The sequence below is a fragment of the Salvia hispanica genome, chromosome 3, assembly GCF_029641045.1.
Source record: "Salvia hispanica isolate PSC_SH4W2 chromosome 3, Shi_PSC_v1, whole genome shotgun sequence".
Taxonomy (NCBI): domain Eukaryota; kingdom Viridiplantae; phylum Streptophyta; class Magnoliopsida; order Lamiales; family Lamiaceae; genus Salvia; species Salvia hispanica.
In genome coordinates this window covers 5773085-5890695 of record NC_142694.1, presented here as the reverse complement: position 1 = coordinate 5890695, position 117611 = coordinate 5773085, and the positions used below count along the sequence as shown (strand labels likewise).

The 117611-nt window shown below is 37.4% G+C and overlaps 18 protein-coding genes across 32 annotated transcripts; 12 read left to right on the top strand and 6 right to left on the bottom strand.

Annotated features, from left to right (window-relative positions):
• The first annotated feature begins 10764 nt into the window (after positions 1–10764).
• Positions 10765–15682, top strand: LOC125213549 (protein SMAX1-LIKE 6-like). The gene is made up of 3 exons (XM_048114152.2): positions 10765–12317; positions 13193–13439; positions 13566–15682. The coding sequence occupies exons 1-3, from the start codon at positions 11125–11127 to the stop codon at positions 15384–15386; spliced, it is 3261 nt and encodes a 1086-aa protein (XP_047970109.2). The 5' UTR covers positions 10765–11124; the 3' UTR covers positions 15387–15682.
• A 776-nt stretch (positions 15683–16458) lies between these two features.
• On the bottom strand, positions 16459–19558 carry LOC125214410 (uncharacterized). Its single transcript, XM_048115427.2, has 3 exons — positions 19326–19558; positions 18445–18735; positions 16459–17878 (listed from the first exon to the last, which is right to left on the bottom strand). Exons 1-3 carry the CDS (start codon positions 19470–19472, stop codon positions 16730–16732), a joined length of 1587 nt encoding a protein of 528 aa, XP_047971384.1. The 5' UTR covers positions 19473–19558; the 3' UTR covers positions 16459–16729.
• A 741-nt stretch (positions 19559–20299) lies between these two features.
• LOC125215041 (Low temperature viability protein) lies at positions 20300–23662 on the bottom strand. 2 transcript variants are annotated; one of them, XM_048116333.2, is made up of 6 exons: positions 23425–23661; positions 22628–23082; positions 21928–22341; positions 21261–21839; positions 20922–21049; positions 20300–20554 (listed from the first exon to the last, which is right to left on the bottom strand). In XM_048116333.2, exons 2-6 carry the CDS (start codon positions 23051–23053, stop codon positions 20551–20553), a joined length of 1551 nt encoding a protein of 516 aa, XP_047972290.1. In that variant the 5' UTR covers positions 23054–23082; positions 23425–23661; the 3' UTR covers positions 20300–20550. The 2 variants fall into 2 exon arrangements, with proteins under 2 accessions (XP_047972290.1, XP_088922747.1); XM_089066621.1 differs by lacking the exon at positions 20300–20554 and having other exon boundaries at positions 20918–21049; positions 23425–23662.
• A 5448-nt stretch (positions 23663–29110) lies between these two features.
• On the top strand, positions 29111–33346 carry LOC125215102 (sodium-dependent phosphate transport protein 1, chloroplastic-like). The gene is made up of 10 exons (XM_089068807.1): positions 29111–29565; positions 29785–29892; positions 30112–30267; positions 30379–30594; positions 30697–30906; positions 31127–31264; positions 32149–32250; positions 32367–32432; positions 32712–32796; positions 32962–33346. Exons 1-10 carry the CDS (start codon positions 29209–29211, stop codon positions 33057–33059), a joined length of 1536 nt encoding a protein of 511 aa, XP_088924933.1. The 5' UTR covers positions 29111–29208; the 3' UTR covers positions 33060–33346.
• A 2728-nt stretch (positions 33347–36074) lies between these two features.
• Positions 36075–52603, top strand: LOC125214076 (RNA helicase, ATP-dependent, SK12/DOB1 protein). Its single transcript, XM_048114950.2, has 23 exons — positions 36075–36259; positions 36474–36731; positions 38278–38538; positions 38654–38722; positions 38867–38942; positions 39348–39544; positions 39634–39741; positions 40717–40818; positions 41064–41264; positions 41424–41534; positions 42310–42377; positions 43149–43524; positions 43942–44097; positions 44168–44278; positions 45347–45400; positions 46559–46816; positions 47561–47670; positions 48278–48431; positions 48680–49127; positions 49730–49944; positions 50033–50271; positions 51694–51820; positions 52179–52603. The coding sequence occupies exons 1-23, from the start codon at positions 36125–36127 to the stop codon at positions 52389–52391; spliced, it is 4047 nt and encodes a 1348-aa protein (XP_047970907.2). The 5' UTR covers positions 36075–36124; the 3' UTR covers positions 52392–52603.
• Positions 52604–53048: 445 nt separating this feature from the next.
• LOC125211272 (uncharacterized) lies at positions 53049–55586 on the top strand. The gene is made up of 3 exons (XM_048110999.2): positions 53049–53407; positions 53496–53538; positions 55155–55586. Exons 1-3 carry the CDS (start codon positions 53144–53146, stop codon positions 55295–55297), a joined length of 450 nt encoding a protein of 149 aa, XP_047966956.2. The 5' UTR covers positions 53049–53143; the 3' UTR covers positions 55298–55586.
• Positions 55587–56081: 495 nt separating this feature from the next.
• Positions 56082–57450, top strand: LOC125211267 (ATP synthase). Its single transcript, XM_089068868.1, is given in 3 exon segments — positions 56082–56257; positions 56348–56401; positions 56404–57450. Coding segments are annotated over 3 exon segments (204 nt in total). The 5' UTR covers positions 56082–56136; the 3' UTR covers positions 56433–57450.
• Positions 57451–62298: 4848 nt separating this feature from the next.
• Positions 62299–66977, top strand: LOC125214257 (uncharacterized). Of its 4 annotated transcripts, none has more exons than XM_048115192.2 (4): positions 62299–62446; positions 63192–63383; positions 64011–66462; positions 66544–66977. In XM_048115192.2, the coding sequence occupies exons 3-4, from the start codon at positions 64072–64074 to the stop codon at positions 66787–66789; spliced, it is 2637 nt and encodes an 878-aa protein (XP_047971149.2). In that variant the 5' UTR covers positions 62299–62446; positions 63192–63383; positions 64011–64071; the 3' UTR covers positions 66790–66977. The 4 variants fall into 4 exon arrangements, with proteins under 4 accessions (XP_047971149.2, XP_047971150.2, XP_088924959.1 ...); XM_048115193.2 differs by lacking the exon at positions 62299–62446 and adding an exon at positions 62474–62959; XM_089068833.1 differs by lacking the exon at positions 62299–62446 and adding an exon at positions 62951–63075.
• Positions 66978–67547: 570 nt separating this feature from the next.
• Positions 67548–71052, top strand: LOC125214312 (transcription factor PCL1-like). Of its 2 annotated transcripts, none has more exons than XM_048115271.2 (2): positions 67548–68908; positions 70765–71052. In XM_048115271.2, the coding sequence occupies exon 1, from the start codon at positions 67914–67916 to the stop codon at positions 68877–68879; it is 966 nt and encodes a 321-aa protein (XP_047971228.2). In that variant the 5' UTR covers positions 67548–67913; the 3' UTR covers positions 68880–68908; positions 70765–71052. The 2 variants fall into 2 exon arrangements, with proteins under 2 accessions (XP_047971228.2, XP_047971227.2); XM_048115270.2 differs by lacking the exon at positions 70765–71052 and adding an exon at positions 68974–69237 and having other exon boundaries at positions 67550–68908.
• A 612-nt stretch (positions 71053–71664) lies between these two features.
• Positions 71665–75486, top strand: LOC125212035 (protein TOC75-3, chloroplastic-like). Its single transcript, XM_048112047.2, has 7 exons — positions 71665–72924; positions 73247–73468; positions 73542–73649; positions 73738–73929; positions 74060–74308; positions 74558–74812; positions 74953–75486. Exons 1-7 carry the CDS (start codon positions 71740–71742, stop codon positions 75190–75192), a joined length of 2451 nt encoding a protein of 816 aa, XP_047968004.2. The 5' UTR covers positions 71665–71739; the 3' UTR covers positions 75193–75486.
• A 183-nt stretch (positions 75487–75669) lies between these two features.
• On the bottom strand, positions 75670–78112 carry LOC125212036 (Chaperone DnaJ-domain superfamily protein). 2 transcript variants are annotated; one of them, XM_048112048.2, is made up of 5 exons: positions 77670–78112; positions 77230–77398; positions 76522–76554; positions 76279–76373; positions 75670–76188 (listed from the first exon to the last, which is right to left on the bottom strand). In XM_048112048.2, the coding sequence occupies exons 1-5, from the start codon at positions 77994–77996 to the stop codon at positions 75958–75960; spliced, it is 855 nt and encodes a 284-aa protein (XP_047968005.2). In that variant the 5' UTR covers positions 77997–78112; the 3' UTR covers positions 75670–75957. The 2 variants fall into 2 exon arrangements, with proteins under 2 accessions (XP_047968005.2, XP_047968006.2); XM_048112049.2 differs by lacking the exon at positions 76522–76554 and having other exon boundaries at positions 77670–78110.
• A 312-nt stretch (positions 78113–78424) lies between these two features.
• On the bottom strand, positions 78425–82837 carry LOC125213651 (protein TOC75-3, chloroplastic-like). Its single transcript, XM_048114305.2, has 7 exons — positions 81604–82837; positions 80850–81071; positions 80668–80775; positions 80386–80577; positions 80007–80255; positions 79119–79373; positions 78425–78978 (listed from the first exon to the last, which is right to left on the bottom strand). Exons 1-7 carry the CDS (start codon positions 82768–82770, stop codon positions 78739–78741), a joined length of 2433 nt encoding a protein of 810 aa, XP_047970262.2. The 5' UTR covers positions 82771–82837; the 3' UTR covers positions 78425–78738.
• A 1478-nt stretch (positions 82838–84315) lies between these two features.
• Positions 84316–86768, top strand: LOC125214043 (low-temperature-induced protein). The gene is made up of 4 exons (XM_048114900.2): positions 84316–84502; positions 84609–85202; positions 85283–86476; positions 86577–86768. Exons 1-4 carry the CDS (start codon positions 84394–84396, stop codon positions 86618–86620), a joined length of 1941 nt encoding a protein of 646 aa, XP_047970857.2. The 5' UTR covers positions 84316–84393; the 3' UTR covers positions 86621–86768.
• Positions 86769–86864: 96 nt separating this feature from the next.
• Positions 86865–92234, bottom strand: LOC125214044 (transcription initiation factor IIA large subunit-like). Of its 2 annotated transcripts, XM_048114901.2 has the most exons (11): positions 91930–92231; positions 91551–91727; positions 91231–91449; positions 90947–90998; positions 90728–90786; positions 89180–89284; positions 88643–88759; positions 87705–87768; positions 87431–87591; positions 87232–87315; positions 86865–87113 (listed from the first exon to the last, which is right to left on the bottom strand). In XM_048114901.2, the coding sequence occupies exons 1-11, from the start codon at positions 92050–92052 to the stop codon at positions 87090–87092; spliced, it is 1185 nt and encodes a 394-aa protein (XP_047970858.1). In that variant the 5' UTR covers positions 92053–92231; the 3' UTR covers positions 86865–87089. The 2 variants fall into 2 exon arrangements, 1 of the variants encoding a protein (XP_047970858.1); XR_007175051.2 differs by lacking the exon at positions 86865–87113 and having other exon boundaries at positions 87431–87607; positions 91930–92234.
• A 398-nt stretch (positions 92235–92632) lies between these two features.
• On the top strand, positions 92633–95847 carry LOC125215304 (Thioredoxin superfamily protein). Of its 4 annotated transcripts, none has more exons than XM_048116683.2 (4): positions 92633–92807; positions 93187–93230; positions 94359–94913; positions 95463–95847. In XM_048116683.2, the coding sequence occupies exons 3-4, from the start codon at positions 94503–94505 to the stop codon at positions 95613–95615; spliced, it is 564 nt and encodes a 187-aa protein (XP_047972640.1). In that variant the 5' UTR covers positions 92633–92807; positions 93187–93230; positions 94359–94502; the 3' UTR covers positions 95616–95847. The 4 variants fall into 4 exon arrangements, with proteins under 4 accessions (XP_047972640.1, XP_088923036.1, XP_047972638.1 ...); XM_089066910.1 differs by having other exon boundaries at positions 94340–94913; XM_048116681.2 differs by lacking the exon at positions 93187–93230.
• Positions 95848–97499: 1652 nt separating this feature from the next.
• On the top strand, positions 97500–105094 carry LOC125215302 (splicing factor PWI domain-containing protein). 5 transcript variants are annotated; one of them, XM_048116680.2, is made up of 15 exons: positions 97500–97645; positions 97800–97889; positions 98147–98269; positions 98528–98695; positions 98787–98870; positions 99017–99153; positions 99918–99962; positions 100231–101061; positions 102724–102969; positions 103053–103202; positions 103291–103410; positions 103506–104394; positions 104678–104728; positions 104840–104894; positions 105012–105094. In XM_048116680.2, the coding sequence occupies exons 1-12, from the start codon at positions 97625–97627 to the stop codon at positions 104179–104181; spliced, it is 2691 nt and encodes an 896-aa protein (XP_047972637.2). In that variant the 5' UTR covers positions 97500–97624; the 3' UTR covers positions 104182–104394; positions 104678–104728; positions 104840–104894; positions 105012–105094. The 5 variants fall into 5 exon arrangements, with proteins under 5 accessions (XP_047972637.2, XP_047972635.2, XP_047972636.2 ...); XM_048116678.2 differs by having other exon boundaries at positions 104657–104728; XM_048116679.2 differs by having other exon boundaries at positions 104840–105094.
• A 1795-nt stretch (positions 105095–106889) lies between these two features.
• On the top strand, positions 106890–109271 carry PTAC16 (plastid transcriptionally active 16). The gene is made up of 4 exons (XM_048115936.2): positions 106890–107342; positions 107813–108274; positions 108375–108502; positions 108566–109271. The coding sequence occupies exons 1-4, from the start codon at positions 106968–106970 to the stop codon at positions 109074–109076; spliced, it is 1476 nt and encodes a 491-aa protein (XP_047971893.1). The 5' UTR covers positions 106890–106967; the 3' UTR covers positions 109077–109271.
• A 3906-nt stretch (positions 109272–113177) lies between these two features.
• On the bottom strand, positions 113178–114835 carry LOC125210733 (uncharacterized). Its single transcript, XM_048110316.2, has 2 exons — positions 113444–114835; positions 113178–113372 (listed from the first exon to the last, which is right to left on the bottom strand). Exons 1-2 carry the CDS (start codon positions 114815–114817, stop codon positions 113271–113273), a joined length of 1476 nt encoding a protein of 491 aa, XP_047966273.1. The 5' UTR covers positions 114818–114835; the 3' UTR covers positions 113178–113270.
• Between the last annotated feature and the right edge of the window lie 2776 nt (positions 114836–117611).

Here is a 117611-nt window from a genome sequence, read left to right as displayed (position 1 = left end):
AGCGACGACCACAACAACAACAACGATGAATACTCAAATTCATAGATTAGCTAGATGGAGGTCGAGCTCCTCCTCATCCGCGAGGTTGAGATACTTATCGACTTCTTCTTCTCCTTCTTCTTCTTCATCGCCATCACAAGTGGACTCCATCACTGAATCATGGCGGGGCTCTGCTCCGCTAGTATTCAGTTCTTGGGAGATGAATTGGTTCATCTCCAGTTGCATCAGGCGCTCCTGATAAAACTGGATGCTGTAGGGCTTCGGCTTCGGTTCAATTGAGCCCAAATCATGTTGCGAACTAGATGGTTGTTGATCACCATTGGCTCTAGCTAGGGCTTCTTTCATCTCTCTTATCTCCCTCCGTTTCTCCTCCAGCCTCTCTGCACATACAAATTTTTGGATTTTCTTAATTTCTACGTAATCAATATTTCGATAAATTATTCGATTGTGTTGTGCAACAAATTTACTTAAAATCGAATGCGACCATCATCCATGTACAGATCAAAACGGAAAAATGTGTCGTTACTTCGCGGACAAAAGGAATACTAATTAAATATTCACCTTCGGCGATCTTTGATTCCGCAGCACGAATTTCGAGGATTGTCCTTAGCGAATCATTTTCGAGCCGCAGGCTTCTCTTCCTCTCGTGGTAGCCTTGGATTCGTGGACTTAGAGTCGCAACCACCTCCTGGAAAAAAAAAATTCTTAATTCATACATTATTCATACATTTTTATTGATGGATTGTAAAATTGATTTTCTATGAATAAATAACAACACATGCAAATTAAATTAACCTCCAATTCTTTAACTCTCCTTTCCAAATCAGTTATGAACTGAAATCTCTTCAATCTCGATCTCTGCGCAGATAGCCTGTTTGATATGGTCCTATATATATTTACATTCACAGAAATAAATTAATATGCATGATCTATATATATAAATATACACATTTCCAAGAAATTAATTTGTGTTTTGTTTAATTAATTACTCCTCCTACCTTCTAAGCAGTTTGACGTCCATATTCACGTCTATTTTCCGGCCATGGACGAGCTCGAACGCGATTGCCATATCGAGATCCATACTCCCTTTGGATTTCTCCGCTGTAGACGACAGCCTTGGCTGACGTGGAGGCAAAGGCAAAGGGCTATTCATCTTCCTCATCATCTCCTTCTTCCAATATTCCCTCATTTTTCCCACATCACCGGCGTCGCCTCTCAATCCTCCAACGTTGCTAGGCTGGATCCTCGAGCTGCCGGAATTCGGATCAAATGAGGCTGCCATTTCCTGATGCTTGATTGCTTTGTTTGCCTAAAAAAACAGAAAATTAATTTCAGAAAAAGTAGAATTTTGGAATTAAACCCTAAAAATAAGGAAGAAGAAGAGGGTTTGAAGTGGGGGAGAGATTAGAGAAACCTTGAGTTTGATTTAAGGAGTGTGTGTGCAAATGGGGAGCGGTGCATATATATATACACACAATCGCCATAACTCAACACTGGTGGCGGCTGAGTGGAGTTTGTCGTGACGCAAATGATTCGACCCTCCAAAAATTTCAAAGTTTTTTTCTATGCAGGGGATAAATTAGGTGGAATTTTGGAGTGTATTACCTATATTTTGGTTTAATGTGATCCAGGCCTAATCAAAATTTGATTACTGATTATAGTCGTTTCAAGAAAATAAAATTGAAATGCTTGTTTAATTTAGTGTCCATCATCATCATAATTGGTTATTTTTGTCATTTTTAATCAGGTGTTTTGTTTATATGTATCCAACATGTATCAGTAATTAATTAGTGTACTAAGTAGTAACTGATAATTAAGTGGTTCTTAATAGAAGACCCCATTGAAAATTACTCCCTAATTTCAAAGAATGAGATTTCCGGTGCACATAAACACTAGCTAAAAGATCATGAGACATTTCGCATTGAGATTTAAGTTCATATTTGTTTTTGAAATCTAATTATAAACACAAGTCAACTTACACAAATTTCCAAAAATCGTGTGTTTAATATACTCCTTCATAACATTAATCTCAAGTTAAATAGGAATAAAGAGAAAGAGGCATGAATTAGTCATCTCTAGCTAGACAAATTCCAAAACTCCAAATTTATGCTAATTAAATAATAGTCTCTCCATTCGTTTATAGAAGTCTTATTTTACTTTTAATACTATAAGAAGTTGTTTGGTCACATGATTAGTCTCTATTTATATAGTAAGTTTATCTCTATAATGATTGTTAGTCACATTTTTCACTATTAATACTTGAACTATTATTTTTGTTATTTTCTCTTACTTGTCAATTTTGCATAATACTTGTATCATCCACTCTCAAGATTATTTTTCATAGACAGAAATAGTATATAAAAACTCCTATTCATAAATGGAGGAAATAATATAGTACGTAGTACTTAAAAATTATAATCATCACTCAAAATTATTACTACTAGAATACAAATTTCAAAATTGTTCCACATCTATGAAGCACATACTGAGAAAACCCCCAAAAAATGAAAGGACAACATAGCTAAAATTCCAAATCCAGAATCGAAAACATAACTGCATAACTTAATTCAACAATAACGAAAAAAGGACAAAAAAAATGCAAAGATTGAGTTTTGGAAAAATAAAATAGGTAGAAAGAAGTGAATGAATTAGGGTTGAAAGTTGAGAAATGAAAGTTGAGGTTGAGGTTGAGGTTGTCGGTAGAATTGCCAAGTCTGAAGATCCTTCAGCTGACCTTTAAGCCTCCCCAGTTCAGCCTTGTTCTTCTCCGCCACCACTGCAGTTTAATTAATTGTATTAATTCAAAACTAATTAATTTAATCCAAATTCAGACAAAAATAAACAAATGTATGTTAATTACTTTGAGAAACGTTTGCTTCTTGGAGACGAATCTGCACAAGTCGCTCAAGTGCTTCATTTTGCTGCTGCAGCAGTCTCCGATTCTCTTTCACACTCTCCACTCTTAGCCTCACCATCGTTATTGTATTCTGCAACAAAAAATAATTAGTACTTCTACTAGTAATTTTTTTCACATTGCACACCATGATTTCTTTTGAAAATCAACCAGAATATGGAATGAATTAATCATAGGATTAATGACAATTTATAGATTCTCAAATTTAGCTAATTAAGTAATATACTTACAAAAAAATTTATAATTACTACTCAACTTTCTCGCCATTATTATGTAAATCTAACAAATCACCAAAACTCTTATTTTTATTAAATCTTCTTTATATAAGCAAACTGATATGAATTAGCTATAGGATTCAAACTATAATGGAAGACAATTTAAATATAGATTCTCAATTTTAATTAATTAAAATTTTTTCAAAAAGATTATAATTACAGCATGATATTACTAAATACTACTACTCAACTTCTACGGCATGGTTCTTTTTTAAATTAAAACACATTTAAACTAATTATAAAACAAAGAGTAATAGAAAAGAAGATAAATGAATTAACTATAGAATTAATTAAAACTTCATGAGACAGGTTCCAAATACTCAAATTTAATTAAATAAATAAAATATTTTAAAAAAACATAATTATAACATAAAATTCCTAGTCCTAGAAAATATTAAAATTGATAGGAGCCCATGACCTCGTAACCTCGATGTGGCTTTGTCCCAGCATTATTCACGTTTTAATCAATTATTGAAAAATTAATTAAATTAATTAAAAATTATTAATTACCTCAAGTTCTGTGACCTTGCTTTCCATGTCATGAATGTGCTGAGCTTTCCTCACTCTGGACCTCTGCGCAGATAGCCTGTTCGATACGGTCCTAAAATATATGCAAAATAAGTATTGAAGTTAATATGCAAACTAATTAATCACAACTTCATGCCACAAATTAAACAAATTTTGATTTTTTAAATATGTTACAAAACGCTCTAGCCAAAAATATGGTGACCAACTATAATAAAAAAGTAAATACGAATATAAACAATAACAAAAGACAACGTCAAAGATATTGTATGTACAAAGATGCAGTAGTAATAGTATACCTTCGGAGCTTCTTGGTATCCATTTTGGGGTCGAGTTTGCGGCCGTGTTTGAGCTCGTACGCGATGGCCTTGTCAAGGTTGATAGTCGCCTTTCGGGTTTGAGTTTCTGCTGATGGAGCCATGAAAAACGGCATCGGCAATACCACCTTCATCTTCAGATTAAACAATAAATCAATATTGTATTTTTTTAAAAATTGAAAGAAACAAAAATATGTTACCTTCATCTTCATATCTTGCTCCTCATTTTGTACAAACATGTTGCTTGATTGCGGCTGCATTTGCATATGTTGTGCTGCATGCAACAAATCTATTTAGTTGATGAAAAAACAAGCAATCAAACCCTAATTAAATAACAAAAACTAATGTGTATATATACATACAAGTGAGGGGAAGTGAACAAACCTTTAGAAGCTAATGGTGTGAGTGGACTATACCAAGATATAGTATCTGTTTATACACACACAAATATCATTGTGTTGTGAGAGGGGTCAAGATTCAAATATAAAGACATATTCTAATGGCATATTTGTAATTTTGTATAACTAAATATGCATATGATGCATGAAAACAAAGAAATTGATTCAAATCCATACTTTAATGGCATGTATATTTGTATAGAATAACAAACATACCTCGGCCTTTGAAAAAATAGATTATTGTCATAATATATGCCAGCGAATATTGATAATTGAAATATGGTTACTAGTCTTGCCCGAATTAGAAAAAGAATTATTCAAATTAATATCTTTAATCGCCAGCTTGCTAATTGTTAATATAAAATGGCATTAAATGACTAAAGTCACATTTGTTATATGAGTCGGATCCTATAAAAATAATAATCTATAATTATAATCATAATTGAAAATGAAATTATAGTACAATCAAAATTGAAAATAAGAAGAAGAAAAGGAGAAAAAGATCATTCAAAAGCAACCGGAAAAGGAAACCAAAATGTAAAATAAATAATTATAACATACAATTGAATATAACATTACCAATATACTAATGATTAAGAATCTATTTCAAGACCAACATCAAAGTTGAAATGATAGTCTTGATAACGAGATAAGAACAGAAAACGGAACATTAATTTTCTTCAAACAAAATGATCGATCTCATCCAAACCTTCCTACAAAATAAAATATTATTAGTGCTAACTATACATATAATTTGACAAATTTCATTAAGTTTCTAATATCCGTTAAATTAATAAGGAAAATAAGGCTTAACTAAATACAGGTACGTACTATCATGATTTATGAGTACAACAAGGTTTTATTTTTATAAAAAAGTAACGACTTTTAGTAATTAATCGAATAGCCACTTTTAATTTTTATGGGTTTTTTTATTCAAGTTTATAGTCAAAGTTAACTTTCGTACATAAAAAAACTGTGCCGATCAATATACAAATAATAAGTTAATAAATTCATCTTCATCCAATTAAATGCGTGTTTGATTATATCAAGCTGTAGAGAGATAATATAATTTGGTATATAGTTTATTACTAGTTGAAATAATTGGGATCACATTTATCTTGTTTGTTTTATAAAAGGTGGTAAAATATAAAATTATAACATACCTACATATAAATCAACTATGATGAAGACTCCTGTAAAACCTAATAGAGAGAATTATGTTTAATTATAATAAATAAATGTTAATTAAAATGATTATTTACCAGTAATTTGTTGCTCTTCAGTGCATATGTGAGGGTAGCTCATTAATTATACGTACTTTGCCTAAGAATAAATTTTGTGGCTTGAATTTTATACAGTATGCTAATAAATATACGTCAAAACAAAGTAGGTATAAAGTTGGAAATGGAGCTTATTATTTTTTTACATAAGTATATCTAATTTTGAAAATTCATTTCAAAGACAAAGTAAATTAATTAGTTGCGGAATATACAATTTGAATTTCATTTCCTCCATAAAAGAGGCAACTTGAATTCATTATAATTGGAGAAATCCTCATTTCTTATTAAATAAGATTCTTAAAAACAATAGCTGATCGTATAAATGATGATTTTATTAATAACAATTGAGTATGTTGTTAGCACAAAAATGTCTTTATAATTTTAAGTGTAGATGGATGTTACAAAATGTGAGAAAATAAAATAATACTACTACCTATGATCGCTGGTTCATTCATTAGTTACCTTCTGCAACTCATAGATTGAGGCCCAATTGATGATTAATTATTGTAGGATAATATTTGGTTTAATTACTATTGCTGAAGTCAAATGTTATAAATAGAAACTATGAGTGAGAGATATGTCTAATGAGTGCGAAATAATTAGACAATTAGGGATTGAAACTACCAGATATATATACGGTAATTGTCATTAAAAGCAACGTCAATGTCGAAAGAGCCAGCACTATGGAGAAAATGACACTAGTGGGAAGGAATATATAATAATCTTTTTTTCTCACATATTCAAAGCTGTTATTAATCATTTAAGTAAATTACATAATTAAAATATAGTCCGTTTCATAAAATAGTTTTTCTTTCATTTTAATCTACCCTAAAAAATAGTTTAATTCTATTTTGATTTTTCTAAATAAACCATTCGCTACTAATTTCAGTTATGTATTTGTTCTTTCTCTCATACATTAGTAATTTCATCTTAAAATTCATATCAGTTTATTTTTATCAGACAAACTGAATATATCTTTCCAAAATAGTTTTAGCATTTTTGTTAAACATCCACTATTTTGGGTAATGCTGAGAAGGCCTATAGAAAAGGCCCAGTTGGCATATTAATATTTTTCTCGTTTTATTATGGTCAAAGTCACCATATAAAGCCGAACAACTAATTTCCATTTAATAACAATATAAATATAGTATATAAGTTATAGTGTCAATGATTACTACTCCTAAAACCACAAGAGTTCGGAATTCTTTTATATTTCATGCTTTTATAATTTGGATTGTACCGGAGACTATTTTTTTAATTAATGTAGTCCATTTTCCTATAAAAAACAGTACAATACAAATGTTTAGGATTTTTTGTTAAACAAAAATTGTTCAAATCCAGAAGACTGAGTGAGTCATTAGTTCAACAAAGCAACAAAGAATGCAGGGGAAAAAAACCTCTCAAACTCAGCAATAATATAAGTTTTTATATATACAAAATGAAACAAATTTTCTAATAGGCATCCAAATATCAAAACATGGAGTGTAATCGTTTAAATAATATAGATACCGGTGAGACTTGAACCAATAATTTATTCGAGGAAAGAAGCTAGATTTTTTGTGACTCAATTTTTATACCTATAAGTTTGTTTTAATTCATAGAAGAGACTAAATTAAGTTGTATCATTATCATAATAATTAATTCTACGTCGTTTTCTCTTTTCAATTGTATCCTTTCGTTAATACACATCATAGTCCTATAAATAAGTTTTGTAATATATATTTATGATGACATGAATTATGAAATTGTGGTTATAAAATTCTGAAAATTTAGGGATTAAAATTATTCCAAGAAAAAGAAGGAAAAAAACGTATGCACTGGAATAATAGTATATTGTTATTTTCTGTTTGTAACAAATATCAATTGAGAATAAAATTTTCACTTGGTATTGAGCAAAGAGAATATTTGGAAATCAAATAATTTCAATAATTTGGGTGGATTGGTTGGCGGTCGCATCATCCGACAACCAAAACTTTAATTTCTAATGGAAATGACCATTCACTCAAAGTGCAAATTCGACGTGACTCAAAATTGGTTGTTTCTTATTCCAATGCAAATGTAACTTCTTATTTAAACGGTGAAAAAAATGTATGGTAAAAGATTCCAACTTTATAAGATGAAGGTAAAAAAAATCATGTTTTGATTGAAAAATCAAAACTAGCATAAATAAAACCCTCATTTCTATTACCATGTTAGTTACACTTCCTCTCTCTATAAAGGTTGCTCATTCAATTTTTCTGTTTGTCACAAAATCGTAGCATAATAAGATAGTGTTGTGTCCACCACATCTTTTGAAAAGTATATTTCATGCATTAACGTAAAAAATAAATAATAATCTTAATATATAGTACAAGCATGACTTAATTTATATCTAAACATTAAATAATACTAGTAGCATGTTATTTTGGTAAACAAATAAAAATTAATTTAATCTATTTTTATTTGTAGACATCACTCTCCATTATTGTAGTACTTCCCTGTCCCTGAAAATTTGTCACTTATTTTTTTTTTGTCCGTTCCTAAAAATTTGTCACCTTCCACTGTGGGACGACACAGGATTTTAGGAGGTTTAGTTTTGTGTGTTGAATGGAGAGAGAATATATAATTTTTATATTCACGTGAGAGAGAACTTTTTCCAAAAAGGGAAATATGACATCTTTTGTAGGACAAACTAAAAAGGAAAGTGTGACATCTTTTGTGGACGGAGGAAATACCATTTTTGGTAGTGAATCCTATATTCCACTAACTCACTCTCACTCACATTTTGTTTTAAAATTAATATATAGAAATAGGATCCACATGCCGCTAACTTTTTCAACCTACTTTCTATTATATTTCTTAAAACTCGTACCGGATCAAATGGTGCCAAATTTTAAGAGACGGGGAGAGTACCTATGTTTATTGTACGAAGTAGGAGTATCATTTTTCGCTTTCTCTATTTATGACATAAAATCTTTGTTGACTCAATAATTCACAATACACATCCACTTACCAATTTTTACTAACTTATTCATATCCATGAAGCTTATTGTTTGGTGAAGACTGGAATATTATAATTATATATACTGTATGTATACTACTATAAGTCAAGAAATTCTTTCCTTAAAAAAGATATATTTTGGGGGTAAGAGTCTACTTAAGAAATTTAATTCAGATGGGCCCTATAATCATCGAAAGGATTTTATTTCGGAAAAAGGCTGATCTTTTCCAGCTCTGGCCCACATTGTGGATGCATCACATCATAATTTTTACTCAATCCAATCCACAACCACTGGCTTTTCTATTTGAATTTAATTTGCTAGGAATATAAGTCCGCATTAGTAGTTGTGAACTCTAGTATTTTTTTATAAAAAATAATCTTATTTTTATATTTTTGAATTAGTTACATTTTTGTTTAATTTTTTTCAACATTTTTTCTTTCTTCCTCCTGTTTATTTATAATTTCTATTTTTCTTTTTTACGTTACCAATTACGTACTATTAAAAATAAATATCATTCACATAAATACGATTATTTTTTATAAATAAAATATATTTACTCAGAAAATAATTTTAGATTAGTTAATCGTGTACATTTTTCCCCATATTTACTTTTCTTGTGTTGTATGGAGTATATGTTAAGGTGAAACCAATTAAATAATGAAACCATAATCTAACTTGAATATTTGTACGACAATAATATTATTATCGATTTATAAAACTAAAGTTTTTGAAGTGTTTTGTTAAAAAAGTCAAAATTTCAAAATATGCAAAAGAGTCTGATATTTGAACAATTATAATATCTATATATTCCGCGAGAACATTACCCCTTTTAAGAAATACTAGAAGTGGATTCACTCATAAAGTAGTTGAATAAAATATTAGTATTTCCTAACATGGAAAAGTTAAAAGAAAATAAAAAGATCGAGCTTTTTATTTTTTTCTCTTTTGTCTTTTAGTGAAATCAAAGGGAATATAAAATTAGCAATGTGCCCAGCCACTTGAATTGTATTCCTTCTAATCTTAATATATCTACTGAATTTGATGTCACGGGGACATCAAGCCCAAAGTGTTTGACCCTGTTTCTAAAATTTGGTTGAAATGTCAAAATTACTCATTATAGAATATAATCCTATCATTTGCCGGCTTCATAGGTCACTTTGTTGCAAATATTGGTTTAAATGTGAAAATAAATAAATACTTTAATAATATAAACCAATCACTTGCCGGCTTCGGGATCGGGTGTCTGATAATGAGATGATTTATTCGGTAATCAGTAAAAAATTAATAACCAAAGTTATTAAAATATATAGGGCAAACTACACGTGTACGTGCCACTATGGTGAAGTCGAAGACAATGAAAATGTGAATAAATGGATACAAAACATTACCTCATTCATATTTTATCAGTATAAAAGTAGGATTCATGCATTATTATTCTTTTCCCCACGCTTGCTTTATGTTACCATTACTACATTTTTAAAACTAGAGCCAAGTTAAACAAGTTGACTAAAGGATTTCTTCTGTTTGATAGTAGATATCATATTTTATTTTTTAATTTATTCCATAAATAATATTACATTTTAATTTTTGCAAAAAACTTTCTTTCGCATTAATATAAATATATTATTTTCTCTCTTCACCTAATACATAAAATAACATCTTCTAAAATCTTGTGTCAGTTTCCAAGTGTGTCATCTACTATGAGACAAAGGAGTAGTAAACAAAAAGAGTGTTATTTAGTATTTACCATTTCACGCCTCAATAATGGAGGAAAGGAACATATCACGTCAATGTGTATGTATATAGCATGTGCTTATTTCTCTACGTAGTAATAATCCCGTCTACACTAACTAGCCCCTCATCTTCTTTACCACATGAATTTGTGATTTAAATTGAATGCCATTTACTCTCACCAAAGGTAAACATAAATACCCCATAGTGTTCCAAATTCCATATGTCACTCGATATAATTAAATATTGTTTTCTCCGTCAGTCATGAGGAGTCTCGTGTTGTCATTTTAGTCCGGCTGGCTTCCATGATCACACTCATGAACTATTTAACTGGCAAATGAATTTTTGGTTTAGAGGAATGAATAAACAAATCTGTCTTCCTGCAATTCTGAAACAGAATCTATGCCTCAGGATTTTGTTGTGATGACTGTGTGATATGCTCTATTCAGCCCCACTTTCTCTCTCTTCAATTCTCGCACCAGCAAAAATTCTTTTACCACTGCTTCTGCAACTTCAATAATATATACTGCAAACCTCATTCTTCAAATTATTTTACACAAGTGAAATCCCTTTCACACAAAAGGCCTAAAAAAATATTGAAAAAGGCGAAGCAAAATCCCTTTCTTATAGTTTCCGAATTATTTTAATTTATTGGAATTTGTGTATTATTTTATATTACTATTACGGATAAGCTCGGTGGCCGATGCCGACGCCGCTGGGCACAGCCCGCCAATGCTTGTCAGACTCGGCGGCGGCGGTGCTGGACGACGCCGTCGCTGCGGCCAGGCGCCGCAGCCACGCGCAGACGACCACGCTGCACGTGGTGTCCGCTCTACTGGCTGTGCCTGCTTCTCCTCTCCGCGATGCCTGCACACGCGCCTGGAGCAGCGCGTTCTCCCCACGCCGCCAGTTCCGCGCCCTGGAGCTCTGCGTCGGCGTCGCGCTCGATAGGGTTTCGGCGTCAAAATCCGCCGCCGCGGAGGAGCCGCCGGTTTCGAACTCTCTCATGGCGGCGATCAAGAGATCGCAGGCGAGCCAGAGGCGCCATCCGGATACGTTCCATCTGTATCAGCAGCAGCTGAATTCGAGCTCGCCGCAGGGTACGCCGTCGATTTCCGCGGTGAAAGTTGAGCTGAAGCATTTCTTAACTTCGATTTTAGATGATCCGATCGTGAGCCGCGTCTTCGGCGATGCGGGCTTCCGGACTCAGGAGATCAAGCTGGCGGTTCTGAATCCTCTCTCTGTGTCCAGATTCGCCTTCACGGCGTCACGGCCGCCGCCTCTGTATGCGTCTGGTCTGGACAATTTCGAGCTGGACAAACGCGCTCGCAGTTTCCCCTTCATCGACGCTTCTGCGGTGGAGAAACTCGATGAGAATCCGAGAAAAATTGGGGAAATTCTGTTGAAGAAAACTAGGAGAAATCCGTTGCTCATTGGCGCGGCTGGAAATGATGCTTGTAGGAGCTTTTTAGATTGTTTGAAGAAGGGCGAATCCAGAGTTTTGCCTAAAGAACTTGATGGATTGAGTGTGTTTTCGATCGAACGTGAGATTTCCGAGTGCATCGGTGAGCGTTTCAGCGAAGAGATGGTAGGGTTGGAGTTCAAAAAAGTCGATGAATTAGTCGAAAATTGCCAGGGCGCCGGGATTATCGCCAACTGTGGGGATTTGAAGGCATTTTTGGATGCTGAATTGGTGGAATTTGCTAGTAATGTGGTTTTGAAGCTGAAGAGGTTGTTGATCAACCATGGTGGAAAGCTGTGGTTGATCGGCTTCTTGGCTGATGATGATGGCTACAAGAAGCTGGTAGATCTGTTTCCTTGTATTGAGATGGATCTGGATTTGCATCTGCTGCCTATCACTGCTTCATCCATGGGAGTAAAGCCTTTCAAGTCCAGGTCATTGCTGCACTTTTTTATCTTGGTTTGTCTCTTCTTGTTGGTGTAATTATTTTAATGTTTTAGTGATGCATGCTTCGTTTTGTTTTATTGCGTTGGACAAGTTGCTCAGTACTTTTACCAATAATTTAATTGAAAGATGGATTGGTGAGGTATGGAACAAAGTTGCTGGTTTAAACTTGGATATTGGTTTTCTTTTCTTCTGTATTCATCTTTCAGATTGTGCACTTGTTAGATAGTTTTGATTTCTGTTCCTCACTTGCAAATCAGTGCAAGACGGAACCCTTTTTAGTTGAGCATTCTGTAGGCTGAGTGCATAGAACTCAGTTGAAGTCTCGAAAATGATACTACTACAATTTTAGATCGGTGGGAAAAAATTGTTTATGATGCTTGTAGTTTGTTGCAATCGCATACTTGTTGGATCTGGACAGCTGCCCTAGTTATTTTGACATTGATATTTGGATTGAGGGATTTGATCTGAAATCAATTTATTTCAATCGTTAATTAATTCAAGTGGAATTTAGATCATCTGAACACAGTCATGTAATGAGAGTGATGGATTTTGAATCTATCCAAACAACCAAAGTGGATTAACTACCATGGTTCTCAAGTACATCACTGGGAATAATCGATCTAATAATCTCACCACTCCTTAAAATGTTTAAACTTTCTGTCTCAATTCTTCTCAATCTTGGAGAAATTTGAAAATTCTATACTGTTCCATCAGCTCCAATAATCTATGAAATACTTGTATAAATGGCTTTGCTTGTTGTTTATATCTAGCATGTACGTTCAAGGTCAAGCACCTAAAGTACTTTCTGGCTTATGAACATGTTCTAAATATGTTTGACAGTTGTAACCTCATATGCCTGCAGCTTGATGAGGTCTTTTGTTCCATTTGGTGGATTCTTCTCTATGTCATCTGAGCTTAAAAGTCCATGCACAAATGTTACGAAACCCATGAAACTATGCAGCTCGTGCAATGAAAAGTATGAGAAAGAAGTTTCTGATGTCCCGAAGGGAGTTTCAACCAGTTCAGTTGCTGATAAGCAATCAGTGAATCTATCTCCGTGGCTGCATATTGCTGAATGTGAAACAAGCAAGAAATCCTGCGCGGAAGAGGTTCGTTACTCCTTCAAATTCAAACTTGTGTTTAGGCTTAGATTGGTAACATGTACATTTCTGAATTATATTGTTTGAGTTGGTAGGAGATGGTTGGTAAACAGGTGGTCTGTCATTTCAGTGCAGGCTAATAAAGACAAAACTATACTGGATGCAAAAATATTGGCCTTGCAGAGAAAATGGAGTGGCATCTGCCAGAGGCTTCATCACTCTCAGACATCTCAAGTGGATACAACTGTACCAAAGCCACATACTTCTATTGCAACAACGCTGCAGCATGTACCCATACGAAAAGACGCAGTTGGTGCGGGTTCATTATCCGATGGAAGCAATGTGACTAATATGAGTACTTGCATGCTCTCAGACTGGCAAAAGAACTCTCTTCTAAAGCAAAATTTAAGTGCCAGAGTAATTGTGCAGGCTGAAGTACCAACACAAGGTTTGGGGCTGAATGATTTTCAGAATTCATATAGCTCTCAGCAAAGGACGAGCCTGCCCGTTGTTTGCACATCTTCAACCTCTGTTGTCTCTGTGGCCACAGATTTGACGCTCGGAACATTTTGTGATTCTTCTGGGGAATTCAGAAAAAATCCCAGCTTGCGAGATGGTTGCAATGGTCTTCAGAATTCTGAATCATCTAGAAGCCTTGAGAAATCTCTGAGCCAACTTTCTCAATCTTCATCTTATTCTCAACATCATGGAAAGCAGATGAATGCAAAGGACCTCGAACAGCAATGGCGTGTTCTGGCTGAAAAGGTTTATTGGCAGTCGGAAGCCATTCAAACTATTGGTCGAACTGTGTCACGTTGCAGAAATGAAAATGCAAGATATCATTGCTCAAAGAAGAGTAATCTTTGGCTGAGCTTTTTGGGGCCTGATAAAGTGGGGAAGAGAAAAATAGCTGCATCTGTTGCCGAGATGGCATTTGGGAGAGAGAACCACTTGCTATATTTGGATCTTTGTGCTCAGGATACGAACCCATTCAACTACATTGTTGATTGTTATGATTCAAAATACATCAAAATGCAGCCTGGGAGGGAACTGATAGTTGATTACCTTGCTGGAATGTTGAGCAAGCATCCCGACTCTGTTGTGCTCCTTGAAAATGTTGAAAAGGCTGATTTCTTGGTTCGCTCTAGTTTATCTCAAGCCATCAAAACAGGTAGATTTCCAGATTCACGTGGCAGGACCATCTTCCTCAATAACAATATATTTATCCTCGCCTCAACTGTCGTAAAGGGCAGTCAAGATCTGCTTTTTGGTAAAGAAGCCTCTGAGTTTCCAGAAGAAACAATTTTGGAGGCCAAAAATATGCAGATGCAAATTTTAGTAGAACCTGTTGGTGATATCTACAGAAGGAATAGCACTACACTCGTTTCACTTTTCTCAAGTGAAATGACCCCTAACCAATTCTGTTCGAGTAAAAGAAAATTGATGAATGTTGGCTCAACCAAAGCTGAGGTATCGAAACGTGCTTGTCAACTGTCCAGATCCTTTGACTTAAACTTGCCTGATGATGGCGGGGAAGAGGATAGTGATATTGACAAAAGTGATGATGATTACTCGGATGATTCAGAGGCATGGCTGGGAGAGTTGCTCGAGCTTGTTGATGAAAAGGTGGTGTCTAAACCATTTGACTTCGATTCTCTCTCTCAGAAGATACTAAGGGAGATAGATGCACAGTTGAGAAAGATAGTTGGAGCCACTGTTCTTCTAGAAATTGATAGACAAGTAATGGTCCAAATGCTTGCAGCTTCTTGGTTAACAGAAAGAGAGGACGCGTTGAGGGATTGGATCGAGCAGGTGCTCTGTTCGGGCATAGATGAAGCTCGTAAAAGGTGCAATGTTGCTTCTGATTTTGTATTGAAATTAGTTCCCTGTGACTACGGGCTTGTTGCGAAAGCACAAGCCTCTAGCGTGTGTCTTCCAGCAAAAATAAACGTTTAACCGATCTTTTTTCAGGTATGCATCTTATTAATTGTTATAAGATGTTGTCTATATCTGTCTATGTTTAGGTCATGTAACGCTATGCATTAGCTTATGTTTTGCATATAGTAGAAGGAATAAATAGGTTTATTGCAACTTGTCAATGACTTCTTCCTGTATGAGGTATAGCCAGAGAACTACTATATTTTTGTATCTTATTTTTCTCATGATGCTGAATGTAATGATATGAAAGTTGAAGGATTAGGCACCTCTTGCATGTGTATTTTCGGAATAAAACATTTTCGTCCATGTTTCCATTGCTTTTTTCTCCTTGAATTTTGTTTATATTCCTAGGTTGCATGGAAAGAATGTTAGGGTATATGCTTAGTCGAAGCAGCAGTTGCAGGTTTTCATAAACACAAAAAGGCAAAGGAAAAAGAAAAATGAGAGATTGCTTTTTATCATAAATTGTCAAAAAAATCACAAAGTTTAGTCAAATTCAAATAAATCCCACAACTTTCATAAATAGCTAGTTATATCATCATTTTGATATTTTTCTTTTAACTGTCCTATTTATTTGTTTTTAAAGGAAATTATTGTGTATGCTCGAAAGATGAAATCTATTGTTTTTTGCAAATTTGTAGTATTTCATTCACTAAAGTCATTTGATTTAGTAGGGAAAATATGTAGTGGAGTATAAGATTAGGCTAAAGTATTTTCGCTTCAATTTATATATAATTTCCTTCAAATATATCGCAATGAGATAATTTAAAAAATATTTAAACTATTTTTCAAAGTTGCAAAATAGACCAAAATTAGATCAAAATTCATGATTTTTGTGATAATTGGCTAACTTTTATTAGATATTTATTGAAGACTAGTAAAAAAAAGTTTAATTCGCCATTTTAATAAGTGAAATATTAAACGTATTGAAGTCGCAACATTCATCTGAAGAAGAGTAGTGATGAAGACTGATTATTTTATACCGCTGCTTCAACTTTCACTTTTTTTAGGCTTTTTATAATTATTTCGTTTCGTCCAATACATAAAAAAAGGAAACAGCGTGGGAATACTAGAAAAATGCCATTCCAGATTCCTCAAAAGATCGATATATAAATAAAAGGAGCGCAAGCAGTTTAACCTACGTAGAGAAACAAACCATAGTCTAGCGAGGGCTACCATGTCACAAAAGCTGAGTAGCAGCACCCTTCCAAATTAGCACACAAACGCTTGAGAAAGAGATTACTGATAAAAGTGCATCTCTTTATCCCAATATATACGAAATTATGCGAGCGACATCTCACAATCCTTTATTAATTCAATACATGAAAGTCACACAGAGCACGCAAGTTGGTTGAGTGCGCTTACCATCCTCTCTGAGTACCAGCAGGGTGTCCGTTTAACCTGTCAAGCACAGCATTAAAGTCGATCGCCTGGCCACTCTCTTCCAGCCTCTGAATGACACCAAGAACGTGGTCGCTTCTGTATCCCATGCTGCTCAGCTTCTCTATCAGCTCACTGTAAGGATGGCCGCGCATGGCCTGAGGTGGGCCTAACATGTTACTGCTAGGAACACGAGGTGGATTTTGCGGAGGGACGCTATTCTGAGGATAAACATTTTGTTGGAACTGAGGCTGTGGAGGCAGATGATGCGCCCTTCCTGATTCACCATCAAAAACCATGTATGTATTTCCAGGGGGAAGTTGGGGACGAGGCCCGCCAGGCATGTAACCATCTCCTGATTGAGCTGTGTATCCAGGCTTGTGTTGTTGTGTCGGGACCTGCTGTTGGATTGGCCTGGCAGGAGGAGCACCGTACCCATAAGGTAATCCATCAGAACCTGCCGAACCAGGTCGGGATGCTCCTGCAAATGATACCTGCATGTGCATGCTTCCAGGAGCCATTTCAGAAGGAGATTGATTTGGCTGACCCGAAGGATAGGGAGAGTAAACCATTGGAGAGGAGGCTCTAATCTGTGGCGGCATAGCTGACTGTTGGGATTGTTGAACAGGCTGCTGCTGGGACCACTGCTGCGGATATGACTGAACCTGCGGCGTCATGTTTCCCTGAGGCTGGGACTGCTGTGGTGCCATCCTGGAGAGGTCTTGAACTTGAGATTGTGCAGGCAAGTACTGAGTTTGAGATTGTTGTGGTGGGGGGATATTGGTCATTTGTTGAGGAGGTAAGCAGTATGCCTGTACTGGCGCCATACTCTGTGGAGGCATGGATGACTGAGGTGCAATTGAAGGATGCTGATGCTCAACTGGCCGAGCATGGTGAGAGGGCTGCGGAGCTACTTGATGAGGTAGTGCGAGTGCCAACTGCTGATCATGATAATCTGATGAGTTCTCTGCACTTTTAGGTTCAGAAGCAGGTGCAGAAGTTCTCTCCTCATTCTGCTGTTTAGTGTTAGCTGAAGTGGAATCCTTTTGTACAAGCTGAAGTTTGGCTAACTCCTTCTGAGTATCAGCAAGTTCCTGCTTATCTCTTAAAATCTGCACAGACCTGTGCACCTGTATTCCAGTTATTAGTTCAATCATTCAGAGAGGTTGGATATGAATCATAGTAAGGTAGACAGAAAGAGAAATCAATGAGTAATGTTTGAAAGATAACTCTTCATCCAACTTTGCAGTTTACCTAATGATGTATTTTAGACTTTTAGTTTGCAGCGGTATCATCTCACTATCTCAATTTGCATAGCTTATGACTGGTATACAAATTGCAGTCTAGTTCCAAGAAAATATTAAACAAACAACTCGTGTAAATACAGCAGCAAACACTATAAAAAAAAAAAACCACCGATTGTGACAGTATATACAGCATGCCAAACCATAAATATCCAAGAAAGTACATGCTTTAGAGTATAGACTCAAGATTCGAAATAAAGAATGCTCAGTTTCAGTTTCCATGAAAATCAAGATTCAACAGAATATTTATTCATACATATTCTGGAAACTCTCCAGAAATGAAAAGCAGGGGGATGCCACTAATGAACAAAGAGCCCATGCCCGTATTATAGATAAAGGACATCAATTTATAAATTATAATGGTGAATAGCAAAATTAATTGCAACACATACCTCTTGAACATGCTTCTCCAGAGATCTGAGCTTGGAATCTGCCTCTCCATGATCACGAACCCAGTCGGCATGCATTTCTCCAATTGATTTATCCAGATTGTAACAGTATAATTCCAACTGTGACAGCCGTGAACTAATTCCCTCAAGAAAACGCATGATATTGTCAGTGTATTTCTTCATGGTGTTATCAACAGTGGAGATTACATCATGACTAAATGAGGATTCTTCAGGTGTACTATAGGTTGATGCAGGAAAAACAGCTGATCTCGCCATTCTGCTTTTGTTAAACTCCTGTTTAATCCAGAGCAGATATCAGTGATGAAACTTGGACAATCTTAATTAAAAAATAAATAAGTAAAATATCAGCAGAAACAAGCCCAGCATTTTGAACACAGTCAAACGAAAACTAATGCTGCTGCCTACAAACTCAGAACCCAGAGGGAACAAGATACTGATGTGCACAGAATAGGTATTCAGCAAACCATCAATGTCTCATAAATTTAAATGCTTTTGTTCTCAATCATTCATCTTTTTTCCACAACCAAATAATCTCAGATCCCTCAGTTTACAAACCCACTCCTTAAGTTTAAGTGTATTCGGGAATAACAAATTTAGCACAGAAATCACCGGCAATAAGGAACTGCAGCACGAACAAAAAAACAGAACGTTGCATATGCACCAGATACTTAGTTTAACAAAGAAGAAACATATCAATTCAAAACTGTAGAACCGATCAATCTCATCAACACAAAATAGTCAACACCTCCGATAAAGCAGCAAACCCTAAATCAGACGTGATAATCCAATACCGCAACAGGCGAAAATGAAAACATAATAGAAGCTCCGAATCATCAAGAAATGATAAATAAAATGAAATATACCTTGGAGGGATTGGGTGCAATGGAAGGATCGGTGTGGATACCATTATTTCCATCCTGATTTCCGTAATCCTCGTGGGAACATAGAATATCATCTGAGCCGAAATCGAACGATTTTGAACCCGAATTTGGGGCGCGTGCCGATGCCATTGCTACTAGGGTTTGCTGCGAGAAAATATAATGGGGGGAGAGAGAGAGAGAGAGAGAGAGATGGAGATAGGAAGAAATAAAAGCAAGGTGTATGTTAAGCTTGTGAAATTAATAACAAAGCTATGAGAAAAATATAGTACTGACTTATATTGTCAAATATTTAGGCTAAAAAATTTATCAGAATGTCCTTTTTTTTGTTACCAATAATTTCTCATTTATTTTCGAGAGGATGCTATTGTTGACTCAAATTTCCTACTTATTAGTAACTAATAATGGCGTTTTAAAACCTAGACTTGATAATTAGAGAAAAAATATCTACCAATTAGAAAATTGTTAATACATTTTATTTTATACAAAGTCTATAATTTGAGGCTTAATCAAATACATAATTTAAAATATTTTTGATAAAGTAAGTACTTAATAATTAGAATTAAATATTATATTTATGGACCACTATATAGAATCTCAATATGTCACCATCACCACCGAATGGATAACACAAAAGGGTTAAGAAATCAAATGTGAGAATATTGAAAAAGACAAAATAATAGTGTACTCAATTAAAATTAAGAAAATCTCTAGTACCAACACCCGATTAATTCTAAACTACCTTCCATTTTTATTTAAAAAAGGCAAACGTTGGAACATAACTATAGTTAAAGTAGGATGGGGGGATCCAAGTGCAAGCCATGAATTATTATCAAATAAAATTGAAATTCTCACATAATCTATTTTATGTTATACTAACTAATAACCTGGAAAATCATGTTGTCTCAACATGAACAACCAGATGAGTCTTAAAAAAACAAAATCACACGCCCAATTCATATTGCAAACTTTGTATCTCTATTAAAATATAATGAGTAATAGCGATCCCTTGTCGATATCCAATCGCCAAACAAAACAGTTTACAAAGCCACAACAACCAGCTGTAGAGTGCATTAGAATCATAATTTAGATGAACAATATCTAAGTTGACACTTCTCATTATCCAACTCCAGCCAGCCGCCTAAGACGGGTAAGGACTATCTGATATTGTCTTTGTAGCGACCTTGCAATTTAGAACTGTCTCTGAAAGTTACCTGCAAGTGACAAACAAGAAACAGAGAAAGAATATAAGTAATCAGTATTCATTTTCAAATGTGAAACAATAGAGATCACCCAGATAAGATCTATTGAACCTATATGTGATGGAGATGTAAATCAGTTCAGGATAGTAAATAATGTTCAATGTTAATGTGTTCGTCTCGGTTTATATATCCAACACAACAATTCCCACCAATAAGTAGACATTCCTTCACAAATGTCTGCTTCATGATTGGTCACGATCAAGTATCATGCATCGTATAAAATGGTGAGCTAAGAAAATTAAACTGATCCAATTATTTCAACAATGATAATTATCATTTGTAAGTGCTCAAAGGCCACATCAAACGGTTATATACTCACATGAGATGAATAGATGAAGGTCCAGTGAAAGCTGCAACTTTTTGAGCACGATGAGACTCAAACTTATAAACCTCTTTTGTTTCCTTTTTCAATTGCCGTGCCTCGCGTCGTTCTAATTTAACAGCAGACTGCAAAACAATAGTTTTGTATTCAAATGATGGTACACTAAGCATCGAAAATGGGAGAAGGGAGGCGTGCATGCATGGTTGGAGGACAGGGCGGAGAGGGAAAATCATCAGTATAAATAATATGGCTAAGTTAGTAAGTAGAATAATTAAAAATATTCCTCTATAGCTATCAGAAAATATGTAGGGGCCTGATAAACAGAGCTTTTTATACCTTCCTCTCTTTCTTTTCCTCCTTCGACTCTTGAGCACGTGGCTTCTTTTTATGTAGATCACTTTTCTTGTTATTCACATCTTTCTCATCTTTTGTCTTCTCTTCAACTCTTTTTCTATTAGCAGGCAAAAAGTCTACGGGAAGTCTCTCTCTCCCTCTAAGTGTTATAACTTGGCTGGTGCCAGTAGCAGATCCAGATAATGCCTCAGCAATCTTCTTCTTCCTCCTCCCTTCTGGAGCTCCTATTTTAGCAGGGTGATTGTCGAGTGTTGAATAAGTAGTTACGATAGTCTCACAGTCCCAAGCTTCTGCTTCATCGCTGCTCTCTTCAACCAGCACTACTTCTTGATCATCCTGATCTTCAAACTTCTCAGCATATTCTCTGCATCGGCGAATCACTTCAGCAGTTAATTCAGGGGGCTCATCATCAAGTCCTTCATTGTTATGATGCAAGACATTTGATGGATGGCCCTCAAGAGCATTGCTCAGCTTTTCTTTAAGGGACTCTTGGCAATCTTCCTCATCCATGTACCCCATAAATTCTTCTTCGTTGTCAGAACCATATTCTTGGAGCTCAAGCTGCATTAAATTATATCCAAGTGAGCCTGTATACATATTCCTATAATACAAACAACAGGGAGTAATAAATATGAAATCATAAACTTACCATATCAAACTGCTCATCAAGTGGACGACGAACTCTAGGCCTCTCATTATCTAAGTATGAGGAAGACCTATTCTCTGTTGAGCCAGATACAATGGTGTCTTGAACCCCTGGATGATTAAACCTTGAGCCTGAAGTAAAACTCAACTTCTCATCAAGTTCTTCACCAATAAACTTCTCATCAACTTCTTGACCTACACTTCCTTCGAAAAGATTTGCTTTGACAACAAAATCCTCTTCTAAGTCCTCAACATCAGACCCAAAGTCTGAAGAGTTACGATCATCCAGCAATGCCGCAATTTCAGGATCCAACGCTTTATGTAATCTCACATCAACAGTCTTTGCTGCCACACTGTAAATAGATTTCTCAACAGTATCACTCACATTGGAAACCTCAACCCTTGAAGCATCATAGGCCTACCACATTAAAAAGTAAAGTATTAATTGCAGTACACAGAGTTACACAATAATCAATAAAACACCAAAATCATGACAATATACTAACATCAATACAAGAAATAAGGTGCTTAAACACAATGATTGATTTTTCCGCATAAGAAATGTAAGACTTTACAGCATCCATGTTCAGCCCATCAATTTAAGAGATTGATATAATTCTAACTAGCATAAATATGAATTGTTACAAAATATAAAACTGAATTTCAGTTTTATAGAACTCAGAGATGGATGAATTCAGTTATACCTTAACGTCTTGCGGAAGCTGATGGACATCAGCCTTGGGATTATTAAAATATGTTGAACCACCGCCTGTGTTCTTTATCTCCCGCATATGGGCCAGATAATTGTACCCATCATCTGGAAACCCTAGCTCCAGAATCTCCCTTCGTATATGATCAGGCAAGCCCGTAGATTTAGATTTATGGTCAACCACTTCTCCAGAGCTACCATATGGATCCTCATCATCATAATCATCAGGGGCATCAGCATAAATCGAGTCAGGATCAGCAGAGTCTTCCATTGTGGTAGGTACATACTCATTGTTGTCTACACGTACAAAAACACGATCACCCATTGGGTCCGATGTTGAGTAATTCGGATCAGATGTGTCCCTGGCCATGAGCTGGAATGTGGCTGATTTTTTCTTATCAAAGAATTTCTTCTTTCCCATGTTTTCAGGTATCCTTATGTAGCTTGAAACTAGACAAAAAAAGAAAAAATAAGCTTATATACCAGAAACTTAGAGCAACACATAACTATAACTTCGCATGACCAGGCCTTATCATCGTTATCATCCAGTTCTTACAAATTAAACTACTTTCCAGTTCCTATGAATTAAGTCCAAAATTACTACTCCAAGTCATGAATTCAAAACAAGTTTGAGCATTACATTAATCCAATTACTATGAAGTGATTCCAATTTAAGTCGTAAATTCTCGCTCCCTTCGCTAGCTCAATTCACGAGCAACTTTCTCCTAATTTATCCTTTCAATTCAATTCAATGTTAGAATACAAGAGGAATAAGATTAAAAAAATCCTTACCGGCAATGGGTGTGAAGCTTCAAGCTCTAAGCTTTTAAATATATCTTCAAAGGAGGGTGGATAATGAGGGCTGAATAGGAGAAGAGACACAAGCAGGCAATGGATGGCGATGGAGAAGTGCAGCGGTATTGATTCAGGCGTAAACACTGGAAGATTCGGAGAGGGAGAAGGAAACCGAGAGGAGTAAACGTAAATGTGATGTTGAATAAGGGTGGAGATTTTTCTAGGGTTTTATCTTTCTTGCGTTCCTTTTCTCTATTTCTCTTTGGATTATTTCATTAAGGCCCAACAATAATGTGTACTCCATTGTACTACTATAGATAGCCCAGTTTATTTTACTAATTTTTCCACTGAATTAGAAGATGGTAAAAAAGAATATAGATAATATATAACTAATTCAATATTTAATGGTCAACTATAATTAAATAATAATCATTAGATATTTAAATTAGTAGTCTAAATCATTAGTCCTGGAATGTCAATACGATCAATAAGGATATTAACGTCAATTTATAATAAATTAGTTGTAACTAACTTTTAAAAAACATCATATAACTTTAAAATGCATATAACTTTCTCGATTGAAATTATTTTTTCGCACAACATATATCAAATTAAAGATAATTTCATAAGGATTCTAACGAGATCTCACTTGCATATGTTCTGATGTCAAAATTTGAAAAAAAAATCAAAATTTTTCAATTTTTTCGTATAACAACAAATGTCAACATAGTATATAAAATATGTAAATATAATACATCTAGAATGTCATTCTTTAAGCAATGTGTTGACATTCTCAAATCATTGTGCTGATATTTTCAAAATACTATATTGACATTTTCGTAAAAAAACCTTAATTTAGTATTTTTTTATCTTTTTCGATTTAATTAATAAAAATGAAAATTACACGTGACAATTTTTAGACCACTATATGATCTCAAATTAGTTGTAGTTGGCAATTGATTGCTCCTCGTATATAATTAGTGCATATCAAATTTAAATATTACTCCATTTATCTTTTCACACTAACTAAAATAAATTTATAGCTTATTTCGTTTAAACTGACTTACTCATATATAATTAGTGCATATCAAATTTAAATATTACTCCATTTATCTTTTCACACTAACTAAAATAAATTTATAGCTTATTTCATTTAAACTGACTTACAGAGTGTTAGTGTACCTTAGAGCATCCCCATCCGTGCTCTTAGCTAAGAGCACGGAGGTGGGTCCGGACCCACTTTTATTCCTTATCCTTAGCTAAGAGCACAACACCCACATCCGTGCTCTTAGCTAAGAACAAGCTCAAGGGTCCCACCATTCTATTATTCAATTTAAATACTCCAATTATTAAAAATATTTCTACATTATAAAAATACATTATAAAATAAAAATTACATAATTAAAATCCTAAAAAATACAAATTACATAATTAAAATACTAAAAATAAAAATACATAATTAAAATAAAAAATACATAATTAAAATCCTACAAATTAAAAATTACAAACGTGGAAGACTATTCCTCTAACCCCAATTGCCTCTTGAGACCCCGGATCAATTGCTCATGTGTTGCAAGTTGTTCCGGGGTCATGTGAGACGTATCGGTCATATGGAGTTGACTCAAGATGGCCCACAACGAGTTGTTCGGGGGTGGAGGAGGCACAAAGGGAGCGGGGGCGGCGGCGGATGGAGTCGGGGCGCGGCGGCGGGTGGTCGTCGCCTTCTTCCTTCCGACCGGCCGGCGGGAACCGCTCGGGCCAGCGTCGGGGCTACCCAAGTTAGTTCCGGCAAGCTGGGTAGCCACATCATCGGAGGAGGATAGAGCTACCGACCTCGACCGTTTGCTGGAGGAGCTGGAGGAGGATGCTACTATGCCGCCCCTATACTTCGGATGTAGGCGCCCCTCCTGCCAACAATCGAGGTACTTGAACGGTTTGAACTCCTCCCGTTGGTAGGTCGCCAAGGCGGCACTGATGATGTCGAACTCGTTCGTGCCGCTCCCCGCCGACCGCTCTTCTTGGAGGTAAATCCCCTGAAACTTCCCGATTGCCTCGTTGCATCTGAACATGCAATTGCGAACCATACTATCATTGCGATATATGGTTCCCTCCGGCCGGGTTTCATTGTAGAGGCGAGTGATGCGCCACCAATAAGTTTCCCCGGTTTGGTTCGTGCCGACGTCCGGATCTTCGGAGACTGCCAAGTAGGCTTTGAACATCGCCATCATCTCACCGGAGTGTACGGGGTGCGGGTGCCACGAACAGGAGGAGTAGGACCAGAAGTAGGAGTAGGAGTAGAGCTGTTGCTCCCTCCCGATCCGGGTTCGGGTGCCCACCCGAACCCGGGGGCGTTTAGGTCGTGCACCGGGTAAGGACGGTAGCCACCCGGAGCTTGTGAACCTTGGGTTTGAGGAGGGGCCGTAAATTGGGTTTCCGGACTATATCCGGCCTCGGAGTCGAACCAATCGTGGTTCCAACCGCGATTGCCGGAGGGGTGATCGCCGGAGCCGGACATTGTGTAGTGTGGTGGGAATTTAGATGATAGAGTATGAGGAAAAAAGATGAGAGAATGTAGATGATGATAGTATAGATAATAGATGAGAATGTGATTTTTTTTGTGTTGGAGTGGGGGTATTTATAGATGAAAATGTGAATTTTGGGGAAAAAAAATTAAAAAATAAATTAAAAGTGGGTAGAAAACGGATATATTTTTTTGGGAAGTGGGAAAATATTTTTTTTATTTAAAAACATTTTTTAAAATAAATTTCGAATTAAAAAAAAAACCGAAATTGCCAACGGCTATGCCGTTGGCCAATCAGAAGCTGCCACGTAATTGTGCTCAGCGGCACGGACGTGCTCTTAGCTAAGAGCAGCGCCGTGCCGCTGGCACAGACGGACAAGCTCCATCGGCGGACGGACGGCTTGGTGCTCAGCGGCACGGACGGACGAGCAGCGGGTTGAGCACCGCTGCGGATGCTCTTACATGCCCATAAACTCTATTTATATTTCTATTCATAATTCATACTATTAATCATGTTATTTGTTGATACTAAAAGTGTTAAATTTAAAAACAACTATAAATTCAATTTGAATTGTGTATTATACTCGTTAAAAGTATGAATATATAATGATTTTTTTTCAAACTTACTGTGTTTATAGCATATTTGTTTAATCTGAATCTATTGCAGAGCCTATACTTGTTTTACCCTAACTTATAATAAACAATCGAGTACAGTATTTTTTGTGTTTTATCGGTTGTAAGCGCATTAGTAATGGTGGCCGATCGCAAGGGCCGAGCGATCGGCCACCCCATGGGCTCTCAAAGTCCCCCATTGTGGAGAGGGGGCCTAACTCCACTCACCAAAGCCTCCGCCCCAAGGCCGAGCAATCGCCTCAGGCGATTCGCCGACGGCTCCCCATGGGCTCTGAGATAGGACCCCATTGCGGGTGTCGGGGCCGATTTTGAATTTTTTAAAAAAATATAGTTTATTAAATTTCTTCTCCTTATAAATACTTTATTCTTAATTATACGTGAGAGAAAAATGTGAGTAGAGAATTAATTTATTATGTCTTTTAATTTAAATTATTTAGATATTGACATTAAAAATAAAAGAGAATATTGTTGATGTGGAAATGAGATAGGCTCTGTGATGGACTATTATTGCAGTGAAATGAGCTCTGAGATGAGCTATTAACATAACAAGAGGAAATGAAGATACGCTTTGGAGATGAGCTCCGGATTTAGGATTTAAGGCTCCGTGAATGCCCTAACCAAACAATGGAGTGGAGTGGAGTATTAGAACAAAATATCACGTGGGCTAATCCTACACGACTTAGCCAAAAGCCCAATCATTTTTTTTAGATTGAGTGAACTACCTCAAAAGTTTTTAACTTTCCATTTTATGACACCTTAGGTTTTTAATAAAAAAAATATTACCAGACGACCCTAACTTTATACATAATCACATATTTTATTTTTTCTAACTAAAATGCCCCTAAGCCCTAAAAGGGCATTATGGACATCTCAGTAAGAATGCTGACAGTGGCGGCCTTCAAGCTGCACAATATCTATTGTTCACACCTATTCCTTAATAATTATGGCATAATTACCATTTTTGCTCACACTTAGGTAAGTTATCAATTTTTAATTTAGATTAGTCATGTCATATGAAAAATTGAAAACACAACGTTAATATACATAAACATTTTATAGTATAAAACTAGTCCAATACTTTTAAATTATAGAATTTACATAGATTATATGGAAAGAAAATTAAAATTATATTTTGTGAATGGTGGTTTTTGCCGTGAAACCCTATAATTAGATTTTCTATTGGTTGATATATTCATTTTAAAATTTCGTTTACAGCCTCTAAAGCAGCCCTTTGTTTAACAAAATGTTTTGAAATATATTCATTTCAAAATTTCATTTACAACCTCTAAGGCAGCACTTTATTTAATAAAATGTTTTGAAATGATACTATGGGAGCATATAGTGAATAGCTGTCAACATTTTACACATTACACATTTAAGAAGGTAATTTACTAATAGGTAATAACCTAATATACGATTATTAATAAAACGTCTTATTCTTCATTAGCCACACGACAACCATTGTTGTTAAAATTTTCGATACTTTACTTTCGTTCAGCTCCTCCTTACCTTTCAACATCTGATCATTTAGGCGTCTTAAACAATATTTTAGTGGGAGATGAAAATTATTTTCAGAATTTTCAAAAAATTTAAAAGTAGAAAAATCAAGAAAATTGAACTCTTGGGAGGGGCTTATTAAGCCCTTCCCCGCCTCTTACTGTGTCTGTCACTGCTTTGGAGATTCATCATATTCATACATGTGCGCCTTTATGCCCGTTCATATTTTGTTGAATAGACTAAATATCTTTTAATTACTACTATTCCAGTTTACAAAGAAGATAAATGAATTGAAGAAAAAACCCTTAAAATATAGCAAGGAAAATATAAGCGCGTGGGAAAAATCAAATATGATTTGACAAAAGTCTAGGTAAGGTCTGCAAACTAGTGTAGGTATGCGCAGAGTAGGTCTGCAGGTTGCGGGTACTTTGATTGAAATGCCCTTCAAGGCATTTGGGTATTTTGGTCTGAAAATTGGCTACAAAACACAAGATATGTGATTATGTTTAAGATTAGGGTCGTTTAACGATATTTTTTTTTATCAGGGGCCTACAGTGTCACAAACGAAAAAGTTATAGACTTTCGTATAGTTCACTCTTTTAGATTAATCCCTAGCAAATCTAGCGGTGAACAATCGTTTTTTAGTAAAATTTTAATATACTGCTAGTACGAGTTGTATTTCTCAAATACTCCACCTAACTATTTTATCTCAAAACTAATTAAAAAACATTCTTATATAACTACACTACTATTTTTTCTTCTATTTTAATTTATCATTTAGACTCTTGACATCTTAAACTAAGATTATTACTTTCAAAATAAGATTATGAAAAGACAGCTAGAACAAAGGATAAAAAAACGTTTTTATAGTTTAGTTGCTGGTGGGCTTTCAACCACAGTATATTTCAATTTGACAAATTCTTGGATTTGCGTTTTCTAATGTAAGAAATCCAAAATATCAAGGGTTGACGATAACAGCAGTTTATCTGGTTTGGATTGTATCACACGTGGTTGGTCCGATCACCACTTCCCCAAAACCTCAAACTCCCACAGCTTAAACTTCATGATTCCCACGCCAACGGAATAAACCAATGAATTTCAACAACTCAACCATTTTTCTCTGGTGAGCCATGAACGCCGCCAGAGGTCTGCTCATTTCCCTCAACTCCGCTCCCAAAACCCACCTCCCCGCTCTCCACTGCAAGCCCCGCCCCTCGCCTTTCCCGCTACGCCCCTCCCGGAGCTCCCACTTTCGCCGAATTGACGGCGGAAGCACCTTCATTTGGAGGGCAAGATGGGGAAGAGTGCGGGCGGATGTCAAGTCGGAAACTGTGGAGTCGGCGCCGGACTCGGCTCGGCTCGACCAAGCTCTTGCCGCGGATGACGGCGTCGCCGCCGACGACCTTCCGTGGTGGGAGGAGTTCCCGAAGCGATGGGTGATTGTGCTCCTCTGCTTCTCCGCTTTCCTGCTCTGCAATATGGATAGAGTAACTTCTTTACTCAATTTAACTGCGTGGTTGTTGTCAAGATTCTATCTTTATCATACCAATCACTAAATAAATATGAATTCTTAATTCTTGTCATCACATTCGTCTGTTAATACATCATTTTGAAATTTGGGATTCAAGGCTGTCTAGGCTACCTTTTATTTCTCATGATTCTGGGAGATTTTGTGGAGAAATGTAAGCAAATATAATTTCTTTCAGGTGAACATGAGCATTGCGATACTTCCAATGGCATCAGAGTATGGTTGGAGTCCGACAACGGTTGGTTTGATTCAGTCCTCCTTTTTCTGGGGTTACCTTCTCACTCAGGTATTTAGACGATCTTCACTTGTTTTGTAGTAGCATCATTTGTTTTCACCTGCATCTTATGGTTTACTGCTATGGCATTCAGCTTGAGTTTTCTGCCTCTTGATTCTTAGTTTTCTGTTATTTTCACCCGCTACATATGCTCTGAATCTTTGATGATTTGATAGTACTAATATATGTGCAGTTGATATCTTATCGATTTGTCAATGACATGAATGTCAGATTGCAGGAGGGATATGGGCAGACACTGTTGGTGGCAAATTTGTTTTAGGATTTGGTGTAGTTTGGTGGTCAGTAGCAACAATACTCACACCAGTTGCGGCAAAACTTGGTTTGCCTTTTTTACTTGTCGTCCGTGCTTTCATGGGTATCGGAGAGGTTAGCAACATACTTGAGACAAATGCTATGCTTGATGTATTTTATTTATTCTGAAAAGAAAATACAGCATACTTGTTAGTCTGTGGAGTAAGCTAGATCACTTTCTTGCAGGGTGTTGCAATGCCTGCTATGAATACTATACTATCAAAATGGGTTCCTGTATCCGAGAGAAGTAGGTCGTTAGCATTGGTTTACAGTGGGATGTATCTTGGATCTGTCACTGGTCTGGCCTTTTCACCGATGTTGATTCACAAGTTTGGCTGGCCATCTGTCTTTTATTCATTTGGTTCTCTTGGCACAATTTGGTTAGCTTTGTGGCTTAATAAGGTAAAATTCTAACATAGGCATGTTCTAGATGCATTTATTACTAACACTCTTCCAGCTTTCGAATAGTTAAATACTGTTCTTGACAATGATTGCATGATGCAGGCTCACAGTTCACCCGCAGAGGATCCTCAACTACTGCCTGCAGAAAAAAAGCTTATTGTTAGCAACTGCATATCGAAGCAACCGGCTAAATCGATACCATGGAAATTGATATTATCAAAACCACCTGTGTGGGCTCTGATAGTATCTCACTTCTGTCACAATTGGGGAACATTTATCCTTCTTACCTGGATGCCTACATATTATCACCAGGTAATGCACATTTGAGTTTTACTCAACTGCCTATGGCTGTGAGATCATGTTTTGATTCATGTTGAAGAAAAATTCTATGAATCATGTTTTGATTCATAATGTTGAAGAAAAGTTCTATGAATCTGTCATGACCACGGATACAGTCCTTTGTTGCTTATATTTCAATCATATATGAACACCAATGTGTAAGTTCAGTTTATGATGCCATACTCTTTTGTAGGTGTTGAAGTTTAATCTCACCGAGTCAGGACTGTTTTCTGTCTTTCCATGGCTTACTATGGCATTTTCTGCCAATTTGGGTGGTTGGATTGCAGATACTCTAGTAAGTAGAGGTGTATCGGTAACCGTGGTTAGAAAGGTATTGCTCTTTTACTTTTGTATATAGCTAAAAGAATGCATGTCAAAGTAGTGAATGCTGTTGCTTACTTTTGATTTTGAGATGAATTACTGAAACTTGTTAAAAAAGATAGTTAATGTCGAAGTCTAGTGAACCAAGTCAACTTTAAATAATGAATCAGACAGACTGGAACTTACTAATCACTTTTATGAACATATTTTATGATGTAAGTAAAATCGTGTAGCAATCACTATTTCTTTTGGAGGGGATTTTGTTGGCCTCTCTGTAGAAAAACTGCCCTGATTGGAGGAAGTGCCTTTGAAGCCTTTTTCTTTGCATTGTACAGCTAAAGAAATATAGTTGCACCATTGCTATTAGTAATAAGCTTTTTCGCACAGAAACAGGCACTCATCCCAGCCTCACTGCTTTAGATATCACACCTATTTCCCATGATAAAACATTTTCCCAAAATAGTGTGATGGTACAGTACTATATAATGCTCTAAATTTTCACCTCTGTGAGTTCTCTCTCTCCCTACGAAACAAGAGAGCTATAGTATATAAGGAAAGAAAAGTACAAGTCTAAAATACGTTTAAAATATTATTGGTGCTCTGCATAGATAATTCTATAGATCTAAACGTTTTACCCTTTCACCATGTTTGTTACTGGAACACAAGATTTACAACGCATTTATTTATTTTGAGTGCTTCCCAGGAAAATGTATTCTTTATGTTGATTTATGCTCTAGGCAGATATTGTGCTGCATCTTGAAAATAGTTAATTTTATGTGTTTGGATAAATTGGCAGTCGCACCACCTACATTTGATAATAACCCCCCGACTTGAACATGGAGGAAACAAGGATTTTCTTATTTCACTGTTCACATTATTCGTTGTGTTGTACAGATGATGCAGACGGTTGGATTCTTAGGCCCGGCGTTTTTCTTGACTCAGTTGAGCCATATTGATTCCCCTGCTATGGCAGTTTTGTGTATGGCTTGCAGCCAGGTATGTTTATTAAACTGTTCAGAAATCATAAAAATCATGGTGTTGTTTAGTCGCCGTCCTTGCATATGTGCTGTTGCTACTTTGCTTATAATTTCCTCAAGTAATCCTTTTTGCAGGGAACTGATGCCTTTTCACAATCAGGATTATATTCGAATCATCAAGATATTGCTCCTCGATATTCAGTACGTATTTCCACCTAATATTTCCTGTTTTTGTGAGTGAAGGTATATATACTGGCATAATAAACTTTGATAAGTTTTAGTCAAAGGAAACATAGTTGAAGCTCTTAATATCAAAGTTAACTACTTTCTGAAGAAACTCGGAAGACATCCGAGCTTCATATGTTGTTTCGAGTGAAATTATACATGCTAATACGAACAGAAAACATACCGTAAGATATTGGGGATGGTTGGAAGAGTAGCTGTTTAACGATATCTTCGTCTGTAATAAAACCTTTACAGGGTGTATTGCTTGGTCTATCTAATACTGCTGGAGTGCTGGCTGGAGTTTTCGGAACCGCGACAACTGGTTACATCTTGCAACATGGTATGTCCTTTTAAATAATCTCATTACTGGACTAAAACTTCCATGAATGTGTTAATGCAACATAAGCCAACGAAATACTCTAACAATCGGTTCCTGAAGTGCTCAGCTGCTTGCTCGTTGGTTTTTTGCTACCATCGCGTTTGATGGGCTAGTTTGGTTTTTCAGGTTCGTGGGATAATGTTTTCGAAGTGTCTGTGGGGCTCTACTTAGTTGGGACCGTGGTGTGGAACCTTTTCTCAACTGGCGAGAAGATCATTGATTGAGCCTGGATATCGGACCTTGAAACATACAGGATACAGTAATAAACTTAGGAATCTAGCTAGCTCTGCTGCAAACAAAGCCCATTTATAGGCTCGTTTTTGCTGCGAGGAGTCTTTCATGAACCGGGCAGAGCAGACTGACTCCGCGTCTGAGCCGGAAACCATGGGAAGCAAGGATTCAGGGATTGAAGGTGCCCTTGATGTATATAAATGTATTATGTACACGAATTCATTGATAATATGTGATTGGAAAGGCTTCATTATATGTGATGATAGATTAATTTTGTGCAGTCTTACATCTTTTTTCCTGACTGCTGTAAAATTGGTATCTACCGAAATTATTTGAAGTATTAACTTTTTGTAAGTTGGGTCGACTTTGTAGTTGTGTATCTTTAAAAAGTGAAGTACCGATCTTTAAAAATTGTGAATAAATACACAAATTTAAACATAATTGTGGATTAAACATAATTTGAATATCAATCAATCAAAATTAAATTTAACTGTTATAATTTGCATTTGAACTTTAAAAATTGTGAATAAATACACAAATTTAATCATTATTGTCAATTAAACATAATTTGTATATCAATCAAAATTAAATTTAACATAATAATTGATGGAAATCACTTCATCAATATAAATGGTGTATCTAAGATTTTCGATATGAATGAATAAATATCAATTTTATAAGATCCACACCAGTAAATAAAAGAGATAATTAACGAAGAATGAATGAAAATTACAAATTTAGACAATTAATAAGGAACAAAGAGAGCAACACAATATTCTTTTTAACATGATTAATACTTCATTCACTGAATTCGCAAATCCCATCATATTTTCTTTGGTATAAATGGTAGATATAATTTGACTCATGATTATATTGATCCCAAAAATTAAAAAAGAAAATGAAATTCATAATTTGTAAAACTGATTTATAAAATTGTGGCACAAACCATAATTTTAACTAAATTTTGCGAATTTGTATCAATTTATCTCAACTTTGGTATAAATGTTTATCACTTTAGCTTGACATACACGTGCCCATATAGACATCTCTGCCTCCACTAATATTATGATCACAATATTAATATGTTTGACAGCAATGTAACATATAAATATGAGACCATTTGAGTAATCTAAATTAAGACTACTCTTGACATTTATATATTCCATGATTAGTTGGTTTAAATTACAGTATCGAGCTTGAGTTTGCATCACACATCACACCAATTTTTAATACATATTTAAAACAAATATAATTACTAAAAGATGTGCAAAATATATTAACTACTAATATAAATTTAGAATAATAGGCATAGCCATAGCCCATAGTATTTAATGATCAATTTCGTCTCACCTTCAGATCCCTACATGTTTTGACACACGTTTGATTTCACCGCCATTCTAAATTTGCAAACCGGAGTAACAATTTTGCGACCAATCATCTTCTTTCCCCAACAAGTCACAATTTTCGATTTTGGGATGCAAATAAAAAAACTTCATTCGTTCAATAATAAAAGTTTGTTTTATATTTTTTGTCTATACGCAATAAGATTACAAGAGTTTGATTTAAGTAGATTTAGTTTTCCATTATCTCATCTTAACTACCTATCACTATAAGATTAATACTTTACAGTAGGCCTGTCAAATCGGGTACCCGTGGATACCCGATCCGAAATTTTCGGGTACCGATCCCGAAATTCACAAAATCTCATTCCCGATACCCGACCCAATTTTTATTTCGGATACCCGGATACCCGACTCGGGTATCCAGTCCCGATTGAGATTGTGACTTTTTTTTTTTAAATTAACTACAAAATTTTAGAATTTATTTCATATTATTTAGTTAGAGCAGTACCTAAGGGGCATGCACCTGGTTGGACTGGAGCTGGTTTTGTTGTGGACGGCAGAGGTTGAGAGTAAACACATTCCTTACCAAATTGTGGCACTCGACTATTTCTTAAAACCCATTTCTCATTTATTTTATTGGACTAAATCTAGCAGGTTACCTTAACACAAACTAACATGTTATAATCTCTGTTCCCTTGAATCTTGATCATGTAATATTTGATTTATCTAACATGGATAAACTTGTCCATATTTCACATAAAAAGCTATCACAATAACATCCTACATCATAATTCAATAATTCAAATGTTCAATCATTCATCCACAATAACCTATCACAATTCATAAATCTAAATCACTAATATCTTACTTATATGCTAATAAGTATTAACTAAAAGATAATTAAGAAATTAAATTACATTTAATTATAATAAAAATATAATTTATGAATTTTAAAAAATAAATCGGGTATTTCGGGTATACCCGATCGGGTATCGGGCCGATACCCGATCGTCCAAAATTCTTACTACCCGATCCCGATCCGATACCCGAAAAATCGGGTTTCAAGTATCCAATTATCCGATATTTTCGGGTTCAGATATCGGGTATCCAATATCCGGTATCCATTTTGACACCCCTACTTTACAGTATAAAATTGAAATTCACATCCAACTAGGATTTATTAAAATAACGTGGCTAGTACACGTATGAGTCGCTAATCAAGTGCATTTGTAAAATTAATATACATACATATTCATCACATAATCAAACCAATACACATATGAGGTCTAAAAATTTGCCCATAAAAATTGCGCTAAAGTGCGTTCATATAATTTTTTCATAGTTATGAGATAAACTATAATTAAACTAAATTTCATTGTATTTACAACAATTATTTATAAAACATTAACTCTATTCGATAAAAGAGAGCAGTATAAACTCCTCCATAAACTAACGTGGAATGATGTAAAATATTTAATAGCAAAATGATCTGAATTATTTTAACATGGAATTATGGAATTATCTAAATTTATCTAAAATATTTTAGTATCGTACCCATCAATTGCAAAATATTCCCAAATTATCCAATTCCACTAATTCCAACGAAAGAGTCTGACAAATCTGCCCCTGAGGGTACAAAGGTATTTGAAGTCAGTTTCACTCTCCTCAACTGCAAAGTTGGAGCACTGTTGTGTGCTTTAGCAGAAACAGAAGAAATGGATCGGGTCCCAGCCGCCAACGGCCTTTCTTTCCGGGTCGGGTTCACCGGCCACAGCGGCCACCTCACCGTTGAGCCTCTTCCACCCGTCGACCGCCCCAACCGCCTCCACGATCTCCCCGACTTCATTCTCGTAAGTATTCCTTCCTTCTATGCCAATCAACAATTTAATTTCGACCAACAGTTATGAATTCTGCTTGCACCGCCGAGCTATTGAACTAGGGCTAGTTTTGAAGAATCCATCGATATCACTATGCGTAGCATGTTCTATTTCTAACCATATGATGGAAGAGTTTGTGAATTGGAGTTAATTCATGTCGTGGTTGAATTCGCAAATTTGTGGTTAGCCTCCAGCATTCCCTGAAGAAACACCGGAGACGATAAAGGAATATGTGAAGGAGAAGCATCTATTGCCGAGGCTGGACGAAGATGTTTTTTCGCCGCAAAATGCTGGCAGACAATGGGAATTTGACTGGTTTGACAGAGCTGAAATTCAACCAGAGCCGTCGATTCCGCGGTCTGTGATTGTGCCATCTTGGGAAGTTCCTTTTAGGCGCAAAAAGAATGGGCCGGACTCGCAGAGGTGGGAGCCTCAGTCAGTGGAGGTATGAGCTTCTTCCTTCTTGTCTCTTCTAGTTGTTTATTATTTTTCACGTTTCTGTATTAACCTAGGGCCACTGCAGTTTTGAAACTGTGATCACGATTTCGAGTTAGATCTTATGAACCAGGACTTGAGTGTGTTAGTACTCTGGGTACATTGACCCTGATCAATTGACTAGGCAATTTGATTAGTGAAATGGATAAATCTGTTTGGTCTAGGTTCCATGTAATTGCAACACTGATTCTGTATCAACCTAACCTCTTTCCGCACATTTTCACTTAAATATCGAATGAAAAGCCAAGGGTAGTGAATTTATTAAAGAATAAAGTTCAAGCATAGAGGGATCATTCATAACCTTTGAGATTGCAGGCTGTGAATTGAGATGTTAAAGAGATAGAAATCAAGCAACTACATATGTTAGCTGTTGTTTTGTGATTTATGTACACTTAAGTCGCAAGGTTGTGCGATTACTAGAGTTCTCAACTTGCAGAATTTATAGATTTTGCTAAGAAAGCATGTTCTTTGATTTTTATTTACTCTGTAAATCATCAAATGTACGTTACAACTATCCACAACCCATTATGACACGCTAGTTGAGCACCCCTCATTTATAATGCATGATGGAAAATACGCCCCTCTGAATGCCTGATCTATCCTCCACTTTTTTATCGTCCATGACATAGGTAACAATCAGTCACACTCAAATTTACTGCCCGTGCTAGTTTAAAACTGTTTGTTTGAACTGAAAATTAAGTGTTCCTAAAAGCCCTGCCTAGATCTCATATAGCCCTTGGCTGGCCTTGCTTGTTCAGAAATTCTTGTCTGGATCCTGTCTAGGTCCAATCTTCCAGCCGCAAGGAGCATTTATAGCTATTTAAGAAAGAAGAATCCCATTATTAGTTAGGTATTACTCCAAATCAACTAAAACTTGTTAGAGAAGGAGTACAAGATTTAGCACCCCAAATCAACTAAAATTTTCATAGGCCTGGATTTGTTTCATGGCATTTGAAAGTATGAACCTGAAAAAGTAATGATAATAGACTATGTATAGCATTTGCAATGATGGAGAGGAACCCAATAAGATATGTTCTCTGTGACAATTAATGCTATTTGAACAAGGGTAAGCTAATAAATAGGAACCATTGTAAAGACTCTGCTTAATTGCTTGATACAGTAGCACTGATCTTCTTCCATCTTCCAAGTTTCAAATGTAATCCATGTTAGCCCTTAAAGTTGTTTTTGGATCTTACTTGTTGAGGACTACAAATAAATGAAGATGCAAGTAAGATCTGTGACAACTGGACTCAATTTAAACGGGCTTGATTCATACTGTAGCAAAAGGTGAATGGATTAACACATAAATCACATATATGGTTGCCTTTTGCAACTAGTTATGATTACTCAACAATATTTTGATTTGTTATTGATTTATTGTTGAGCCCTGAGCTTTTATTTTGGAATTAATAATGATGGCAACTACATTACTTGTACTTTATTTGGCGAATCTAGAAATTATAGTTGTCCACAAATAATTTGTATGGTATTTCCAGGTGGATGTATCAGAAGTGGTACTTGGAACCCAGGACTCAGGTGCTCTGCCACGAATTGTTGGGCCTGCAAAGGATTTTGTGAGAGGAAGTATAAATAGCCGTCCTTTTCGACCCGGGGGACTTGATAATGCTGATTCTTTGGGAAAAATTTATCCCGATGGTGCTTGCAATGGTGAATGGGCTCGTGGGCTTCTGCATGGAGAGGCTGCACTAATCCTACCACCAGGCTTTAAGGATGGACCGGATCTAGGCAATCTCAAGGTATTGCATGCAATGGCACAGCTTTTTTGTCCATGCTAAATATTGCTATGCTCTTCATACATCCATAATATTGCACAACTTCAATATTGTTTTTAATATTCATAAACTTTTGAAGGCACACCCTTTGAGGTGGGAAGTTTATGAGAACCTAACTGTGGAGAGAAGGGCGCCAGATGCAAGGCTGGTAAGTTTCAATACCTCATTCCATTGGCACTTTATTAAGGCATTTTATTTTTATACATAAATATGCCTTTTCTGTGTTACTGAACAGAAGCAGTCTATTATTGTTCTTTTATTTTGATGGTTTCGATGTTAATGTTAAGCGCAGAACGAGCTATCAGTGCAGTTTGATGACTTGTTCAAGAAAGCCTGGGAAGATGATGTCAAGATATCTGAGGAAGATGGTCTGTCCAACTTGTACATGTTGTGGTCCTATTTACATTTAACTAGGCTGTATTTTAGATTGTCTTTATGCTTTATCTGATAGATCTTGGCAATACCTACCCATCTTATGCAAGCTAAATAGAGAAGAACATGTGAACATGTGGTTTTTGGTTGTATGACGGTCTCTTCCTAGTTCCTTAAATATGTGATAGTTCATGCTGGCTGATCAAATGAAAATGCAGCTTCAGTATAAATGGCACCCAATTCTCATGCTGCGAAATCTTTTTCAATGACTGATCAGTTGAGAACTATGGGTGTTATGTATGTGACAGGTTTCAGATTTTATGAACAGTCAGATATTATAAGTCTAGACATATGTGGCCTTTTTTTTGTTGTACAAGGCTAATGTCGGAGCTGCTATTCAGGTAATGTGTCAGGACCAGAAGATCAGTTGGAGTTGCCCAATGAATCTGTCCAAACAGAAACTGAAGTAGAGTTAGTTGCAGTTGTTGACGCTTTCAAGAAAGAACCTTCTATTCTAGATGAAATTTTGACTGTCGAATCAGCTGAATCAACATCAAGATCAGGAGATACAGATACTGGTCAACGACAGAATAAAGAGGTAGTGGTTTCTCAAATACCCATTATTTTTTCAGCGTTGTATATTAAATGATCCTGATTGGTCAGATTTAATCTGATATTTATCTTCAGGTTTGGGCGGTTACTGGCAGTACTGATGAAATTATCGAAAGGTTTCCCGAACTTGTTCCTGATATGGCACTTGATTTTCCATTTGAACTCGATCCTTTCCAGAAGGAGGTAATCATCATTGCTAAGTTAATATTAACAAATTCTGACGGTAGAAAATATTACATAATTGAGTAATCATCTGTAGGTTGGATTTATTATAGTTTGATGAATTGTGATATATATCTTGATTCTTGAATGGTAGCCTAATGCTATTTTTGCTGGTAAATTTGTGGGGCTGATCTTAATGGGTCTGAATGTATTTGCACCTTTTTATAAAAAACTTATGTACGAAATTTTCTACCATATCTCTTGGTCTTTTAATAGTCTTCATTATGATCATGGGACTTAAGAAATCATAATCTTTCTTGTGTGTAAATCTTCACATAGATCTTTCTTTCAACCTGACAGTTTTGAGTTATTTTTGTAAAATGATTTGGAAACCACTCATTCTGACAATGAATCAAGTTTTTTTATTTATTTATGTGATGCATCTGTCAAAGAGGACAGAATTTATGGTTGGCTACAAGTAGCCTACAACTCATGCAGTCTGTTGGTTTGGCTGATTGGAAGGGGATAAATGCGTTTTTAACGATATAGCAGATTCCTTGATTGATGTACAAGAAATGAAATGGAGAAGATAAATTGGACTTTAAGATTTTAAGATGGTGATTGGTATGAATGACTAAAATAAGTTACGAATTGAATGATATTTTTAGGTGTAAGGTGAAAATTCCCACCTACAGGCTGACGTATGTCATAGTGCAAAAAAAAAGTCCAACAATCCCAAATTAATGGTGTAATTACACCCAAGAGTTGTTTACGTCACTTGACATGCAATTTTGCTGTATAACTTCTTCACCCAATTAGGTTGTCAGCTAACATCCAGCCATATAATTGAGGGTGATGTTAGAATGCCCATTGCAAGATCGTTTCAGTGACACCCATATTTTTTAATCTTTAAATGGAACCCGTAAATCCTATATTGATGCTGGAAACACTGGATTGCTTTGTCTGATGAAGTTATTTTCTTTGAATACATCACAGGCCATATTTTACCTTGAAAGAGGGAAATCTGTTTTTGTGGCTGCTCATACATCAGCTGGAAAAACAGTTGTTGCAGAATATGCATTTGCACTGGCTTCAAAAGTAAGTCTACTGTTTCATGTATGTGTTTGTTGAAATATATTGATCATATGATATCCATTTAATAGCTATTGTTTGTTCTGATGATTTTGCCCCAAGCAAGGGCCTTATTTTGTAACCCTTTTGAGATTGACGATAGTGTTTCAATGGTCTGTAGAGATTGTGATTGATAATTCATCAAAATACTGTTTTAATGGTTTGCATGTATTGTGAATGATAGTAATGCTAAAAGCCTTTTAAACTTGCAGCACTGTACAAGAGCTGTGTATACAGCTCCTATTAAGACCATCAGCAATCAGAAGTACAGAGATTTTTGTGGAAAATTTGATGTTGGACTCCTAACAGGGGATGTTAGCTTGAGGCCTGAGGCTTCTTGTCTGATCATGACAACGGAGATATTAAGATCAATGCTCTATAGGGGTGCTGATATCATACGTGACATTGAATGGGTGAGATTTCCTTTTGGAGTGTGTGTCATCTGTCTCTATATTGATTGGATCTCCCATGACCCATCAACCTATGCTTAGTTATTTATTCCTTTTGCCTTATTGTGCAGTGTGTACTTCTGAGACTCTTGCTGTTTGTTTACTTTTTGTTTGGAAAGATAGGTTATATTTGATGAAGTACATTATGTCAATGATGTTGAAAGAGGGGTGGTTTGGGAAGAAGTTATCATCATGCTTCCCAGACATATCAACTTTGTGCTACTTTCAGCGACGGTATGTACCTCTTCTGATTTATATTTTTTATTGCTGATATGAAATTGGTGATAAAATTGCAATTTTTCTTCTTGGTTGAATTTCTCACCCTGCACTCTGAATTTGATCTTGTTACATAAAGAGTAATAGTAAGTTCACTGCTATCTGTAATATGTGCATATTCATTTTGAATTTGAGCTTACTGTTTGACTTATGTATCATATTCAAAAGGTTGTAACATTATGTGTCAAATAAATGAATTGACGCGGGTCATAAAATTGCAGATCTAGCACAGCCAAGCTATTTACTTCTCCTTAGGATATTCCATCTTTTAATTAGATTATTCAAAAATTCCTTCTACCAGAAGAAGATGGCCTAGGGATAAGAGTGTATGCTTCCCCACCACCAGAAGAATATTGTTTCATCTGTAATTTTTTTCATTTTACACTTGTTCACAATTCTTCTCTATATGAAACAGTAGTCCTAGAACCATCATTTGAAACAATCTTCCTATCATGCGACGCTGATCCTTCATTTTGTTTTATGGCATCTATTTGAATGGTCACTTTGAGACTTTTTTGGAGAATTTTTAAATGGCCAATATTAGATTGAAAACTATTGTCTTGTCATTATGCATATTGACTTGTTTGAATCCGCCACTTCTTGATAAAGATTTCCGGGTTTTTGTTATTTAAAATTTTCCAATTAATGTGTAACTGCAAAGTGATTTAATTGTGTGACTAGAATCTGTTATTTTATCCTGGTGGTGTCTAGAATGATATTTTCAGTACTATAGGTACCAAACACAATTGAATTTGCTGACTGGATTGGGAGGACAAAGGAAAAGGAAATTCGAGTTACAGGGTCAGTATAGTTTCTTGATGTGTCCATTTGCATTTTTATGAGTCAAACTGCCTGCTGTTCTTATGCACAAAAGTATACTCCCTCTGTCCCGCCAATTTAGTCCACTTTAAGTTTAGCGCTTATCAAGAAAATACATGCAATAAATTGGATGAAGTACTTTGCATAGTTTTTCTGTTGGACCCTTATTTATTCCACAAATAACAAATAAGGATATTTTGGTAGAAGAATGTTTTAGGATAATTAAAATTAGGAAAATGGCCTATAATTTGGGGCATCCCAAAAAGAAATAGTGGAATATAATGGTGGGATGGGGGAAGTACTTTTTTTGTGGGATTAAGAAACGAGTTTATTGGAAAAGCACAGTTACAGAACAAATAGGTTAATGTGATGTTTGCTTGATTAAAGAATATGATACACAGTTCTATACATACAAAAATATGCTTACTTACTTAAGAAAAGGAATATGCAAAAATAAGTAGAAAAACATACAGAAAATAGAGCTGTGTTAGATCTCCTATAAAATTACAAAAAAGTAAACTAAGTTGTACTAATATCTTCGCCTGTGATCCCTAAATAAGTTAATTCTACCCTCATACTCTCCAATTCCTGCAACAAGTGGAATAAAAATAAATTCTGGGTACGCACCTAGCAACTTAAACTTAACTCTATCCCTCACCTCCTCTGAGGATGTGATTTTTTAGCTCATTCTCTATCATATTGCTTTTTCCTTCTATCTTCAATTTTTCATTTATGATTTTAAAACTTGTTTAGGACCACAAAAAGACCAGTCCCGCTGGAACATTGCCTCTTTTATTCTGGAGAGCTTTATAAAATCTGTGAAAATGAAAAGATGATCCCTCAGGGATTAAAAGCTGCCAAAGATCTTCACAAGATAAAGAACTCACCTACAGTTAGTGGTTCAGGATCTTACTCTGGGTCTTCAGTGGCCAATGAAAGGGCCAAGAGGCATGAAAGTTTTTCTCATGCAAAACAGAATAAGCATGCTGCATCACAGAATGCAGTGAACTTCTCTGGAGCTAACCGGGGAACTCAAAGCGGCACAAGTAACAATTGGGGTTCGAGGAGATCAGAAGCTTCTATATGGCTGTCACTTATCAACAAGCTTTCAAAGAAGTCCCTCCTACCTGTATGCTTGAGAAGTTATACACTATATTTTTCTTTGGTCCCCTGAAAAATAATTCTATTTTATAGTGATACACCATACTTCCTGAAGTCTGAATTATGCCTACTCTTTGAAAAATAAATTTTAAGAACTTCTGGTGATGTGTCGTAGATAACTGTATTAGAAGGAAGAGTTGAGAACTAATTTATGAGTATTATCTGTTTTTCAAGTCCACTTCATAGTTTAGAACTGGTGCTAAGAAGCTGAAATCCATCATGATGTATAAACACTTTAAAAAATGCTAAACAGAGTTGTTCTTATACAATAAGTACTCAACTCTATCCATCAAGTCATATACCTTCTACCTAACACTATGATATGGATTTCATTTCCTATTGAGAAGAAAGAGCATTTACTCAACTGGTTGACGCATGTACACAGGTTGTTATTTTCTGCTTCTCCAAGAACCGCTGTGATAAATCTGCAGACAACTTGACTGGGACAGACCTCACAATGAGCAGCGAAAAAAGTGAAATCAGGGTCTTTTGTGATAAAGCATTCTCGAGGCTCAAAGGATCAGACAGAAATCTGCCACAGGTTTGATATTTGAACTGAATTGATTGCAACAAGTTGTGGATGCTGGGCTTGATATGCATGTATTCCATAGGTTGTTAGAGTCCAAGGTCTTCTGCGGAGGGGCATTGGAGTACACCATGCAGGCTTGCTTCCAATAGTCAAGGAAGTTGTTGAAATGCTCTTTTGTCGTGGGGTTGTCAAGGTAACATCCTAATTTTAAAAGTGTTTTCACCGCTTGAGTCGAATTATCCATAGGTTCAATATCAGAGGAATTAGCTTTCTTCAATGCTGCCAGCTTGTTTATAGCCCTTTCTTGTTGGAAGTTATGCTTTTTCGATATATTGCCACAGGTGGATGTACTAGAGCGGGCCCACAAATGTGTATTTTAGTACTTGAGTACATATATACATGTCTATATAGACACATACAAGTGTGTGTACCCGCTTGTAACTATCCCAACAAATATACTCTCTCGGTCCCATTCGAAGTGTCTCACTTTCCTTTTTTTATTGTCCCATTCCATTATAAGAAACACTTTTAGTTGTCTAACTGTCTTTGACCTTTCTCTCTCTTTCTAAAAACACATGTGGCCCAATACACTTTATACTCTAATACAGTAACATTTTACTTAACATTCATGCCTAGAAGAAATGAGACACTTTGAATGAGGTGGAGGAAGTATTTAAATTCAAGTTACTGAATTTGGCATATTATCATTTTTAATTTTGTGGGGATTTTAGTTGTGCCTAGAGACGACAAAAACTATGAGAGCGCTTGTAAATCTAGTAGAAGATAAGGGCTAAAGTGAGAACAATTGTCTTATACATCAATTTGTCTTATTTTGTCGTCCACAAAATATACCACAATTCTTTTTTAGGACATGACCCCACACTCTAATTTTTATTTTAACCTTACATACCTTATCCTTGCATAAGGTAGTCATTTGCATGCACCTGAATACATTATACTTGCATAAGCTACGTAGTTGTATGAATAAGGTAGCTGCCAGTTTTGCGAGATTCTTGCATGATTGATTTGAATTTTGCGAAAACTCAGGATTTAATTAGCAACCGTAACCGCCTGATTAAATGGACAAGGACGATTGTTGATTCTTAGGTCTCATTACAGATGTAGTTCTTATTTGATCCACACCCTACGTATATATATTCATTTCAATATTATATTCCTCATGTTGGGAATTAGGATATGGTTTGTACACGGCTTTTTTCTCTTTGGTTTGTCTGATGTTGTCGTACTTCCATGTTTGTAGATCCTATTTTCAACAGAGACATTTGCAATGGGAGTCAATGCCCCAGCCAGAACGGTAAGTTGCTCTGAAGATGACTAGAGATGAATCTTCATCTTCCTTGGACACTCTCTTCTCTGGCTAATTTTTCAAGTTCAATGTTTACAAATATTCTCTCGGTTAAGTAAAACCATTACCTAGATTTGTATGTTGCTCATATCATTCTGATAATCATTATGATAGTGAAGGTTTTGCAGAACAAGTTAGTTGACTAAACTTTGCCTGACACTAAGTCAATTGTTAACCATCTCAGTTTATTTTGGGTTCAGTGTTCCTTGGGGGAAAATATTTGATTATATAAATATGAAGAAAACTGAACAGTATACTTTGCTTTTTTGTGAAGAAATGATCTATGCCACAATTTTGCTATATTCTGTTGCTTGATTGTAATTAGCTTATGTTTAGGTGCTTGTGTTGGTTCTTGGATACTGCTGGTGTTGCTGAACAAATTTAATAATTCGACTCTGATTAAAGTACTAAAGATTGTTTGAAGGCAGCTATAACAACACTATTATGCTTCTAATTCAATATAAAATAAAACCGGCGTAGAAGAACCTGGCTTATGTTTTGACATGATAATTCCTGCTGAGACATGAGTAATATATGATTTGCAGTTCAGCCTCATACTTAATTCAATGTACTAAGCTGATAAAATAGAGCATTAAAATAAGGCTAAATGACGTGCACCCTACATCTTGTCTTTTGCTTGTTGTCTAATATTCCAATTCACTGCTGCTTGGTTATAGTGCCACAAGTCCTCCTTAACTGTCCTTCTCCAGTGGACCTAAATCTTGTACTCTGCAATGGCAAAATTTCATTCTGACTGACAGAATGCCTTGTAGTGTATGCCCCTCATCTTCCACTTCCATTGCCATGCTTTGATGAGTGATATGAGCTTCTTCTGTGTGTGTCTCCTTATACATGATGAAAAGAACTACAATCTCTTTTTTACAGCCATCATTGATAACTTCTTGCTGCAAATGAATGCCTCATCAATCTATTTTCTTGTCTCTTTATGCTTTTCAGTTTACATCTAGTGACATTTTTGGTTAAAAACTTGCAGCTACTTTGATCTCACTTTTGTTGGTCAGTAGTTATTTTAGTAATAGGCTAAGATGTTGAAGAACTCCCTGTCACCGACATCTTATTTTGAAAATTCTCATTTGTCTTTGACAGGTTGTTTTTGATTCCTTACGGAAATTTGATGGCAAGGAATTTCGACAATTACTTCCCGGAGAATATACACAGATGGCCGGTCGTGCAGGCAGGAGAGGACTTGATAAAATTGGTACTGTAGTTGTGCTTTGCCGTGATGAAATTCCTGAAGAGAAGGATTTAAAGCATGTTATAGTTGGCAGTGCGACTAGGCTCGAATCTCAGTTTCGACTCACTTATATCATGATCTTGCACCTTCTTCGGGTTGAAGAGTTAAAGGTAGGAACCTGATGCACCCAAATGAGAATGAATTATAAATTTTCCATGACTGCCAGTTACAATACTTTATACAACCTTTCTAAATTTTGAGCAGTAGTGATTACTTTTTCATGAATAAGTTAAAGTTTTTTTTACAATGATCTTGGATTCACATCTTTTCTCTGGTCTTTGTATCAGTCTTTTCCCTCTAAAGGTTGAAACAACATTAAAGTGATCTAAGATCAGTAGATATCTGATAAGAAATTTTTATCTACGGGTGCTAGTGCATTTTTCTCTATCCATTTCAAGAAAGCTTGTTTTTTCAATGGTATGTTTACCAGAGAGAATATTCTAAAACAGTTTATAAAACCTATTATGATTGTCTTCGAGTCAGTATATGATAGTTAGTCTATTAACTATAGTTACTCCAAAATGCACACCATAATTGGCCGCTAATCTACTTACCCATCTATTTGTTTAAACTGTTAGAATAAATTTAGTGGTATATTTCTGGGTTTATTATAGAATGTGCTTTGACTACTAGGAATGGGCTTAGCTCCTTTTTTTCCTATGAATACCTTCATATCTATGATAGCAAGCAAAGGTGAGAATTTTTGTGTTTAGTGTCTAGTGATCTGATCTTGATGTGAGATAGATTCTGAGTGTGTTCTTTTTGTTAGTTAAAACATCATATTTGCTGATGCATTGAGCTTGCATAAATCAGTTGCTCACATTGCTGGTCTCTTGTGGTATTGTTAATTATAGGTGGAAGACATGCTGAAAAGAAGTTTTGCTGAATTTCATGCTCAGAAGAAACTTCCAGAGCAGCAACAACTTCTAATGCGAAAGCTTGCCCAACCTAAAAAAATTGTTGAGTAAGAATTAAAGAATCTACTTTTAGCAGCTTGAGTGCAAACTATTTGACATGCATTAGCTGGTGGCTTGAACATTAAGATTTACTAATGCATGGCATACTCAAAGATCCGTGAAATTGTAGCTGCTAAGCAGTGTGACCCTTATTAAATAAAAATTCACATCTTTTTATTTTTCTTAAACACATCTATTTTCTATAAACATTGCAATGGGAGATAAGTACAGTTTAGAAAATAATTTTGGTGTATGAATGCCTGAATGGTAGTACTACATTTTTTTTATGGTATTACATTATTGTGAAGCCTTTGTTACATCATCGTTATTTGTCAAATGCATGGATTGTTACTTCTAGCATAGCAGCATGTTGAGCTCTGAAAGCTCTCTAAATATCCAACCTAGGATAACCTCAGATATCCTTGGCAAACCTTTTCGGCACCATTTATTACGAGTCACCTTATTTTTGATCCCGTCCCTAAGCTATATACTATCTAAATTGCCACAAAACTCCAAGCCTTCTGGTGATCTGTTAAATAATCTTAGTGTCAGTACGACATCTTTGCAATACAACTTATTTCTTGAAATTTCAATAAGCTTGTAACGTGGTTGCAGATGCATTAAAGGTGAACCAGCTATAGAGGACTATTATGTGATGTACTCAGAAGCTGAAAAGCACAGCAACATGATAATAGAGGCAGTTATGCTCTCTCCAGCTTCCCAACAATATCTATCTCCGGGAAGGGTGGTAATTGTCAAATCACAATTGGTGAGTCCACAGTATTACTACATTTATCTAAAAATATGCATATGGATGAGTTCGCAATGCTACTAGATAAAAAATTAAGCTACTGCTAAAATAATTTTGATTTAAATATATTCTGTTTTCTAGGTTATGGGTATCGCTTATGTAATCATAAACTTTTGTTGTCAATTAGATGTATGTTTTCTAGTTGCTTTTTTATCATCAAAATCCAAGCTAACACTTTTCTCTCTCTTTTTTTTTATGAATTGCAGGCCCAAGATCACCTGCTTGGTGCTATTGTGAAAACCCCTTCAGCTAATTACAAGCAATACTTGGTTCTAGTGCTAACTCCTGAATTGCCTTCGATCTTGACAAGTCAATCAGATAGTAAAGACAAAAAAGATGTAGACTTCCAAGTTTTAGTTCCAAAATCCAGACGTGGCCTGCAAGACGAATATTGTTCTACAGTCACATCACGTAAAGGGTCTGGAACCGTCAACATAAAACTACCTTACCGTGGTTCTGCTTCTGGAGTCAGTTATGAGGTTAGAGAGGTGGGGAATAATGAGTTTTTATCCATATGCAATAAGAAAATAAAGATCGACCAAGTTCGACTCCTTGAAGAGGGTAGTGCTGGTGCCTTTTCATCTACTGTACAGCAGCTGTCGTCTCTGAAATCTGATGGAAACAAGTACCCCCCAGCTTTGGATCCAGTAAAAGGTATGAAAGTATACTGCTTTGCATTTTTTTTCAGTCAGATGGTAGTGTTTTCTTGAGCTTCATATGGTATTCAACATATTTGCAAGAACTGTAAGGAATTGTCTTTATTATTGTGACCTTAGGGTTGAAGCATTTTTAAACAGTTATTGCAAAATGTTCTCATAATTGATTAACACTGAGCAAAATGAATTTTAAACTACCAGTTGGAGTATGTATTTTATTAGGCAATCAAGAATGGAATCTCTAACTCCAGCAGTCTAGCTACTGTATCACAGAATCTGATTATTATGACTTTATGAGCTATCTTCTAGCTCATGCACACCTTAAGATTAGGATTTTTGTTACAGTATGGCATGTGAGATGTGACATCCATTGCCGCTATTTCTTCATTGTTTTTTTTGTTCTGCTGAGTGAAATAATTGAAAGCCGGAAACTAATTTGCATTTGTTCTGATTTCTGGGTTGCATATTTGTTCATTATTTTCATATGCTTTCATCTTTATTGGCTGTCCTTGGACTGTAACTTTTTGTTCTTCCCATATGTTATCATCTCCTCGTCTGTTGTGTAACATAACTAACCTAAGCAAAGGTATTCTATGCCAGATTTGAAGCTGAAAAATCCGGATGTTGTTGAGGTTTACTATAGATGGACCAACTTATTGCAGAAGATGTCAGAAAGCAAGTGCCATGGTTGTGTCAAACTGGAAGAGAACATTAAGTTAGCTCGGGAATTGAAACGACACAAAGAGGAAGTAAATGATCTAAAATTTCAAATGTCCGATGAAGCACTTCAGCAGATGCCTGACTTTCAGGGCCGGGTATGTGGCCTAGTCTCTCTGCACTATCAGAAACCTCTGTTAGCAAAACTTAAATAATTTATTTAACAAGAAAGTCTTGTCCCTGCAGATTGATGTTTTGAAAGAAATTGGATGCATAGATGCTGATCTTGTAGTACAACTCAAAGGTAGGGTTGCTTGTGAAATGAATTCTGGAGAGGAGTTGATATGTACGGAATGCTTATTTGAGAATCAACTAAATGACCTGGAGCCAGAAGAAGCTGTGGCAATTATGTCTGCATTCGTCTTTCAGCAGAGGAACACTTCTGAACCTTCTCTTACACCAAGGCTCGCTCAAGCTAAAAAGAGGTATTAACTAATTTAACTTTTTTGATATTTATCTCACAAAGTTCCCTTATTACTCCCTCCGTCCGTGAAATGTTGTCCAGTTTTGCTATTCGGTTAGTCCGTGAAATGTTGTCCACTTTGCTTTTTTTCCATTTTTAGTAAATGGACCCCACTTTCAACTAACTCATTACACTCCACTTTCAACTAACTCATTACACTCCACTTTCAACTTACTCTTTACACTCCACTTTCAACTAACTCATTACACTCACATTCTACTACAAAAACAATATATAAATGTGGGACCTATATTCCACTAACTTTTTCCACTCACTTTTCTTCACATTTCTTAAAACCCGTGCCAAGTCAAACGTGGACAACATTTCGTGGACTTTGGAGGGAGTACATTTTTATGCAAAGCTTAGCTCACAATTATATCTATGCGATAGTGTGTGTGTGTGAGAGAGAGAGAGAGAGAGAGAGAGAGAGCTGAGCTATTTCTTTTATATTGATATTATGTTATATGGTAAAGGATTTCCGTGAAACTGAAGCAAATATTGCATACATTGGTTATACTGGGGGTGCGTAGATGCATTTTATACCACAATTGAGGATAAAAGAAACATTTAATTATTTTCATTTACTGTCATCATAATAGCTGCTTCACAAAGTCTTAATACGCTAGACCTTGAATAATGACATACTCGAGCTTTAGTACTGTGATTTATGATGCATACTTAATTTTCCAAAGTATTAATTCAATTGCTAGACCTTGCATAGTCCTTTATAATAAAAATCATGAAAGAAGCACATGTTTTCAGTGTATTATACAAGTACATATTTTCTTGTATATATGGAGGGAGAGGAGGCTGGGTTAGAATCTAATCCTCAAATAAAAGTGTCTACCTACCAGGATACCGTACGAGGTCTATCTAAACAAGTAGTGATATACACCAGGAAACATAAAAACACACTGTTCAACAGTCCTCACCTGTTTAGTTTTGGACAAATTGCAGCTTATTTAATTCAAAATGCTCATCTAATACCAACCTGTATCATGAGCAAGCCAAAGGAGTAGATGTAGAATGCCAGAGTAGCACCTCATAATCATTATTGTAAAAAATATTTTGTTGCTTTTTCTTTCTAATTGTGCATCACACACTATAGTGAAGACACTAAATAAATATATGTACTGTCTCAGTCTAGTTTAAGTTGATACTTAGCTTGTGATCATTATTTGCAAGAATAGTAATTGTCTTTCCAATTTGGAATTGGATTCTGTCAAATCCCTTCATATTTCTCTGAATTGTTACTGTACAATAATTACATTGGCTCTTTATTCATGATCTTGATATAAATTTGTTCAAAGGTGTAACTGTATGGTTTGATGTCTGCTTCTTGTATATTAAATAGTACGAGTAATATCTTTTGCCTGTACATTAGATTGTGTGACACGGCAATAAGACTCGGAAAGCTTCAAGCAGAATTCAAAGTGCAGGTTGATCCTGAGGAATATGCCAGGGATAATCTAAAGTTTGGTCTGGTTGAAGTTGTGTATGAATGGGCAAAGGTATTCTCTCTTCCCCTTATCTAAACCTACCCTGCCACCTGCTATCCTACTTGCTTTATACTAGCCATTTAATTAGGTTTGAATCCACGAAAACTCTGGACCTCATTTCCGTTGGACCCTTGATTTCTAGAAACACCATCAGAAATGTTTTCTGATGATGAATCCTTGATAAATACTTGAGACACAATATCATTGGGATTTGGAATTGGGTGAGAACTATTGGTGTGCAAGGTTTTGGAAAAAGTAGAGCTGAGTGAAACTGTATATTTGCTTGATAATCAAATCTGGTTTTCTATGAATTCATTAAACTTATATCAATGCTAATTTTTGTCTAATGCCTGGCATGCTGAATTGTCAGGGCACCCCGTTTGCGGACATCTGTGAACTCACCGATGTTCCTGAGGGCATGATTGTTAGGACGATAGTGAGGTTGGATGAAACATGCCGCGAATTTAGAAATGCAGCAGCGATTATGGGGAACTCTGCACTTCACAAGAAAATGGAAACTGCTTCAAACGCGATAAAGAGGGATATTGTGTTTGCTGCAAGCTTGTACATTACTGGGGTCTAATTTACTTACACATTGCTTTACTGATTTTAACCACACTTGTTGTACAATAGAACTGCGAAGATAGTTGTTGTGAGATGAGAGTTAACGTAAATTTTATGAAGTTTATTTCGGCAGAAATACGTTTTAGATGTTAAGTAGCAAAATAGTGATACACCTTTCTTCTTTCATATATTATGGCAAAATTGTTTCGTCAAGAGAATATCTTGTTTTTAGTGATGTTTTACTACTTCATTGTTGTACTATTATAAATGAAAATATGAAGTTATTTTGATGATATTTGAATTTGAGATATTAAATCTCATTATCGACTTTACTCAGATAATCCTCAACTACAAGACATTACAATCAGTTCCTAAATAAAACTCTTGCCAAATATAGACTAAATGATCGTGTTGATTATAAATAAATATTTGGATTTCTATGGAAGCACATAATTAGTCATTTTGTTCTCCTCATATTTGTATGGATTGTGGAAAATATGAGGAGAAATTGCAGAATTAACGTAATATTTTCCATAATCTCAACTATTTTGTAAATTACAGTCATGTTTTTTTTAAAAAAAAAACAACAGGCCAGAAGCTGGAATATCACGTCCTTAGTGTAAATGAAGAATTATTATTGACCAATTTAAATTTCATTTTTTTCATTTCATTTTTTTATACTGTGCGACTGCGCGATAGAGAGATTCATAGGGTTAGTGAGAAAGCATAAACCTCGAGAAACAGCAAGCCAAATCAGGTGTCCTCACGAAAATGGCGACTTCCCTCATTGCTAAAAGGGCCACCATTTCCATAGGAAGAGCTTCTGACCTCTTCAGAACATCATTCGCCTTCCTGCGCGGTCTTAGCACCCCCACCAGCCCCGCCGCCGACGGAGCCAAGAAGCCGAAGCGGAAGAAGAAGAAGAACCTATTTGAGGTGGCCCAGTTTCTTCCCAACTGGGGACTTGGCCATCACATGGCCAAAACTCACTGGGCCGAGGTCTCCTACGAGATCACCAAAATCAATCTCTACAAAGTAATCTATGCTCCCGTTTTGCCCTAATGTGCGAGTGTTTTGGAGTCTGTTTGTAAGGAATTGTTTATTAATTGATGAATTTTTGTAGGATGGAAGACATGGAAAAGCTTGGGGGATTGCTCACAAAAATGGTACTGTAATTGATTTCTACTATCTTTGTTATGTATTGAGACAATGTGTATGCTTTACCTTTGTTTCCATGGTTTTGTTGATTTGATCTAGCTTTTCCTGTTGTTGAACTTACATTCGTTTACATTGTGTATGATAAATGTATTGGACTGTAGTTGCAACCATTTGGTGACTATAAAGAGATAAGCTCTTCTTTTTACAGAAAAAAAGGTGTCGTTTTTGCTCTGGACGATGTACACTATTAATTTTGTAAGGTTTTTATAAAGTTATAAACCAATCTTACTGCCTGTTGAACTTATAGATTTTTGTATTTTGTCTTTAGAGAGGGATCTACGCTTCTGTGAGGATCAATTCTGCAACACAAAGGTTCAATACCTAAAAGATTCTAGGGTGGTCTTTGAATTGAGGGGTTTGATATGAATTAAATGGATTTGAAATCCATTAGATTGAGATTGGATTTCAAACTGAGCAGTATCTAGTTTTCCCAAATTTTGAAAAATATCATGTCCATGGGCATTTTTTTTAGTGTCGGATTTTATTTATTTTTGTTGAGTTAGGTGTTTAGCTCCGACCATGGAAATGAGGGTGAGAGTTTGAAGATTCATCTCTTAAATCCTTCACTGCAAAAAATTGTAATGGATCGAGGAATCTTGTTGAATGGGTCATGGCCATTATCTGAATACTATAAAACACTGTTAAAATTACAAATATGGTATCGGTGTGTCCTTAAATCCTGACGTTTGACCCATCTGACGGTTGAGCTTACAGCCTTACACAAGTTTTTTTGACAATGGGTCTGCTACCTTGGACCTCAAATCTATCCTCATATAGTCATATCCTTTAATTCAAAGAGGATATTAACCAATCTAGGCCTCACATAAAGAAACATACTTCAAGAGGATTTATTTTTGCTAGCTCTGTAGCTTTAGATTCAGTGTGATTAAAATAATTGCTTTAGGCTGTCTTAATGGTGTCGTGAACTGCCAATCTGCGAGGCATCACACCTAATTCTTTATACCATGAAGTTAACAGAAACTCACTAAACTGTTGGTGTGATTTTTAGTTGCTTGTGCTGTGACTTTGTTTGGCCTTCAACAAGCAGTGGATGTTTAAGCACTCCATTTTTTTGGCTGTTTAAGCATGCTTTTCTAGATTCTCTAATTGAAGATGTTAACAATTATGATTTGCTTATATTCACTGTTAATTTGCTGCAAAGCATGCGTCCGGAGCAAATTGAATAATCTTTGAGCAATTGCTTTGGGCTGTGCTACTTACACTGTTTGCCAGCCTGTATTTTAAACTCACCATCTCGACCCTGGCGAAATCTAGTCTCTGAAGGTGTCTGTAAATACTTGTCATACACCGGGCTGGAAGCACCAACCTTTCAAGTATGGACAGGGCAGCTGTCTCAACTGGCCCTAGATTGGCTTAACTCTTACGGCATTAATATGACTTTCCAGTAATGTGTGTGTTAAAAAAGGACCTGGTCATCCTGTTTGATATTAAAGAATTCAATAGTAGAGATGTGTGTGATCACCCACCACTTCTATGTTACAAGAAAACATTTGATTGGTTTTCTTATGGATGAAATGCCAATGATGGGTTTTGACTATTGCAGGCTTGCCAGCTGCTGATGCCCCGAAGAAAATCAGCGGTGTCCACAAGCGCTGTTGGAGATACATCCCCATGACAAAACAAATAGAACAAAGTGTGCCTAAACAGGAAGCAAGCATCCCAAAACAAGAAGTGGAAACTGCGTGATCATTTTCAGTTTGTTCATTCGACCCAGTTTGCATGAGATGCTGTAGTCTGTAGAAGCAATTTATAAAAATGCCAGTGTATCCCGGGTTCAAGTGCCGTGAACTGAGTTCTTGTCTACTTTTGATAGTTATATAGCAATATGTTAGATTCCATAATGGTCAGTCGGCCCTTTTAATGGGGATTCTGTGGTGAAGATCAATGGCAGTCAATCTAGTTTTTCGATCATCGACTGTGTCGATATCTAGACTCCAATCCTGGTTTTCTGGTGTTATTGAAGTTAGTTTGATCATATTCCGGTTTTTCTATTCTTGCTTAGCATAAGTACAACTACACATTGTACTCAACTAATCACCTCTTTAATTTGATTATCAAAGTGGTTGATGAATAGAATTATAGAAGGTTGATTTCCTCTTTAAAATTCTCTCTGGTTCTTTTTTTTGTTGTTGTCTTAAATCTCTGTTGGATTATCTAAGAATAGTGGATTTGGGTATATTGTGCACTTTACAGCTGTATCAATGGCAACAATCCCAAGTTACACTATTTACTTTCCAATAGTTATTTAAAATATCAGAATGTTATTGCAATGTTTCAAAAAATTATATCGAAACTGCAACATATTTGTGCATTAACTGCAATCATAAAAAATAAAATAAATTCATAAATCTATCTGCTTCAAACAAAAAACTAAAATTTATATTTATATCTATATCTAGGCTAAAACCACAGTAATGGGCCAAGCCCATTTAGCTAAATCTGGTGAGTATATTAAACACAGAAGCCTATTTTTTTCTCATACCTTCGTCGCATTTCATCACAGAAAGAGAGAGAGAACAGTCGCTATGAGGAAATTTGATCCGTGGCCGGTGTTCTTCAAGAGAGAATGGAAACGCTGCTGGCCGTTCCTAGTCGGATTCGCAGTCACTGGCACCATTGTCACTAAGATGTCCCTCGGCCTCACCGGTATTACCCTAATCCACCATCCCCATTTCTCCCCAATTTTTCTGGATCGATTGATCTGTTTCATTGGTAACTTTGTACGTTTATTTTCAGAGGAGGATGCGGCGAAGTCTCCATTCGCGCAGAGGCACAAAAAGCGTAAGTTTACGTCCTTTTTCAATCTGGATGCAAACCCTAGAATTTGTTTTATTGAACAGAGATCTGAATTTGTGGATTGATTTTTGAATCTCGATTCATAATTGTTGCGCTGTAGTGAATTTGACAATTAGGTCAGAGATGTTCCGATTGCTTGCGATTTTATATGAATGTATAATCTGTTAATTGACCTAGCTGGGTGATAATTTTTGGCTTAAGATTTTATTTTTATTTTTTTTCCTGGTGTATGAATTGATGTCAATGATTACCATTTGAGGACAATTGAGATTATCTCAAAATATCTCTTACGAGGTGCATAGATGTGCTTCTGTTATAAGTTGTTGAAGCCCATTTGATGTAAACCCTAAACAAGTCACTCTGCAGATAAAATCTCTATATATGAGTATTACTTCACAATTTCACATCATTACAAGTAGATTCAGTGGACTCGTAGTGTCTAGAATCAAATGGATTTGCCCAGAAAGTTGGGGTAAAATGAATTGTTTAAAGACCAAGGCATTAATCACAAGACATCAACTGTTTGCCTAAGTTTGGGTCACTGAAATATCATCATAACCACGACCAGATTTGTTGAATCCTTAATTTACTTCCCTAGCCTTCTAATTTGTCAAAACATTGGCTTGATTATGCTGATTTGTTGAATTTGAATTTGTTTATGCCAAGCCTTAGCACCATTGCATAATGTGGACATATGACATTAATCTCTATGTCTATTTGTTAAAAAAAAGGAAAAGGAAAATGGTTTTCGGATAGAGATAGGTCCAGACTACATGTGGAAGTTGAACTAAAATGATTAAAGGCTTACAATGCTATCAATATTTGCTGGTATAGATATTACTGATCCATATCACTTGGAAAATGGTTGTAGCTCCAACAAATTCATAATAACTGTAATTTGTTGTTCTTTTCTGTGGTTTTAATGTACATACTTTAAACAGTGAATACACTTGTTCTAACTGCACATCCTTTTCTTTGCAGATTGACTTGTGAATGCCTAATTTTGGTGAATGAAGAAGTCCGTTCATCCTGGACATGGATTTTACATTATGGTTTTTCTCCTTTTTAAATCAATTACTGCCTGATCATGACACTCCAGTGACAGATTTTGAGCTTTGTTTGTAGAAACCGAGTGTGTTCTCTCTGTTCCTTGATTGGGTCACGCAAATAACAAGAATGCTCTTTCGTGCTGTTGAAAAACTCTCATTTATATATGATAAGCGTGGCATCTTGAACTCAAATTACCTTTGCTAAAGCCTTTCAGCAGCAGCCCTCTGTACTTGGTGATGATTTACAGGGTGTGGCGAAGCTCATAATCTCATTAAAACATGTTAATGAGATGCTTACAGTTTGTCATAAGTTTACTTCTCAAATAAAATGTTTCATTTGCTGCTCGATAAGATGATGCATGTTACTACTATTTGTTGCTTCTCGAGGAATGAAAGTTAACGAAAGTCGACTTAGACACTCAATTCAAAATTCTCTACGTCCGCGAGGGAAGAATTGATAGAAGTCAATTATTATACATTCCAAAAACACATCGATTTGTTACATTGAAATTTCTGAAATTGTAGATTAATCTCAAATCTATTGGCAATTACGTAGAGCACACACATTTTTCTTTTTCTTGGGGGGTCGGGTGCTTGGTTGGAGAAAGCATTAAATATTAAGGTGGCCTGAGACAATAATTCAAAAATATAGATGCGTCCTTCACCTGTCAGTGTGGAGTAGTATTTTTGTAAACTCTTGAATGTTACTACTACTGTTTTCTTGAAAGTTCATTTTATTTTCAGTATTTTTTTTTAGAATTTCTGATAATGTTATAAATTAATAATTAATTCATATTTTATATCATTCAAATATACTTAAATATAATTATAGTTATAATTATATTTAATTATTATATTATTTTTTATAAAACTAAAAACTTATAGTAATAAATAGGGGATAGATCAATTGCTAACTTATCCCTTAGTTGCTAACCACAACTAATTTAAGACCATAAGATTTTAGAAATATTGTGGTCTACAATTTGTTATGTGTAATTTCGTTTTTCATTTTTTAATATTAAAAAGATAATAACAACTATCAAATTTAGGGTTTAGAAATACAATGTCAATATAGTGTATGAAAGACATCAACACGAAGACATAATAATGTCAACACAATTTCATATTTACATTTTACAAGCATAATATTGACATATTATGTAAGGTGTATTGACATAAATCTGTTCGTCAAAAATACGTAAAAATTTGAAAAAAAATTCAATTTTTTTTCAAATTTTTACGTCGGAACATATGCATGTAGTATATCGTTGAAATCCTTATAAAATTATCTTTAATTTGATCAAAATTGATGTGAATCAAATGATACTAATTATACTCTAAGTTTTCTCCTATTTTGTATATTTAAATCATCTATCAATTGATCATTAAGGTTTGATTATTATATATTACTAGTTGATAGATGTACATGTGGAGTAGGGTCTGATTGAAACTGTTCGTTGCCTATCAAGATGGTGTCCAAATTCTTTTATCTTACCACCATTATTTTCATCTTTGAAATAGCTTCGCGTGCATATATTGCACGCCTCAATCGGAGCTCGGATGAAGAAGTTATGACCATTTGACGAAGGTTGCGCGAAGCAGTTAAAACCGGTAAAAACGCTCGGGTCGGGCATTTTCAGCATTAAAAACGCCCAGGGATAGTGGAAACACCTGGGTTGGCATAAAAAACGCCCGGGTTGGCACCATTTTGCCCGTTCAGGCGTTTTTCTCGAAAACTGCCGAATTTTAGGTTTCAAATTGGTTTCTGGGGCGGTTTTGGAAGACATTGAGAGATATTCAGACACGAGAAAAGGGAGAGGAAAAGAGAGAAAGAGGGGAGGAAGAAGAAAAGGACGAAATTCCGGCCAACATTCTGACGATCCGTCTCCAAATCCCGATTCCACTCAACGAGGGCATGTTTCCTATGGTTTTTGTTGCAAATTTCACCATGTGTGTAGGCTAAACTCTCTATGTTGCTCCAAGTTGTAATCCAGGCTTTGTATGGATGTTTCTACACCTTTGAACTCATGTGTTTGTTACCAACAATGTGCTTAATGTTTATCCACTATGTTTTTGGCTAATAATGTAGTGTTGTTCTTTCCTTTGCTATTGTCTCTTTAACATAGTTTAGGAATGTTTGATTGTTGGTATGCTATTGAATTAGAATTGTTCAGAGGATAATTTGATAATGGATTAAGTAGGTGATCATAGTAGGTGTTTATTTCTCCATCGCTTCCGCGGGAGTTTATAAACATTGAAAATTGGTTCATAGGTTATGTATTCAGCTAATTGTGAACTACTCATCGCGTACATGTTCAGTGTATGTGATTAGGTTGATGTTTTAATCCCTTGATATGTTTCGTTGAATAGGTGTAGAACAATACAATCCTAGTGAGCAACTTGGAGTGACATATTTTCTCATTTGAATAGTCTTCTTTAGTTAACTTGTTGCTTTATTTTGTCATTAACTTTCAGAAATCAAGAATCAAATCTTTGTATGCTTTTATATGCTCTTAAGTGTAAACAATCTTTAGCTCCCTGTGGATCGACACTTGAAATACTACTACGACATTGTAATCTTGCAGTATTGTAGTATTATTAGAGTTAATTAATTAAACTTGATAATTTGTGTGAACTGAATCAGATACTCTAAAATACGCATCATATATGTTATATGAATTTAAAGTTTTGGGATTTATTTATAAAGTTAGGTATAACTAACTTGACATTAATACTCATATTGATTTTTACTGAATTAATCCTATAGCCTTATTACTTTTTTATTGATCGTATTGACATTTTGTGGTTAATGATCTAGACCTTTAATTTGAATATTTAATGGCTATTATTAAGTTGTAGTTAGCAATTAAGCATTGAGCTAGCAATATAACACTTCCCTTAATAAATAATTATAGTATAATTACATAAATTTTGAATCACGTTGTTGTTATTATTATTATTATTATTATTATTATTATTATTATTATTATTTTACATTAAATTAGTAACTAATCAATATAGCCTTAATAAAAATAACATTGTAAATTGTAGTTATAATGATATAAAAAGTTGAATATTTTTAGTTAGTTATTTCAATGTTAAAATGAGTATAAATAATTTAATAAAAATGTTCAATTGATTTAATTATTTTAAATAATTAATTTAATTAGATACTTTATTTTTTGTTTATATTAAGAATGAATGCAATTAGATGATGAGAAAAGAAAGAGAAGGAAAAAGAAACATAAACTAAAGAGAAAAAAGAAATGAAGATAAAATACTAAAAAGAAAGAAGAAAATGAAGAAAAAAGAAAGAAGAAGAAACTAAAGAAAAAAAGAGAAATACTCCCTCCGTCTCCGATTAGGAGTCACACTTTGACTGGGCACGGGTTTTAAGAAATGTAAAGAAAAGTTGGTTGAAAAAGTTAGTGGAATGTGGGACCCATTTTTTATATTAGTTTTATAATAAAATGTGAGTGAATTGAGTTAGTGGAATGTGAGACCTACTTACCATTTATGGTAAAAATGAAGTGTGACTTTTATTTGGGGACGGACCGAAATGGAAAAGTGTAACTCTTAATCGGGGACGGAGGGAGTAAGAAAGGAAGAAAAAATAATCACATATTTGGTACTACTATTTAAATGAAATTTCCAAAAATATCCTCAATGAAAAAAATCACATGTTTGATACCTAGGATTATTTTTATCAGGGTATGAAAAACGATATAAAATAAAGATCAGATACCATTTATGTGCGAAAGTAAAAGATAATGGAGTACCATTTATGTAGTAAACAAGAAGTATGTTTGTTATATTTTTCAATTTTGAACAAACATCAACCGTAATTGAAAACGAACAATTTGAACTGTATAATATTCCACATAGTTAATAGTATATTTTTTTAAATGGAACAAGAAAAGGATCGGCTAAAATTTGATAGAAGTTGCGAATATAAGTCTCCAAGTAAAACTAACTTTGACTTAAATCACCAAAATCTTATCTCGATCGGATTATTGCGAAATAGTTGTGGAACTGACGTATAATAATCAGACAAACAGTAGTACCATATTGTACAGTTGACAGTTTGTCATTATGTGAGTGTTCTTAATATAGGAGTACTTGTAATTACCATCTCAAACAATTAATTAATTTCATTTCAACCATAATTCATCTAATCAAATCAAATAATTGAAAATCACGATAAAAATGAAACTATTGTTTCCGATACAATACACAAAGTCAGTATTTAAAATCCATTTGAAAAGTAATAGGGTCATTATTTATTAATTCGTCGAGTGGGGGACTATATTTTATTCTGAATAAATTGTGGGGCCGCCATGATTATCATTCGAACATGTTACGATTTTTTTTTATAAAACCTCTATTTAAGTATCACATTTTACTTAGAACATGAATCATTTTAATATTATTATTGTTTTCTAATGTAAATTAGTGAATCAACACTTTACTAGTAGATCATTATAGCCATATTTTATTACACTACGACTATAAAAAAAGAGAAAGAAAAACATGTTGACCGGCGCAAGTGAAAATGTTTGAATTTATTAATCCTATTTTTTTAAAAGCAAGTGAAAATCTCGATTTTGGTGCAGGAAAAATAAGAATAGAATGAGTCAGATCATGATGAAAGCGGTGAGCTGCTTTGATAATAATAATAATTATTATAATCGTAATAAATAGAATTAATAATGGCAATAATAATCTCACAATTGCAGAAAGCTACTCTGAGCTGCGGACCCCGCCGGATGTGACCTCCCGCGTTTCCCTCCTCTATTCTCAGCCGTCCGATCTCATCCATCTCCAGACCTAGAAAAACTACCCCCACTCTTCCGAATCCGAATGTGAATCCACCTCCTCCACTTCCTCTCTCTGATTCCGCATTATTCACTCACGTCTTTGAATCATCGGATTCCGACCTTTACTGCTATCGCTTTCACACCGACACCTCCTACTTTTGTTGCAAACTTGGGTAATGCCACTTTACTTTTCCCAAAAGGATTAACTATTATTGCGAATTTTGTCCATTTTTTAGCGAGTTAGCTTGTTTTTCAATTCCTGTTAGGTCACATTTCCTTTTTCATTGAGGAATTCGATTTCTGATTCGTCAAGCAAATCCAGTTCAGTGATGTGTTTTCGAACTCTCTCCAACTGGTCTAGATGCAGAAGGCGCCGCTCTCTTGTTTAATTTGTTTGAATTTTTGTGCGTGCGTGGGTTGGTCAGTTGGTAGGGATAAAAAAGAATTAAAGTTTGGAGCGGATTAAAGCTAAAAAGCAGCTCATTTTAGCGCTTTTAGGTGGCTTTGGTTTTACTTTTATCTCAACCAATGTTAATTGTCAACTCGAATGTCAATTTTTTTGAAATTGGGATTTGGGGAATCTATGAATTTGCTATGGTTTTTTCATTTTGAAAAAGAAAACTGTAAATCTTGAAGGAGTGAGACCGTTTACCCTTATCCTCGGCAATCGTCAGTCTTGTGACTTTGTGAGTACTTTAGGACCACTTTCAGTCATCATTTTTGGATTCTTTCTTTTTAAAATCATTTTCTTCGCTGCCTGAGCTGTCTTCTCGCTGTTTTATATGTCAAATGATTTGGCAAGGTGGGCGAATTTAGAGTTAACTAGTGAGTCTTTGCTTGATGTTGGTTTTTTTGAAAATGAGGGAACTGGACCACATATCGTGTTCATGATTTGTTTGATCTCTGTGGTTTGTGCAGGTTGATAGCGGCTGCTCATGCTCAGGAAGAAGGGGGGACTCTGATCCCAGCAGTCATTTGGAGCTGTGTCTTTTCTTCCCTCTGCCAAGCTGTAAGGAAGTCGTCACGGATCACTTTGGTCTATTCAAGAGAAGTTCGGTGTAGCTGCTTGTTGTAGGCTAACAAATGGATGCTATCGTGTTGCTGAGAGAGGTATGCCCATGTTTACCAGTAATTTTGAATGTATGCAAAAAATCTGGTTGTTGGTATTCAAGTTATTTCTACATTCTGTGTTGTAACTTAACTGAAAGTAAAAAAAGAACTGTTAATTATTTAATGGAAAAGTTGAGCTCTTAAAAGAAATGCATCCTGTTGACAGCACAAGCAATGTGGCAAGCTTCTGAGGTCTAAGGTGATGCAAATGCTCACATAGTGTAATTCTTAGTTGTTGTATATACATTAATAAAAATGATGTACCGAGTGATATTTCTCATTTCCATCATTTCCAAATGCAGTGAATGTTGAAGAGTTAGGATTTACAAAATACGGTAGTAAGCATATCTTTTAGAGGTGGGAGATATATTTTAGTTCGTTAATCTCTGACTAATATTTAAATTTGTGTACTATAAACTTACCAAAAAGATTTATTTAGCATTTAACCTCAAAAACTAACTTCTATTTACATGCTTATCTCAAAAAATAAATAACTGTACATTATAGGTATGTCTCTATCTCTTTGTATGGATTTACTGCTGGAATGGATTTGCTTACTGTTATTTCTGGCTATTTTAATTTATGTTTCTTTAATAAACAATTTAAGGGTTCACTTTTTCTTGACAGCTGATGCAATTGGTTCGACAAAGTTTTTGTCGTCCATAAGGCTCCATTAACATAGGCATCAATGCATGCTAGGAGCAACATGGGATTTCATTCAAATTGTGGTGAGTCATATGATTCAAAATCAAGTAAAGTAAATATTGGTTTGTCACCCCAAATGAAACAGAGGACGAAACTGGGATCCATTTTGAACTTGGAGGAATACGAGGATGGTCTACATCCACAAGCTGTGAAGGCTGCAGAAAAATCTAAAGGTTTTCATCAGAAGAAACATGGCGAAACCAAGTTATGCAAAAGTGAAGAAGTTGTTAGGTACATGTCATGTTTACCTAGTTATTTGGAGAGGGGAGAAAATCCGGAGAAAGCATTCAACATTGGGGTCCTTGATTGGAGTCAACTAGAGAAGTGGCAGCATAACAATGCTGATGTCTTTGGTATAAATGCCAAACCTTCACCTTCCAGTAGTACCTCTTCATCATTTATCCCCTCCAATGTATCATCGTCACGTCCTGGCAGGGATACCGGTTTGTCTCATCATCATCGTGAACTAATTCGTCCCTCAACTTCAACTGGAGTCCCATCAAGTGGCTTTGAGCTACTTACTGGGCGTGGAGGGGAACTCCCCAAGCGCAGGAATGACTCGAAAGATCTCTTACGGCTGCAGCAGGATTTGTTGCAAGCAACTCAGTCTTCTAAGCAGGACAGTGCTAACAGGCAAAAAGATAGCAGAAGCCTAGACCTGGCCCTGCCAAAAGTTACTAAGATCAGATCGTGGCCTTCTGATACAGATAGCATCATATCTGGTTCTAAAGGGAATGGCACCCTTCGGAAAGGGGAAGCTTCAAAAGCCAAAGAGCAGGTTCCCAATTCTGCCATCAGCAGTCTTGATTTCTCTGGAAGATGCAAAACAACAGTCCCCAAGTTAACAAATGATCCAGGACAGAGACATTTTGCTGCACGTCATCAATCTGATTCATCTGAAGGCAACAGAAACCGATTGCTGGAAGAAAATCAGTTTCATGCAGGACCTGACACGAAGGTCCCTCATAATGATTTGAGATCTAAAAATAATCGGTTCTACTCCGTTTTCAGTGAACAAGGCAAGACAAGGGACTCACAAGTAGAGAAATCTTTCATGGAAGTAAGGCCCTTCAACGCCCTGTCTGGTGAAGAACAAACAATCCCGTTTACTCAAAGTGTGTCAATAAGTCCTGCTAGAAGGAAGAATCTGGAAAAGAAGAACTCAGACTCGAAGCCAAGAAACTTAGCTCAAGATGAAATTCTCCAGAAAGTTGATGGCTTGGAATCAACCAAGGTCAGGAATCCCTCACCAACTCGAAGATTCAGCTTTGGCATCAGTAGAGTTGGCAGGAGTTCCAACTCAAACTCGTCAGATATACCAAAACAAGTTATAAATTTACCTGATTCAAAGGCAACTTCTACTTCAGCTTGCTCAGATCATTCTGGTGAAAAATCAAATGCTAATAGCAGAGCCAGATCTAGTCCGCTGAGAAGGCTACTGGAGCCCTTAATGAAGCCAAAGGGTGTTGAATCTTGTAAGTTTGCTCGATCATCTGAGAGAAATCCATCAGCAAGGGACAGGAGCTTGAAGTCGTCCGCTGGCCAAAGAGAATCTCCATCTTTGCTATCAGTTAAAGAAACGGTAGATATAAACTGTTTCAGCAAGGATGATAGATCACGTTGTACGCGGACGAACGGAGCATCACCAATGCAAGCTTTTCTGCAAATAGCTGTAACAAACGGTCTTCCTCTGTTCACATTTACAGTTGAAAATTGCTGTGATATTTTAGCAGCAAAGGTTAAAGAATTAAGCTCAAAGGAGAATATGTGCGGATGGATCTATACATTCTTCTCTTTCCGTGAAACTAAGAAAAAACATGCTCAGTGGATCAACCAAGGAAGCAAAGACAATAACCATGGTGTTGTATCAAACATTGTCGCACAGATGAAGGTATCTGACATTGTGGACACTGATGCAACTGGGACTAGGCACGACAAATCTAGTGGAAAAGAGTTTGTTCTGTCGGCTGTGGGATCACGAGAGGCAGATCAGATGGCAGACTGTTTGCCATGCGACGAGCTTGCTGCTATTGTGGTAAAGAATCCAGAAAGGGTTTGTGAACAGTTAACCCAATCAACAGGAGGCTTGAAAGAGCCATTTCAACGAAGCATACACCGTTCAAGTTCAGGGAATGAATCTGGAAGTGATGGCCCTTTTAGCACAACGGTCATCCTTCCTGGCGGTCACCATGGGGTGCCTAGCAAAGGAGAACCTTCAACGCTGATCAAAAGATGGAAATCGGGAGGATCATGCGATTGTGGAGGCTGGGATTTGGGCTGTCAACTAACAGTCCTTACTGGCAGAAATAAGTCAAGTCAGAGATTCAGCTCAATCAAATCCCACCATTCAAGTGCTGTGAAGCTGTTCTCTCAGGTAAATCTGCATGCCCAGTTGTATTTACTTGTCATTCAGTTTCAATTGAGATCTGATGTTGGGATTGTTGGCTCTGCACAGGAAGAAGGCGAACGACCCATGTTTACCTTTTCGCCATTCAAGGAAGGGATCTTCTCAATCGAGTTTGATTCATCACTCAAACTGGTACAAGCATTCTCCATCGCTATTGCAGTTGTGCACAGCGGGGGATCAGTCTTGTTATCATCAAGTGTGGTCGGAGAAACCGAAAACAGTGTGTCGAAAATCATGGAGGTTGCTGCAAAATATGCCTCAAATCCTCCTGTTTCCCCTGTTGCTAGAGTCTGATATTCTGCTTCTAAAGATGAGTGGTTGAAGAAATAAATATCGTTTTTCATGGAAAATGGCATCTCTCAATTTGGAATTAGAATTTCAAGGTAATGTTGTCAGTTGATTTAAGATGAACAGAATGGATGTAAAATCCGTTTGATTTATGATAAGCAGAATGGATGTTAACTCCATTCAAGATTTATATATCTACTCCAAACTCTACCATAATACTGTAGTACTTATTAAGAAAGCGAAAATCCAAATAAATAAAAAAATCTGTTTTTTATGAGTAAAGAAATGATGTATCTGATGATGAAGTCTGTCTTTGACTCTTTGTTGGTAAGATAGTTTTCGTTCAGTCAATAGGTTGTGAGTTTGAATCAATGGTCACGAAGTGTGCGCTCGAATCAAATAGCCTGTGTACGTTTGAATCACATGGTTACAGAACAGATGAATAATGTCTGATTTCACTAGGCTGCCATGTCATCTTCATGTTTGGTTGTGTGATCCTCTTTTATTAAAAATATTTGTTAGAAGTAAAAATAATTTTTTTAGATACTAACATTTTGTTTATTTTGGAGATTTTTTCATTTTTGGCAAAAAATTAAACTTTTAAACTCTTTTACATTATATTTCTCTAATTTTATTCTATCTTAATTTATCTATTTTACTCTCTGCTAATTTATTTACTTTATTCTTACTATACTCAATTATTAAATAGTAATCCATATTTTTTTTTTCAGGTTGTAAAGAAAGGCTTCGAATCGTGTATAATTTTTATATATTTAAATGAATATGAAAAAATTGGGTCGAGATTAGAGAGAGAGATTTATTACAAGATCAATAAAAAGTCGGGGCCCACAAGAGTGCGTGGCTTCTTCTATAAAAGGAAGTAAGCAGTAGTGAATAAAAAAGGTGAATTTGGAAATGGATTGAGATTAGAGATGGAGATATTTATTAAAAGATCAACAAATATCTGAGGAAGGAGTCCAGCGTGGCACTCCACTTGGAATCTGATATTGCACTTTTTCCACCCAAAAACTAGTTATTTATATCCACACCCCACAATCATAATCCAATTCCCCTCTCTCTCACTCCCAAATCAATCATCCGCTGTGAATTTGATCACTCATTCCAATTCCATGAGTGAAGAAGCCAAGATCGACGACGCCGTCTCCGACTGGGAGGACGGCCTCCCCTCCGCCGACGACCTCACCCCCTTATCCCAGTCCCTGATCCCCCTCGAATTGGCCTCCGCCTTCCGAATCTCGCCGGACCCGCCCCGCACCGCCGTCGACGTCACCCGCGCCTCCCGCACCACCCTCTCCTCCCTCCGCGTCTCCTCCTCCGCCGCCGCCGCCGCCAATTTCAAGCCCTTCGGCGACGATCACGCCATGGCCGCCGACGACGCCGCCGACGAGGGCTCCGACCCGAAGAAGACCCGCCGCGCAGACTCCCCCGACGATCCGACGGTCGACAACTGCACCGACGACCAGTCGACGGCCACGGCGAAGGCTCTGAAGCGGCCGCGCCTCGTGTGGACCCCGCAGCTGCACAAGCGGTTCGTGGACGTGGTGGCGCACCTAGGGCTGAAGAACGCCGTGCCGAAGACGATTATGCAGCTGATGAATGTCGAGGGTTTGACTCGGGAGAACGTCGCCAGCCATCTCCAGAAGTACAGGCTGTATGTGAAGAGGATGCAGGGTTTGTCCAACGAGGGGCCGTCGCCGTCCGATCACCTCTTTGCCTCGACTCCGCTGCCAACGCAGAGCTTCAACGAGTCGTCCAGCGCCGGCCCCAGCCACGGGAATGGAATTGCAAACGGCAGCCATAGCAGTGTTGGTAATAATGGAAGTAGTGCTAATAACCATATGGGGATGTCAATTCCGATGCCTTACCCTCCGCCGCCTCAGATTGTGCCGATGCAGATGATGGGAATGGCGCATGGACACGGCTACCATGGATTCGAAGCTGCGCATTCGCATCATAGTCATCACTATCAGCAGCAGCAGTATGGGAGTATGATGCAGCAGCAGAGGGATTGGTCTGGCAATAAGTATAATGGCTATCCGCAGCATCATACGACTCAAAACAATAGCAAGTGTTAGGCAGAGCAGTGTTGGATGTCGGAATAAAGGTGATAATTGATTTGTGCATTGTTGGTTGTGAGTTTCTTTTGCTGATTGAAAGCTGGTCATACAGGGTCTGGTGGATTCATTGCCTTGGGAATGTGGCATGTGAAGTGAACCTCAGCTATGACTAATGTTTTGCCAAATTCTTTCTTTTTATCCTGTGAAACATAGATTTCTCAATCTGTTAAATGAGTTTTTTGAATTATATATTGTGTACTTGCTTTCAGCGGATGTCTTATTGCTTATTAAGTATACTCTATATAGCTAGCTTGGTTCTTTGAGACCCAAATCAAGATTGTTCCGAAAAGAAGATACATATAGCATTTATGGAGAAGTGCTGGATACTCTGTATATCCCTATTTCTTCTTATTTTATTTATAGCAGGACTAGGATAAATGAAATTATTGGTCTATAATGTTAAATTTAGATTCTGTACATGGAATAATTATGTTTTCAGTTAACGGGCTCTCAGTTCAACTATAGTCTTGAAGTCCATGATGCCCTCGTAGTAGAACAGGGCTCGAAGATATAGAGCTTTTATCTGCCAAAATATAGTTGCTCTCGTCACTTTTTGGAACATAATCTTGGATATCTTTTCTTTGTGGAAGATTTGTTGTGAATTACTCCGTTCAAATCTGTAGACATCTCCTTTGCAGTTGAAATTCTATCTGACTTTAAATCTCAGATCATCTTTCATCTATCTTTTCTTGATGTTATCTTTCCTGTTTCCTGATTCCTCTACTTCTCTTAAGAAATGTAAGATATTCCACCATCATTTTATGTAGCCTTGGTCCTCCTATGAAGGCTTGTAATACTTTTTAGCTAAGTTTGATAGCAATTTAGAATTTATTGTGGTTGTGTTTGAAACTGTTCCATCTTGTTGTAATGTTATCCTCTTATCCCCTTTAAATTGTTGGGGAATATTTTAATGAAGAGTATGCACCTTCCCTCATCCAATTGGATAGGAACATGTCATTGAATATAAACATGTGTTCTGGCATCTTTTTATCTTGTTTAAATCTTGTTTATCTAATGATTCACTGTTTATCTTAGTTCCTTAAAGGTTTTTTTTCCTTGGAGCAGAAAATGACCTGTCACCTTTTTTACTTTTAAAAAGGGAGAATCTTACGAGCTTTGCATCATTTTCAACAGTGACTTTCTTTAATGTTCAATGTGTCCATGTATATCTATGATTTTTTTCTATCTGGATATCTGTTCCCAAAAAAAGATTGCTTTTCTTTGTCCTCCCTCTTTTCTGCTTGCTCTTTTTCATCTTATTGCAGTCAAGAATGATCCTAGTTTTTCATAAAGCATTCTGTAATTGAATTCCTTTAGGATTTCAGGATTTCATTGTAATTACTAGGAAAGTACAGCTGTCTTGGAGCCATATAAGCTTTGAAGTGGAATTTTGAGTTTTCAGGTTTTGCAGGTGACATTAAAATGCTACAGTTCTCCCCTTTTGTCAGTTCTAGGTCTCTTCGACTGTCAAATTGCTTTTTTATGCTTGAGGAGCATTGTTGTTGCCACCTTACAAATGTGTGTGATTTGAGTGTCGGCTGCCAGAGTAAAATGGAAGATTGAGTGCAATGGTTTCTGTGGTGCACTGAAGCTAAACCTTACCGTCAAATTAGTCTCGCCTTCATGCAGAAGTCGTTAGTTTTTCTGGGACTTGTTGTACTGATGATTAATGCTTGTGTGTTTCTGGACAAGCATGGCTTTACTGAGTTTGGTTTTTCAGAATCCAGTATTAATATACTCCTAATAACTGCACTTTTTCATTAACCAGAAATCGAGTCTCCTTCCCTTGCCATGATTTAGAATGCAAGTCTCCCTTTTCTTTATACACGGCTGTTTTGATCAGGATGTGGTAGCAAGGGCAGGCTACAGCCAAAGTATAGACTACACACTGCAGTACTGCTGCTGCTGCTATTTGATCTCGAGGGAGCTTCGTATGTAATTTTGGCTCGTTGATCTTGTTGCACGGATGAATGTTGCTCGATTATGACAATCTGATATGAATCATGGCCCTTCGATTTTTGAAGACTTCATTGTCATTGTATTCAACTACCTCTTCATCTGTTATGTTGAGTCCTTATCAACAAATTCTTCTTCGCTTCTTCAATGGACTAATCTAAAACTAAATTCTGCCTTCGCTCTTGCAATTTACAAATATGCGACTCCTATATTTTTACTTTTTTTAGTAATTTGACTTGGTCCTACTCTTCAAGTGCTAGGTTGAATTAGCTTATCTGTAAGATGTGTTCTCTCTAACTAATAGAATGTTGAAGTCATAATCTCTAATCACTATATTAAGTATTTAAGTCACCGCGATTACAAAAAAAAATTGATGAATTGTTTGATCACTCTAAAAAACTGTATAGTGTCTACAATCCCACAAACTAGGTTGCTAGAGTAGTACTACTACTAACTACTACTACTCCGTATATTGACAAAATAAAAACCATATAGTAGAATACAAATGAAGAAAATGTCAATTTATAATTAATAAATTCTCATTTTGTCTGATTCAAGTGATATATTTTAATTTTTTTTATGAAATCATTAAATCAGGACAAAAATATATCTACTATTACTAAAACCAAAAACAAGAAATATGAACTAAAACATACTCCATGAGCTAGAACAAAATGTGAACCCATTTAATTTATGATCTTTTAAAATAAATATACATCATCATATAACTAGTAAAAAGTGATATAGTAATGATTAGATTGAAATGGATGTTGCATTATTGGTGAAGTATGTTTAGAAATTGTAATTTGTAAAACCTTGGAACGCCTTCTCTTATTCAACCTTATCAAAACCGCGCCACCCAATGTCGTTCTCCGCGGCGGCGCATCTCCTTCCTCTCTCTTCCTCCGCCGCCTCCCGCCGCCGCCGCCCCCCCAATGGCACCACAACCGCCGCCGCATCTTCAGGTCTCCACTCCTCTTCTTCCACTCTGCAATGCAGTCTCCCATCTCCGTCCTCCTCCCAAAACCCTAAACCTCCAAAATCTCCGCCTTTCCCTTTGAACTCCATTCTCTCCCCCAAATCCATAGCTGTCTCCGCCGCATCCTGCATTCTCTTTGGCATCGCCCACCCTATCTTATCCGGCGCCGACTCTCTATTCAATTTCGGCGGCGGTGGGGGAGGAAATACCGGCGGTGGCGGTGACGGTGGGGGAGGAAACAGCGGAGGTGAAGGCGGTGGTTTCTGGAATTTGTTGTCACCCGCTGCTATCGCTAAAGACGACGATCCCCAACAGGATTGGGATTCTCATGGACTGCCTGCCAACATCGTTGTTCAGCTTAACAAACTCAGTGGCTTCAAAAAGTACAAGGTCTCCGAGATCTTGTTCTTCGACCGCAGGCGCGGCTCCTCTGTTGGCACAGATGACTCCTTCTTTGAGATGGTCTCTCTTCGGCCTGGGGGCGTTTACACCAAAGCGCAGCTTCAGAAGGAGCTCGAGACGCTAGCCACTTGCGGAATGTTTGAAAAGGTCGATTTAGAGACGAAGACGAATCCGGATGGCTCCATTAATATAACCATCCCGTTCCTTGAATCGACATGGCAGTCTGCGGACAGATTCCGGTGCATCAATGTGGGACTTATGCCGCAGTCCAAGCCTATTGAGATGGATGCTGATATGACCGAGAAGGAGAGGCTCGAGTTCTACAGGAGCCAGGAGAAGGATTACAGGAGGAGGATCGATAGGTCGCGGCCTTGCTTGCTGCCGATGTCTGTGCAGAGAGAGATTCTGCAGATGTTAAGGGATCAGGGCAAGGTTAGTGCGAGGTTGTTGCAGAGGATTAGGGATAGGGTGCAACAGTGGTACCATGATAATGGATATGCTTGTGCTCAAGTCGTGAATTTTGGCAATTTGAATACCAAAGAGGTGGTTTGTGAAGTGGTGGAAGGTGATATTACGCAGCTGGTGATTCAGTTCCAAGATAAGCTTGGCAATGTCTGTGAGGGGAATACTCAGTTGCCTGTGATAAAAAGAGAGTTGCCAAAGCCGGTATGTGTCAATTACAATATCTCTACTCGATCGTGCCATATACTGAAATCTGCTACTTTCTAGGTTACTGAGCTCACTAGTGTGTTAATTTGCCTGAAAATCAAATGCTGGTCCCACGAATCCATTTTTGTAGTGTATTTCTGGTGTATTAAATTTGATCATCCTTAGAATGGTCTGAATGGGTTTGATCAATTGTGTTTGTTTCATGTGGTTTATGTATACGACTATACGTTAAAGTGTTACATATGGTGTATGTTTATATGAAAGCATTTACAAAGTGATAGGTGCCTTTGGATTCATACTGTTGCATTATTTATAACAGCTCCGCCAAGGACAAGTTTTCAATATTGAGGCTGGGAAGCAAGCACTAAGAAACATAAATTCCTTGGCCCTTTTCTCAAATATTGAGGTGAACCCTCGTCAAGATGAGAAGAATGAGGGAGGTATTATTGTTGAAGTCAAGCTTAAAGAACTGGAACAGAAATCCGCTGAAGTTAGTACTGAGTGGAGTATTGTCCCTGGCCGTGGGGGCCGTCCTACGCTGGTAAGTAACTTCCAAGACTAAACCATAATTAATTGGTAATCGTTGATTGCTAAGTGTTTCGGTGTCTGCTCAGGCTTCAGTGCAACCTGGAGGAACAGTTTCTTTTGAGCACCGAAACATTAATGGTTTGAATAGGTCACTTCTTGGTTCAGTGACCACTAGCAACTTCCTTAATCCCCAGGTGAGTAATGTAACTTTGCTCTTCCGTAAGCTTTCTTTTTAAAATGAAGTACCATCTCTCATTTAACATTTTCAAATCTGTGTGACAGGATGATCTTGCTTTCAAGCTAGAGTATGTTCATCCTTATGTAGATGGTGTATACAATCCTCGCAACCGTACCTTCCGTGCTAGTTGCTTCAACAGTAGAAAGCTGAGTCCAGTCTTCACTGGGGGACCTGGAATAGAAGAAGTTCCCCCTATATGGGTTGACAGAGCTGGGTTGAAAGCCAACATTACAGAGGTATAGCTTTTGCTTGAGCGTGCTCGATATATTTTTGCCTGGTCATTGGATTTAACTCAGTATAAAACCTGAATGTTGAATGTTGATTATTAAGTACTGTGGAGATGTAAACTTGATGTATTTCTTGTAGAACTTAACAAGGCAAAGCAAGTTTACTTATGGGCTTGTGATGGAGGAAATAACAACACGTGATGAAAGCAGTCACATTTCTGCAAATGGTCAAAGGGTGTTGCCAAGTGGTGGAGTTAGTGCAGATGGGCCTCCGACGACTCTCAGCGGCACTGGAATTGATCGTATGGCTTTTCTGCAGGCCAATATCACTCGTGACAACACAAGATTTCTAAATGGGGCTATAGTTGGTGATAGAAATGTGTTTCAGGTGAGAATATTCAGTTTGACGGTGCTCATTATTAAAGCATCATTATTTCTTAACCGCTTACAATTTGTATGTGGAATGTGGATGCATATGAGTTAAGCCAATGTAAAGAATGATTTAAATCTTTTAATCAGATGCTAACATCAAGAATCATTGTTGACATGCTGTTTCATTGCAATTCTTTGCGGTTGTCTCTATACATGCAGCAGAGGTTTCCACACTAACCTCTTCCACTCTTTTGATGTTTTGCAGCTTGATCAAGGCCTTGGAATCGGTAGCAAGTTTCCATTCTTCAATCGCCATCAATTAGCCCTAACCAAGTTTATCCAGTTGAAGAATGTAGAGGAAGGTGCTGGGAAGCCACCACCTCCTGTTTTAGTTCTCCATGCTCGTTATGGTGGCTGTGTTGGAGATCTTCCCAGTTACGATGCATTTACTTTGGGAGGGCCTTATTCTGTCCGCGGATATAACATGGGAGAATTGGGAGCTGCAAGAAATATAGTTGAGGTATGATCACCCGGCTTGTTACTATAACACGCACTGGCATTATCTTAATATGGTGCATTTATTAGAACTGTTTGTCTAGGGAGCTCTGATCTCCACTTACACAGCTGCACAATATCTAATGCTCGTTCTATGTTCTGTAGGTTGCTACCGAGCTCCGGATACCTGTGAGAAATACGCACGCTTACGTGTTTGCAGAGCATGGAAACGATCTCGGGAGTTCAAAGGATGTCAAAGGAAATCCGACAGAGGTATACAGGAGACGGGGCCAGGGATCCTCTTACGGTGTTGGGGCAAAGTTAGGGCTAGTGAGAGTAGAGTATGCTGTCGATCAAAACTCTGGAAGTGGCGCTGTATTCTTCCGGTTTGGAGAGAGGTTTTGAACCAGTTTTGGCGCATTTCGTTCAACCATATAACGATTTGACATATTCTGGCTCGACATTTAGTTGCTCTTTCATCAGTGCGGATTTCATTTTACGATTGGTAATGAGGCTATCGGACTATGAAAATATGTTGTAGAATCTATCTATCATTAGCTGCTGACGGAGGAGATGCCTTTGTTTTCTTTCCCTGAGTGTAATGTTACTTTCAATATTTTTGATTGCTTAACATATATGTATAATTTGAATGTCATATTGTCAAATGTGAGATGCATCTTTAGATTTGTTTTGAGTGAATTCAAATCGTGTCAAAATGATTTAAGTTGTGACTTAGTTTAAAGTTTAAATTGTACTAGACTTTTATTATTGAATCGTTAAAATAATAATACTATATGATGGGCAGTAATCGTAGATATTATTATTTATATCTTACATTGTTCTCCTCAACCCCAACAAGAGAAAGGAGCTTGAAACTATGAATAAAAGCCAAAGGAAAAATTTGCCATTTCTATAAATACAATCACTGTACACATGGTACACAGTTCGACATCTACCTCTTCAAATCAGAAATCTGGTGCAGTTATACCACAAACAAAAGAATTCTTTTACCACAACTGTGTGTGTGTTTGTAGAGCCAACTGGATATTCCGACTGAACCAGGGTGAGCCATGCAATCGCCAACTGGATATTTCAACTGTACCAGGGCGTGCAATAGCATTCGCTAATCACAATTCTCAAATGCATTAGGACAAAAACACAAATCCTAACTTATAGACCCAGTTCCTTTCTTAGTTGGGCCAGGGTTGCTTCAATCTCATCTATATTGTCGTTGATGCTGCTGCCTCCTTTATTAGCCTCCTTCCGGCCAGCATTTGCAGCGCCCTTAGTTCCATATGAATCAGGGCCCTTTGAAGAATTTTTGTCATTGTTTTCAACTACCTCTTCATCTGTAATGTTGAGTTCCTTCTCTAAGAACTCAACAAATTCTTCTCCAATTTCCTGCCCAGATTGATAAATTAAATGGTTACAAACATTTAGAGGGAGCGAAGAAATCAGGGAATATTAAATGTTGCTAATTAAGCATCTCACCGACAACTCTTCCCACAAGCTCTTTGGCTTTCCTTGAGTATCAACAGTTGACTCCCAGTTGCGAAATTCTTCCTGAAGATCTCTGAAGAAGTCCCCTGCAGCAATAAGACAAATATCTGAAGCATATGTAGAAAAATAAAAATTTACCAGCTAGAGACGCAAATGCAAAGTGTCCAAGAAGATTTAACATTGAAAGTGAGGAAATTAGAGACCACGGTGATCTCGCAAGGAGGATACATCTACCTATTGTTATTTGGACATCCCTGAAAAGGTTACCTGCATCATCGAGGGTTACTATAAGAATAAACAGAAAAAAGGGCTTCAACTTCTCCAGAAGGGCAATGCACTGCTGAACGAGGTCATAATTCATTTATAGATACTATAGCCGAAATAAAAACCATAGTAGCTTTAGGTAAAATATATGAACTCTTATGCAGCAGTTTTCACAATGATCTAGCAAGTTCAGAGGACAGACACTGTTCATTAGAGAAAGAAAAGACATGCATTTACTAACAATTGAAATGCAATATCATAAATTGCACATTTGCTTTTCATGATACTTAAGCAGTATAGCTACGAGTTAAATGGGGAAAATTCATCATATTGTGAACAAAAAACCATTAGTGTGAGTTATAATTATACTACAAGTCTACAAGTGAAGGACTATACTGAGAGAAAGAGAACTGATGTGTATAAGTGCCTGTGCAATCCGTGATCAACTATGCTTCATTTACTGGGAAAACATGCTGACATCACAAAAGGGAAGTTACTATTTACTCAAGACGTTTTATCCTAAAGTTGCAGATGCAAGAACGGAAACAAAAGACCTCCTAGTGATATTAGGATGGTATCATGCAACTTGATCTGCTGATCGGACTACAAAGTATTTTCCGTTTAATGCCACAATTAGACTACAAACAAAATGGATGGATTTTGAAGCAAGTCTTTTACCTAATCCATAGAATTCTTCTTCAGCTTCTCTACTCCTTGTCTGGTATCCTCCAGCTGAATAAGAATAATCAGATCCCTGCTTGCCAGCGTCATATTGACCTCTCGATTTTGAGGTCAGCAGTGTGTTATATGCATGCTTAATCCGCATGAATTTTTCTTGAGCACCAGCCTGTAGGCAACATATAAACAATTGGATGAGTATGCTGATGATGCAGGAATACGAGATAATGCTGCTTTCATCCAACAAAAGTTAAGGTGAATCTTCAATTTCACGACTATTTTGTTATTCTGCCGCCTAATGAGGAACACATTAGGGTTTCTCAAACATCAAGCTCCATTTTTTCTCAAACATCAGACATTAAAACACCTTAACTTCACTAATCTAGAGAGAGATGATGAAAACAACAACAGCAGGAGAATCGTTAAACACATAAAGGTACCTCCTTGTTTACATCTGGATGATACTTAAGAGCAAGTTTCCGATAAGCCCTCTTTATATCTTTGGTAGAAGCAGAAGGAGACAAGCCCAGAACCTCGTAGGGAGACTCCCTCCCACTCGCTCTGATGGGGGAGCCTCTGTAATTTCCTATTTTCTTCCTCTTGAGGTGCTGGGTGTGACTGCGCAGGAAGGCCTCCGGTGCGCGCGCAAAGTGTTCGACGTTATGCCCATGCCGAAATTTGGGAAGAAAAGGCGGAGAAGTCGATCTGGGAAGGGGGTTTAAGCTGAGAATTGAGGGAGATGTGAGAGAATGAGCGAATCCATGCATGTTCTTGAATTCATATGGGATCTTTTTGCCTGTGGATTTGCTGGTTGAGAGGACCGAGGAGGACGTTCCTGGAAGTTAACGGTTGTAATTCATTCTTCCTAATTAACAGATTTTGTTTTCAGCGAATTAAAAAAATCACAAATGAAATTCGATAAATGATTTAATTTGAATAAATTCTTTCCTTGGATAATATGGAGCATTTGTAAACTGTAATTAGTATGAAGTCTCCGATCAATTTTTATCATCCAAATTATGTTATTATAAATATATTAATCCGATTTTTTGAAACATGAATATTTTAGGGATTGAGAGTGCAATTTGCAAATATTATTTCTCCTAAAACTCTATACTATGAGGAGTAATATGGCTAGAGATGACAACATAAATAGATGAAAACTAAGTCGAAACAAAATAATTTTAACATGAAATGAACTCAAAAACACATCTAAAGATGCATCTCATTCTCATTGTACATGACAATATGACATTCGAATTATACATATATATTTTAGAATTCAAAAATATTGAAAGTGACATTACACTCAAGGGAAAAACAAAGGCATCTCCTCCGCCATCAGCTAATAATGATAGACATAAAACGTAAATTCTACAACATATTTCCATAGTTCGATAGCCACTTTATTACCAATCGTAAAATGAAATCCACACCGATGAAAGAGCAACTAGATGTCGAGTCAGAATATGTCAAATCCTTTGATTGAACGAAATGCGCAAAACTGGTTCAAAACCTCTCTCCAAACCGGAAGAATACAGCGCCACTTCCAGAGTTTTGATCGACAGCATACTCTACCCTCACTAGCCCTAACTTTGCCCCAACACCGTAAGAGGATCCCTGGCCCCGTCTCCTGTATACCTCTGTCGGATTTCCTTTGACATCCTTAGAGCTCCCGAGATCGTTTCCATGTTCTGCAAAAACGTAAGCGTGCGTATTTCTCACAGGTATCCTGAGCTCAGTAGCCACCTACAGACAATAGTACGAGCATTAGATATTGTGCAGCTGTGTAGGTGGAGATCAGAGCTCCCAAGACAAACAGTTCTAATAAATGAACCATATTAAGAGAATGCCAGTGCATGTTATAGTAACAAGCCAGGCGATCACACCTCAACTATATTTCTTGCAGCTCCCAACTCTCCCATGTTATATCCTCGGACGGAATAAGGCCCTCCCAAAGTAAATGCATCGTAACTGGGGAGATCTCCAACACAGCCACCATAACGAGCATGGAGAACTAAAACAGGAGGTGGTGGCTTCCCAGCACCTTCCTCTACATTCTTCAACTGGATAAACTTGGTGAGGGTTAATTGATGGCGATTGAAGAATGGAAACTTGCTACCGATTCCAAGACCTTGATCAAGCTGCAGAACATCAAAAGTTTGGAGAGGTTATAGTGTGGAAACCTCTACTGCATGTATTGAGACAGCCACAAAGAGATGCAATGAAAAAGCACTGTCAACAACAATTCTTGGTGTTAACATCTGATTATAAGATTCAAATTGTTAACTTATTGACTTAACTCATATGCATCCACATTCCACATACAACTTCTACGTTGTTAACAGGGGCGTAGCTACATGAAGGGGATAAGGGGCATTTGCCCCTCCTCAACATACTTTTTTTCATCATTTTGTTTTATAATTTTTCCAATTTTTTCAATTTCCTCTATAAATGCCCCACCACAAATTCTTAAAATTTCTTTATATAAATATTTTTGCCCCTTCTGAATTGAATTCTTGGCTCCGCCCCTGGTTGTTAAGATCAAGATATAAAGGGTCACAAAATATAAACTAGGGTTGCGAAGGCTAGCAGCTTGAAAGATGCACAGTTAAAATAATATTGCATCAGGATTGAGGAAATCTAGAATGAGAAGGAATCCTCAGAACGAATCCCAAGTCTGAGATGTGATTAGTTTTCTTTTAAGAATGTGATAAATTTTCGGTATAGAAATAATGATGCTTTAATAATGAGCACCGTCAAATTGAAATTCTCACCTGAAACACATTTCTATCACCAACTATAGCCCCATTTAGGAATCTTGTGTTGTCACGTGTGATATTGGCCTGCAGAAAAGCCATACGATCAATTCCAGTGCCGCTGAGAGTCGTCGGAGGCCCATCTGCACTAACTCCACCACTTGGCAACACCCTTTGACCATTTGCAGAAATGTGACTGCTTTCATCACGTGTTGTTATTTCCTCCATCACAAGCCCATAAGTAAACTTGCTTTGCCTTGTTAAGTTCTACAAGAAATACATCAAGTTTACATCTCCACAGTACTTAATAATCAACATTCAACATTCAGGTTTTATACTGAGTTAAATCCAATGACCGGGCAAAAATATAACGAGCACGCTCAAGCAAAAGCTATACCTCCGTAATGTTGGCTTTCAACCCAGCTCTGTCAACCCATATAGGGGGAACTTCTTCTATTCCAGGTCCCCCAGTGAAGACTGGACTCAGCTTTCTACTGTTGAAGCAACTAGCACGGAAGGTACGGTTGCGAGGATTGTATACACCATCTACATAAGGATGAACATACTCTAGCTTGAAAGCAAGATCATCCTGTCACACACAGATTTGAAAATGTTAAATGAGAGATGGTACTTCATTTTAAAAAGAAAGCTTACGGAAGAGCAAAGTTACATTACTCACCTGGGGATTAAGGAAGTTGCTGGTGGTCACTGAACCAAGAAGTGACCTATTCAAACCATTAATGTTTCGGTGCTCAAAAGAAACTGTTCCTCCAGGTTGCACTGAAGCCTGAGCAGACACCAAAACACTTAGCAATCAACGATTACCAATTAAATTATAATTTAGTTTTGTAAGCTACTTACCAGCGTAGGACGGCCCCCACGACCAGGGACAATACTCCACTCAGTACTAACTTCTGCAGACTTCTGCTCCAGTTCCTTAAGTTTGACTTCAACAATGATACCTCCCTCATTCTTCTCATCTTGACGAGGGTTCACCTCGATGTTCGAGAAAAGGGCTAAGGAATTTATGTTCCTTAGTGCTTGCTTCCCAGCCTCAATATTGAAAACTTGTCCTTGGCGGAGCTGTGATAAATAATGCAACAGTATGAATCCTAGGGCACCCATCACTTATAAACGCTTTCAGATATACATACACCATATGTCACACTTTAATGTATACATACACCACATGAAACAGTCATGATAAAGAAACTTACAAACGCTTTCAGATCATTGTTGGGAATATCATACACCATATGTCACACTTGTAAACGCTTTCAGATCATTGTTGGGAATATCATACACCATATGTCACTCTTATAAACGCTTTCAGATCATTGTTGAGAATATGACACTATTCCACCACATTCAGAGCACACACACACTTCTAATAAAAATCCTCATAGAAGTACAAAACCAAGAAATTCAAGTACCAAACTATGATAAAGTACATGCACAATCAAATACAGAAATAAAGTACTTATAAGATTGCAAACACATCATCCCAATAACCCATTCCATTATAACAGTGAGCACAGTAACCTAGAAAGCAGTAAATGTATTCAGATTTCAGTATATGGCACGATCGAGTAGAGATATTGTAATTAACACATACCGGCTTTGGCAACTCTCTTTTTATCACAGGCAACTGAGTATTCCCCTCACAGACATTGCCAAGCTTATCTTGGAACTGAATCACCAGCTGCGTAATATCACCTTCCACCACTTCACAAACCACCTCTTTGGTATTCAAATTGCCAAAATTCACGACTTGAGCACAAGCATATCCATTATCATGGTACCACTGTTGCACCCTATCCCTAATCCTCTGCAACAACCTCGCACTAACCTTGCCCTGATCCCTTAACATCTGCAGAATCTCTCTCTGCACAGACATCGGCAGCAAGCAAGGCCGCGACCTATCGATCCTCCTCCTGTAATCCTTCTCCTGGCTCCTGTAGAACTCGAGCCTCTCCTTCTCGGTCATATCAGCATCCATCTCAATAGGCTTGGACTGCGGCATAAGTCCCACATTGATGCACCGGAATCTGTCCGCAGACTGCCATGTCGATTCAAGGAACGGGATGGTTATATTAATGGAGCCATCCGGATTCGTCTTCGTCTCTAAATCGACCTTTTCAAACATTCCGCAAGTGGCTAGCGTCTCGAGCTCCTTCTGAAGCTGCGCTTTGGTGTAAACGCCCCCAGGCCGAAGAGAGACCATCTCAAAGAAGGAGTCATCTGTGCCAACAGAGGAGCCGCGCCTGCGGTCGAAGAACAAGATCTCGGAGACCTTGTACTTTTTGAAGCCACTGAGTTTATTAAGCTGAACAACGATGTTGGCAGGCAGTCCATGAGAATCCCAATCCTGTTGGGGATCGTCGTCTTTAGCGATAGCAGCGGGTGACAAAAAATTCCAGAAACCACCGCCTTCACCTTCCCCACCGCCACCGCCACCCCCGGTATTTCCTCCCCCACCGCCGCCGAAATTGAATAGAGAGTCGGCGCCGGATAAGATAGGGTTGGCGATGCCAAAGAGAATGCAGGATGCAGCGGAGACAGCTATGGATTTGGGTGAGAGAATAGAGGTCAAAGGAAAAGGCGGAGATTTCGGAGGTTTAGGGTTTTGGGAGGGGGAGGGAGATGGGAGACTGCATTGCGGAATGGAAGAAGGGGAGTGGAGACCGGAAACGGCGGCGGTTGTGGTGCCATTGGGGCGTCGACGGCGGGAGGCGGCGGAGGAAGAGAGGGGAAGGAGATGCGCCGCCGCGGAGAACGACATTGGGTGGCGCGGTTTCGATAAGGCAGAAGCGGTGGGTGGGTGAAGGGGTTAGAACTTGGAAGTTAGAATAGAAAAAGAGTGTCTGAGGGTTGAAAAATGGAACTTTTTTTGATTAATCTATTGGTCCGCCGTTAGGAGTCTCATTTAGCACGAATTTTAATAAATATTAAGAAAAATAGGTGAATAAAAAGTTAGTGAAATAAAGATCTAACTTGTATATATTAGTTTTAAATGAGATGTGAGTGAAATGGGTTAGTGGAAGGCGAGACTTTGTTATGGTAAAAGTGAATCGGAACTCTTATTCGCGGACGAATTAAAATAAAAAAACGTGACTCCTATTCGCAGACGGAAGGAGTATTACTTTATAAAAAAAAGGAAGGAAGAAGAGTAGACATCAATTTTGATTCTAAACATATATAACCAAAATATGGATTTAGTATCAAATATTTATTTTTTGAAAAATAAATTCATAACAAATGAAAATGTCTATGAAGTAGTCATTTTTTATTGTTCCGTAAAAAAACTAACGGTCAACGCTAATTGCACGACGACATGGCCGTTAGTTATTTTAGGGAACCGTCAAAATAGGACTACTCGGACAAGAATTTCATTTGTTATATTACATGTTTTTCATAAAGTGAATATTTTGGACCAAATTCCTATTTTGTTAATATGTTTCGTACCAAAATTAACCTTTAGTCTAAATAAAAACGCAAAATCCATTTATATCTCATCGTTATCAATTTATTAGTCAAAATTAGACTATATCTAAAAATTTAATAATGCTATGTATGAGGAATTATATGGTATGCTACATAACTTATGTGAGCACCACTTTCGTTTGACGCACGTTTAACGTTGTTCGTTTTTATTTATACATCTAATTTGATTCTAATACATTAAAAAAAGTTATTGAAGTTTTTAATTCCACAAAATTCATAAAAAATCAAAGCTCGATATGTAATTTTATTAATTTATTTGGAATTATAGAGAAAACGAGCAAATCAAGCTTTGTTTTTTTAAGAATTTTGTGAAATTAAAAACTTCACTAATATCTTTGAATGTATTAGAATCAAACTAAGTATATAAATCAAAACGAACAATGTTACATGCGTCGATCGAAATTGTTGCTCACATAAGATATGTAGCATATCATTAATATACTATCTCATATAAAGACGCCCGGTAAGGATCACTGGCAAATCCTGATCTATTTCCTAATACACACTCACAAACATAATAAATGATGGTGAGTGTGTATTAGGAGATGGATCAGGGTTTGCTATAGGTGATCCTCTCCGAAATACGCCCCGCTTTGTTATTACGGTGACTTAAATCTTCAACCTATAAGTTGGACGAAAAACATTCGTTTTATTGTTGTGATTGTGAAATTTGTAAGATAGGGTCATTGTAAATTTGGACAAAGTCAAATTGCTAAATAAAGTAAAAATACAAGGAGTCACATAATTGTAAATTACAAAAGGCAAGGGCAGAATTTAGTTCTAGATTATAGTCCATTGAACAAGCCTAAAAACATGCCTTGAAAATAGCTGGCTGCGCCTTCTTATATGGAGTATATTCCTCATTCCATTTCAAGAAAACAATACACACACAAAAAAAAAAATGGCTCAACTTGAGAGGAGGAAGAGCAGCCCTCAATCATCACCTAGATCTCTATCTCAATCCCTATCTCTATCTCAATCTCCCCCCACCGGGGACCAGCTCCTAAGAGGTAAAGTATTTAGTATTTATTTCCCTCATCAAAAAAAATAAAAGGCCCTTTTTAGTACATTTGAGTAGCTTTGAATATCATAATAATGTAAAAAATATGAATGTAGTTGAAGAGACATACTGGTCATCAAATTTGTCTCCGGGAGGTAAAGCAGGCCATGATGATCACGAAGTGTGCCCCAGCAACTGCCCCTCCTCCCCGGACGGCAAAAAGTCGGTTCTCTCTAAGGTCCGGGACACGGCCAAGAAGTTGAGATACAGCCTCAGCAGCCGCCGCAGGAATGGCATCGATTTCCACGAGCCTGACCACAGCCAGAGCCCTGACCTCAGCCATAATAAATACAGCCGCAGCCAGAGCCATAATTACAGCCGTGGCCAGAGCCATGCCCTCAACCAAAGCCTCAGCCATAACTACAGCCGCGGCCAAAGCCATGCCCTCAACCAAAGCCTCAGCCATAACTACAGCCGCAGCCAGAGCCATGGCGTCAACCACAGCCTCAGCCATAACTATAGCCAAGGCCAGAGCCATGACCTCAGCCGTAACAACAGCCACGTCCCTAACTACAACCACAGCCAGAGCCGCAACCAGAGTTACGGCCTGAGCCACGACCGCGACAACATCACCCCTTCTTGGGGGGCTACGATGGAAGATGACTGCGATCATGAAGATGACTATGATCCCGAGTATCTTGGCGCTCCAAGTACCTAACCAATCAACCATTTTTAAATGAATCTTGATTTCATCAATTTTTAACTGACATCATCTGTTTTCTGAATCCAGTGTACGAGTCAGAAGCAGCGCCCGAAAGTCTGAAGGAGACGGCAAGGCAGCACCCGAGGGCGGAGCCTGTTGTCTCCAATAGTCATCGGGCGCCAAACATGAACCATGAAGCTGCAATGCTAGGAACCGACCAACCCACGAGCCCGAACCCCATCGCAGACAAGACTCGTGCTGTAGTTGAAAAACTGGCTACAGCCTGTGCACTGTCTGCTGGATCCGGCAAGAACAAGAACAACAACAACACCAGCACCACTCAAGCCGTAGCCAACAAACTGGCTCCGGCCTACGCAGCTGTGTCGGATGCAACCCACAACACCTACACTGCAGTGTCTGACGCAACCCACAACATCAACGCCAACACGATCTCAAACACTACACACGCTGTCGCGGACAAACTGGCTCCAGCCTACACTGCAGTGTCGGACGCAACCCACACTGGTGCCAGCATGATCACAAACACCAGCCACGCTGTAGCTGACAAACTGGGACCGGCCTGCACGGTCGTGTCTGATGCAACACAACAGATTGCTAGCAAGATAGCCAGCATTGCTGTTGCATCTCCGGGAGCAAAACCATCTCAGGAAGCGAAAGCGGAGTTAGTGAGTGAAGATGCAGGAAACGTGAAGCAATGCGCGAGCGGGAGTCCTCAAACATACGACAAAGGAGTTTCCGTGAAGGAGTATTTCTTGAGCAAGCTGGAGCCTGGAGACGACGAAAGAGCACTCTCACAGGCTATAACAGAGGCCATTAGTCCCAGGAAGAGCACCGGGGAGACGGGCGTGGTGGATTTGGTGAAAGAGGCCGTCTCTTCATTTTTCAGACAGGAGGAGGCCTCCCACCTAACAGAAACATCTGCAGGCTTGATAACCAATGCCCCTGTCTCCTCAGAGGTTGAAACAGTTGCTGCCCTCAACGCTTCAAACAGTCCAACAGAGGTTCAGCTGAAACGCGCTGCTTCAATCAAGGCAGGAACACCCACAAGCCTGTCTTCTCCTGTTGCTCTTGGAACTTCAGCCGCTAAAGCAAATTCTCAACTGAACCGCATTGCTACAATCCACACAGAAAGGCCTTCAATCGCTAAAGCGAGTCCTCAACTGAACCGCGCTGCTTCAGTCCATGTTTGTTCCACCAAAGTTTTCACAAACAGTGCCAACAACTCACCTATTGCCACAGCGTCCAGCAATGCTCATGAAGGTGATCTACTGTTTCACTTCATTTAAAATACTTCAAGAAATTCATATGAATTTAAAGTAGCTAAATCTGTAACTTGTTCATTGATGTGGTTGTTTCACAGTTTATGAGGAAGAAAACAAAGGAAGGATTCTCCAGACTAACTGAACATTCATACGCAGCAAATTTGGAGAGTGCAGAGCAGAATTCTCTTTTGTATAATTTTTTGTTTTAACACGCCTGTGTTTAGGCTGAGTTTTAGAGTTTTACTCCCACTAATTTGTAATACTACTAAAAAGAAAATGAATACTTAGATTTACACGAGTAAAATGGGTTAAGTTAATTTGGTATATTATCTTGCTAAGACAATTATTGATATCTCATTTCAAAGTAATATCGTAGTACTAACAGATGGGCTAATTTCAGAAATATATTTCCAAAATGGGGAATACCAAAATATGAAGGTTATATAAGAAAAATGATATTGGTATTACCAATAAACACCAAAACCATGGAAAGGCACTGCAAGTAAAATGTAGATGTGCCAAAACACTTTGTACACGCCGCAGATCACAACTCAAATCTAATACTCTCCAAGTATCTGGCTTTCATCTGGAATTCAGCAGGTACCAACATATCAGAAGTCAAATTCCCCATTTGCCTGTTAAACAAACAGAAAAACCAAAATATATTATACTATCAAAAATGAAACTGAGCAATGAGTTTTAGACGAGCATGCTAGTCAAATGGGAAATCAGGCGGCATGAGACAAAACCTACCTTGTTGAACAGAATATCCTTGTTATTTATGCGCATGATCCCATCCTTCAACATGCACTTCCACCTGCTCTTGGTTCTAGTCACCTAAAACAAGTAATTGTCCTGGTAAGAGTAGCATCACCGAATAGAAACAAGGCGGAAAGAATAGCGCTGACAAAGGAAAACCATGAAAACAACCAGCTGGGACAAAAAAGAGCACCTTGTCAAATTTAGCTAAAACCAAATGTTCTGAGTTCACATCTTCCCCTTGACCCACATCGTCCAGGTCATCATCATCATCATCTTCGTTCAAGGATTCATCATCATCGTCGGCATCTCCAATGTCATTGTGAACAGGGGCAGGAGTTGCTGCTAGCATCTCTAGAAGTGCAGATTACTAAATCAGAGTTGGAAATCAACAAACAAATAAACAAGAACCAGAATAATAATGAACAAGGTGTGATAAGCAGTTCAAATTTATTAACCAATGATACCTTTTGGCAAAGGTGTGTTCACTATATTGTAGTCTTCACTGACAACTCCTTGATAATTGTATATCTGTCAGGGTAAGAATAAAGCAACCAAGACAGTTGGATTTACGTTGTACTATCCAATAGTAGAAAAGGAATAAGAAGTAACAAGAGCATAATGCTAGAAGAAAACAGAGAGGTAACCAATCCAACAAGAGCGTTATGCTGATGCATAATAACACATTATCGCTTTCAAGTACTAGAGGTGAATACAAAATCCAGATTTATCATTAAATACCCAAGCACTGGTGGATGCATTGCAAAAGCACAAGATGTGCTAACAGGGAAAAAGAGTGAAAAAAATGGTAAATTTACCAGTCAAATTGATCATATGAGTAAAATAACTAAAATAACATTCATAACAACAAATCTAGTACTCTTAACATTTCAAAGAGATTCAAACAGAAAAATCCATTCATACTTAACAAACTTATAAAGCATAAAAAGAGCCATTTATATTTATCAAATTACATAGATACAAACATTTACCTCTGCACATTGCCATAGCAATAACATTCAATAAATTACTAATTTTGTTCATTTGTTGATACATGAAAACAATAGAAGTAACAGCAGTAAGAATTTAATATTTTTAAAAAGTGAGTAACATCAATATCTAGCTTTTTAACCACTTACAAGATTATAAATTAAACAGCCATGGCCTGAATTTCAGTTACAGCTTAAAATAACGGTTGACAGAATATGGGCATAGTGTGACAGAATGATGTTGTTGTTATACTGACTACTGAGAGGAATAAACCAATGCAGTCCCCAGGATCATGCAGCATCAAATTAGCATTTTGACTTGGAATCACCACCGGGTGATCCGGATATCAAATGCATCCCCTCCTACTGCTACGTGACATTTTTCATATTGCCAAATATCAAGGAGATAAACTCACATTGGGTGTAGAAAGCACATCATCATATGGATTCGGCACAGGGCCATCCAACTGAGTAATCCTAACAGATATCTTCCCCTCTTGACCGAGTATTTGGTGAATACCACTGTCAGTCACCTGCCAAATTTCAATTAAAAAATACTGTGTGTAGTAAAGAAACAAAAAGAGTGATAGGCTAAATTGTTGAAGAATAACTCAATCTGAGTTTCCAGAGGGTGATCTGCTTCCTCACATGGCCTTTTAAATAGAATCTCAAAGGCAATTATTTTCAGAATAAAAACAAAAAAAAACATGTAGACCAGTAGCAACCTTGTGCAATTGAAAATTTCTGGTGTCTTAACTCAGTCTGTAATTTTCTGCACTATATCTGGAATTAATGCAACTTATGTACTCATACGAGACAAGACCAGATACTAGACTAATTATTAAGACAATTGTTACACAATGGAAATCCATCAACTAAGCTCATCAATTTTTAGTGAAAGTCTCTGTCTTTCACGGGAATAAAGCAAATCAAGGGATACATATAAAATATACCTTTGATTCATCTGATAGACTATCTGACGCTCCATCTTGTTGTGAAATGTATCCCGGATGATATGGACCATCACGTTTCCGCTTTCCATTAGCTAAGAAGAAATCCTGTATTTATGTCCACAATTATGTTTCTTACCAACTGAAAATGAGATTTAATAAAAAGAAATATGCTGCACAGAAACAGAGAAAAACAAGTACTGACCATTCTTTTCTTTAGCAAAAAACAGAAAAAATATGGCTCGTCTCTAATTTGTCAGGCACAATGAGAGTTTTTGTAAGTTTGCAACAGAATAATTCAAATATTCCAGAAGCAAAAAGTGCATTAGGCAGAAATTGAGGTAAGACCTGTAAGGCTGTAACTAAGTACTATGTTCTTTTCTCAGTTTTTATTAAAATATACTGGGAGAAATTGCTGCGAAGCTGTTTAATAATTCCGTTCAGAAAAATAAAATGAACAATATACTCAATTTGCATGGAAATTCCCCCCCCCCCCCCCCCCACCAAAAAAAAAGGACTTGGTATAAGGCTAAAAGTAATAGATTAATAGAGGAATAATTTGTGAAATCACTAAACAGAATGGTATAAAGCTAAAAGTTCAGTCTTAAGTAAACCAAAAATAAATTAGAAGATTGCTGTTTATTATTTTTAAAAACGATAATTTCTAGGACTCAAGGAATGGTGGAACAAGGAAGCAAAACCCCAATTTACAAAATCAAGCCGTGAGGCCAAGAATAAAACTTGAGCGTATATGAGTTTTATCTGAAAAATTTATCAAATGTAGGCAGTACTAGCCATGTAGTTTTAGTAGCTGTCGATAGGTATTACTCCCTCCGTCCACCAATACAAGGCCAATTTGACCGGGGACGGGTTTATAGAAATGTAGTAGAAAGTGAGTGGAAAAAGTTAATGGAAGATGGGTCCTATTTTAATATATTAGTTTTATAGTGAAATAAAGTTAGTGGAATGTGGGGTCCATTACCAAAAGTAGTAAAAAAGCAAATGTTACATTTATTGGTGGACGGACGAAAATGGCAAAATGGAACATTTATTGGTGGACGGAGGGAGTATTATTCTTAACAACTGACATAGTGACATCATTAATTCCAATTATCTGAATACTTTAACCATAGTAATTGTAAAGTTATGTCAAATTTGCCGGGGTTAAGGTCCCTTAAAGATATTGGGGACCTTTGTCTAGATTGGAAATAAAATGTGTTGCCCAATTTAACACATTTAAATACCAGCAACAAACTCACTGAACCAACTTGATTACAAAGTTAACAAGATATTAGCAACAATCTTTATCCCCCATTATAGCAGAGTCAAATAACTCCTGTCTATCTGCAATTCATCTTACAGAATCAAGAATAATGTGGTTCTTTCTGATTGATTCTAAGCAAATCTAACCTGCCAATAAGCACTAATAATTAGCTTTTACAATTATAGAGTTAAAAATCAGAAACCCAATTAAAATTGAGATAAGCATAAACAGTAGTGTCCTTCTCCAAAGAAACATAATAAAACTGAAACATGACAAATGACAAAAACCTGAGTTGATGGCTGATGAGGCGCCCCCATCTCACCTTCTTTCCGACCTTCAGTGTAAGCTGCAAAAAGAAAAGGAAATATTTAATCAGATTAACAATAAATTATAGTGATGCCTTCTAACCAGCATACATATTTATATATACAACCCTTATGCTGCATTCCAGCATATGTATTGTTAAGTAAGCTTGTTTATATACGAGGTTATAACATTATACTCACCGACATTCACATCAAGATGAGGCCTCTGATTTAACCAAGGGGATTGCGGAGGCTGCAGGTTAGAAAGTAAGTGTCAGCTCTACCATACAGCAAACAGAAAAAGAGACTACAACTGTCATAGCATCCTATAGCATCCTACAATGAACATATTTTAAAGCCTGAGTGAGAAACTAGTACATATACCACATGACATGGTGAATGAGATTCCAGAAACAAAATACTCCACTCAATATTACTACAAAATGAAGTCGAACAAAAGATAAGAGTCCAGGAAGTAATAATACCATGAATTGGCTAGGTCTTCCTAGTCCACCTCTAACATCAGGAACACCACTATTTTCATTGGGGGACGCATAATCATTAGGGGTGATTGGGGTGCCGCCAGTGGGAATATTATAGAATGGATTGCTATCATTTCCAGGAAGAGGAGTCTGAGCTGCTCCAGGCAATGGTGTATGAGCCATTCCAGGCAGTGGCGTCTGCATAGGAGTTTGCAGCGGAGTCTACACAACCCCAGAAACCCAAAATTCAATCACAGAGAATTCAACACTCCACTCTCAAGTTCAATCACAGAGAATTCAACACACAAAGACTTAGTCCTCACCGGAGGAAAGAGTAAATCAGCAGTAGGAGTTTCATACTCCTCAGTGCCTTCATACGGTACGTTGAGGTCATGTACGGGATTAGGTGTGATAGAACCACCACCAGCCCCCTTTTGCGTGGATGACCTGTCAATCGGGCCCATAATTGCTCCAGCATGCATCATCTTCATCTCCCATAACTGTATATTCCAACTTAAACTCATCAACGGTTAAACCCAACTACAGATCCAATAGTTTACAAAACACAAAACCTCCATCAATCTCAATCGTAAGTTAAACAACATTACAGATACGCCACAAATGTGCGTCAAATCAATTATTCCCAAAACCCTAGAATTGAAAAGAAACAGACAATGAAATAAAATTGAGGATATTTATCACCCTTTGCAGTTCATCGAGTATGCCGTCGCCAGGGCCACCGTTGTCGATGAACTCGTCGCGGACCTTGCTGATGACGTCACCGATGACATTGATGTATACGTTACTGGTTGCCGAGCTCCCCATTATAGCAAAATTTCTGTAATAAACTGGAATTTGTTGATGCCAACAGACCAAACTAAAAACTAAAAAAATTCTCTGATTCAACAAATGACACAGTAGTGTGGAGAGAGAACGATGGCCAACGGCGAATAGAGAGATGGGAGAAGAAGGGGAATAGAAAGCAGGAATACGGAACTGGGAATATAAATAGGTTTGCATCCGTTTACGTGGCAATATATATAGTACAATTATGTACTCCACCTCATTCTAAATCTTTCTTTGACATTAATATTATTCACCAAAATCTTTCTACTAACATTAATATTATATTCTTTCTATATCTCAATCTTTATATATTGATATTGTAAATGTAACATCCAAAAATAAATTTAGATTGGAAATAAGAAAATTGACAATTTTGAACCAGGATTTAAATATTACTTATTCAACTTAAATATCAGAAAAAATAATTACTATTAACAAATAGAGAGTAATTTAGTAAATTTATAATGGAAGGGCTCAATTTCCTCCCCTAAATTACTAGTAGTATATATTTCATTTTATCAGTAGCTTTGCAATTTGCAATTAAAGTTTCATTTAACTTTTTTTTACGTGAAGCAAATTATTTGAATGAGTACATTTAAAAATTTAAAAATCCTACTTATTCTACCTCGATTCACGGCATACAGAGTCTCTGCACACCGCCGTCGCCGCCCACGCGTCCCGGAGTGTCAAGTTCAAATTCCAAACACCTAACTTCGAAATTTTGGAAATTGAAGGTCAGATTCTTCTTTTTACACCTCTCTATGAGTGTCTGTAGTAATTCTGGTTGGGTTGATCTAAAATAAAGAAACTCTGAGCGAGAAATGCATGATGGGTGCCTCCTTTTGTGGAATTAGCAAAGATTTGACTAGGTTCTTGTTTTGAGCTATATTTCCATTGTTATCAAAGGTGCCGGAAGACTTACCAGAAGGAAATTGAGGAACTTGATTATAAATAGGGTAGGGATGCCAAATTTACTATGCTGAGGTTGATGATGATGAGTAATCATATTCTCCATATTTTATTTAACAGGGAAACTGATTAATGTGTCTGAATAACTTTATAAGTAATCTGGTTTGAATGTGAGGTGTTGATATAAATGTGTTCTTTTTACAGATTCTGAATGGAATATTGGCTTTGGGCTTAGGTTTATGTTGCTGGTACTAGATTTCCCAAATCATGGAAGCTATTTGAATTTCTCTACATTCTGTCATCATATTATCAATTATTGGGGGCTGTTTTTCAAACGCTATTTTTGATGAAAATCATAGGAACTAGGACATGTTTAGTGTTGAATTTTAATATGGATCAAAATTTCAAACTTTTAGATTGTTGGGATTGTGATTCGAATTGTCTTACTGAGTTATATTGTACTATGTTGTAGTAGAACATTTTCTGGATACAAAGAAATGATGTATAATTGAACATAAACCGAGTTCGGAGTCTCCTTCTTTGTCACCAAAATTTAACTTAAACCAAGTTCAAATGAATTTATTATGAATTTCCTTAAATTATCGCTATGTTCTGGTAGGTTTGGGAAGAATGGTTATAAATTCTAAACCCAGCTAGGAATTTCATGCCTCAAATAAATCCCTAAAGCTAAAGTCCATGGCTTTCCTTTGCCAGTGGTTTTGTTGATTTTCGACTTTGGAGTTGATTGGAATGAATTTTCAGAATCAGTATGTCTCTGAATTCATGTAAAAGCATGCTGAAAATTGAAAGTTGACCTTTGTTTTGGCTAAGTCGTCACAGATAGATTTTACAAAGTGTATCTTGTGGTAGTCTTTAACTGATCTAAGTTCTATTATGAATTATAAGCATTTTGTATAAACAAAAGACAAAGATTGTGAACCAAGTTAGAAAATAAATATTACTAGTAGGTTGTGAAACAAATCTCAATATTGCTCAACTAAGTTTATTAATTAGAAATGAAGGGATTTGGAGTTGTATATAGCCTTACGATTGATGTGTGGGAGTAATTAATATATAGCTATAATGGTATAAGGTAACTAAGCCCCATATGGTAGCCGAGGGAAAAAAAAGGAAAGGGAAAAGAATAGGAAATGTCGAGCCTGGTTAAACTCTTATCTGAGGGTAGCATATTCTCACTCTAGGATCTAATTCTCATGTTGAGATCATGTGTACTAATTGCTGACATTATGTGCATATATGTGAACCTTGTGTGTTTATTTGGGATAATAATTGATTATGATAGACGATATAACGGCATTCTCTCTTTCTTGATTCCTTTCTCTTTTCAAACTGAAAGTCACCGCTTACCTTTGAAGGCAATCTTCAATCAACCGCCAGCAACCTCTGCGCCGTCGCCACGTCATCTCCTTGGCTGTTCTTGATTTTTCCCCTAACCCCTACATTCTCCCAAAAAAAAAAGTGAATCCATCCATAACCATACGCTAAATCTCTCGACTCCCATGAATCCAGCCCCAAAACACCCTCTTTTCTGCGTAAAATGGCCCTGGAACAGCAACCTCAATTTGAACAATAACAATCCCCCCTGTACCCTCGATACTCCTTGGGTTTTCAAGTCTGTGAGGAATTTGGGCGCTGCCGCCTTCAAATTGATTAACTCCACTGCTAACACCCATCTCCGATTCAACAATCAAGAGACCAGCAGATCCGAACAAGTGCAAGGAGAGGCTGAGCAAAGAGCATTCGCTGCCGCCCTAGCCACCACCAGAGATGCCACACTGCTTGAGTTTTACTCTCCCAAGTGTAGGCTCTGTAATTCTCTGCTCCCATTTGTCACAGAAATCGAGAACCGCAACTCTGATTGGCTCAACATTGTTATGGCTGATGCTGAGAATGATATGTGGCTACCTGAGGTTGTCTTTTTCTCCTCTCTCTCTACCTCTTGTAAGTTTTCCTTGCTTGATTTGATGCGTAGTAAAAAGATGAGTCGCTTATTAGCCATTACAGAATTCTGTTATTGCTGATATGATGTCTAGCATACTCATGAAATTTGAAAAAAAAAAAAAAAAGAAAGAAAGAAAGAAAGTAGAAGGCCTGCATATTGTGATGAAACTTTGTTTGAAGCTTAATCTGCACTTGTTCTTGTAGCAACTCACATTTCAGAATGCAAGCCAACATCTTTTTAGAATTTGATGCGTGTAGGTTTGAGTTTAATCCAAGAAAAATGTCATTTCGACTAATAATCTATTGGAAACAAAACACACCGACATGTATATATCACTTGATAAATGTGGGTGGACTTTTCCAAATACAGACGCTATTCGTTTCTATGCATCTGCTTTTTATATACAAAACATATTGAGCTAACTTTGGCTTATGCATGTGGTTAGAGAAGTTAGCTAAAGCATCCACACATATATTTTCTTGACAAAGATGGGTTTATGTGCTTTTTGTTGATGCAGCTTCTCCATTATGACATCAAGTATGTACCGTGCTTCGTCCTAGTTGATAAACACGGCAATGCCCTCGCGAAAACAGGCGTTCCAAACAGTCGACTCCATGTTGTGGCTGGTGTTTCCCATCTGCTCAAAATGAGACGCCCTGTGAAGAATTAGAGATGGTCATTTGGCTCATTTCGTATGAGATTGAACACAATGGCAGCTCACTCGGATGTGATCTGTCCAGTGCACGCTTTCCAGGTTTTCCGGCTGTGAAAGTTTACCTTTAAACACAAGAAATGTGTAAGATTGTCTCTGATGAGGTCAAATATTCGGATCAAGCTCGTATTTGATGGAATATTTGTGTTTGATATTGTTTGGATATGGGTCTTAACTATGTTTAGAAAAATGTCGTTGTGCTGTTTTTTGAGTACTAGTTGTGAGTTGTGACTAATGGATATTAGAGGGGATAAATTACTCCGTGAGAGCATCTCAAGGGGAGAGGTAAATGAAGGGGTATAGTCATATAACTACTATATTTACCTTTTCTTCATGAAAAATCATTCTCCAAGGGGAGAGGTATTTGAGAAGGTATTATACTTTTTCCCATTTTGAAGAGGTATCTTTACCTCTCTATTGATGGAGAGGTAAAATCATATAACCACCATATTTACCTTCTTTTCATAAAAAATCATTCTCCAAGGTGGTAGGTATTTGAGAAGGTATTACACTTTATGTTTTTTAATGCATCTTGTACTATTATTTTATTTTTTTTAAATGATATACCTTTCTATATACCTTTTATCCTTGGAGTTGATTGCTTTTTAGAAAGGTATATTGCACTTTTTGAGAAGGTATAAGCATGATATACCCTTTTCATTTACCTTCTTCCCTTGGAGTTGCTCTTAGACAATAGTATTTACATTTGTATTTACAATACAAATCAGTAATTGAATTTTAATTCACTGATTGTATATACTCATCAAATTTTGAATAGTAATCAAAGTAAAGGATAGTTTTATTTATCAAAGTAGGGTTTTGAACAAGTTTCATAGGAGGGCACGTGCATTCATAATTGACAAATTACAAGTACGAAAAATATTAGTAGTACTTGTGAAATCTAATTGGTTTCCGGTGATATGCACAAATCAATATAGGGTTTAGTAAATAATTGTATATTGCATTACTTGAGTTTATTTAAATTATAATTTTACACACTTTAATTGTACGCATTTAAGATGATTTGAAGTTTGAACCTTTAATTGTTGATTTGAGGACAAACATCTCAATAATCAAGTTGTGCTACGATGCTAATAATGTGTGAGGTAACTCTACTTGTGATCATGTGGATATTTAACTTTTCACTATTGATATTTTAGGTGGTTCAATCGATTATTAACTTACTATTTAGTAATTATTAACTCATAACTTTCCAAATTATTGATATTTTAGGTGGTTCAATCGATTATTAACTTACTATTTAGTAATTATTAACTCATAACTTTCCAAATTATCTTCGTAACCAAGTTTAACTGAAACACCAATTATCAATGAACAATATAAATATATAGAGATTACGGGAAGAGAAAAAAAATATAAATTAAAGATAATTCTATTTTCGCTAATATATCGAAGATTTGAACTGTCATAGGTTCAAGTTACTTCAGCCGCAAATAAAGTGAGGGAGAGCTAAGTTCACTCATGAGACCTTTGTGTTCCTACCAATGTATCACATGCTCAAATCATACAACTACAATTGAAGACATTTCTCTTCTACTAATAAGTTGAAGATGTGAATTATCATGGCCACAATTTGAGTCGTTTATAAAGACTATTACGAGTAAATCATAATAATAAATTAGTAAAAGGATAAAAATTAAGATGTTTCTCGTATCACCTGTGCGTGGAAGATTTGAGTTACCACGACCACAATTTTGTTTTTCTATTGTTTAGATTTCGTGTAGGACAAAGATAAATAGAGAAATGGGGTAAAAAAAAAAAATCTAACAACTATACTGGATATTTTTAAAAAAGATGTTGAGTATTGTAGTTCCGTCCCCAAAACGGCGTCGTTTCGAGAATATTGCCACAAGCATACAACCAGCGTAGAGAGCCTGCATCACTTTAACTTCAACCCGCTCTCGCCCATCTCCACTCCCTCTGAGCAACACACAAACCCTAGAAAAATGTCGGGCGGATTTTTCAGGGTATCCGCTCTCACTCCTCATCTAATCACGCATAATCTATCTTCATCATTGAATCTCGTTTTATCGAGTCGTGATTTACTCTCTACGTTTCGCCTTGATTGGATATATCTGTTGAATTTATTGTATTTATTAATAAATTTTAATTGTGAACTAGGGCACCTCCGCCGATCAGGATACGCGATTCTCGAACAAGCAAGCGAAGCTTCTCAAGTCTCAGAAATTCCCTCATGAACTGGAAAATCTGGTTTGCTCTCTGCAATTCTCATTTCCCCTTTTTTCTCTATTCATTCTTGAACTATGAACCTTATTGGGTTCTTTACATGGATTGTATCGGGCTATCATTGGATAATACATATGCTAAAGTGGATTCGATGAATGGAAAATGAAGAAATTTATGCGACTGGCAGGGATTTAGTGAATTGATTATTTCCTGCTTTCATTGATGAAAGGGAGAGCTCGTATATTTTTTTCTATTTAGTTATCCTTTTTTTCAATGTTTAGGTGGACATGACCAAAGTGAAGATTGATGTTATAAAGCCCTGGATTGCAAAACGTGTGACTGAGCTAATTGGGTTTGAAGATGAAGTGCTTATCAATTTCATTTATGGTCTTTTGGAGGGAGAGGTAATTTGTAATAGTGCATGCTTACTCTAACATAGTACATTGTTATTTACATAGCTGTTGGCTAGAGTAGAGCAGCAATGTGATTTGTTGTTAACTTGTGATTAAAGTGAGGCCCGATGTTTTTAGACAAATGTTGCATGGTTTATTCCCAAATCTGAAATGTGTTGGTTCTGCCAACTGTGCTGTCATATGTTGAATACAGAAACATTGTCTTTCTTTTACGTTAATAAGCAACGATGAGAACACCACTTCGTGCAGGCAGTTAATGGGAAGCAGATTCAGATTTCACTGACTGGATTTATGGAGAGAAATACTGCAAAGTTTATGAAGGAGCTCTGGTTATTGCTTCTCAGTGCGCAGCAAAATGTAAGCGGTGTCCCTCAACAATTTCTGGATGCAAAAGAAGAGGAAGCTAAAATAAAGAAGGTCAGACTTGTGCATTAGATATATTGTAGATTCTCTATTGCATTTATTAAGTACCTTATCTTTGTCTATAATCCATCCTCTTATATTGCAGGCAGAGACAGATCGGATAGCCAATGAAATTCAAAGAAAGAAAGAGAAAGAGAAGCAAGAATTTTATGAGGATAAAGCAAAGATGGTAAGTATAATAATTTCCATGCAAGAGTTTGATTCTATAAAACAGAACCTTTTCCCCTTAACTCTGTTTCTGTTTCACTGCGTTCAGCACTTCAGCTTGCTTCTCCAATTATTTCGGTTCATATCCTTTACCTCAAACTACTGTAGGACGGTGATGGAGCAAAGTCAAGAGACAATCATAGTGAGTTGGAGCCTAATGTGAAGCATTATCCCAGGGGTTCTACTGTTCAACAGCCAAATGAGAAAGAGCGTCACAATAGAAATGGCCGGAGAAGAAGCAGCAGGTTCTGGTTAAAATTTATGACTATCGCGAGATTTTTGAGTCATTTTTTAAGCTTTCTCTGTCATAATGCTTTCTTGTAGGTAGAAAGTGGTTAAGACTAAAATTATCCATGGTAGAAAATGGATTTACATTAACTCATCTTAATCACTTTATTCCACGTTATCTTTATCTCAAAATATTAGGACCTGTAATTTACACATCTCATAATATTAGGACCTGTAATTTACAGGTTAGTCAAAGTTTTAAAATGAAAATGTCCCCTCTGGATCATCGTATGGCTATTGTAGTCCCCAATTTTATTTATTTGAAATGGTTTTTATAATGGTACAGCCTCTCTAGGTTTTAGGAATGCAGTTATTACATTTTCTTTTCTCTGTATAACATTCAGTGCGAGTTATAGAGAACCTTGTTTAGTAGGCTATGTCTCTCTGGTAACGTCACAGGATATATTAACCATCTGATGGCCTTTTGAATTATCTAATTTCTTGTTTGATCCATTGCTTCTCGAATTGGTTCTTTTCCAAAACTGTGCTGATCAGATTTCATGCTTTCAGTCCTTTTATTTTGTCTCATGCTCAAAGTATTAATGTACTGAATATTCTTGGAACCAAGCCTTTTTCTCAGGTTACTGTTTCATAACCACAAATTGTTGAGGCAACTATCATTTTGATTTGTCATGCTTCAGTTTTCCTTAAAAGAAATCCCCAATTACCATTGCTTACTGCCCTGTTCTATGATAGACTGATGTGAATTCCATCTTCATAGGGGTTCACGTTCTCCGGATTCACCTAACCACTCGCTATCTTCCAGGTATGCATGCAGATCTTGCTACATTTCACCAATTATATTGATTTAACTGGCCTTTTTTCATATTTCTATGTGACTGTTCAATATCATTCTCACATAGCAATTCTAGAAGTTACTTGAAGTTGGTTTCCAATTAATTGTTGAGGTTTTTCGGTAACCTATTTTTATTTGGTTTCTCAAGTTTTGTACTTCTCAAGTTATGTTTTCCTTTTAGTAGTAATAGTAGCCTACGTGTTGGTTTCCTGTGAGCTAATCTGTGATGTGGCTGCAGTGAGCAGCGGAGGTCAAGAAGCATTTCTGGGGGACCACCATCAAGAAGTCGGTCCATTTCCTCCGAAAGACGTGATCGCTCTCCACCTAGACGGTCTATTACACCTCGCCGGCGTCATGTTGTTCGGCGATCTCGCTCTCCAAGGCGTAGGCCATATTTGAATCGAAGATCGAGGTCTAACTCACGGCGCAGATCTCCTTCCCCTGTGCGATATCGAGTTCGTTCTCCAAGGCGACATAGATCGCGATCTCCCTTGCGCCGTAGGTCACGGTCCCCTGTACGGCGTAGGTCACGGTCCCCTGTACGGCGTAGGTCACGGTCCCCTGTACAGCGTAGGTCACGGTCCCCTGTAAGGCGTAGGTCACGATCCCCTGTGCAACGTAAGTCAAGGACGCCCATACGGAGATCACCAGTTCAGTACAAGTCAAGAACGTCTTCACGACGCAGATCCCTTTCTCCTGTGCATAGCATGTCACCTTCCCCTATCAGAGGAAGATCCCCTGTGCATCGCCGGTCACCATCTCCTGTGCGCCGCCGTTCACGATCTCCATTGCGGCGGCACTCACCATCTCCACGTCATCAGTCTCCTCCTGCAAGAAGGCAGTACCGCCGCTCTCTGTCAACTTCATCACATCAATCTATGTCTCCTGTTCGACAAAGGCCCTCTATACATGGTAGAAAAAGATCATGTTCTCCAGGGATTCAAAGATCTCCTGCCCCTCAAGAATCAAGTTCCCCCTCAAATATTCGTCGAAGTTCCCTTTCACCAGTTAGGAGAGGATCAACAAAGCATACAAGATCACCTATCCATTCTCCTGGAGAAAAAGCTAGGTAATTTTATTTTTATTGAACGAGAGAAGGGTGTCCATTATCTTTAGAACTTGTTAACTACATTGCGATAGTTAACCTCAAAGGTAAAAGTCAAGAGTGAAAGTTCAGCTGGTGAAATGCCTGCCCAGCTAAGCTGCCAGTTAATCAGCTAAAGAATCATTAATCTACTAAAGTGATGATATTTGACAGTTGCTATATAGGCTTATCAGCCCATAGCTGGGTATTAGATTGCAAAGCCCATTATACTAAAACAATATATTATCAAAGAACTAGTCCTCATCTAACCAGATAACCAAATTTGTTGTTTATGCAATATCTGGATATGTATATATCTAGATATGTAACAGAGAACCACACATGGACAAGTGCGTTGTTCTTTATGATTATTATGAAGCCTTTCAAAAGAAAATGAATTAGGTTATATGCCAAGTTTGAAAGGCACTAACAATGTTTTCTCATACCTCAAATTGGCTTCAACTATCCCTCATTTCCCTTTATTTTTTTATATTACATTTTTATATTTTATTTATGAAGAGTGATTTCCTTGATGGGAAGTAAAATCCTGTGCTTTTAGTGTGGGAATGAGTTTGACGTACTAATAATAGATTGCGGGCAACACAATGCATATCATGGTAATTGACATCACCTAGAACATGAAAGTCTCAATTTTAGTGATCACATGCTGTTTCCCAGTTCATTGTCAACCTTTTGTCGTGATACCTTTGTATCCCCATCTACATTTAAAACATGCTAAAACTAGCAAATTGGCAGGACCTAACTTGGCGTAGCAAGCATTATTGATGATGTTTAGAAAAATTGGCATAAACTGATCCACCTTATCTGCCAATTTGTACTGTGAATCTGTGGTATCACTACCTTCTTTAAAGGAATGAAGTATTAGGATGAATATACTTTGTTTCACAGTACTATTACTACTAACAGTGTATTCCTCAACTTAGAAATTGATTGTTTTGAGTTTACTTAGTAATTAGTATTGATATAAAGTTAAGTAATTAGTATTGAAATAAAGTTATAAACTTCTTGCCTCACGAAAGACATATTCATTTGTAGTGAAGAGATAAGCGTAGTTGTGTTTATATTTTCCCTGATATATGAGAACAGTAGGGTTGTTTTTGATGGAATAGTATGTTTCTCGAGATAGAGTATAGTATGGGTCTTTAATATCACAGTACAGCAAGAATTGTACTATATATGTAGCACCCTTGTAGCTATCACACTAAACCAGCGCTAATCATATGCAAAGTGCAACTGTTTCCAGTCCACTCACAATTACTAGACCTAATTACTGCATGTCACTTAGTATAATTGTACAACTGCAGCCAGAAAATTTATAATTGAGAAATCATGTGGTGTTATAAACTTATAGAACATTGTCATGGACAATTTGTATTGATAGACAATGTAGTATGTTAGGTAATTGATTTAATGATGGTTCAGAAAGCCTGAGATATCCGTTGTTTTTGAAACTCAGTAGTTGCTGTCTACTTGACTCCTGCAATCCTTAGGATCTCCTTATAGCAGTAACAAGTTTGGACTGTTAACTACATCAAGTTTTTTTTTCATTCAAGAGTGAGTGCACACAAGCAAGTTGAATTTCATCTCCTCCTGTGCTGTGCTAATCCACTTTTCTCACTTTTGCAGAAGGCAAAAGAATTATTCCCCTGCTCGTCGTGCTTCTCCCAGTGAAAGAGCTGAAGTTCAGTCAGGGAATCGTAAAGGAACAAAATCTGCAGAACGGCGGTCTGTTGTATCTCTGAGGTCACCACAGAGGGATATGCTGGATCAAAGAGATTTGAGTGGAAAACCTCGAAACTCGTCACCGTCCATGGAAAAGTCCCCATCCGGATCAGATGCTTCCAGGGGCAGAAGTGGCAGTGAAGAAAGAAGGTCTAAGCTTCTATCAACTCTAAATGACTTACATGTATTGATATACTTATTTGATTGGTGACTTGAATAGCTAGCTTTTGTAGGTCTATTAGTCCTCGTGGTAGCCCTCGCCAAAGGAGGGGAAGAATGATACCGCCTGAGAGTCCAAATCCTTCGCGAAAAACCTCTGATCCTAAAATTCGTCGTGATGATTCTAGGACAAGTTTGGATGATGAAAACAATATGCCTAGCAGGTTTTCATGAATTCATAAGTATTTGAGAACTTTATATACTTTTCATATAATTTCCGCTTTTAGCATTTTTTATGTTTTGATCTCTTAGGGAGATTGGACAGTACAAAAATAGGTCTTCAGGGAAAAGTTCTTTGATGCCCGTGGAAGCTGGTGATACTCATGGTCTAGCTGATAGCACACAGTCAAAAGAGCGGCAACTGACGAACAGGTTGCAGTTGGTACACCATCTTTTATTATTCTGATGACTCTGTTTTCTCTAACTGACCTTTTATATGCATATCCTACGTGTATGCATGTGAACAGTGACAGGCCACGTGACACTGCTGATCATAAAGAACACCGCGAACGGAGAGAGTTGTCGACACTTACAAAAATGACTGATATGAGTATGAAAAGTAGGGAATATCATGGCTATCCTCAATCCAAGGATATGAAAATTCCTCGCATAGAAGATGGTGAGAGTGGTTTTCGGGTCCCAGAAAAGGAAGATACACCTAAATTGTTGAGGAAGTCTGAGAAGAATGATCGTAATGGTTCATCGGATTCTGCCCTAAATGAGGAGACTGGTGATCATGTGAGTAAAGTCAAAGAAAAGAGGAAGCAGAGGAAATCGGGTAGACAAGATGCTGAATCAGATGAGTTCTCTAGCTATGATTCCCATGAAGACAAGAAGGAGATCAAAAAGAGGAAAAGAGAAGAAAAAAAATTGAAAAAGGAGATGCGCCGGCGACGGCGGGAGGAGGAGAAACGCCGTCGAAGGGGTGAGAGGCGCTCAGAGAAGCAAAAGCTGAAGCAAGGTGATGCTAGTAGTTCATCAGCAGATCTTGCAGGTGATAATTCTGAAGATGAAAGTGTTAAAAGGCAGAAGTTGCGAGCAAGCAACCCTAAAGACACGGAATCTGAGCAGAAAAGGCTAGAGATAGAGCTGCGTGAGAAGGCTCTTAAGTCACTTCGAGCCAGAAAGGGCTCCGGAAACTAAATGCTATGATGCTCTAGAATTTATAGCTGTTATTGTTATGCTCTTATATTACTATCTTCAATGCTAGAACTTGCACTGTTTCGGATGAATGTACTTCTGATACCTGCTTAATGTGATTTGTTTTTACTGGTGGCAGCTGAAATGGATAATTGAGGATTTCCTGAGCTAGTATCTTGAGTGAAACTTAATGCTGCTTTCCTGCTATCATTTCTGGTAAAAATAAGTCTTCCCTCATGTGGGGAATTTGTTAGTTGTTTCTTATATAACTGCATATCAATCATCTTAGGTCATGGCTGTGTCATGTTGACTTATGTTTCCCTTTTAGTTTCTGTGGATATAGAGTGAGTTTCACTCTTCTGACCAATCTAACTATTTTATATTTGTGGACTGATTGATAAACTAATGAATGAGGTTTTGGCATTTTTTCCCTCAACTATAACTTTGTTACTGAAGGATCTTTCTGATTAATTGATAGATATGTTATTATCAAATATAGATGACTTGGTTGCGCAGATCTTTGCAGCTATTCAGTTTGGACATTGAACAGGTGAAACTTTATTTCCACAGTTTTTCTCTATTAAAGAATGAATTAGCTGGCTTAGAGCTATTATTTTTTGTGAACTGTAGAAGTTACTGATATACTCTATTTGTTTGGCAGCTTGAGAATTGTCCCCAAGCAATTATGCAAGAGAAGTAATATAACAGCTACAATGGTGATTGTTGGATTTCAATTTATTTGTCTGGTCTTTGACTTGGCTTGAGTCAACCTTTCTTGGTTTATGTTCTTGCTGCTCTTGTATTTGACATGATGGCTTTTTTCTTTTTTTTAGATTCCTTGAAGAAGCTGTATTGGACCTTAAATAGGTTTTGTGCAGTTGTGCCTCTATGTGAATGACATTTCTACTTACACTTACTCATCTTCAATCTCTATGAGCTAATACTATTTCAATTGCAGACTTTCCTATTAAACTGCACTTATGAAATGAATTGAATGCAGCTCTTTGTCTTTGCTCCCCAGGTTTAGGTTTATTCATGTGACTTTGTTTTTGTGCTAGTTCTTTAGTTCTGAAATTGCGCTGTTAGATTGCTCTGCGTGTTTCACTTTGCTGTACGCGTTGAGATTATGTTGCAACAAGTGTACTTAATTGCTCCAACCTAAATACCAGTAACCTTCTTAGAAGATCTTGGAGCTTAGCGGTGAGCTGATTTATCTGTTGTCTACATGGATCGAAGCTCGTACTAAGTTTGTGTAATTGTTTTGGCTGAATTTCAGTTCGATGATTGTAAGTTAATGGAGGTTCTAGGAAGTATTTAGTGTGAATATTTCTTATCCTCATTCATGTGTGACTATAGATATGGGTGTACACTGCCTGCCATCCATGGTAGTAGTTAATTATGCAAGTCCTTTAGAAAGTAGTCACTGAGACATCTTAAACAATGGTAGCTAACTAAAGCTCACCTAGGATCAGTAGAAGCATGTGTTGCGAACCGTTGTGATGGTAGCGTCGGAACTGCTATCAATATGGTGTTTCTTGCTTTGAAACGTGTTTCCTTTCATGGTTACTGATGATGATGTCTCTATGTAATTGAGTATTAAATTGGCAGTCTGTTATAATTAATAGTCATATTTACGAGTCCTTTGTGGCTAACACTTAGCATGAAACCTTAACGGCTGTATTTTAATTGTTGTGTGTTTTATTGTACTCCCTCCGTTCCACAGTAATAGAGTCATTTTGCCATTTTGGTATGTTTCATAATAATAGAGTCATTTCCCTTTTTAGTAAAAGTCAACACATTTTTTCACACCTACTTTACTCTCTTTTACTTTATTCTCTCTTCATATCTCTACCTTTTTCATTTTCCACTTTACTCTCCTTTTACTTAACTCACATAACACAATTTTTCTTAATCTTTGTGCCGAAAAAAAACGCCTCTATTACTATAGAACGGAGGGAGTATGTAATAACAATATACTACTGATCGTAGCATGCTACCACATAAGTTGTGTAGTAGTAACAATTTTGATTTTGGTGGTAGAAAAAAGATCAGCTGTTTTTGCTTCTCAAAGATATTATGATTTGGATGCCCGATTCTCAACCCAAATTTCCAGATATTGTCGCTATCAATGTGATCAAGTTTTTTACCCTCACCAAGGTCAAATAGGTTAAGTTACTCATTCAAACAATCCCATGTGTCTAAAAATGTACGTAGAAGTTTGTTTCTATTAAATTTATTTAATTTTAGTATATGACTATCACTTTCTTCAGTTGTAAAATATTAATCATTAATAATGCACTTTTGTACTCCTCCATTCCTTGTTAACTGAATGATTTTTTATTATGAACAGTTGAATGAAATTGAATCATTTTAATTTTTGATATAAAGTGGAGTAGTATATTTTTTCTTTCCTATTTTATTCTTTATTTTAGTTAAGATCTCTTATTTTATTCTCTCACTAAAAATCTCTTTGTTAATCGTTGGTATCGTAAAAAAGTAGTACCACTCCCTACACAGGGAGTACAAAGGGAGAGCCATTTTAGAGCATATGGCATTCACACAGCATGTCCATGTTAAAAACAAGTGTGGGGATTAGTTATAGATAAAACAGCACCAAATGGCAGAGTCTAATTGGGCAAGCTCCCCTCTCCCATATCCAATCACCACTCACACCACACCACAGGCAGCAATACCAGAAAAAAACGAACTCAACAATCTATCTTTCCTAGAATGGATAAACCAAGGCAGACATGATTCTCTGATCATCCATCTCTTCTTCCCACCTTCCCATGGCGCCAACTCTCTCTTCAAATTCCTTTCTCCTCACCACCACCATTCCTCCTTCCAGAACCGCCCTCTCCACTCACAGTCACCGCCCTCCCACTATCTTCGCCAAGAAGTCCGATGACGAAACCCCCTTCCGCTTCGATTTTGATTTCAGCAAGCTTCCCGACGTCACCTCGTTAGTCCCCGTGGTCTCCAATCCATCCTCGCGGCTCTCATTCCGCCGCAAGGAGCCCGGCACTGTGTTCGTCGCCGGGGCCACGGGGCAGGCCGGGATCCGCATTGCCCAGACGCTCCTCCGCCAAGGCTTCAGCGTCCGGGCAGGCGTCCCCGACCTCGCTGCTGCCCAGGAGCTCGCCCTTCTCGCTGCCCAGTATAAGGTACTTTCTGTTTTATAGTAGTAGTAAATTACGAATTCAATGGACTACAGTAAATTAGTAATTACACCTTCCATCTCGTAAAAAGTTAGTGGCATATGAGTTTCATATCTCCCTTTGGTCCTCAATAATTGTACCATAGTTTCATATCTCCTTTTGCAGATTTTGAGAAATCGTTTGACTTTGTTGAAAAATTGAGAGAAAAGTGTTATTGATGGTCGAATGAAAATGACAAAATGGACAATAAATGGATCCGGAGAGGGTAGTTTTTTACTGAAATGTGAGATCCATTTTCTAATTATAATAAAAAAGTAAATGGGACATGCAACGATAAAAAAGACTGAAATGAAAAAATGGAACATATTTTGAGTGACAGAATGGAGTAATTTTTGGTTAGTTCTAATAGTGTCATGCCATGAGATATGCTTCTGCAACCATGGATTGTGAAATATGGATGGATGATTCTGTGGCAGATAATTTCTGCTGAGGAATCAAAGAGGCTGAACGCGGTTGCTTCAGCCTTCGACGACGCAGAATCAATCGCCAAAGCCATCGGCAGTGCTAGCAAAGTGGTGGTGACCATCGGCGCAGGGGAGAACGGCCCGAGTGCCCAAGTGAGCACACTGGATGCCCTGTTAGTGGTCGAGGCTGCTAAGCTAGCAAATGTTGGGCATGTGGCGATTGTCTACGACGAGGCCCCCGGGATCTCGTCCACCTACAACGTTCTAGACGGCATCACTTCCTTCTTCAGCAACCTATTTGCCAAATCTCAGCCCTTAACCATCACTGAGTTTCTGCAGAGTGTGGTGAAAGCCGATGTCGCCTACACTCTCATAAAGACCAAGCTGACCGAGGACTTTTCGCCTGAGAGTTCTTACAACCTTGTCGTCTCTGGTGAGGGGAGCGCTGCCGCTGCTGCTGCCAACGACTACAAAGTAATGTAATGTATCCTTGTGTGCAAATTTTTATTTGCCATAGTGTTTTAACAAAATGTTTTTGTTGTTTCTAATGATTCTTGTTGTTCTTGTAAAATAGGTTGCAAGATCACAGATAGCTTCACTGGTGGCTGATGTCTTCTCCAATACAGAAATTGCAGAAAACAAGGTTGTGGAGGTCTCTACTGATCCATCCGCGCCATCAAAGGCTGTATACGAACTTCTGAGGTATGCACGAATCATCTGTAATGTCAAGCTCGATAATGTTGTCTGAATAGTTAGTGCTTTCAGTGCCATCCCAGAGGATGGGAGAAGAAAGGCTTATGCAGAAGCCCTTGCAAAGGAGGAGGCAGAGGAAGAAGCGCTGAGAGCAACAGAAGAAGCTCGGAAAAGTGCTGAACCAGCGAAGAAGGCTGAGCAAGAGGAGGAAGACCTAGCTGCCAGTCTATCAGAAGCTCAGAAGAAGGCGGGAGAGTCGGTTGAGAGCTTCTTGAACACGGCCAAAGGCTTCAGCTCGGGCATAAACTGGGATAACTTGAGCTCACAGCTTAAATCGGCTGTTCAGAAGAATGAGGAAGCGGACGAGCCTAAAGTGCAGGTTGCAACGGTGAGGGGGCAGGCCAAGGCGCGTTCCCTGCCTTCTCTCAAGGCAGTGGTGAAGAAGCCTGCCCGGACACCTCCAGTTTCCAAGGCCAAGGATGTCCCGAAACCTAAGGCGAAAGCGCCTGAGCCCAGCAAGGAGACGCGGAAGGTTTTTGGTGGTTTGTTCAAGCAGGAAACCATCTACATTGATGATGACTAGAGCACGAATTGCAATGCTGCATCGTCTTTGCCTCGTATAGGTGATCGATTCTTTTCGTATTTGAGACGGTGGTGTGTTACCTTCCTCCTGACTCATGCTTCTGTGAATTTTTGCTGTTGTAATGATGTGTAAGCTGTGCATAACCATAAACTCCCTTGAGCACATAATTTAGCTAAAGTAAATGTATTTCAAGTTTCTCTTTGCAGCACCAAAAAAAAAACAAAAAAAAGATGCAGCAAGCAAAAAGGTAATAATATAAACATTGAAATGCATTTTCATGTACCTCCAGATTTTCATTTTCAAGCATGAGTGAAAAGCCAAGAAAGGGGCACAGGCTAAAACATGGAAAGCATGTACCTAAAGTGCTCTTCCTCATGAAAATTAGTGGAGTTTTATCTCCAATTCTCATGCCAACTATTCGGACATTACATAACAGTCTTTTTGGGATTGTTGGCTTATATTAATGAATGTTGACGAATCATCCACCTACCTACTACTGACCCAATTGTTTTTGACTCGAGGGCTTCATAGTTTTGGTTTGTACATTCTTAAGAGCATCCGCAATGGGGCGGATGATGCATCGTCCGTCGTATCGTCCGCCACTGCAGCATCGCGGACAATGGGTTAACCATCGTCCGTCGCTGTGGACGACGCGGACGATGTGTCGCGGATGATGGACACGCGTTTCTATTTTTTTTTGAATTTTTTCAATTTTTTTTTCTTATTTAAACTCTACTATTTACTACCATTTCACACACTCCAATTTCACATCTCTTCAATTTCTCTTCAATTATTCTCTCTCATCGACTCAAAAATGAATCCCGACGACTACGATTTGAGTACATCGGATGGCTGCAGACGGGCCTTGACTTGAGCCTTGTTCGATGCCGTTAATGAAGCCAAGGCGGAATGCTTGGCACAAATGCAGCGGGAGCAGGCGGTGGCGGAGGCGGAAGAGGAGGCGCGGGTCCCTCGCCCGATACGACGGCGGACGTTTGTCCCCCGCGAGCACGACGTAGCGCACGAACTTCTGTTCATAGATTATTTTGCCGAGAATCCAAGGCGGGGCCCGAATGTTTTTCACCGCCGTTTTAGAATGAGCCGAGATCTTTTTCTCCGCATTGTGCACACGTTGGAGGCCCGTGATGAGTACTTCCAGTATCGGGAAGACGGGATGGGCAGACCCGGGCTTACGCCGTTGCAGAAGTGCACGGTTGCGATCCGCCAGTTGGCCTACGGCACAACATCGGATATGTTCGACGAGTACCTTCACGTCGGGGATACAACTGGCCGCGAATGTCTGAAGAATTTTTATAAGTTAGTTGTGGAGGCTTTTGGCGACACATATTTGCGACGCCCGACTGCTGACGATTGCCAGAGCCTGATGCGGATGCACGAGACGGTGCACGGCTTCCCTGGGATGCTAGGGAGCATCGACTGTATGCACTGGCAGTGGAAGAACTGTCTGGAGAGACCAATTTACTAGCGGCTACAAGGGCAGCCACCCGACGATGATCTTAGAAGCCGTCGCTGACCACCGCCTCTGGATCTGGCATGCCTACTTTGGTGTAGCCGGGTCGAACAACGACATCAACGTCCTCAACTCGTCCACCCTATTCGCCGATCAGTGCAGGGGTCGCGGTCCGGCCATTCAGTTCACTGCCAACGGCCGCACACATCATATGGGGTACTACTTGGCCGATAGCATATACCCTAGGTGGCCTATTTTTTTGAAGACGATCAGCTACCCAATTGGTGAGAGGAGAGTCTTGTTTGCGGCAAAGCAGGAGTCCGCGCGGAAGGATGTGGAGCGGGCTTTTGGGGTGCTCCAATCGCGGTGGGCAATCGTGAAAGGTCCGGCGCGTTTCTGGTACAAGGAAGTCATCGCCGACGTCATGTATGCGTGGATCATCATGCATAACATGATAGTCGAACAAGAACGTGGCCATGTCACCAATTGGGTGGATGATGAAGCCGAATCTAGCTCCAGTACGGCGACCTCGCCGGTCACTCGAGGATTACCGACTGGCTTCGGTGCGGTTCTAGAGCGACATGCCTCAATGCGCAACCAACAAGACCATACTCAGCTCATGACCGACATGATTGAAGAAGTTTGGAACCGCAACCGCCGCCGTTGAGAAATTGTAGTTTTTTTTCGTATTGTAATGTTTGAATTTTAATGAAATGAAGTTAGTTTTCCAAATTTTGAAGTATTTAAATATTCAAATTATAGAAAAATGCTTAGGGCGTCGCTTAGGGGGGGCTATAGTCCGCCCCATTGCAGGTGGAATAGGAGGAGGATAAAATGCTGACGTGGCGGTGCATAGGGCGTCGCTTAGGGCGTCCCATTGTGGATGCCCTAATGGTACAACGAATGGTTTGTATATTCATAATGATACGCTGAGTGCCTTTAGAGCGTCATCTATCATATGATAATTATCATTTTTCAGTTTATTTGGATAGTTACTGTCAACCCGAACCCCAACCCCTCGAGCATATATACTTATAATAAATAAATCTGACTTAAAGTAAAACAATCACGTACTCTTGGAAAATATGAGTGGTTTATATAAGACTCACTTGTGTATATAAACTCTGTTTTTTGATTTCACACTAGGATTAACAAATACTCCATCTAATAAACAATTTCACATTCTATGCATATGCCTCTCTGTTCAATTTATTATTTTGTGACTCAAGCCTAGTATCTGCATGTGATTACAATTGTATACGACCCGAAGGTCCCTCTTAATTATTTGACATTTCCACGAAGGTCCCTAATTGATTTGACCTTTTCACGAATGCCCCTTTTTTGCATTTTGACCTTTCCATAAAGGCCCTTTTTTGCATTTTGACCTTTCCACAAAGACCCTTTTTTGTATTTTGACCTTTTCATGAAGGTCCCTTTTTTGTATACTCCCTCCATTCTCCTTCATAGTTGAGTCATTTTTCCATTTAAGAAAGTTCCCTCATAGTTGAGTCATTTTCATATATAGTAACTTTTTTCTCTTTCTTACTTTACTTTCTCTTACTTTATTCTCTCTACTTTATTTACTTTTTACTTTATTCTCTCTACTTTTTTCTCTTTCTTACTTTTTTATCTATTTATTTAATACACTCAACATCCATTTCTTAAACTCCGTGCCGAAAAGTTCCGCCTCAACTATGAGAGAACGGAGAGAGTACTTTCTATGACCCGTAGGTCCATAATCATTGCATATGACCCATAGGTTTCATTGCCATAAATATCAGACCCATGGTAAGACCGTTTCAAATCCTCTTTAGTCCAATGATTCATAATCCGTGTAATTTTAATATCAGATGTAAAACATATTCATTGCGTCAATCACGTATCCATATCATTTTTCAACAAATAATTCCAATACACTATGAAAAATGAAAAATGTATTGATTGCACCACCGATCACATACCTATATTATATTCCACCATCAATATCAAATATCACATAATCTTATTAAGTTCACATCAAATAATCTAAATATTCACTATAATTCAACACATAGCAATCAATCATATAACACATGTAAAATTAAAAGTGTGATTTATACCTACATGATTACGATAGATATTCTAGTTGAGCCTTTGATTCTACTTCCGGCTGTGCATCATCTTCTTCGCCAAATTGCCTTGGTTATTAGTTTGCTATTCTGGCTATTCAAAATATTATTTGAATATTGTTTCTTCAATTCTGCAATTAGGATGGCGTGACCTTATTGGCTGAACTATTATTTCGCAAGTGTATGAATGTTGTGTGCATGAGTGAGATTTGAAGCAGAGGTTTTTGAGTCTACCACTTTCTCGTAGACTTCATTTAAAAGAAAATTCTCCCCTTCCTAACTCCAATCACATATATATCTATATATACAAAAGAGTCAGGTGTAAAATATGACTAGTTATCATACGTGTTTGTCTACTATCTAAATTACTCATATGTATAACTCTTCTAGCCACATATGCCATGCAACCTATTTATAATGCATTAAGGCATATTCCATGCACACAACACGTTACATATATATACACATAATCGTAAATAAAGAATCTTTATTAATTACTTTTAAAATAAATAAACACCGAACTTAATGTAGTACTCCTACTAAATTATTCAATTAAATGTAGATATACCGTTACTAATTTGAGTGAAAAATAAATCTAACACACCTATAAATCGATCAAGGAATAATTTCATTTTGACGACAATCTCGAAACTTGATCTCTGTAGCATTCCCGCCTTTCACATTCAAAACGTCGCAGCATTCCCTCCTATTCCCAATCTGATCAACAACTCCAGAATCAAACCTCAACAAAAAACAAATCCAAAAATTAAAGTGACAAAAAAACTCACCACATCAAATTTGGCAGCAGGGGAGGAGACGACGACGTCGGCGACGAACTCCGCCGAGTGATTCCCGGTGACGGAGCAAGCAGGCAGCCCCCGCGGCCGCGCTCTGCCATACCTCGTCACCACTCGCCTCCCTCTCTCTACGGATCGGAAGAAAAACTGATGCGGAGCTTCGCACGGGTGTCTGGAAGGGAGGCCGCGCGTGTTGAACACGAAGAACGGCCGCGCGAACTTCGTCCACGGCACGAACGTCTCGATCGGCCTCTGCAGCGCGCTAGGGTTGACGATCGCCTCGTAGATCTGGACGGAATACCCCCACGCGATCGAGATCGTCCAGTTCTTCAACTCGTCGTAGCAGATGCTCTGCTGCAGCAGCCTCGATTCGTCCGCCCTCGCCGCCGCCATCAGGTGTTTCAGCGATTCGTCTCTGCTCATTGCCGGAAAAATCGGCTCCACCTGATCCAGGTGGTGCAGCGACACCAGCGGCGCACGGGGATGCGACGATAGAAATCCAGATATATCGCGGTGGAGGTCGATCTGGTGGAACCCTAGCTCTCTGGTGATGGAAACCCCCAAATCAGCGACGCACGATTGAATTATATGGTCGCTTCCGTACAGATCCGGGTAGCGCTCGAGGCATACGTCCATGTTCGCGGCCAGCGCCGCCGCGAGAGGGTAGCTGAGGGCGTATCCGGCGCCGCCAAACGCCATCTCAAAAGAGTGCATCACATTCGAAGCGTGCGTCTCCGAATTCATTCCAATGTATAGAAATTTCCGGTGATCGTATCTGTTCAGAACATCAACCAAATTATCCACGAAAAGCACCGTGTCGTCGTCGGCCATCACAAACCACCTCACCTCACCGCGCCCTGCCTCCTCGATCTCGAAAAGCTCTGTTACAATGCGCGCCATACGGATGGCGTCGCGCGCCGTGTGCTTGTCGTAGTCCTTGTATCTCGACGTGTCCTGGGAGACGCGGAAGGGAGGGAGAGTGTGGTTCGGCCATGGGAGGAGCTCTGGCTTGATCTTATCAAGGAAGACGTAGCCTCGGGTTAGGTTAGGGTGCCACCATGACTCGACCGAGTGCTTTCTGTGGCTCCAAGTGGATGCGGTTGCTGCAATTCCGAAGACTATGTGAGTTGCATTACAAGGATGATCGGAAGAGGAAGGCTTGGTAAGGCTGATGGATGTGTAGAGCAAAGAATTGTTGTTGTTGAATGAGGAGATGGAGATGAGATGTATGAGCAAGCCTGAGATGATGAGACACTTCAACAGATTGTTGAGTAGTGTGTGTGATGGCATGCTTATTGTTGAACTAATCAGAATTAATTTGGGGTTGGATTTGGGATTGGATTTGTGATGAACAATTACAAGCATTGTGATCCTGATAATACATGTGACAGCCTATCATGCAAAATGCAAGAGCCTAGCACCAAAAACACCAATTAGTATGTCACATGTATCTTCAACACCATTTATGTTTTTGTAGTGCAATCGTCTATTTTATTTTACCAAATTAATCTTTGAAATATTCATTAAAGTATATGCCCTTTCTTACTTTAAGTATACCAAATTATTAATTAATTGTATTAAAATATTTACATTAACAATGTCGATAAGAACTAGCTATAATTATTTATCCTTACGTTTTTATCTCATTTTCGGGAGTAGTAATCTAAAATTACCACGATAATTTCAAATTTATTTATTTGTGATTTGTATAGATTCCACTTGAAATTGATCAAATTAATACGACTCTTGAGATTTACTAAATAGTACTCCTACTAGTGTTTACAAATAATACTAGTCGTTGTAAACTACAATCTCAAAGTCGAATTATAGGTGAAGGTTATAAAGTAAAGTTAATTTTAAGAGTGAACTATATAAATGGCACCTGATCTGTTACTTTCGCACATAAATGGTACCTGATTTTTATTTTATATAGTTTTTGGTACCTATAAATCACATTTTTGGTACCTCATGCAATTTTGACCCCAAAATGCTCTCTAAACAAATACATATTTCCATTTGTATCATTAAGATTATTTTGGGCATACAAAACTAAGTACCAAAAGTGATATTATAATTTCTTCGCTCATTCTTCTCACTCTTTATACTATTATTATTAATCAATATTAAAATTATTATTTTGATATTATAAATTAATAATTAATTTATTTTTTAATATCAGTCAAATATACTTAATTATAGTTATAGTTATAGTTATAGAGTAGTGATATGGGACAATTGCCCATTAAGTACATAACTAGAGAACAAATATCAGCCACAAGATTAAGAAAATCAAGGGCTGATATTCATCCATGTAATATTGAAATTCATCCAGATTTTACATCACTATATGAATGAATTACTTCACTATAAGATGACGAGGGTAAAATTGTCATTTAACAAATGAAAATAGGGTTAAATTCGAAAACATATCATTTTCAAAATTCATCATCGTGCGACTCTTCTCCTTCTCTTCTCATCATTTTGCCAATCCTCCAATTGAAAATCTAGGGCTCAATCGTTTGTCGTCATCGATCATCGTCACCTCCTTCTACTGTGTTCGCTCTTCTCTTTCGTCTCTTTGTGTTTCTATCACAGTTTCGTCACCCAGCTCCTCACCGCGACTGTACTGCCGGTGCGCTGCTACGTCGGTCTTGCCAATTTCGCTCCAGCTTTTGGAGTCAGTCCCGCTCTGCCGCTGCACTCACGGCCAACAGGTCAGTTGCCGTCGTCGTATTACTGCCCGGACATCCCCCACCTCTTTTTGATTTGGTAAGTTCTCAAAATTTTGGTTTTGATTCACAGTTTACGTTTTGTTGAATTAGGCTATTGTTCAACAAAATATTGTTCACAAAGTATGTATATAATGTTTATAGTGATGTTTGTTATTGCGCATATAGTGATGTGTATATTTGCATATATTGAAGTAACTTCTGCATGCCTTATAGTGAAGCAAACATTATTGAGAATCTGAACAGAAATAGTTCACTTTGTAGCATGTTTAGTTCACTAATGATTCGTTTTTAGTTCACTTTGTAGCATGTTTTGTCATTTCAGTGAAGTATATTGAGCATATAGTGAAGTATAATTTGTTTGCATATAGTGTACTATTTTGTCATTTCAGTGAAATATATTTAGCATATGTAGTGAAGTGAATTGAGCATATAGTGAAGTATAATTTGCTTGCATGTAGTGTACTGTGTTGTCCTTTTGGTGAAGTATGATGAACATCTTGTGAAGTAAATAAAGCATATAGTGAAGTATATTTTGCATATAATGATGTATATAGTGCATATAGTGAAGTATTCCATGCTTAGAGTGAAATGTTTGTGATCCATGCTTATTGTGTGCTCTATTTTTTCATCTCAGTGAACTATAATGTGCTTAGAGTGAAGTATAATGTGCTTAGAGTGAAGTATTTCATGGTTAGAGTGATGTGTTTGTGATGCATGCTTATAGTTGATGCAATTTTTATTAGCACTAAACAAACCTGTAAGTATACAGAGTATATATAGTATAGCTAAAGGTCAGTACCGGATATCGAACACGGAGAAGGCAAACACAAAGTGTCTATCCTCTACTAGAACTCAATTACTATCTGGAAGAACAAGAGAATTTGGAAACTTTTGAAAACTGAAAATAACTAAAAGCAATTAACAACTAAATGCAAGCAAAACACAAAGACAATCGATAGAGATAAGGGAATTACAGGGATGTGCGTTCACAGTTATGGTTATACAAATTCCAAACTACAATAATTTAGCACAGTTATTACTTTGATAACGAGTCACCTAGCTTATGCTCATGCGATGCAAACGTTGATTACAAAATTAGGGTTGTCAATCCTAACACGTAACTCCATAAAGCTCCTAAGACCCTTGAAAAGTCCCCACTCTCAATTAACAGTGCCGTTTAAGGGAAGCTAATTGTAGCGTCTACTAAGAGAATCTAACTCGCTAGATCTATCTCACAGTTATTAAGCAAGCTATATTAAATCATACAAGATTGTGTCACTCAATCATGCAGCATCAAAACTACTTAGGGAAGAATCAAAGTAAAAACAAAACGGATATTAAATAGAAAATTGGAATTGTATAACCAAAGTTGTTACTAACACATCCCTAGAATCCTATGAGTTTAGTTACACATAATGAAATAAGTT

Excerpts from the sequence above, each read along its gene's own strand:
- PTAC16 (XM_048115936.2), top strand. The coding sequence starts at position 106,968 with ATGGCGCCAACTCTCTCTTCAAATTCCTTTCTCCTCACCACCACCATT. Across the intron at positions 107,343-107,812 it reads TTCTCGCTGCCCAGTATAAG|ATAATTTCTGCTGAGGAATC; the intron begins GTACTTTCTGTT and ends ATTCTGTGGCAG. Across the intron at positions 108,503-108,565 it reads GCTGTATACGAACTTCTGAG|TGCCATCCCAGAGGATGGGA; the intron begins GTATGCACGAAT and ends TAGTGCTTTCAG.
- LOC125215102 (XM_089068807.1), top strand. The coding sequence starts at position 29,209 with ATGAACGCCGCCAGAGGTCTGCTCATTTCCCTCAACTCCGCTCCCAAA. Across the intron at positions 31,265-32,148 it reads CGGTAACCGTGGTTAGAAAG|ATGATGCAGACGGTTGGATT; the intron begins GTATTGCTCTTT and ends TGTGTTGTACAG. Across the intron at positions 32,251-32,366 it reads TGTGTATGGCTTGCAGCCAG|GGAACTGATGCCTTTTCACA; the intron begins GTATGTTTATTA and ends TCCTTTTTGCAG.
- LOC125215304 (XM_048116681.2), top strand. The coding sequence starts at position 94,503 with ATGAATCCAGCCCCAAAACACCCTCTTTTCTGCGTAAAATGGCCCTGG. Across the intron at positions 94,914-95,462 it reads ATGATATGTGGCTACCTGAG|CTTCTCCATTATGACATCAA; the intron begins GTTGTCTTTTTC and ends TTGTTGATGCAG.
- LOC125215041 (XM_089066621.1), bottom strand. The coding sequence starts at position 23,053 with ATGGGAAAGAAGAAATTCTTTGATAAGAAAAAATCAGCCACATTCCAG. Across the intron at positions 21,840-21,927 it reads TTGATGAGCAGTTTGATATG|CTTGAGCTCCAAGAATATGG; the intron begins GTAAGTTTATGA and ends AATTTAATGCAG. Across the intron at positions 21,050-21,260 it reads AGGAAAAGAAAGAGAGGAAG|TCTGCTGTTAAATTAGAACG; the intron begins GTATAAAAAGCT and ends ATTGTTTTGCAG.
- LOC125214312 (XM_048115271.2), top strand. The coding sequence starts at position 67,914 with ATGAGTGAAGAAGCCAAGATCGACGACGCCGTCTCCGACTGGGAGGAC.
- LOC125213549 (XM_048114152.2), top strand. The coding sequence starts at position 11,125 with ATGCCGACGCCGCTGGGCACAGCCCGCCAATGCTTGTCAGACTCGGCG. Across the intron at positions 12,318-13,192 it reads GTAAAGCCTTTCAAGTCCAG|CTTGATGAGGTCTTTTGTTC; the intron begins GTCATTGCTGCA and ends ATATGCCTGCAG. Across the intron at positions 13,440-13,565 it reads AGAAATCCTGCGCGGAAGAG|GCTAATAAAGACAAAACTAT; the intron begins GTTCGTTACTCC and ends ATTTCAGTGCAG.
- LOC125214257 (XM_048115192.2), top strand. The coding sequence starts at position 64,072 with ATGCATGCTAGGAGCAACATGGGATTTCATTCAAATTGTGGTGAGTCA. Across the intron at positions 66,463-66,543 it reads CTGTGAAGCTGTTCTCTCAG|GAAGAAGGCGAACGACCCAT; the intron begins GTAAATCTGCAT and ends GGCTCTGCACAG.
- LOC125210733 (XM_048110316.2), bottom strand. The coding sequence starts at position 114,817 with ATGCTTGTAATTGTTCATCACAAATCCAATCCCAAATCCAACCCCAAA. Across the intron at positions 113,373-113,443 it reads CTGCTGCCAAATTTGATGTG|ATTGGGAATAGGAGGGAATG; the intron begins GTGAGTTTTTTT and ends GTTGTTGATCAG.
- LOC125213651 (XM_048114305.2), bottom strand. The coding sequence starts at position 82,770 with ATGTCGTTCTCCGCGGCGGCGCATCTCCTTCCCCTCTCTTCCTCCGCC. Across the intron at positions 80,578-80,667 it reads GCAACTTCCTTAATCCCCAG|GATGATCTTGCTTTCAAGCT; the intron begins GTGAGTAATGTA and ends TGTGTGTGACAG. Across the intron at positions 80,256-80,385 it reads TGAAAGCCAACATTACGGAG|AACTTAACAAGGCAAAGCAA; the intron begins GTATAGCTTTTG and ends TATTTCTTGTAG.
- LOC125215302 (XM_048116680.2), top strand. The coding sequence starts at position 97,625 with ATGTCGGGCGGATTTTTCAGG. Across the intron at positions 97,890-98,146 it reads CTCATGAACTGGAAAATCTG|GTGGACATGACCAAAGTGAA; the intron begins GTTTGCTCTCTG and ends TTCAATGTTTAG. Across the intron at positions 103,203-103,290 it reads GAAAACAATATGCCTAGCAG|GGAGATTGGACAGTACAAAA; the intron begins GTTTTCATGAAT and ends TTGATCTCTTAG.
- LOC125212036 (XM_048112048.2), bottom strand. The coding sequence starts at position 77,996 with ATGCATGGATTCGCTCATTCTCTCACATCTCCCTCAATTCTCAGCTTA. Across the intron at positions 76,555-77,229 it reads AGAAGAATTCTATGGATTAG|GTAACCTTTTCAGGGATGTC; the intron begins GTAAAAGACTTG and ends TCGATGATGCAG. Across the intron at positions 76,374-76,521 it reads GGATGTCCAAATAACAATAG|GGGACTTCTTCAGAGATCTT; the intron begins GTAGATGTATCC and ends TTATTGCTGCAG.
- LOC125214076 (XM_048114950.2), top strand. The coding sequence starts at position 36,125 with ATGGATCGGGTCCCAGCCGCCAACGGCCTTTCTTTCCGGGTCGGGTTC. Across the intron at positions 36,732-38,277 it reads GGGAGCCTCAGTCAGTGGAG|GTGGATGTATCAGAAGTGGT; the intron begins GTATGAGCTTCT and ends TGGTATTTCCAG. Across the intron at positions 40,819-41,063 it reads CATTTGCACTGGCTTCAAAA|CACTGTACAAGAGCTGTGTA; the intron begins GTAAGTCTACTG and ends TTAAACTTGCAG.
- LOC125214043 (XM_048114900.2), top strand. The coding sequence starts at position 84,394 with ATGGCTCAACTTGAGAGGAGGAAGAGCAGCCCTCAATCATCACCTAGA. Across the intron at positions 84,503-84,608 it reads CGGGGACCAGCTCCTAAGAG|TTGAAGAGACATACTGGTCA; the intron begins GTAAAGTATTTA and ends ATATGAATGTAG. Across the intron at positions 85,203-85,282 it reads CGAGTATCTTGGCGCTCCAA|TGTACGAGTCAGAAGCAGCG; the intron begins GTACCTAACCAA and ends TTCTGAATCCAG.
- LOC125214044 (XM_048114901.2), bottom strand. The coding sequence starts at position 92,052 with ATGGGGAGCTCGGCAACCAGTAACGTATACATCAATGTCATCGGTGAC. Across the intron at positions 90,999-91,230 it reads GAAGACCTAGCCAATTCATG|CCTCCGCAATCCCCTTGGTT; the intron begins GTATTATTACTT and ends TCTAACCTGCAG. Across the intron at positions 88,760-89,179 it reads GTCTATCAGATGAATCAAAG|GTGACTGACAGTGGTATTCA; the intron begins GTATATTTTATA and ends GAAATTTGGCAG.
- LOC125214410 (XM_048115427.2), bottom strand. The coding sequence starts at position 19,472 with ATGGCATCGGCACGCGCCCCAAATTCGGGTTCAAAATCGTTCGATTTC. Across the intron at positions 18,736-19,325 it reads TTGCACCCAATCCCTCCAAG|GAGTTTAACAAAAGCAGAAT; the intron begins GTATATTTCATT and ends TGGATTAAACAG. Across the intron at positions 17,879-18,444 it reads TGGAGAAGCATGTTCAAGAG|GTGCACAGGTCTGTGCAGAT; the intron begins GTATGTGTTGCA and ends ACTGGAATACAG.
- LOC125211272 (XM_048110999.2), top strand. The coding sequence starts at position 53,144 with ATGGCGACTTCCCTCATTGCTAAAAGGGCCACCATTTCCATAGGAAGA. Across the intron at positions 53,408-53,495 it reads CCAAAATCAATCTCTACAAA|GATGGAAGACATGGAAAAGC; the intron begins GTAATCTATGCT and ends GAATTTTTGTAG. Across the intron at positions 53,539-55,154 it reads GGGGATTGCTCACAAAAATG|GCTTGCCAGCTGCTGATGCC; the intron begins GTACTGTAATTG and ends TGACTATTGCAG.
- LOC125212035 (XM_048112047.2), top strand. The coding sequence starts at position 71,740 with ATGTCGTTCTCCGCGGCGGCGCATCTCCTTCCTCTCTCTTCCTCCGCC. Across the intron at positions 72,925-73,246 it reads AAAGAGAGTTGCCAAAGCCG|CTCCGCCAAGGACAAGTTTT; the intron begins GTATGTGTCAAT and ends TATTTATAACAG. Across the intron at positions 74,813-74,952 it reads CTGCAAGAAATATAGTTGAG|GTTGCTACCGAGCTCCGGAT; the intron begins GTATGATCACCC and ends TATGTTCTGTAG.